Here is a 138,380-nt window from a genome sequence, read left to right as displayed (position 1 = left end):
GGCTCAGTACTGCCATGCAACCACAATTCACGGCCTGAAGTATGTTGGGGAACGCGGACGCCATTTCATAGAGAGGTACCGAGCGTGTAATGCCAGAAGATTAAAACAATATTTCAGGGTGGTATGGGTTGGAATTGTAATCTTCTTTTGCGTGTGCTGCGTTTCGTTGACTAACAGAACATTTTCCAAGTGGATGAGTTCACCGGTGATGGTGACGTTCGAAACCCAGGAGACCACCATACACGAAATACCATTTCCGGCGGTCACCATCTGTCCAGAGGCCAAATTTGATCCTCAAAAGTTCAACATTACCGAAATGTTTTTGAGAAGGGGACGTAATGGAACGTTTAGCAAATTGGAGTATACTAAATGAGAATCGACCAATTCCGTATAACATATGTTTTAGGGAGGAGTACTTGCAAGCAGCCTATTTGATTTGTGACACTGAGTTTGATATATCAAACTGGAATCAAACTCTGACTCCCTACTCGAGCTACAAACTGTACGATGTACGTTTACTCCGTTTGCAACATATTTTTTTCATAAAGGCTAGTCTTGGAAGGTGTTCCTGTCCCATAAGCGATGATATAGCATAAAATGGCAACAAATATTTTAATCAACGTGACATACTCCAAGGACATCCTTTATTAAAAAAAACGTTTTAAATCAAAATGATTTTTTTAAATTTAGATACATTCATACTATGGTCTATTTACAATGGCTACTATAAAATGGTTGGGCAATAAAATAAATAATATATCCCATGCTTTTGTTCCCATTATTACTTCAGAAGGAGTGTGTTACACATTTAACATGCTTCCTTTGGAAGACATCGTTAAATTTGGGTGAGCCGCATTTCAAAGTCTTTGCAATGAAAAAAGTTTTAGGGTAGAGCCGGATGTGCGATCAAAAGGGACGAAAGTACACCAATGGTCTCTCCAAGACGGTTATCCACCAGGCGCGCTTTCTAGCGCTTACCCCAGGCGGACCTTCATAAATGGAGTGGAAGGGGGGCTGTCCATAGACGCAATTTACACAAACAACAGCCATATAGATTACATCTGTAAGGAACCTTTGCAAGGGTTTAAGGTAGGTTGGCGTTTGAGGGAATCAAGGTAACTTCGTCAGTAGGTCGCCTTACACCATCCTTGCGAATTTCCCAACATGGACAAACACTTTCAATTACCTTTGGATCAAGCTGTACTTGTCGCGATAAAACCATCCAGGATCACGATCTCGGCCGATTTGTGGGGTTACTCTCCAAATGAGAGGAAGTGTTACCTGGCCGGCGAGAGGAACTTGACCAGTTTCCGATTGTACACGCAGCAAAACTGCCTCACTGAATGCTTAGCTAACTACACCTTCAATAAATGCCGATGTATTCCATTTCATTACCCACGTAAGATCAGATCAGATAAACAGATGACGTCATCCTCTCTTCCGTAGTTTTATTTTCAGATTCGACCCTATGTGGTCCTCGTAACAAATACTGTGTGAAGCAAAGTAAAAGTTAGCATCTATTCAGTTAATTATACTACCAATTTATTCATTACCAATTCCAGTTGATTATTTCAAAATTGAAGCCGGAATGGAATCGAGTCAACAGTGTGACTGCTTGCCACTTTGCGCTTCTCTGTCGTACGACGTGGAGACTTCACATACTGATTGGAACTGGAAAATAGCTATGAGCATTACTCCCAGTCAGGAATCCGCCGATCTAGCACAAAAGTAAGAAACGACGAAAGCCATCGTTTCACATCTCTCCATTTTCAGTGCGCATTTCTCCAAGTTGAACGTGTTTTACAAAGATTTGCAGTTTTTGAGCTGCAAAAGGAACGCAGGGTTTGGAGTGGTCGACCTTTTGTCCAATATGGGCGGATTTCTAGGATTATTTATTGGATTTTCGGTTACGTCAGCCATTGAGATTCTATACTTCTGCTCCCTCAGAATTATTTGCAATATCAAGAGGCACGGCAAACGGGCTTGGTCTGGAGAACTATAGTTGCTTTTACTCACTATTTTTATTATAAAGATAGCACGTGCACGGACACGAAATATGAAGTTGTTTGATCACGCCTGATCAATTGCCTGTACCACCTATAATAAATGATTTACAATAAATTATATACTGACTCTTAAATGCTTTGGCAGACTGTGTCTAGTGAGTACTTAATATACAGGGTGACAATTTGAAAACTTACCACCCCCCATATCTTATTAAATAAACGAGATATTTAAAAAAATCAAAATCCGTTTCGGTAATTCGGAGGGGGAATCACAATGACATAGTTGGCGACGCACCCCCTCCAATCCCCTGCGCCCCAGCCACCCCAACTTTTAAATCTTAAATAGTGACCCCCCATGTGTGATACGTCGTTGGAAAGCTCTGAAAATATGCTTTCCAACCATACCACATAGCATTACATTTAGGTTAGTAACTACCGTGCAAATCAAAAAATAAACTAATATGATACATTTGAAATCTGTCGTATTTAAAACGCAACCGGCGAACATAGACGAACTTCAAGAATGTCGAAATATTGCAAAACCAACATTTGAAAAGGTTCGACAAGAGTTTGAGAATAGATTATAACTGGCGATCAAAAATGAGTTGCTGTCAAGTCGACTTTGGAAGTTGAAGTTAAATATGATTTTCCATGCTTATTTTTTGATTTGCACGATAATTACTAACCTAAATGTAATGCTATTTGGTATGGTTGGAAAGCATTTTTTTCAGAGCTTTCCAACGACGTATCACACATGGGGGGTCACTATTTAAGATTTAAAAGTTGGGGTGGCTGGGGCGCAGGGGGTTGGAGGGGGTGCGTCGCCAACTATGTCATTGTGATTCCCCCTTCGACTTACCGAAACGGATTTTGATTTTTTAAAATATCTCGTTTATTTACTAAGATATGGGGGGTGGTAAGTTTTCAAATTGTCACCCTGTATATCTGAAGTGTTCCTGAAGAATTTCCAGTGAGCCTTTTGGAATACTCTGTAAAGATTCCTTGACGAGTACGTGAACCACGTTCATCAAATCCTCGCGTAAAAAACTTTAAGTAAATTAATCAATATGTAATGATATCACGCCAAATCTTTTTGTTTCTTTAATTGATATTCACTCTATAAAGGCAAACATGCCTTCTCAAATATTGTTTCCTTGATTGATTATGTTAAGAAATGTACAAGTTGTGTCACGCAAACCGTTTCCTAAAGATATTCAGGCTCACAATGATAATTTAAATGTGGAAATTTTCGTAAGATAATTTTTCAAACTCTATCGAAAGAAAATATGATTATGGATCGTTTCACGTCCTGTTTCACTTCCGGTTTTGCCGGATGTGGATAGCAACCCTGTATTGCATTTTCGAAATCTACATACAAATTCATGTCGTTTGATACCACGTTTCCCTATACTCAGCTTCAAAGGTTTTCAAGTTATTCCAGAATTTTCAAAATTTTTGACACCTGCAGACTGGTATCTCGGATACACCTCCAACATTGCATTTTATAGAGCCGTTCACACACGCATACATCCCGCATACAGTATTGGCGACTAAATTTCGGTCTCTCGCTAGCCCCAGACTCCCGGCGATTTTAAGGGTTTGAGGAACTGATGGATAGAGGTTGAAGTAGTTACATGCCGGATAATTCAATCAAAACCTACACCAGAGCTCTGGGCGGATGCTGTACCAACGGCATGCCATTTTAAGAATAGATGGCCTACGAGGAAACTTCAATGAAGGACCCCGTACGAGTTTTGGAAGAATAGGGTATCGACCATCCACTATTTTGGAAAATTTGGATCAAACGCATTCATTCTGAACACATCTCCAACAAAGAGGAAGGTAGAAAATAGATCGAATGAAGGGATTTTCGTGGGGTACGCCGATTAATCTATCGGAATAATTAGTTTGCAACAGAATGTGGTGCAAAAACCACAAGCTGAGCCGATTAGAAACGAAAATGGCGTATGTAAGTCACCGAATGATCACGAACATGATAGCATCCTTTTCAAAGGGGAGGAAGTGCAAGAATTGTTTAGAAGACTGTTTCAAATCGAAAAGACCGAATAATCATTAGAACTGGATAACCTGGCCGGCCGCGAAAGCATACGCACGTCAAATGGACATAGAATCGGCAGGTTTCGATGAAATTTCCACTTCTAAGGTCGTATTGGGTCCTGTTTCTAAAAAAAAATGCAATGACCTCCGAAGTAAAGTCTCTCATGAAGAAGGAAACATGGCAAGTGGTGGACAAACCGGATAATCAGCGAAGTATTGGGAACAGATTCATTTTGCGAAACAAATTTATATGTAAAACCTCCACATGGAGTACAGGAAAATTTCGTCTAAATTAATCGGAATTCCCAAATTATGAATTCAAGCGCCAGCGTGGCAGAGATCGATATATTCGGAACATGGCAATTAGAATTCTATACGTTCTATCTTCCGCTTTCAGCTGTTTTTTCTACTCGAGTTCGATGCGGCTTACGAAGAAAGGGAAATGAAAATGGACACCAAAAATTAAGGCAAAGAAAATGCGCTGTCATTTCTGGCGGAAAAATTGCGTGGTTAAATTCCATCAATAGGCGGAGCCATCTATCAGATCGCTTCAAATGTTACGGGAGTCCTTCGACAAGTAGTAGTTTCTAGCACTTCTCAATCTGCAGTATCTATCAAAGATTAATCAATATAAAATCTCTAAACTTCTTGGTCTAAGAGCCTCTGAAGGTTTCCATGAAAATCCTTAGGTACTGAAAGTCTGTAAAGATTCTTCAAAAGAAACGAAATGGTCCATAAAAAAATATGAAAAACTTGTGTGGGACTTGAAATATCACGAATTTGTTCACAACGTGGTTGAGTATTTTGGCGCCCTTGAAGGATCATTGAATCGCGAATCCATACTTTTTATTTTAGAGTTTACCTTTAAATGGGTTCTACGTTCTAGGGAATGCTACCCTATTAACCCGATTCTACACTTACAAATTTTCCAGGCCACATCCCGGGTTTAAACATGAAATTTCTTAGCACTACGCGAGTAGGTATATCGATTCAAATAATATAAACTCATCGGAGGTACTTGCTGAATATGCGCAGAAGAACAGATAATATACAAAGAAACTTAAGGAGAACCGTCCAAAGTGACTATTTTAACTAATTCAGGAAGAGCAACTAAAAAGCAACTAAACAAACGTTAATACTTGGACTAATGTCAAATAAGAAGTGGGCTAAAAATTAAAAATACGAAAACAACAAAAATTGGGGAATATATTAATTGAAGTTTTAAAACGTGGAGACATAAACAAAACTAAAAAAAAATTCAGAAAAATATTAGGGTAGTCAGATACCGGAACCTTAAGTTGCTGAAGGCAACCATCACGCAGATATATAGGGCTGCTTATGGCATGGACAAGGAATTTTGAGACTAAATTCGTGAGCTCTTCTCCAATAGTCTTCTATACCCTATGGTTTTGAATAATCTCCAAAGGTAGGTAGTCTAGGGAATGCAATCCCGCAGCAAAATCTCAATCCCGGTATTTACAATAACTTTAGTATTTGCGGGATCGTTATATGTTAATCCCGCGGGATCCCGGTATTTGCGGGATCCCGCAAAATTTTAAAAATTGGCAAATAAGCAATTTTGCGGTTAACCTCTGTATTAAAATAAATCGCTAATTATCACAATATTTAACAAAAAAGTACCTTCATCCTAACTTAGAACTCAAAAAAATCACCTGTAAAGCACAAAAAGGTGAAATCATAGTACATTTTTAAGGAAAAAAGTTTAACAATTATTTTAAAAATAATTTCTCCGTTATGCGTTTCATTAACATACCAAACAGAGTCGCCCCCTTGGTCGACAAATTCCTCAGTCCCGCAAATCCCGCAAAAATGATGCGGGATCCCGGTATTTCGGGATCCCACGATCCCGGTATTGTGTTCTCTAGTAGGTACTTAAAATGCATATATTGAAAAGCCCTTGCGACCCTTAAGAGGTGTATTTATTGATCTTCAAAGGTATTTAAAAGCTTTGAATCCAAGGACTTCGAATCGCCGCCAAAGTCTAGTCTTAAAAAACCTTTTAAGAATGAAAGTATTTAACATTCCTCATGAGCCTTCAAAGGTTTCAGGATTTTCCTTTCTTTGCAAGTTTTTGGAGGCTTTTAAGATTATTTAAGACCCTTAAAGAGATTGTACAGTGTTTTAAGAGCTTTTACTAATTTTTGGAAGTTATTAATTCTTATGTTCCTCCGGAAAATTGTAAGGAGAAATTGTGGAAATTGCAACAAAAATGTGCAAAAATTCTTAGAAAAGTGAAACATTTATAGAGATTTATAAGGAAATCCCAAAAAGATTCTAGGATGTTGGTAATGTTCTATGTGCAATGGGAACAATTTATTTATACATGAAGGCGCTGTGCATCTACCACTTCTTGGAGCAGTAAAAAATAGAAAGAAATAAGATCATAATTTAGATAAGAGTGCAGAATCAAATCAGTATCAGGTTAGCAGATCTCTAAAATCGGTCAAAAGGAGCCTTAAATAATAGTAAAACTATTGCTTCCGTTAGGACAAAGAAACATTGAGTCATAACTTAGAAAAAACACTGATAATTAAACGACACTTTACGTTGATTGAACCGTTGTATATTTGATCAATATAAAATAAAAAATTCATAATTAATTTCCGAGTGTATACTCATAATGTAAATCAATTAATTCCTACAATAGAATATAGTCGAGCTTTTATCTGTAACATCTTAAACTCGTGCAATACACCTTGTAATTAAAACAAGGGAGTTTTTAAAACGATTCATTAAAAATAAATAAAATATGGCGATGGTATCGTATAACACAGTTCGCTTAGTGCGTTTTTGAACAGAAGTTTTTGCATAGCTCACGTCACGGAATTGCATTTCAGAGTTAATTTAGTTCTCTAAGCGAGTATGTTTGGTACAATACCGGAAATTGTGAAGAAAAGACCTACGTTGATTAGCATGGTGCGAGTTTCTCCAGTGACAGAGAGAAATCTCAATCTAGTCGAAAAGAAACGCAACAATCCACACTTGGAGAATTTAAAGATATATTTCGCTCAGTATTGTCGGACAACGACGATCCACGGTATGAGATACATTGGCGAGCGAGACCGCACCTTGGTGGAAAGGTGAGAAACAGCTCTGATATTTAAGCTAACCGAAAAGGTCTAGGCTACTATGGATTGTGACTGTATTCGTCGTCTGCGCACTTTCCATGCTGCTAATTCAAAAGACGTACGCAAAGTGGAGGAATGCACCGGTAGTTGTGACATTCGGGTCTCAGGAATCCACAATATCGACAGTCCCCTTTCCAGCCGTGACAATCTGTCCTGAGACAAAATTCGACACGGAAATCTTTAACTTTACGGAGATGGTGAGACGAATAAATGTCGGCGATAGCTTGACAGCCCAAGAGTAATCTCTACTGATGGCAAATTGTCCACTAATCTTAAATTTCAGAACTGAGTCCTTTGAGGCGTCTTGTTTAATTTGTAGCAACTCGCGTGATTACTATCAGGCGTCGCATGTGAATCGCACCTCTGATGTTTTGGTAGCTGATAGACTATTTCACGTAAGTAACAGACTCACCCGAATTTCCACAGAAAAATTGTTGGAACACAGATGTCTCCGCCGTTGGACCCCCTAAATGTGACAACAATTAAATGGTCAGGGGAGCAGGTCAGAGCTCATGATGTGCTAACCCGAACCGTTACATCTGAAGGAATTTGCTATACATTTAACATGATTCCTGATGACGTGATACTTAGAAATGGGTAAGTATTTGTTATTTGCGTAAAGCTAGTAAAAAGCACGTACATCACCAAACAACTAAAGTAAACTTACAAAGTAGACAAATACTTGCGTAATTAAGCAACAAAATAATATCAGTTAAGATTTTTTTTATACAAACGGTAACACAAAGAGATCTGTTAGTAAAACATATTTTGAATTACATGCTTAAACCTTGGTTTTGTAGTGCACACAAATTATTCCATCTGCGGTCCAGGAATGAACCGGTGTGTATTTGCGAGTAGGGGTAAGCTTGACTTCAATCCTTCACGCTGATATCTACGCCCATTTTAGTCGATTATATGAAAACGGGAGGATGCGACTGTTTACCTTCGTGCACTTCCTTATCGTACGATATTGAAATTTCGCAAACTGATTGGGATTGGAAAAGACTAAATTGGACATTGCCCGGCAAGAAACCTTGGAATCCCGTAGGGTACTAATGCCGCATGTTGAATAACAGGAGTGTAATTTCTAATTTTCAGTACACACGTATCGAAGTTGCATCTTTATTTTAAGGACCCTCAATTCATGAGCTGTGAAAGAAACGAAATGTATGGAACAGTTGACTTCTTTTCCAACATAGGAGGACTACTGGGGTTGCTTATTGGATTTTCTTTTATATCTGCAATTGAAGTTATCTACTTTTTTACCCTTCGAATTATTTGTTACATTAAGAAGTATGGCAAAAATGCCTGTTCGGGGGAGTCAGACCTACTGAATACTGGGTAAATGATTCTGTACAAGCTGATGGTTTTGAAAAGGTTGATCATGGCAAATCGTGCAAGATATGGTTCAACCGCATGCAGCTTAAAACATTCTGATCTAAGCACTTTAACTACTTAATTAATTATAAGAGTGTTTTAATTAATTAATATTGATTAATTAAAAATTTTGACCTTTTGAAATTTGTATCATAGACGTTGTCGCAAAGTATAAAAAATGAAAAACACACCTTCATTGACCACTAAAAATGTTTGACACTTCCCATTTTTCGGCGCTTGGTCACCGATTTCTATATTTTAGGTTTCGCCTGATTTTGAGGCTGAAATCTGTATTTTTCTAAATTTTTAGCTTCTAGAACCTAAGCCTTAAACACCGAAATCTCGTTGTTGCAAATTGTAAAACTAAGATAAACAATCATGAACTTAAATTAGTAGCTATTTATTTATCAGGTGTGTTCTGTAAGATTCGTTATCCACGCGAGGGAATTAATTTCTCAAGTGGATAAAGAACCAAGGACACACAAGAATTTATCCAAAACCGCTCAATGAGCAAATAAATATCAAAATCTAATATGTTTTTGACAGTTATAAATAATCGCAGGATCTTGGGACGAGGTTTCTATGGAGTATTGTGGCTTTGAGTGAGCAATATACTCAACGGTTGTGGTACCTCCTTACCTACTACATTGCGATAACAATTTTCTTGCTATAATTTTATAACACACTAACACACTAACACGCTTCAATCATCCAAGAGACCGATACTAAACCCCGACAAAGCCTACTCCGATGACGTTTAAAAACCACCCCACCCAAAACATATTACCCAAAAATTACCAACCCAGAAGAGTAGGTACATAGAGAATAGTTGTAAAGGAAACCCACCCTAAAAATGAAAAGAAAGAAAGAACAGACATGAAGGGTTCTGATCTTAGACCAGGGAATTGTACAGAAAACGAAAAAAAGATTGGATATACCCCCTAAACCGGACCCTCCAACGTTTCTAAACAACCAGCCCGAAAATAAAAGCGATTCACTACTCTGTCTCAAGTCTTTTGCATTTCATGTGGCCCTACTCCTACCATCCAGATCTTGCAAACACCACGGGGAAACTTTCTGAAAGATAACAAAGAGTCCGATATACTTTGGGGCTAACTTAGTCAAGAACGGTTTCGTTGCATCCGATTGATGAAAATTCTGGCATCTATGTGAACCTGTCACTTTTCCGATCCTGCTGGTGTGTAGACACGGATTGCGGAATCACAAATGACCATAAATCCAATTGGAGGGATGTTTATGTGACACTGAATCCCAGATGTCCTTGAACGGTGTTATTAAGGTTAGATAATCAAGTATACGTATAATTCAATGTAGTCGCATTATTAATCACTATAATTAAACGCTTTCGGAACTGACAAATGATAATTCGAATTCATGCGAGTAATTGCCCTACATTTTTAGGGAAAATATTTCTTTAAATCAGCGTTTTTATTGATCCCAAGCTTTACGCATAGTATAATTACTGGTATAGAACTAAGGACACTACTGCGGTTGCGATGGCTGGTGAAACCTACTCGGGGAAAGACCTTGATAAATCTAAAATGAATTTCAAAGTGTTCTTGGTTGACCAACCCACTACAAAATATAGTTATATCACTGATCGAATAGGGAAGAAATCTCGCTTTACGAAAATCTTGGATAGTGTGCATTTCAGGAACATTTCTCTTTACCTGATCAAATTTTGCGAGCACACGACTATTCATGGTATGAAATACATTGGAGAACGTGGTCGATTTCTTTTAGAGAAGTAAAGCGTAGATTAATGGACGTATTTCATTACAGGTTAGTTACAGATTACTTTGGACAGCGACTGTAACTGTCATTTGCACGTTTTGCCTTCTCCTAATTCGCGCGACGTATACAAAGTGGCAAAGCTCTCCAGTCATAGTGACATTCGCAGAGAAGGAAACCTCAATATCTGAAATTCCGTTCCCGGCGGTGACGATCTGCCCAGATGTTAAAATCGATCCTGGCATATTCAATTTTACAGACGTGATCACGAGGTTCTTCAATAATGGCGAGCTCACTGAACAAGAGTAGGTATCTCGATTAGTCGAACCACATATTTTACAAAGGTGGTTAATTGCTTTAGAAAGGAAAATGTGCAGCTCGCGGCGCTGGTTTGCGAAGATTATTCTATGGATCGCAAGAACGACTGGAATACGACCGTTACACAGTTGGCGAAGAGTAAGTTATTAGCGGTGAGTAGAGCTCTAAGGGTCATTTGCAAGAGTATGCTATCTGTTTGTGCAATGTCTAGATATGTAATTGAAGTGTGAAACTAAATATTTTTTATTTTATTTTGCCTTTATTTTTGAGTGGGCGGGGTTTCAGCCAAGGCTGCTCTACCAACCCAACCCACTATACATTTACAAATATCCATGTCCAAACTCGGATTCGAAACAGGGACCCTTACCACCACAGTTCAGCTTTAACTGAACTGCGCCACACGGGCCTGTTGCCATTCAATCACTATTTTTTTTCGGTGGTAAGGATACATAGATCGAGGTAAAGGAAAACAGGGTGGTTAAATTTTTACCACAAAAATTCTACTGAAATTGAATGAAATCTTGTCACCCAAAATTTCCCAAACTAAAACTCATATGAATGGATACATACTCCATATATGTATAAATCCTATATAAAGTAAATAAAACTATCAAACTTAAATATTTAACGGCTCCAACATATCGTTAGATGTATCCTGCATGGGATTCCATTCAAGAGGCTGTTATACAATGGTTGATGACCTATCTGAAGGGAAATGACAAAATTTTCATAAGAAGCTTTACTACAGAAGGTATATGCTACACCTTCAATGCACTCCCGATTCCTGATATTATTAGAAATCCGTAAGTAAAGACTTTGAGTTGAATGATAATATTTGATTCTTTAATCATAGAGCGCTATTTCTTAGTACTTTTATCACTGTGCCAATGTATGCAAGAACTTTTCTAAAACCTTTCTCCAATCACTTTTACTTAATTCTTTTATACCACAACCAAAGAGTGGTTACTCTTTGCTACAACTCTTGCTTTGCGTCCAATATTTATGACGTAAAGTATTTCCACGTCTTGTTTTTGAATAATTAGTCGTTAGAAAGTATTCCTTACTTATTAGCCGTTACTAGACTTGACAAACGCACATTAATAATTTAACTAGAAGGTAAAATGTACCTGTGCCTTATAATAACAATATTACAATAAATCTTCTCTAGATCAATCAATCTGTGTGGAGCTTTGTTTCAAAAACCATCTGTTCCAATTAGTTCTCAGTTTTTTGATTCCTTAAAGGGATATCATCAGTCAGAATTCATCGAGGCGCGCACCAAAAGCTCAGAATTGGTCAATCGAGAAGGGTTATTCGCGAGTGGGAAAACGTGATTACCCTAGAAGAACGTTCATGTCCGGACCGAAAGGGGGGTTTGCTCTCGAAAAGATCAGTGTTAACGACAGTCAAATGGATTATTTCTGCAGCGAAGAAGGTTTACAAGGTTTTAAGGTAATTATCCAAACGCTTGTACTAGGTAAAAACCTAGGGTATCTAGGTCGCTCTGCATCACCCCAGTGAACTTCCAAATATGGATAAATATTTCCGTCTACCGCTCAAGCACGCGATGCTAGTACGTGTCAAACCAATTTTGATAACGATGTCGGCCGCCTTATTGAATTATTCTCCAAATGACAGAAAGTGCTACTTCCACGACGAAAAATACTTATCCTTGTACAAGGTCTACACCCAACAGAACTGTTTCTCTGAATGCTTAATTAACTACACCATAGCAGAGTGCAAGTGTATCCCATTTTATATACCCGGTAAATCACATATTCATACTTGCGTTCACTATAAGCGGAAAACTTGGTTTTTAGTGCTCACAAACTATTCCATTTGTGGCCCAAGAATGAATTACTGTGTCTATGGGTGTAGCGGTAAGTTTGTTGGCAAGGATGCACGCCCATACCATGTTTATTTTAGTCGGCTATATAAAGAAGCAAGGATGCGATTGCTTACCCTCGTGCACTTCCCTGTCGTACGATATCGAAACTTCACTAACTGATTGGGATCGGTATAAGCAAATATTTCCCGGAGACCCACTTCCTAAATACGCGGGGTGCTAATGTCGCAGTCTTAATAATAAGAATGTAATTTCTCATTTTCAGGAGACATTTCTCTAAGTTGCAGGTTTATTTTAATGATCCTCAATTCATGAGCTGTGAAAGGAACGAATTGTATGGAACACTTGACTTCTTCTCCAACATAGGAGGACTGCTGGGGTTATTCATTGGATTTTCTGTTATATCCGCAATTGAAGTTTTATATTTTTTTACTCTTCGCATTATTTGCAATATTAAAAAGTATGGTACAACAGCCTGGTCGGGAGATTCAGAGCTACTGAATAGAGTGTAAAATCGGCCACTTTGTGCAAGTGGGAAATGGTTGAATCTGAAAAATCATAGGCTGCACCGCGTTGAATTACACTGGATTAAATAATTTCCAAGCTCGTGTAACTTACGACATGCAGATTTTAATACTGCACGATGTAGTTAGCTTACAGCTTAAAACACTCATCACTGCTAATTAATTAAAATCTATTACAAATTATAAACATTTTAGGACAAACCCTTTGTGTTTGTCCCTTTAGATTGACCCTTGGTATCTTGTAAAATTTTTTGAAAAATCGGATATTGTAGGTAACCGAATTCTGTATCTTTTTAACATTTTTTAGCTTCTAGTGTCTTCGTTGTTGTGAAATTGTTAAGCATAGGAAAAATCTGTACTTGTTATTAAAAGTTTTAGATTTATAACTACAAATTTCTTCCCTAGCCTAGTGATGAAACAAAAATGCAAACCCGAAATTTGAGCCTTACTGGTAAATCACGCAACTTTAAAGGTTCTCGTGGTCAGAACCTGATGATTATACTTTTTTTGCTTCTCGTTCTTCAATTTCTGTCTTTGTTAAATCTTAAGCGCGACGTAATAGTTTTCGCGTTACATACTTTTGATTTGGTGCGTATACCTATCTCTATTGCTGGTGATTAGATCTTGACGCTTATATAGCTAAGTAATGAAGTTTAAGTCTAAGTTGGAAATTGAATCCGGAGGTTGAGTCCAAAATTAGATCTTGAAGTCTGAAATTTAAGGTTTAATCGTAGAATTAAAATTTAATGTCAGCGTTGAAGGTAAGTAGAAGCTTGAATTTAAATTTTAAACCAAACCAAAGCTAAAACTACTAAACTGACGATTATTGTGTTGTGTTTTGGTACTATACCAATTATGTTACATTTTCAGAAGAACTAAACACTACCTATTAGTCAACAAAAATTAGCAATTACGTTCTTCCCACGCTTTGCATTATGCAATTGGCCACACCGCACTATATTTTTGTTTTGAAACTATTTACTTAACTTTTCCATAGCAGTAGAAGAACGACACCCCCCACATAATCTTTTATGACGTCACAAAGCCTTGGGTTTTTCCAAAACATTATTTTCGAAATTAAACCAGAGTTAAGGAAATTGGTAATCGGCAAAAACTTCCGCTTAGACGGAAACATGCATCTGGTTGATGATCACATTTCTTTATTACATCGTTCTACGTGCTGGGGAACGAGACACATGTCGAAGCACTGCAAAGGAACTGTAGATGTGTGTGCAAACTGCGGCCTAAACCTAAATTTAATTTACGGCCGGTTGCAAGACGGTTCGAATATACATGAATTAGGAAATCCGTAGTTACATATAAGCCGAGATTAGTCCACGATCGGGTTTCTCGTACTTAATCGAATCTTAGATTTTGAAATTCTAGAATTATTATAATCCAACGCTGGTCGTTGTGAATTCACCCCTATTTTGACACAACACTAATTTGACGTTTGTGAGGTGATAGCGTAGTGAGTCTCTTGATCACGGTTATGGATCACATCAACAAAAATGAGGAAGGGGAAGTGCAAAAATTACACAGAGGTAGAGAAAGAGTTTCTATTAGAAACGATCAAAAGGTTAGTAAGTATAATTAGTATAGATATTGTAATTTTATTGTATAATTTCTTTATGTGTAACTGATGATAAGAAAATAATATACCTATACATTGCAGTTTTTCAACAATAGTAGTTAGTAAGGTAACAAATAGGCAATCGTGTGAGAAAAAAAATGATACTTGGAAAAAAATTGCTAACGCCCTCTCAAGCCTGCATCGAAACCCAATACTCCTTTTCAAATTCTCCCCAACAAGGTCCAACATTTCCCGTACCGTGGTCTTTGAAAATCGGAAGCGCTGTTTGAAATCGAGATCATCATAATTTTCCATTGGATTTGCCCTGTCTCTAAAAAGTCTTAGGCAAAACCAATTCATCATTGTCGCTTTCCAGACTTGATAATGATGTATCTGATATTTCTACGTTCTGTCTAGGGAATGCAATACCGGGATCGCGAGATCTCGAAATACCGGGATCCCGCAGCATTTTTGCGGGATTAATCCCGTACAGAAATTAAGCGCGATCCCGCGGGATTTGCGGGATTGCAAAATTTACGACGTTGTTTAAAATTTATTAATAAAACGCGTAACGGAGAAGTGCACATACGTACAGGTCGTCCGTAAATCAATATCTTGAAAACCGCCATTTTGAAAACTTTTTTCTACGTCCATTGAATTTATCCGATCGAATCTTGCAACTTATTTAAAACTTTCTTCGATAGCTCTCTTTGTTACTAAAATATTGACATTTTAAAAAATGTCGATTTTCACTTTTTTTCCAATTATCTACGAAACCAATTATTTTTTCAAAATATCGCGTCGGAATATCCATCAGCATCAAAAACTACACAACTTTGCCAATTTAACTGAATCTGTAAGTATAACAATAACATAGATAACCATCCTACTCAATTTAAAACACCCTGTATACTCTTCGATTGTTTATAAAAACTTTAGTAGTACAGTGTGGCTGTATTTGTAGTGAATATTCTAAAAATCCAGATAAACGTGGAGGCCGAAAGCGGATGTGACGCATCCTTTCCGGGAAATACGATATGTTTTGTTCGAGAATATTCGGTTAATCCGCACAAAATTGCATATTTCCCAATACATTTAAAATTTTGCGGGATCCCGCGGGATTAACATAAACGATCCCGCAAATACCGGGATCGAAATTTTGCCGCGGGATTGCATTCCCTAGTTCTGTCGTTATAATTCCAGTTTAATTCTCCGATTTGACGAATTAGAATAATTTTGATCTAATCAATGACAAATGTAGGATTACAGGTTCATGCAACCCAAAACCAACGTAATCAGGGATTATAGTAGGAATAAACTTAGATTAGAATAATCAAGATTAGTTTAATCCAAATACTTGATCATGCAACCAAAATTTTTGTTTAATCTCAGATTTGGAAAATAATCTTGGATTTCGATTATAATTCGCTTCTTACGTACAGCAGAAAACGCAAACCCATTTTATTCCAAAACGCGATTAATGATAGGTACTACTTTGTCTAGATCTTCATTAGTAAAAAATCTTGGAGTTATCTTTGACTCGAAGTTACAATTTTCTGAACATGTCAAATCTGTATGTGCGTCGGCATCTAAAACATTAGGTTTTATTATAAGAAATTCAAAATCTTTTACAGATACACAGGTTTTGTTTCGCCTGTACTTTACGTTAGTGAGACCCAAATTAGAATATTGCGATATAGTTTTGGTACCCGCAGTACGATGTGCAAAAACAGCTTATTGAACAAGTACAACGCAGATTCTTGAAGTACGTTTCTTTTAAGCTTGATGGCGCGTATCCTGAAAGAGGCTTTCCACACCAATCTCTCCTATCCCGGTATACTGTCCAGTCGATGGAATGCCGCCGAATTATATATATTATAATATTGTGTAAAGCCCCTACATTAATCATGTCTCGTAATTTTAATATGGTCTGCCAGGATTGTGATATACAATATACCTCTCTACCGGAAATACTTCGCCAACTCATTACTAAGCTCAATAATTCTTTAAGATAATTATTACATATTATTTTTATTTTTTATTTTATTTTTTCTCTTTCATTACTCCTATTACTTATATCTCTTGTATATCTCTGTTGTTCATTTGCACGTTTTAATATAATTTATATATTTTTTTTATTTTGCGCAATTTAATCGAATTTAATTATCTTTCAATGCACTTTTACAAATTTTGTATGTTTATAATATTAATTTACTTAAGTATACTATTTTAGTTACATTATTTTAATTTCACTCTTGTAATTGTAATTGTATTGTTGCTCTATCATTGGAATGTTTTCTGTTTGAGCAATAAAGTATTATTATTTCTTGCAACCGGCCGTCAGAGACGTAAAAAATAGCAAGGTTAGGTTCTGCGATCGCGATCGTTTCCATAGGAACAGAATTGTCATATGTTCTGGACGTCATTTTATATCGTGCATTTGAAATAAGAATGACAGATGTCATTTGAATGCACGCTCATCTGTTTCACTTTATCTACCCTTACGGTTAAAGAACGGCTTAGCCCTGGGCTTAGCCTACTCATTTAAACCCATTAAAATGTCAATTTAACATATGCTATAAAATAAATAAATATATAAGTATTACCCCCCGGAGGTGATGATCGCGGGTTAATCAGCGAAGTCGAGAAAACAATTAATTAAATAAATTAGCGGAAAAGGATGTTCAATTAATACTTACGGGAGACTTCGATTCAAAATCGTTCAAGTGGAATAGCAGTGAGGAGAACTACAGGGTGGAACCTGTCTATGAACCCGGCAAAACGGCTAGTTCTTTTCACAAGGAAAAGAAAGGTAGAGTGTTTTCGAACCCCCCGCTAGTCCATTTCCAAATTTTCAGGGTCAGTGAAATATTTAGGAATCACATTTGGAAAAATACTAAATTGGGGCCAACATATTCAGCTCAAAGCGTATCTTGCTTGCATGGACGCGATGCGAACAACTCCCACAGCCGTCATAGAGGTCCTTCTGGATCTGCCTCCACTAGATCTCCTCGAGAGAGGTCAGGCGATTCTGGCATCCTTGCGTCTGAAAAATAGGTGGGTTGTTGAATAGCAGAGGTATTGAGGTGGGCCACTCTCGAATTCTGGGCAAGGCGATTAAGCGATTACCTTATCCTAGAAGATCGATCGGACTCACTAGTCCTCAATTCATATTGGATTATTTAATCTGTCGAACAAATAAAGGCTTATTATTATTACTGTTATTATTATATTAGCGAAAAACTACCAAATTTTTCTTGATGAGGATGTGGCATCCCTACTAGCCATATTCATCCTCATGGGCGGATCTAAAACAATGGAAGGAACAGGCACTGGTATTTACTCCAAATAACTGAACTTCCATATCACCCAACCACTAGGAAAACTTCATACTGTATTCCAATCACAGTTAGTAACACTAATGCTCAGTGCAAGAACAGTTCTTTTGGGTAACATAAAGAACAAAACTATCAGAATTTTCAGTGACAGCAGGGCTGCCCTCATTGAATCTTTAGAAATTTTAAATCGGTCAAAGTCTTCCATTAGCTTTCAAGGCCTTTTTCAAAAACTACCGGAGAACTTTCGTTCACCTTTTGTAATCGGCTGAGCTAATTTCCGGAGCTTTATACTGCCTTTACACAACTCTATAGAGTTACGAAAGTACTTCAGGTCGCTTTCAAACTTCTTGTCACTAATAGAATTCAGACCTTTTACATATGATATGCCACGTCCTTCACAAAACTTTACAGTTCATGTCCAGAACTTTTTGGAGTTGTCTGGCACCGAAAAGGGTGTGTAAAATTGTTCTATAAATGGTGGAAGAAGTATTTAGGTGGCGTTATGTCGTGCTATACTCGTATATAGTCCTCTACTATAGAACAAGATAGACATGTTCCAAGACTTTTTGGACCACTAAAAGTTTTGTAGGCGTTTCGAAGATCTGGCAGGTCTACCGATTTCCAAGATAAACGAGTTAGATTTGCAAATGAATACAAAATTCCGTAATAAGTTACAGGTTTATTAATTCTTGAAAACCCTTACAGAATTAATTCAGGGAATTATTTAAGTTTCTTCAAGGATTCTACAGATGTTCCTCCAAAACTATTTCTCTAGGATTTTAAAGGCTTTTCAGGGTTTAGGTCAGAAAATGTTTTTGTGAATTAAGTTTTTTAGACAGCCTTGAGGGATAATTAGGCCTACTATAAAGGCACAAACCCTGTTCCATAGGCCAAAAAAATAGCAATAAAGTCAGTATAAAAACGTCGTAGAACCGGGCGTAGAACACTGAGCGAAATTCAGAAATTGGATTTAAAAAGTTCATTAGCTCAAAAAACGCGAGATCATAAAAATGGCCACCATTTACCCGTATAGGGAAGCCAATGAACCCAACCCAAGTGCACTATATTTATAGGTTTTATTATTGGATCATGGATGGTAGAGGAATTCCTTTATCGATTACATGGGAGAAAGGATTAATCGAAAGGATCTCTTTCTTTGGGAGTTTTTTGCGCGGGTCACACTACGAGCCATTGGAAAAATGTCCAGGTATCCCACAGGAATGACTGTGGACCTTAAACTCTACGCCGCTTCGTTTACAGTCGTAGAAAGGTGGAGTTTAAACTTGACCGCAAAACGCGGTACGTACTATCGCTATCTATCCACACTGGAATAATAACCGACCTTGAACCAGTGAAGTATTCGCATAACATACGAGATGGTTTTATCATTCATCGACCCTAGCTAGAAGCGTTTTTTTGCAAAACGCAATTTTAGAAAATATATTATCAGTAGGTGACCTTGATTAATAATGATACCAAATAAACGATTAGGAAAGTTTCCCAGCGATGCGCACTTTTCTGCCCGTTTAAAGTAACCGCGAAAACTGCAGATTTCTGTGGGCGCGGATAATTCACATGAAATGCCCATTGGTTTAGTGGAACAATCACCGTCCATGAACCGTCGCCAAATTCTGCAATCGCACAACTTTGTTTACGAGCGATGGACGGGTTTGCTAATTTCGACCTCATTATTCTACGAATAGTTTCTGATTAAATGTCAGTGTACGGAAAGTGTACTGTTTTCGCCAGATTAATCAACGTCGGTCATTGCTCGTAGGTGATTTCCCAATAATTCCCGATTCATTACCTTGCGCCTTGACTCTGAGCAACATGCGCATCAATTATATAAATAGGGAGGCTACAGCGATTCATGCTCAGTGCGCGCTTACACCTTTTATTGATGCTGCATAATCATGCTCATTATAGTTTTGTTTGTTATCGTCGCGATACTGATTTACTATCAGTTCTTTGAACCGTTCACTTATTGGAGGAAGAGAGGCGTTCCTCATGAAAAACCCACGTTCCTCTTTGGAAACCTGGCACCGGTGATCTTGCAGCAGATGTCAATGGCAGATGCCTCCCTCTTGACCTATCAACAGTTCAAGAATGAAAGGTGACTATCAACATGACATCAATCCATAATGAATGCCGCCTTGCAGGTACATTGGGGTCTACTACTTCCTGAAACCAGGCCTAGTCCTGCGCGACCCAGAACTGATCAAGCTGATCTTCGTGAAGGAATTTGAAACCTTCCCGGAGCACAACACCTTCACGTCAGTCGAAGCCGATCCAATCTGGTCGAATTCGCTCTTTGCAATGCCAGGTAAGCACCAAGTAAAACCGAAACCACCTTTCATCGACATCTTCAGGTGGGCAGCACTGGAGGGATATGAGGGCGATCTTAAGTCCCACATTCACAAGCAGCAAACTGCGTCAGATGTTCTGCTTGATCGACCAATGCACGAAGCAATTCATCGAACACCTGGTCGCGCAAGGCGGCTTCGTCGAAATGGAAATGAAAGACGCATTTTCAAAGGTGACGAACGACATTATTGCGACGACTGCTTTCGGAGTTACATGCGATTCACTTACAAACCCGACAAATGAACTTTTTCGCAACGGAAAAGAAGTCAGTAACTTCAGCGGGTTCGCGAATAGCCTCAAATTCTTTATCAGCAATATCAGCCCGAGTCTGGCTAAGCTTATGAAGATTCGCTTTATAAGCGCGCCGACCACGGAATTTTTTAGGCGTATTGTCAAGGAAACCGTGACCTTAAGGGAAGAAAAGGGGGTGGTCCGACCGGACTTAATTCACCTTCTCATGGAAGCGCGAAAGGGAAAATTAAAGCGCGACCATAGCCCTGATAACCAAATCGCTGCGGTTTCCGAGCACTTTGAGGTTACCGACGATATCATGACCGCCCAAGCGGTGGTCTTCTTCATGGCCGGCTTTGATACCTCTTCCACAGCTATGTCGTATACGACGTACGAGCTTGCGTTAAACTACGACATTCAGCAGCGCCTCATCGATGAGGTTGATCGCACTTTTGAGGCGTGTGACGGGAAATTAACGTACGATCTGCTGATGGGCATGAAGTACCTGGACATGGTGATCTCAGGTACGTGATGAGTTGCTTAGTGCGAGACTGTGACTTTCTTTTACAGAAGCCCTGCGCAAGTGGCCTCCGTTTGCTATCACCGACAGGTGCCCTGTTCGCCCATTTACACTGCCTTCCACCAACGGCGAGAAACCCCTTCTACTCGACCGACATGTCGTTTGCCAAATACCGATCTACGCAATACATCGCGATGAGACTTACTACCCTGAACCCGTAAAGTTTGATCCAGAACGTTTCAGCGAGGAGAACAAACACAAGATCAAACCCTTCACTTATTTACCGTTCGGTGTCGGACCACGAAACTGTATAGGATCAAGATTTGCACTTCTCGAAGTCAAAATAATTATAGCGCACATTTTAAGAAAGTTTGAAATTGTTCCGATAAAGAACACTCCGATTCCTCTAACGTTTAGTAAAGACAATGTTAACCCTGTGTCCGATAAGGGGTATTGGGTGGGTTTAAAGCCTCGAATGTGATATTTTTAGTACCAAATGTAGGATTTTAGTCATTTAATATGTTATCGCACAGTATTCTTTAAATAAATAATGCACATTTTATTTTGGAGGCTTCCTTTGCTTCTTTTACTTATTTTGACCGAGAGGTCCAATGGGTGGAATTCAAATTGACCATGTGATTCTATAATAAAATTGCGCGCCATTTGAAAGAGCACTTACCTTTCAAGGATGCGGAAAACAATACGATTACATAAACTTTGTTTACTTTTAATTCCATGATTAACGGGAAGTACGAGGGCGCAAATGACCTTCGCATTCTAAGTAGGTTTAAAAATATATTTATCTGAATGTTTACGGAAGGTTCATTTGCATCACTATGAAAGTTTTACAACAAAGAGCTACTTTTAAAAGGAATATGTGGCAGTGAATGTTTTCGGAGGTATAATCGTAGAAAATATGAGTTCAATGCATCCAACAAGATAAACAAGACGAAGAGTGATCTTATTCGCTTCAAAAGCTCCAAAAACGACGACAGGGGAGGCATCCCATGGAGTGTAAGAACCGCGGGAAAACTCTTTGAGGCCCTTTTAGGCATTTAGAAACTCTGTTTGGTGCATCTAAAGCGATCTTCAATGACCGACAAGATCGTTTGAAAAGGTTGAAACACTTATAAAAGCTCCAACTTGGATCACTCTATATTAAGATTCGATCTTGATCGGTGTGTCTCATCGTGGGAACCATCACAAGCTCCACGTTTACAAAAAAAAACACAAAAGTCTTTGCTTCCGTGCGCAAAGGTTCTATATAAATGTCCCAAAAAAGAGGCAAACCTGAAGTGGGAGAATCCCCATCTTTTATTCTCAAAAAATCTTGAGAATCGTTGGATGCTGTTCTCTGGACTTACATACCAGCTGGAAGATGTTATGGTGGCGCGATGCCCATGTCAAGACCAAGAGATAGATTCATCTTTTTAAGACAAGGAATAGTGGTCCTCCTGAAGTATTTCATTAAAGGAAATAGCCCAGCTTTTTTTTTTAATTAGCCCTATCGGGATCGATGCCCATGTGGCTAACAGGAATGGAAACAAAATGACAAGGATGACACTCTTTACTCCATGCGGTCTTTCATGGAGACTTTTAATCAGACAAACACAATAAATAGACCACGGAACGGTTTAGGATGACGAACAGAAGTATGTTATGACAGAGGTATTCATCAATGAATGATTTTATTTATTTAAATTTGAATTTTTAATACAGGATATTTGTGCTCAAACGGGCATCTAGCTGGAAAGTTGTGGGGTAGTTTTGATTTCTTTGATTGTATACGTTTTTTGGGGTGATGAATCCGAATCTGAGGTTTGCCAACAAAATTTCATGACGCAACATTGAAAAAAATACAAAATAAGTTGAAAAAGATATTTTTTTGGTAGTTTTGTGCTTACAACTGGAAAACTATCAACTTTTCGAAAATAACCTTCCTATTCAAAATATAAGTACTTAAAATTTCCTACAGACCCCACTATTTAGTTTTTTCCTCGAGGAAGAGAGTGGGAATAATTTTAGATAGCACAGTATAAGTATTATATATTATAAATAATATATCTAATAATATGATATACTGTTGTTCGTTAGAAATTAACTTTTCATACAATTCTGGACTACAATAAACACCTTGAACGTTATGAAAATGAGAAAAAACCACCCTTACATATAAAATTCAAATAATAGTAGGTAAATGCAAGGAATTCACTTTAATTTTAATTTAAGGTTTTAGTGCGAAAAAACTATGTTTTGTGGAGACAGCCGAAATACGTCAATTTTCAACTGGCGCTTGAGCCCGAACGGTTTATCGAGGAAAAAAACTAAATAGTGCAATCTGCAGGAAATTTTATGTACTTTAATTTTGAATAGGAAGGTTATTTTCGAAAAGTTGATAGTTTTCCAGTTGTAAGCACAAAACTGCCAAAAAAATATCTTTTTCAACTTCTTTTGTATTCTTTTCAATGTTGCGTCATGAGATTTTGTTAGCAAACCTCAGATTCGGATTCAGCACCCCAAAAAACATATAGAATCAAAGAAATCAAAACTACCCCACAACTTTCCTGGTAAAAATACAACTTAACTGGATTATTTAGCTTCCATCAAAAATTGCACCAATGCGTCGTAGATTTTTTTGTTATTAGCTTGTCATTCATTTGAATATTGCCAACTAAATTATACATAAAATAAATTATATTCTGAAACGTTTTGCCATTTTTGAAATAGTTGCATTTGAGCTGCGCCAAACAATCCGGGCGATAGAGGGCTGAAAAACAAACATGTTTTTTTTGTTTGGACGCCACCCTTAAAAATCCCTTAAGATTGTTTGCCTTTTTAATTTTTTTCTCGAAGACCATAGGACGCATCAAGGAAAGGGGGCATGTTTTGGGATGGGATCATGCTCTTTTAGATTTTCTAAATATTCTTGCAGAATTCCTACCCGTATCCCTAAACGGGCGGGAAGAACCTCTTTCCAAAAAATTAAATGCACCTGTATAAACATTATTGGTCTTATCGGAATGACATGTGTAGATATAACAACAATCACAAGATTTAAAATGGTTACTTTACACTTCTGGCAAGTTTTGCTTTGGGGAAACCTTTTTTGTGAGCTATTCAACTCCCACGCATTAGAATTGTGGGCATCAAAGGTTAATTGTAAGTTACGAATGTGAAATTTAGAAATGTTAACAGTAGTTAAAGCAATGATAGCCGACTTTACCGGGGGTGCAAGGGGTGCAGGGCACCCGGGCACAGGACCTTAAGAGGCGCCGAGTGCCATAAATCGTGATACTACAAATTAATACATTTTTGAATAATCTCGAGGATTAGAGTAATTTGGAAACGCAAGAAAAAAAAAGTCTTAATCTACAAAAAAAATTAACAAGTGGCATATAGATCTGATATAGATGGGGAAGATCTATTCAATGAATTAGAATTACTGCCAAAATTTTCTATAAATAAAGATAAAACTTCATTAGGTGTTTTAAATTATAATATATATCGTAATAATTTAATGTCTGTGTTTCCAAACTGGTGAGTAGCTTTAAGAATATACTTAACACTTCCAGTGACCGTAGCTGAAGGCGAAAGGTCGTTTTCCAAATTAAAATTAATTAAAAATAATTTACGGCCCACTATGACCCAAGATAGGTTGACAAATTTGGCAGTTATTAGCATAGAATCTGAAATTAATATTAAAATGCACTTGCCAATTCCAAAGCTCGAAAAATTGACTTTGATGTAGGTACCACTTAATTAAATATAGTCTGTTGACGTATTGTGATTTTAGCTTGTTTGATTTTAGATAAATAAATAAATAAATGAAACCCTAACATCACATTGTATTTTTTTATTGACAGGGGGGCGCAGGCTGACCCCCGGCGCAGAATATGCTTGAGACGGCCCTGAGCCCAATAGTCCTTGCAGTTTCAGATTCTGCTCCAGAATGGGCTCCGGAATCTTAATTGTATACCCTTATACTCCATAACTATATCTTCGCATATTAAATTAAAAATTAAAGGGACGAATAACGCCTTCCAAAGGTTTTGCTTCAGGGTCGTGATTGGATATTATGTTTTATTTACCCATCAACCTAACTTTCCCTCCACTTTACCATAAACAGAAACCTAGGAACTTCAAATAAAGATCAGATTCTAAAATTTCCATCCAAACTCGCGAATGATTTCATGCGCCCTCGGCTCGTAACTGCAAATTTTAACATAAGTGAAAAATGAAAGCCATGAACGTCTTCCCAACCTCAAGATTCAAGTTTTGCTTGAAAATTGGCGAGTGTAAACGATTTTCTTCAAGCTCCTAACTTTAAATGTTAGACTTTTTTGTAGATCATTCAACCCCATATTTTTAATTTTTGAGCTTTACGGTAAAAATTAACGCTAGGATTGGCCAAGGAGCATCTTCGTCTATAATTTTGTTTCAGTATTGCGACGAAAAGTACGTTTTTTGCACCTGTCAACTCCTAACATTAAAGTTTTGCTTTTTAAACTGGACTACAATCTCATCTCCATAAATTAATGTTATCATTTTTCGTTATAAATTAAAGCAGGCTATACACCTCGATTGAAAATGCTTCTATACAGGGTAGTTCAAATGCGTGGCTTCCCATTAGGATCTCCATAACAGCTATGGATAGAGGGTAGGTTAAATGAGGGGCAAAGTTTTCCCTTTTTGTGATTGACATTTTTGAAAAATCTTTGAAAATAACTGAAATATCACCGAAAAGCTGAAAATGGCAAATTTTGTTTTAATTTTACCTAGCTTAAACTGTCAGAAATGAACGGTTTCCGTTAGCACCTTCTATGGGCATTTTTATCTGTTCTATCTGTTATCAGAATTTCGATAGCAGGTTAGATGTAGAGCTACAGGCTACTACTTTCTTATTTCTTATTGGCGCCATGTTGAATAGGACAAAAAAGAGCAACAATGACATATCACACACACTCTATCCCCCGTGCTCGTCGGGGCTAAAACCGAGACTGATAGCGACGATGGTCGTCGTTCCCGATGAACCTCCAAAGTCAAGGTGTTAGCGAGGGCTTCGTAGCACTGCGGTGCAGTATCGATATCGGTATTCGGGAGACCAGCGAGTAAGTGGCCCATATCCCTCGAGAAGGGGCTGGCAGCAAGCCCTGGACAAGCGGCTCTGCCCAGGTGAGACCGCATTTCCGTACTAATCGCGGAAATTGCATGGACGATTTCAAACCAAACAAACACTTTCTGGGCTCCTCGTCGAGGGCAACCAACAATCCGGGCCCTCAAAAGTGCAGGCTTCTCGAGAGAGGGGACGGCTCCAACGCAAGGCCATATTCAGAAACTTGGACGTGGGGTAGCTTCTATTCACAAGTGGGGATTTTGAATGCAGAACTTGGGGTAGTGGCGATTTTTTAGTATGTTGTTAAGCTTGGAGCCCTAATGAAAAATTCAAGTTAATGACCTCCTGGAGCATGCGCTCGAGTCGCCATCTTGGATTTTAGGTACACAAATTTGGTTTTTTGAACTTAAAAAAACTCAAAAAAAAACTCAAAAAAGTACAAAGTTAAAGAGAACAAAATTTTCTGCATTTTTTGTTCAAAAAAGTTTTTTGTAACACACATAAATGTTAGGAGTTACAACTCCATGAAGTTGCACTATTTGAAAAAAAAATGCGCGAACTTCATTTTGGTTAAGTTTTATTTTATTACTCTTATTATATATCATTATATTTTTACATAATTATAAAAATAACTAAAATGCACTTGAATATTATCATTTAACAGTATTATACCTTTCGTTAAAAGCGAAAAGTATATCGCATTTTTTTTTTAAATTTAAGAATAGTAAATTATGATTTTAGAGCGTTACAGAAATTAATTTCTACTTGGTTATTGTCGGCCTCCTGGTCGTAGATTTGGTCCGTAGCCTGAAAAATGTCGTTATCCTCGTTCTCGCTATCAATGCGGATTTCCGTCATATTCCCGCAAGATTCTCCGTTGCAGAAGCCACATGCAACCGAATAATTAAGTCCATCCTTTCGACAGCTGCATGCCCCACCACACCCCTTTTTGCAGTTACAAGATACCAATTTTAATAAGGAATCGGGAGCTGGTTTTTCCGCCATTACTATGGGAGTGAGCGACATGCTTCCAACCCCAGCCTCCGTACTCCGGCCTCGGCAATCTTTTCTGACTTGATCTTGTTGGTTGAAAATATCAATTATTTTATGAACCGCTCTGTTCTTTTCTATCAGCGTACAAAATTTAGTTTTTCCCTGATTGAATAGGGATGACGTAGTGTCACAACCATTGAAGGCAGCGCAGATAAGGGAGAGGGCTCCACTGGATCAGCACGGCCCAGTTCCGTTGCGACGGAGGGGCGCTCAGTCACTAGTTATCGGCCTCGAAGGGGGTTGGAGTGACTACCGGCGCCCTCAGAGGTCGAATAAGATGTCAGCGAGCTTTTGGCTCGTGTGGCGGTTCTTGCCTCCGACCAGGAGTCCCAACCGTCGGCATCACTAGGGGAGGGAGGAGGCTAGTACATCAGTGATTAACCTTCTTACAGAGCAATTTGCAGTACAGTAAAGGGGCGACCTGTCTAATAGGTCGTCAACTTGCTGTAAAGCAGACAGGCGATATCTCATACAAGAACCTTGGGTTTACAGGGGACGAGTAAGAGTCTGGGCCAGGCGAATGACTATCTTTATTGACAGGAGACAGTCAACTGAACCATAGGACTTGCATTTATGTCGATAGACAAATCAACTCTTATCTAATGGCTGGTTTTTTTTCAGGGATCTCGCGGTTCTAAGACTTCAGCTGAAAGATGGTCGAGGAAGGAACAGGCACTTGGTGGTCTGCTCAGCCTAACTCTCGTACAACTCCGAGGAGGCTCCACTAAACCAAGGAGGTGGCTGAGTTGGTAGAGTACTGTCGAAATAGTGGGCTCCCTTTTGTTGTTGACTTTGACACAAACGCACACCATGCTGGCGTGGGGTAGCACGGACACGAACTTGAGGAGCGAGTACTTGAAAACAACTGAAGGGAGCAGCGCCTGCTCTCGTCACAGCGCGGTTGGGCAGAAGGTTATTGATCTGACGTTGGGCTCCTTTTCAATAGCTCACGATAACGTAAGACCACCAAATATCAAATTTCGTCACAGGTGTGTCATTTTGGGGGCAGGATTTAGGCAAAAATAAATTCTAAATTGCAATGGGCAACTCAATATCTTCTGGGTGCGTCTTAAAATACTTAAAGAATCGCAATTTTGGGGTCTCTTTTTTGTTACAACAAATTAACGCCCTGGTGCTTGAATTAGTCATGTTCGGAAACATTTAGCCATTTTTTGATTTTTTGAAGTATAAAATTAGAGAGGATGGCAAAATGGTATATACAACATAGTATATAATGTTTTCGATTCGTTTTCGTACCCTACTCTAAACTTTCAATTCGCTATTCGCAACGATTATCTGTTTATGGATAAATTGCTTGTCGCGCAAAATGTGTAGTTCTCATATAGCATTAAACAACATTCTTTCCTTTATCTCAGCGACTTCTTTTAGCACTCCCTTGAATTTTAGGATTCAATGGCATTAGGCTGATAGAAAACGTCCCGTTTCTATAAAACGTTAATCATTTGAATTCGTTAAGGTCAAAGCTGCTCCTGCGATTAGGATGTGTTTCCAGGCTTTGGGACTACCGTTCAGGTTGGATGGAGGGTCGTTCACTATAACGCAATGGTGTCCTACAGAGGGCCAAAACCTGTCTGGTCACCATATGTAAAACCCATTTTTCCGACTTTTTTGTAAGACCGCAACACACTGCAGAGTTCATCTTTAGATTCCCGACAAGAGCCCTTCAGCAGAGGCGGTTACACTCTCTTTTGAATGGAAAAGTGTTTTACTTCAATTCTATATCTTGACTTTTTTTTAGGTTCTATAGTTTATGATAGGTTTTCAAATAAGACCTTACATAGCTACTCTAGAGAGGGATTATGATGCAGATTCAGATTTCACAAGCCTCCTTATATACCTACTAGGTGAATAAAATACCATTAATGATACATTCCCGATGCGATGCATTAGGCATCTGCTATAACAACTTCATTTTCTCCACACAATACCGTCAAACCGCCATCCTTGACTGACGCTCTGGCTATATAAGTGCCCTAAAAGGAATATTACTTTCACATTATTAAAGATTTAATATTACCAATGGAATATATTCAGGCACTGGGAGGTTTACCGAAGGTTGCCTAATATCACCTGCTGGTATAGGACACTGTACCTTACGACAGACTGGAACAGTAAGAGAAACGGGAAATGGACCGCCCCTAATCTCAAATGTGACAGTTGTATCGTTTTTGGCACCGACTTCCTTCACTGAAAGAATTATAGGTTTGACGTAGGGTTGAATGTAACCTGTAAGTAACACTTACAAAAAGTTGCAGTTAAAGACATGAACAGTCTTTGTCCCCTTATTAAGACACAGGAGCTTGTTTGGCAGTTATTCAAATTGAAGTTGGTGATGATGATGCTTACAATATCCGTAGCACCTGCGAAAAGTAAAACCAAATTAAGGCAATTTTCGTTGAAATACTTACATAAGTTAAAAGGAGTATCTGTAAGAACAGAAGAATGTAAAGCACTGAAAAGTGCGATCAACAAAAGGGATTTCGCAGCAGACATTGTTAATGTAAGGGAAATGTAAGGAAAACTGCTTTTATATGGATACAGGGGGGGGGGGGGCTAGTAGGCAGGCAAATTGGAAGGGGTAGTTACAGCTTTGCTACCACAAATATTTGCTACGTTCACCTTGGAAGTAAGTGAGCAAGAAGATATGGTGACGTTTTTAATTAGTTGTTTGATTGCAAAGTTGATTTTTTATTCAAATATTGAACTTTTTTGTATTACACGAGAGAGACTTACACAGACCGTGATATTTTTGTATAATCTACAAAGATAAAAGAATGTTATGTATACTTGCTTGTAACATAGTTAATCCGCGCTTATAATAAAAATTTAGTTCCTGTATTTCAACATATTATTATATTATTTAGTAATGGTAGGATATTTATACAAGAAGAAATATAATATTACTTGTTGCATTGTCCATATGGATTGTTATTATGAACAAGTAAATAACCAAACGTGCATATAGCAAAATTAGCATTGGTCTAAGAAATGTATAGAGGTTTTTAAAGATGACATTTGTTAGTCACTATTCGAGACTGATAGACCCTTTAAAAGGTCTTTAAGAGACTGCACATGTCTCTACGAGCAGTCTAGAAGCTTTTGTAGCCTTTAAAAGCCATAAAAATCCGCCAACAAACCTCAGGAATCACCAAAACGAGCATTTTAGGGTCTTTTAAAGATTTTAGAATTTGAAAGAGCCTTTAATAGTAGATTATATCACGAGTCAATAATGATAGCTATTATTCTCGAGGAGTATTTACGAACTAATCCCTGGTCGTTAATCCCTAAGGGAATAATGGATGGCATTATACCGAACAAACCATAAGTATAATACTCACATTATATATTAGTCGTAGATAAAAGCATATAAATCAAATGCTTTATCTCCATGAGCCCTACGGCCTTATAATGCCTTACGGACTTCCATCCCTTGTAAAATTCTGAGACTTCTCCGGATTTCAAAAATTGCCTAATTCATGAGTTATGAAAATTTCAAAGTAGGTATGTTAAATTGTAATTAGTCAAGTCCAGCGTTAAACTTCTGCAACTATTTGCATGATGCAGAATCCACCGTATTTAATGAGAGTCAGACTCAAATTAGATTTGATAGATAAATTTTCAGATTTACGTACATTAGAGGATATGAAAAATAAATACATGTTTGATGTCTATAATTTTTATTTGATCTTTGAAAACAATACAACACCAATGATAACAATGAACAACTTAACTCTAACATTAACATTGCATTAGTCTTCAACATTTTGGAAGAAATAAACGACAGAATAATGTACGAATGGCGAAGCGTCGAGGATCCTGTAAGCTAGGTACCCTCCGCTCTCCCCGTGTCCTTAAGAGTGGTGTTCCATGGTAGTGTGCCGTTTAACTGCCACCAGGTTGTCAGGTTCCCACCCAGATGGCAGCCTTGAGGAGCTTAGGAAAGCAGTCTTTTCCTGCACCTGTAGCCTCCCACAATTGTGGAAGGTTGCCAACCACCTCCTGGGAATGTTTTCCCGGTCGATCTCAGACAATTTTTTTTTCGGCCTCAAAAAAAGGCAGTGTATAACCTTCCTGCTTACCAGAAATTGACTACACCAAAATTTCTCGGGAAATCAATTTTGGTGCGTAGAATCCAAAACAATTAGTACTTTTAGCCAGTTCCAGGTATTACACGCAACAAAATTGCCTTTACGAGTGCTTGGCGAACTATACTTTGGAGCTATGTGGGTGCGTCCCGTTTTATTTTCCACGTAAGCGCTGTAGCTACTCACGTTTAATTATCTACCTCTCTCCTTTAGCAGTCTTCGAAGGAACCAGGGCATGTGGTCCTGCCAATAATGAATGTATGAGGTTTAGTAGACGTGAGTACGAGTCTAGGTTTATACACAAGGAGATGGTGACAAATTTCTGTTGACTGAATTAAATGGACGCAAACTACCAACAATAAAAAAAATCCCTAGCGAGAATAAATCCCTCCCACTGCGTTTGAGCTACAAAGAAGTAACAGATCGAAATCTGTCACCCTCTCCCAGTCAATTAGATATGGGACCAATACGCATCAGTTGTAGTTAAATACATGGAAATTGAAAGCAGCAAAAATTCCTCTCAAAGGTGCGCATGTTTACCACCGTGCGTCTCGCTCTCCTACGATGTCGAAACATCTTACACTGATTGGAACTGGAAAGGAAAGGTTAAGGCACTATACAACAACATTTCCTACGGGTAAGTTACATTTTCATAACAAACTCGCAAGCATCCCCTTTGTTTCAGTGTGCACTTTTCAAGGTTAAGCGTTTATTACAAAGATTTGCAGTTTTTGAGCTGCATGAGGAGCGAGATGTTTAGTGCGTTCGACTTTGCTTCCAAAGTGGGCGGTCTACTTGGATTATTCATTGGATTCTCGATTACGTCGGCAATTGAAATCGTGTACTTTGGTACGCTTCGAGTTGGTTTTAACATAAGAAGGCACGGCATCGGCGCTTGGTTTGGAGAAACGAAACGTATGAAGGCCCACTAAAGACCGCAGGCACTATTTATTGATTTTGAGCACATTGATTTTTGCCTTTTATGGGCGTTTCCCGAGTAAAAAATATGAATTTTAGGATACCTACTGTAATGTGTTTGAAGCACTAGAATTTTTCTGCGATTTTGAAATTAAGAAGTTCTTGAATTTCTGTGATTTTTATTAATTCTGTTTAGGTTTTCGAATTAACGCGTATGAATTTTTCCCCCATTTTGAAAATCGCATAGTCGTCTTTAATGTTACGATTTGTAATGAGCTGCTACCCGTTAGTAATGCTTGAACCCCTATATCTTAGAGAAATATACTGAATTGTATTTAAATTTTAAAACAGCCGAGTTTAAAAAAAATTAAATTCTGACAAATATGTGATCATTTTCATATCCAACATTATTAGCCTCTTCAAAAAACATGCCCTTGGCACGATTATGGCATTGAGCGCGAGTATACCATCCTTTTGAGAGAGAGAGAGAGCAAGAAAGAAAGCAACATTTTTTCATCAACATAATCACCTTCAAGAGCTACACAATCATTCCAACGCTTTTCGACCTTTTCGATAACATGCTTGTAAAGCGACTTGTACCGTCAGGTAATTTTCTTGAAAATAACGTCACTTTTATGCTGTTATACACGATTGTAAGGACAGTCGTAGTCGAACCAAATTTTTCCTATACTAGTGTAAAGTTATTCGAATAATTGATTCTTTTGAGTATTATTTACCGTTTTAGTATACGATTAACCTTCCGTGTCAGACGTTAGCATTGCTACTACGCAATACTTTTTGTGCAGTGCGATTTACTAACACTTTTATTTTTTTGTCTGTGTTGTTTTTTGTTACAAAAAAGGTTGAACACGCCCCTCTGACCTCAAAAGGTTGCGACCCGAATTTCCTAGGTAAATTTTGTTATTTTCGTCGATTTCCTTGCTTTAACGTTTGATTACACATTAGCTTTCGAGACAATCGAATTGTAATTATTAGGTACATTTGCTTGAGATTCACTTAAAAATTCTAAATCCGTTGTTTCTGCGGAAGCCTGGTTTGATATTAATATTTCCCCGACTGCGTGTTGATCCCATTTTTACTAAAAATTAATTTAAATTCAAATAAAGAACTATGACAGAGAATAATTCAAGAATGTCGAAATATTGCAAAACCAACATTTGAAAAGGTTCGACAAGAGTTTGAGAATAGATTATACTACTGTTTTACCAATAACGGAAACCATTTTGAACATTTATTGAAATGGAACTGTTTGAAATTATGGATTCTACAGGCCACATTCTATAAGAATTTTTTTTTTCCGCTCGATCTGAGACAATTTTTTTTTTCGGGCCTCAAAAAAGGCAGTGTATAACCTTCCTTTTTTACCAAAAATCGACTACACCAAAATTTCTCGGGAAAACACTTTTTCTTATTAATTTTGGTGCGTAGAATCCAAAACAATTCGTACTTTTTCTATTAGACTTCTCAATCAAAAGTTATGGACTAGAAACCAAATTCGAATTCAAAGTGCTGTAACTTTTGATCTAGCAGCTCAATCTTGGAACTGCTTGAAATTATGGATTCTACAGGCCACATTCTATAAGAAAATTTTTTTTCCGGGTCGATCTGGGATAATTTCTTTTCGGGCCTTAAAAAAGGCAGTTTATAACCTTCCTTTTTTACCAAAAATCGACTACACCAAAATTTCTCGGGAAAACACTTTTTCTTATTAATTTTGGTGTGTAGAATCCACAACAATTCGTACTTTTTCGATTAAACTTCTCAATCAAAAGTTATGGACTAGAAACCAATTTCGAAAGAAAATTCAAAGTGTCTGAACTTTTGATCTAATAGCCCAATCATGGACATATGTAGGTTCGTAATGTCCCAAATTTCCGCCGCATCGCTATGAAATACCGTAACTTAATTGTCATAAGTAGTTATACACTAATGAGGCCTTCTAATGAACCTAACTACTATTTATTCACTTAATTAGGTATTTGTCGGAATTACTGGTGTAGTAAGAAAAAGAGAAATTGGTAAATTATTTTGTATTCGAAACCAACAGCTATAGTGTCACTGATCAATGTAAACCTCATTTCCTTGAAAACAAGATCCAAAGTATGCAATTATGACGTGCAGCTATTTATAATTGCATCTTTCGATAAATATGCAAATTTTATCCTAACATAAAGTTATTCATAGACGTACCTTACGCATTGCATAATTTATTTAGAATCACTTTCGTGCAATAAAACGATGGATGATCAACAAGGCGCTAAACCGTAAGTATCTCTCCCCTCATCAATCATTAAATTTAAAATTTTGCAGAGAGTTGGAGACGATAGTCTTCAGAAGTAAGGTGTTCAAGCCGAGGAACTCGGTGTTTACGGATCTCTTCGAGAATGACCACATGCGAAGCGTGTACAACCTCGGGATGGCGCTGTGTATTGGTACGATTGCTTATTCGTCGTTTCACGATTACTACCACAAGGGATGGTGAGTTTTCATCTTATAGAATTGAGGTCATTACAATTGCCCACAGTGTATACGTTAGCATTCCGCTGATCATCAACGCGTTTGCACAGTTGGATATCCTGATACTAATTTGGTTTGGTATGTTCTTCTCCACCTTGGTAGTTTACTACGGCTTTAAATACTGGGCGAACGGTACAAACGAACTTCAACTGATGGGGGGATATACTGCTCTTTGGGATGTGCCATGGACAATTATTTTGTTGCTATATTTCGGTTGCTTACTGTATTTCCCTCCCTACGCCGTTATTAAATACAACTTGGGCGTGCTCTCAACCCTAGCAATCCTAATGGAACAGGTAGATTTCGCCTGCAAATCATCACCTACTATCATCTCACTTACAGCTAAGGTTCGTTATGAAAATGTACGCGTTCGTCAGGAGTAACTGCCCGAAATACCTAAAGGGAGGGCTAAAGGAAAAATTAAAGATCGTCCATCCCACGTTCTCTCATTATTTATACTTTTGGTTTGCACCCACGTTGGTCTATCAGGATAATTATCCCAGGTGGATTATGGGTAACCGTCCAAAGTATAATTGAGATCCCTTTCAGAGCAAATCGTAGCATCAGATGGGGTACAATAGCCGGCTGGTTATTACAACAAGGCATTGGAACGCTCGCCTCGGCGATCATATGGGAAAACAGCTACAAACCGGGCCTGATGGAGTACGGCTTGAAGCCATTTACCACCATGGAGGTCATACTGGTGGGCGTAAAAAATGCGCACTTAGGCCTAATGATCATGTTACTCGCCTTCTACTACTCGTACCACTGCTACTTTAACATTTGGGCCGAGCTGCTCGGATTTGAAGATCGTCTGTTTTACTCCGTAAGTATTTAGCATGTCTGGGGAAGTGGGTGATTGTAGTGGTCTTGTAGGACTGGTGGATCTCCTCGTCTTTGGAACGATTTCTGCGCTCGTGGAGCATCATTATGCACGACTGGCTCTACCTGTACCTCTACAAGGACGTTTACGAATTCGTTTTTCCGAACCGAAAGCTTCTCTCCAAGATCATGGTGTATGTGCTATTGGCCGTGGGCCACGACTATATCATATGTTTTTCGTGCAGGATTTATTTACCTTTGCATTGTATTTTGTACACAGTTACAGTTATCTTACTGAATACCGGTAATGTTAGGTGTGGTCAGTTTGGAAACGTACTCTTGTGGTTAGGTTATACGTCTCTAGTGACAACACTTTTTACCATTTTTACACTTGAATACTATGCACGCCAAAACTGTCCGTTGAAGGAGGGTGATGTGTTTTCACATTTGGTACCCCGATTCTTACAGTGTCAGATGTAGCTTTCTAGTCATTTGATCAGTAAATACACTTAAACAACGACTTTGTACTTTAGTAACCAAACAATCTCTGTCTTATTCCTGTCTTCCAAGAACACCAATTCTAATTTTAGCATAACTAGCATTTTTTAAATGCAAGGGATTTAAAAAAAATTTGGGATTGGTAGTACCAAAAGATATTAACCAAGAAATAAATTAGAGGTCACAATTTTGGAAGATAATCCTCATGTAGGCGTTAAAAAAATTAGGAAGCAGCTAAGAATAAGCAGTCAAATTTGATTAAGCTCTTATCAAATTCCAAAGAGATTGAACCAAAAAGACATGTTAACGCTGGGAGAGAAATTAAAAATAGATAACGTGTTTAGTTCATAAATAAAGACTATTATTGTTTGTTCAAGATAGAATACGTTAAACAATCGCTTCTCTTAATAAATCCCCCTGAAAGAAACGGTAGCCGTATGCCTCCTTGCCTTTATGGTCCAGTGCCGCCTCTTCCACTTACAGTTGCAACTGTGAACAAGTTAGTAACTGAAGACAACCAAACCCAGCACAGGGCTAGGTCGAACATGATGTTAGATTGTCACCATGCGAAAGAAGTCTTCAAAAGACTATCTCTTAGTCTTTGCACAGGGTTATCAAGAAAGAACCTGTGCTTACTCGTGGGCAGACTTTCTGGGCATTGAAAACTAAATAAACACATGCACAGAATCACCACCTTGTAGAGGATGTTACATAGACGATCAGTCCAACTGAGACGATCCATGTTGGGGGGTATCCTCGCCGGACGTAGTTACGATTAGAGCCGTCTCCCCTTCCAGCAACCGTAGGGTTATCTCACGTGTGAAATGGCTTGAGTGACGTTGAGAGGTCGGACGACTCTAGTCAGAAATCAGGAAATGTTGAATCGACATGGCTATGATGGCGATGCATTGAAATGAATTTTCTTTGTCATTTATCTCATTCCGTAAAAATTCAATATGGCGTCCATAAAAATAAGTAAGATTCAAATTCTCTGTAGGAAGGTGCTAATGGGAACCGTCCATTTCCGACCGTTGAAGCTACGGAAAATAAAAACGAAATTTGACTTTTGAGTGACCTTATCTTTAAAAAATCTCTGTCTCCCAATGTTGTCTTAAATTATAAAGATTTAAAAGTAAAAACCTTATAATGGAATTTTCCAAAAAAAAGCTATTGTGTTAAATCTGCGAACTTTCTGCGCTACTATTCTCACAAAATGAATAACAACGATACAAAGGGCTATAGTTTGGTCCAAACGTCTGGAACAAACCGCATTATCCTAAATCTCACATTAATAATGCAGATGGCACTGTATTCTGAAATGCAGGTTTTCAACTTTTAGACATTTTAGTGCCTTAGTTTAAATTGCAATTGTACGTGGGAGTTTTTTGCTATTTTTACAAACAGGTAAGTGGCGATCAAGTTCCTTCGTCAAAGCACAGAAGTAGTTGTGCCATCTTTAGTTCTGCACTATCTAACGACCCGCTACTAGGCATCATCAAGATGTTGATCTACGTACTGATTATAAGCGTAGCTCTACTGTATTACCTCCTCTGCAAACCTCTCAAGTACTGGGAAAACAGAAATGTGCCCCACATCAAACCACGTCCTTTAGTGGGGAACTTCGGACCTCTCATTGCAGGACAATGCTCCTTCACGGAAATGACGCAAAGGATCTACAACTCGCACCCGAACCATAGGTAACCTAATTACAGTTTTGCGAAAAACCGACACCATAGCTTTAGGTACTTCGGGTTCTACCAATTCCTGTTACCCACACTGATCGCAAGGGATCCCGAACTGATAAGGAAGATCTGCGTAAAAGGACATGATGTATTTCCGCAACGTCGAAGCGTGCTTTTGGAGAAGGTAGATCCCCTGCTGGCTAGAAGTCTAGCGTTCATGAAAGGGGGCGAAAAGTGGAACACACTGCGGACAACGTTGAGTCCGACGTTTACCGGCAACAAAATGAGGATCATTTTTGATCTGATTCAGGATTGTGCGGACCAGTTTGTTGAACACTTCCGTAACAAAGGCGAACTGGTTGAGTTGGAAATGAAGGATCATTTTACACGTTACGCGCATGACGTTATTGCGAGTACGACCTTTGGTGTTGTTTCGAATTCCTTAAGGGATCGGGACAATGAGTTTTATACTATGGGTCTAAGGGCTTCAGCGTTATCTCCTTTCAGGGGGTTAAAACTGTTTATACAAAGCTTCAGTCCGATGATGTCTCAGGTAAAATCCCTCAGTATTTGAGCTTTAATTTATATTGTCCTTAGATACTAAGCCTAAGTGTGGTCCCAAAAGTAGTAGAAGACTATTTTGTGAGCTTTCTAAGACGCATCATGGCGGAACGAAAGGACGGGGGAAAATTTCGTTTGGATATGTTACACTTGCTAATGGAAGCTAAAAGTGGCATACTCAAGGATGACGCAAATGACGCGGACACGGGGTTTCTTGCAGTGCAAAAGTTTGCGTTGCCCAAAATACAAACCACAAATAAACCTCGTATCACAGACGAAGACATCGCCTCCCAAGCATTCATATTTTTCATGGCGGGATACGACACCACTTCCACGGTAATGTCCTTCGCCACCTACGAGTTAGCTGTCAACGTGCACATTCAACAAAAACTTCAACGTGAAATCGATGCAACTTTAGAAAGCTGTAACGGAAAACTAACCTACGAAGCTCTGATGGAAATGGCATATTTGGAACAAATAGTCTGTGGTAAGTCACCGCATTTATCAAAGTGCCGCTAAATTTAAATTTGCCCAGAAACTCTTCGCAAATGGCCTCCAGTTCCACTCACCGATAGGTGCGCCGAAAAACCGTTTACGATAGAGGCCCAGCTCGATCAAGAGGAAACCGTTCACTTTGAAAAGGGTACCATATGCTGGATTCCAATTTTTCCAATCCACAGGGATCCGAAGTACTACCCCAATCCTGAAGTGTTCGACCCAGAAAGGTTTCACAAGGACAATCTCAAGAACATTACTCCGAATACATTTTTACCGTTTGGGGTCGGAGTGAGAAATTGTATAGGTAAGTCGGCCTCAATTCTCTAATAGGACCGACGTTTACGTTTTTAGGTTTCCGTTTTGCTCTACTGGAGATAAAACTAATCCTTTTCAAGATACTGAGTAGCTTCGACGTCGTTGTGACGGATAAAACCCAGATACCTCTCGTAATGAGTAAGATGCGCGTATTTTTGGCTGGTCAAAATGGCGTTTGGCTTGGACTGAAACCAAGAAACAATGGTGACCTCTGATTGTATGTTACTAATTGTCGTGATTTTTTGAGTAAAGTTTAGCACCACCTAGCGCTCAAGGTTGATTCAAAACTTCAACCACTTGTACGTTTAAAACCGAGAACCAAGCCTGCAGGAAGTTTTCCTTCTCTGGTCATTAGATTGGCCCAGCTCTTGCTCCATTGTCAAAAACTATCAACCAATAAACATTTTGAGTTGCTCTATTATGATCTATTGAATACATGCCAACTGTTTATTTTTTTCCAGCAGTACCGCACATTTGCTGTTAGTCATTAGTTAAGACTAGACGATTATACAGCGTATTTACCTGTATGCTTGTGCTCATCAATTGTTTGGAGTTTTGAATGATGGTTAAAACCTAATTAATAAACTGGTTCCAAATTAATATTCAATACAGTGGAAGATTGGTTTTTTATTCCTGTGCATAAACAAATTCTCGGGCCCATTCTCGAGAATCTAATGCCGATTTGCCTGTGTTCGAAATAAATACGATCAACTTTATATCAAAACCAGACGAAACCCGAAGACCAACGTTACTTTTGAATAGAGAAGTGGAATTTTAACACCCTGTAGATAGACTTATGTTTACGTGAACTTTTAGTCATAAAATAAGCCAAAGAATGATCTCTTTCCGTATTTGCATCATATTTAGGAACACCCTGTATAAAGATATCCATTCAACAAGAAGCTGACCTTACCAGGGCCGAGTGGTGCAGAATGTTCAGCTGTGTTATCACGAAGCGATCTGTTTCCACATTGTCCAAGGATATATGATGTATTCCTTTGGTTGGATTAAAATTTTGTTTAGCATTCAGAGGTGTGAAACCAGGAATGATGCGTGATCACGAGATAAGAATTGCAATTTTTTGGTGTTTCCTTTTATGAACCAAACATATATTTTAGATCCAGGAACGTGTAAAGAAAAATTGAATTGGATCGCCTTCTTTCCTAATAAATTTAATGTACATGTGTGTTTATTCGAGGTCAATCAAACCAGAGCATCCGGTTTTGAGTTTCAAATTTTAAAAGAAGATAGAAGGCCAAGTTTCCACAAGGTAAGGAGGTATACATTTCTTTAAATAAAAAATTATTGTTACAGTGACATTTTTGCCAGTGCGGTAGAGGTTCCATTTTATTTAGTGTAAATTATATGGCCCAGTACTTGCGTTCCCTCTTTGGAAGGGCGGGAAAAGGTGGCATTACTTGCGACTACTGCCGTTGAGCGCCGGAGTTATAGTAGTCTCGACGTCGCTTTGAAGCTACATTAACTTCTTCTTTTTAAGCTAGGTTATCTCAAACGCCAAATTGGATTGTTTAGGCTCTAAAAGCCGCTGACTGACTAATCACAAATCTCTCGCATTGACTCCCCGGATGCGATAACGAGACACTCTTCGCCTTGACTGACAAAATGTGAATCTCTTACTAGCTCCATGGCTCCTGGTTGGCTGCCAAAACCAGAATGAATTATTTCGTAAAAAGCTCATCCCCTCTCTCTATACTAAGGTAAGTGAAAACGCCTATTCCATGATGGAAAGCAATGGCTGCGATACTTTATTAATTTTCATTGGTTCGCCAACTGTAGGGCTCTCTCCAGAAAACGCCGATACAGCAGAAGTTTATTTATTTTTTCCCAATGAAGCTTAATTTGTAGTGTATGAAATGTAACCTTATACGACCTCTTTTTATCGTGTAAATCGAAACAAGGTTTCGTCATGGGGCGCCAAATACGGTTTAAAAAAAAACACGTAAATGGCGCATATAATAAATAATTCTCGATGAACTACAATCAACAAAATAAAAATTTGAACTTGAAATAACGAATATTTGTTTGGTTGAAACCTTGACTTCTTTTACTTGGAAAATTCTTCTTCCGCATATTTCAATGAAAATGAGCCTGGCGTTTTCTATCTATCTAATTGTAATTGGAACATTATTTGTGAATACCGGAGAAAGAAGATGTAGGAAGGGGCTAGCTGGTTCGCGACGGTTGGAAAAAGTACATACAAATTTTAGCCAATATTGGGATTTTCCATAGTAGCGAATGTCGGAAGTGTACGTTACAATTGATCTGTTTGAGCCAGCTGGGCAGGTGTAGTTGACCGCATGCCATTGCACACGGACTTATTTATTTGGCGCCCAACGTGGGGCCACCGCAATATTAATGTCTTTTGCTTTTATTTGAATATGTAGAACCTTCTAATCAAAAATTTTATGGCGTTTTAATAGAAAAAAGAACTGTATGAAATAAAATGTTATACATTATTTGTACGTTAAATCGGTTTGCGTTACTAGTTTCACTCGATGACATAGACCACGAAACAAAAAACAATATGCCATTTTCCAAGCTATCTACTAAAAAATCTATTATGTTAAATCTGTGAACATTCTACGCTACGATTCTCACAAAATGAATAGCAACGATGTAAGGGATCACAATTTGACCAGAACGTCATAATCTAGAAAAAACAGATTATCCAAAATCTCACATTAATCGTGTAGATGGTATTGTATTTAGAGATGAAGACCTTCAAATTTAAGGCATAGTATATTGCTATAAATTGTAGAGGTGCGCACTCATTTTTAGTATTTTTACAAAAACGTAATTGACGAGCCTGCTACTGGGCACCATCAAGATGCTGACCTACGCATTGATTATTATGAGCGTAGCTCTGCTGTATTACTTCATGTGGAAACATCTCAAGTATTGGGAAAATAGAAACGTGCCGCATCTCAAACCACATCCTTTGGTGGGCAACTTCGGACCTCTCCTCGCGGGGAAATGCTCCTTCACGGAAATGACGCAAAGGATCTACGACTCGCACCCGAACCATAGGTAACCTAACCACAGGTTTGCAAACGATCGACACCTCAGCTTTAGGTACTTCGGATTCTACCAACTCGTGCTACCGGTACTTATGGCAAGAGATCCCGAACTGATAAGGAAGATCTGTGTGAAAGGCCATGACGTATTTCCTCACCATCGAAGCGTACTTTTGGATGAGGTAGATCCCCTCCTGGCTAAAAGCATCGCGTTCATGAAAGGGGGCGAAAAATGGCACATGCTGCGGGCAACGTTGAGTCCAACATTTACCGGCAACAAAATGAGGCTCATGTTTGACATGATCCAGGATTGTGCGGATCAGTTTGTTGAATACTTCCGAAACAAAGGTGAACTGGTTGAGGTTGAAATGAAGGATAGCTTTACACGTTTCACGCATGACGTTATTGCGAGTACGACCTTTGGTGTCGTTTCGAATTCTTTAAAGGATCGGGACAATGAGTTTTATACTATGGGTCTAAGGGCTTCGGAGTTAACGCCTTTCAAAGGGTTAAAACTGTTTTTGCAAAGCTTCAGTCCGGTAGTGTCTCAGGTAAAAATGCGTGGTTCACTACATATTTAGGCTTTTACTTGTATTAATTGTCCTTAGATACTAAGCTTAAGGGTGATTTCAAAGGTAGTAGAAGACTATTTTCTGAGTTTTCTAAGACGCATCATGGCGGAACGAAGAGACGGGGGAAAGTTTCGGGTGGATATGTTACACTTGCTAATGGAAGCCAAGAGTGGTACGCTCAAGGATGACCCAAATGACGCGAACATCGGGTTCCTTTCAGTGGAAAAGTTCGCGTTGCCCAAAATACAAACCACAAATAAACCTCGTATCACAGACGAAGACATCGCCGCCCAAGCATTCGCATTTTTCATGGCGGGATACGACACTCCTTCTACGGCAATGTCCTTCGCCACCTACGAGCTAGCTGTCAACGTGCCCATCCAAAAACATCTTCAACGTGAAATCGATGCAACTTTAGAAAGCTGTAACGGAAAACTAACTTACGAAGCCCTAATGGGAATGGCATATTTGGAACAAGTAGTCTGTGGTAAGTCACCGCGTTTACCACAATGCCGCTGAGTTTGAATTTATCCAGAAACTCTTCGAAAATGGCCCCCAGTTCCAGTCACCGACAGGTGTGCCGAAACACCTTTTACGGTAGAAGCCGAGTCCGACCAAGGGAAGCCGGTTCACTTTGAAAAGGGTACCATATTTTGGATTCCAATTTTTCCAATCCACAGAGATCCAATGTACTACCCCAACCCCGAAATGTTCGACCCGGAAAGGTTTCACAAGGACAATATCAAGAACATTAAACGAAATACTTTTCTTCCGTTTGGGCTAGGGGTGAGAAATTGTATAGGTAAGTTGGTGTAAATTCTCTAATAGGACCGACTGATACGTTTTTAGGTTTCCGCTTTGCTCTTCTGGAGATAAAACTAATACTTTTCAAGATATTGAGTAGCTTTGACGTTGTTGTGACGGATAAAACTCAGATTCCGCTCGTAATGAGCAAGAAGCGCGTATTTTTGGCCGGTCAAGATGGCGTTTGGCTTGGACTAAAGCCAAGAAACAATAGTGACCTCTGATTATATGACACAGTTCCCAGCTCCCTGTGTTCCTGAACGTAGGCAACCCAACATACATAGGTTGTCTTGAAGAACAGGAGGTTGTGTAGAAGCGAAGTTTTACTTAGGTTACGAAGAGGCTAAGGGTAGCCTGTAACTGCTAGGACTGTTACAGGATTGACTGAACTCAAATAGATACATATAGGACTTTAGTCGATTAATTGCCGTTTGCACCGCCTGCCAAATTTGCCTGTCCGATAAATAAAGCACATTCTTTAAAATGTGTAATACCTTAATAACACAAACTCAGAGGAGATTTAAATATTTACTCCTCTAAGTACAGGCTTTCAAGGCTGTTAATGAGCCCTTGACGTACTTTATTAAAAAAGCCTTAAGGATTTCAGATTCAAAGGGTTTAGCAATTTCTAAAGGTTGTAGTGTACTTAACCCCCGGGTTCTACGCTAACTTCACGCTACAAAAACACGGAAATAAAGTCAACCCGGCAACGTTTAAAAATGGCCACCAGAATGACTGCTCCCTCCAAAACTAAACAAGATCTCGCTTAAATTTAAAAAGTGGCACGTGATCAAACATCTAAGGCAGGACTCCCTTACGTTAGTTGTAGACAACGCTTGGACCTGAAGCACAGTAGGGAAGGAACGTAAAATAAAAAGTATGTTTAATAATGATCGCAATTATTATTGGTTGTAAAAGCTCGGAAATTTAAGTCGAAATAAATAGGCTGGGGGAAAAAAAGAACTTACCAATAAAAAAACCCAGCCGTCAAATTAATATTAAATTGTGTAGTAAAATTAATTGTTTTGTAATGATGTGAATACGTAACATAAAATTATAACAACACAAAAAGTAGCAGGTAAACTTCAAGAGGTAATATACAGGGTGATTCCTATAGTACCTGCCACCGTTTGGGAGCGTGTAGGTGGTGCGTAGGGGAGTATTTTGATATAGGACACTTGGGGTCGGAAATCTAAAATAAGGGTGCCAGAGCCAAATTTACCTTCTGGAATTTCGCGCCTGTAGGTAGGCAACCCAACCCGCCGGCGGTGCACACGGAGCGATCTCAGGCGGCGATGTGTGGCTGACACTTGATCAGAATTTTGTTTAAACCCACGAAATCCCGTCTGCAACGACGCGTATTAAGTGAATAAACACTATGGCACGTTTTACTAACACGGAATACGCGGACATGCACTTCATGTACGGATTGGCAAATGGTAACGCACGAGCTGCACGACGAGCGTACGCTGAGCGGTATCCAAACCGTCAGTTACCCTGCAGACAGGTCTTTCAAGAAGTTCACTTCCGACTGTGCGGGACAGGGCAATTGCAGGTAAGCTGACGGAGGCTTAACTTTACACACAGATTCGTGATGCACATCGATACTTGGGTCATTTAAGCACCCATTTCGAAAAGTTTGTTTGTTTACACCGACCTCCTCCTATTTCGCAGCCCACTAGCGCCCGTGATCGCGATCGCCCGTTGGTAATTGCCTTAGAGGAGGATGTGTTGGAACGTTTCGAGGCAAACCCGCGTACTAGCACTCGACTTGTAGCAGATCAGGTGGGTTGTAGTCAACACACAGTGTGGAACATCGCCAACAACAACAATTTACACCCCTATAAGTTTAAGAAAGTGCAAGAGTTACGGCCGGGTGACCATGAAAGGAGGCTGGAATTCTGCAACTTAGTCGTCCAGGAGGAAGAAGCTAATCCGAACTTCTGAGGAGCGTGCTAGTTACTGACGAGAAAGGATTCTCAAGAGAGGGGACCTTCAATCCTCGTAACAGCCACTACTGGGCGGAGCACAATCCTCATGAAACGTTTACGCGAGGATACCAGGACAAGTTTTCTTTAAACGTTTGGGCTGGCATCCTGGGGAACAACCTACTGGGGCCTTACATCCTCCCTCCGCGTCTAAATGCCCATAATTACCTGATTTTCCTGCGCGAGGTGCTACCAGAACTTTTAATGGATGTTCCAGTGAACTTGTACTGGGACCGCTGGTTCCAGCACGATGGGTGCCCTGCTCACTACGGGCGGCAGGTGAGGGAACACTTGGACCAAACCTATCCGGACAGATGGATCGGCCGTGGAGGTGCGGTGGAGTGGCCTGCCCGCTCGCCCGACATCACCCCATTAGATTTTTACTTGTGGGGTGTGATGGAAGCGCACGTCTACGAGACTCCCGTCGAATCCGAAGAGGACTTAATTGCGCGCGTGGTCATGGCCGGAGAGGCTGTTCGCCAGGACATAGGAGTCTTCACGCGAGTTCGAGGGGAGTGGTTGGCTAGATGTAGGAAGTGCATTGAGAACAACGGTGGCCACGTTGAACACTTGTAAACGTTATTGCTTTTGACTGTCGTTTTCCCTCCTTCCCTCCCATGTCACTTCCTCGCGCTAACTCGCTCTGCATCGCTCCGCGCGAAACGTCGGTCGGTTGGGTTGCCTACATACAGGCGTGAAATTCCAGAAGATAAATTTGGTTCTGGCGCCCTTATTTTGGATTTCCGACCCCAAGTGTCCTATATGAAAAGACTTCCCCTAGGCAACCCCTATACGCTCCCAAACGGTGGCAGGTACTATAGGAATCACCCTGTATAGATTAAAAACAAGTTTTGGGAACTATGGGTCAGGAAAGCAGGTACCAAGATTTTAAGAAAGGGTGAAATACACAGGATGTGACTCATCTTTGGTGCAATAAAGTCCTTTTGTTAAAAGCAAAATGGACAATTACTTGGCCTTGTCGGCAAATTTAACTAAAAACAAAGTATTTGGAAATTACGAATCGTAACTCATTTATCGCACGTAGATTCTAAACTGAAGAGCTTTGATTAGCGTAATCCCGCTCCCGGAATATGGGTAACCCGCCCCTGGTTTCCGGGTTTCCAGCCTACATTTGAATGTCGAAAACTATCACGGAATTAGGTGTCGTACTTCAAATGGTTACAGTTTTTACCACCCCCGTGACTACTTCATTCACGGAGGAAATTGTTAGTAACAAACAACAAGTCAGTACATACATCAAACGAATCGGTAATTTCCACATATTAAAATAAAATTATCAAATCTTACATGAATGTAACTTCAGGGACAAGACCAAGTAATCAACATCAATAAACATAAATTAAGCAAGCATTACACCTAAAACGTAAACAATTACAAACAATAGCATAACGGTATCACACATATGATTCTGCATTGCGGTTAAACCAAGTAAATTTCAAAAACAAAGATTCAAACACACACAAATATAAAATGCGGCATACAAGACACAAATAAGATATAAAGAAATGCAATAATTACTACCTGCGTTAAATAACACAAAATAACAACAAACATTTATGGAGCGACGCGTTCACGTAACCCCCGTTCGTGGATTTAGTTGGCGCAGGCAGCTTTTTCCCACCTAGAAACTGCATGGTTGCCAACTCTCAAAAATGTATGTATCGGCGTAAGCTGTATATATATAGGGTGGAACCTTCCAAGGTATACATCTAATCTCTATATCTTTTTTTTAAGGTTAATTCAAATGTTGTAATGATACTTCAACACTTTTCTTATACTGCTTATACGGCGCTTCCAGCATTCTAGAGCTGCACAGAAGTTTGTTACATAGTAGTTTGATTATTATTTCAGTAAATAATAAATAAATAAATTATCAATGAAATAAATAACATGGGGAAAAAGTCGACTTCGGGCTGGTAACAAGTGTAGAGGTGTTTTTTGAGAGAGTTGTTTAAGTAAAGAAATCTTAACTTTAAAACGCGAGGCGGGTCCTGGCATAATTCAAACTTATATTCGAAACTGAAGCGGAAGTTGTCTTTATCAAGATACAAATAGCGCGCGGGGATCTAATTAAACTGTGAAAAGGTCAAGACAGTGTAGGAATCTCCAACCGACAGAGGATAAGCAAAAGATTGATACGGAACTAATATTCAGACCTACGTTAACTAACATTACAACAACGAATATGTCGTAGCAAAAGTATAAATTAATTTATTCAATTCCAAGTGCAATTTTCAACAATCTTGACAAAACGCAACTCCCAGATGAAGCATCTTGAAAAGAAAGAAAAAAATGAAAACCACTGAACAAATATTTAAATTATAGTAAGTCCCAACAAAGAAGTTGAAGCTGAAAATTCGCTCCATTTTTTAAGAAAATAAAAACTGTCAATATTTAAATCAAAGCTGGGTCCATCACCACCTCTAAAAATTGATCAAAGATTTATGGCGTTGAAGTGTTTTCTCATATTTTGAACTTCAATGGTTAATTCAGGGATCAACAATAAAAAAATGTATTAATTTTCGGAAATTTTACATATAAAATCTTAAATATAAACAGTAGATCCATATCCATCCCTCTTTGGGCCTAAAGAACCAGGTTTCTGAAGACGATAAACCGCAAAGGCTTAATTTTAGGAAACAAACGGTTGTTAGTAATTCATTTTGTATAATCTCGTAAACACCCAATCGCGAAAGAACTTTGATAACCTTACAGTTATAACTCGAGTTGTTTACACGCAATCATATTAATCGTGAAATGTCGCTGAAGAAAGAAAGTAGGAACACTGGCAAGAAGACTGTCCAATTTCAAGACACAAACAACCAGTGAGGAAACCGAGTGTGTTAATTGCAAAAGTTAATATTTCCTTCCAGAGTAGTCTACGAAAAAGGCCCGCGGGCAAGAATTTTTAAAGCACGAGAGTCGCTGTTAACTGACCTATTCAAGGATGGCAACGCTAGGTCCTTGTACAATGTATTTCCTGGGATATTCTGTTTGACCATGGTCTATTCCGCTTTGAAGGATTACCAGCGCGAAGGAAGGCAACGCGCCGAAATTTGTCCTTTGGAAACTATAAAACCTGTTGTAGGTTCTATCTTGGTACCAGGCTGATACGTAGCGCTTTTGCCAAGCTTGATGTAGCCATGGTGATTTGGTTGTGCATGTTTGCGTCGTCTTTAATGGTTTACTTTATCTTTGCGCTTTGGGTGCGTGGGCGCCGGAAAATAGAATGGAAGGGTGAGTGCTTTTCGGCAGTGAGAATCACTTCAGTTTAGCTTTCAGGTACATGGGATAGACTGTTTGGTTTGGTTTACGGTTTGTATGTGCTGGTGTCACTGCATCTTGTTGCAATTTGGGCTGTGATGAACAATTTGGGCCCTGCGACATGTCTCGCGATCATGTTGGAGATGGTGAGGACGCCGTAGGAATATCGCAACCGACTCACTTAACATTTCAGACGCGGCTGTTAATGAAATCCCATGCTTTTGTCCGCAGCAATAGTCCCAAGTTTTTGGAAAACAAACAGGGAGCTTTTCCTTCCGTGTCGCATTATCTCTACTTTTTATTCGCACCGACGCTGATTTACAGCGATAGCTATCCCAGGCATGGGGAAGTATTGGAAGTGAAACGTTCACCGTCATTACAGTTTTAGAACCAATCGGATACGCTGGGGTCGCGTTGTCACAAGTTTTGCAGAAGTAATAGCGATTGTTTTCATGTGGAGCGTCATCGTGGAGAACACCTACGTGGATTACTTGAAGGATTACGGAAAGACGAACTACACATTTTTGGAAATCATTACGTTTATTGTTGAATGCAACTTTGCAGGCTTTATTATGTTTATATTGCTCTTCTACCTCTGCCATAGCTATTTTAACGGGACAGCGGAATTGACCAGGTTTTCCGACAGGCTTTTTTATTTGGTAAGGATCACTTTCATTTAGAACCCCTTACACCATTTTTTTTAGGATTGGTGGACAGCCGAAAACTGGGATGAATTTCTAAGAAAGTGGAGCTACTTCGTGCATGAGTGGTTGCATATCTACATTTATAGAGACCTTCACGGGGTTTTATTCCCGGGCAGAACACTTCTGGCGAAGGTACTCGTCCTGTTACTATCGGGATACTTTCATGACCTCATATTGTGTGTTGCGAGCCGAGCATTTCTTCCGTTGACTACCATAGAGTTCCTTTGTTTTGTGTGGATACGTAAATTGGTGTCAAACAAATTCATGTTAGGGTTGCTAGGTATGGAAATGAGCTGCACGATTACATTGTTCATGATGGAGTATTACGCCAGGATCAACTGCCCAATGCAAACTGCTAGTATTATTGGATACGTTATGCCACGATTTCTTTACTGTTAAAGTCCTTAGAACATAGACTAAATAAATTACTGAACGAATTATTTAAAATTTGAGGGGTATGAAGAGTTACACTACCTACGTTAATCGTCGGGGCGGATATGCTCGTCTCTAGCTGAAGTAAGTCCCATGACGTTACACAGGTACCGGAAGCATCAATAAAGGATGATGAAGGTTGTCAGTTTCTAGCTGTCTTCATTCAGGGGAACCTGCCTGTTGTATCCGTGTCGGGTCTAGAGAGTAGTAAAATAGCGCTGACCTGGAGGGATGCGAGCTATTACATCTGTTGGGACCTTAGTAGGATAGGCAGAAAGGCGACCGAATTTGTTCAGTAAGATCGACAGTGATCCAGGGTTCATCAGACCTTTTCTTTGCTTCTCTCCAGTGAAACGAAACGGTGTAAGCCTTATAACGCTTAAATGGGGGGTGGCCCCTTTGATGAATTCAATTTTCATCGGAGTTCCGTTCATTGGGCGGAGGGTGACATCACTGAATGTGGCATCGAATTGCTAGAGGAAGGAATCCGTAGTTTGCGACTTGTTCTCAACGGTTGGAGTTGGAATCGTGAATTTCGGTGAGTCATTGGTAATGGCGTAGAAGGTGGAGTTGGTTTCGGGGGCTCCCAATATTCAGGTGTGGGGCCAATCTGGTTCCAGTCCAAGGGTACTACAGCTAAGGAGTGCAGTAGTCACATTGCGGAACACTCCATGATTTATGTGATAGGATTTTCCATTTAGTACGAGGGTTGCGGTTACTGAACCGCCGGGGCCTATGACCATTAAAAGCCACCATATTTACCCACTTTGTTGTCCAATGGTATAGCGTTGGGCTATAAAGTCGGAGGTCGGGTGTTCGAACCTGGGTTGAGGTGAATCTTTCATCTGTGGCAGAGATGGGAATTACCTTAGACCAGTTTCGAGCATTCTGCCGGCTACTCCGAATTAGGTTTTCCTGCAGTTTTCCTAATTCATAAGGTAAATACCGGAGTAGTATAGAACAACTTAAGACCTTCTGCAGAGGCACCTCTAAAAAGCATTATGCGGATCACGCTGTAATTGGGCGCAAGCCTGTTGAGGGCCCACAACAAGAGAGGGATAATAAATAAATAAATAAATAAATAAAATAAACAACTGCGATTTTATTATCCGATAAGGAAGGAGCAGTAACTAGATGGGTTGAGGTGTGTGTCGTGGTCGGATTTCCAATCCCTAGTGCCACGTCTTATTCCAAGAGGGACATTCGCGTCGGATGTGCGTGGCAGGTTTGTCGCATCCTGGACAATTGAATTTGATATTGGCGGATGCTGTTGTTTGGGGTTGAGATTTGAATTTAGATCCACCAGCTCTCTGGGATTGCTTTTTCGTGTAAGTTGATCTAGAAGCTGCAACGGTAGTCGTGGGTATGGAGATTGGTCGAAGTACTGCTCCAGTTTGGTTGGAGTTTTCAATCGCAGAGCAAATGAAAAGAATGTTATCTAAGCTCATGTCGGAGAAGCTATCAGAAAACACTTTCTTTTGCATCTCTTTATCACGAAGGCCTCAGATAAGCCGGTCACGGATTCGGTCACCTTGGAGATGTTGACTAAGGGGAAATACGCTCGGAAATACGGTACTCCCTAGCTTACCCTAGTCTGTGCATAGGGTGACCACACGCACCCCCGGCTTTGAGTGTAGCGAAATAATGGTTTACGTACTCAGCAGACTATTGGTCGCGAGAATGGAACTCTTGTCTGTCCAATAGTGGGTTTTTTCATCATTGAAGATATGCTTCTCAAGAATGTCATCAATTTGGATAGAACTTGTAATGTTAAGTCGAGAGCTACTCCACAGCATGGTCCAAGGGCCGATCGAAAAATTCCAACTTGAGTATCTAGGTGCTTTTTGGGAGAGTTGCTGGGCACGGAAGTAATCTGTCCAGTGGAGCTTCCAATCTCGGTACTGTAGTCCAGTCAAATTAGCTCTGAAAGTAGTATAAACTGGATGTTGTCATTTCACTGAACGAAACCAAGCGTATTCTATGTAAAAAGATCCGCTGAATTGGAAAATTATAGCCCCCCCGGCCGGAAACGCCCGGAACATATTGTTATAAACAAAGAACGAAGAAAAAATGGGAAAATGTCGTGTATTTTCACATTTGACTGTCAATATCTCGTTAACTATTGCTCTGAGTGAAAAAATCAATAGTAATGAACTTGTTTAGAATAAAATTTTCTATAGGATACAGTTGATCCGGAACGCTCATTTTCAACTGTTATTGTTTTTTAAGGAAAAAACTGAAAACAGTAATCTCTACAATTAACACTTTGTTATTGTTAAGTAAAATTCATTTGATCTTTTTGAAAATCTGTATTTAGTAACTACTTTTGATAACAAAACAATATGACAAACCAGATCACCGTAGGTTTCATACTCATTGATCAATTAGATCAACAAGTAGAACAAGTTAAAAAGTAATCGTAAACGATTTACATAAAGCGCATTTCCACTTGCATTCATTTCCCATTTGTAAGATGCAACTTTTGTTAAAATCGTAAAAATCCGGCCACAAATATGAAAGATAGCGTTGCACATGGGCAATCCATTGTTGACGTGCTACTTCAATTTCGGTTTATGAGAAGAATTTCATTTCAATGCTTTTCTAAATAAGAAAGTTGGAACTGCGCATGCGCAAACCTAAATTTTAAAACTAATGTTAGATTTTCCTTTGTCCCAAGCGCCTAAGTATCAAATTTCACTTAAATGGTTCCATAGATAAAAAAGTTGGCACTGCGCATGCGCAAAATAAAATTTTGAAACTGGCGCTAGATTTTCCTTTATTCTAAGTGCCTATGTATCAAATTTCGTTTAAATTCTTCCATAAATAAAAAAGTTGGCACTGCGCATGCGTAAAACCAAATTTTGAAATTGGCGTTTGATTTTCCTTTATCCCAAGTGCCTATGTATCAAATTTCGTTTAAATTCTTTCATAAATAAAAAAGTTGGCACTGCGCATGCGCAAAACCAAATTTTGAAACTGGCGTTTGATTTTCCTTTATTCCATGTGCCTATGTATCAAATTTCATTTAAATACTTTTATAAGTAAAAAAGTTTGCAATTCGGTTTATAAATGGTCAAGATGCGAAAAGGGCACTGTGAATTTTGAATCGATTCGATTCAACTTTTGGCATTGCGTATTATATGGCTAAAGCTATGCCCATATTGAATTTCATGCAATTCAGTTCATAACTAACGGAGATTTAAAAGCGATCGAACATTTCTAAACAAAGTTATCGTTCACACGGACAGATAGATGGACAGACAGACAAAGGAACAGACGGACAGACCAACCGGCAGGCGACAGATAGCAATGCAAAATTATAAACGATCTCTAGGATCGTTAATAAACGTGTAAAAGTGTAAAATTATGGAACATGTAAAAAACGGTTTTTTGTTTTTTTTTTTACAATAACTTTTTTTGTAAGCGGTACAGAAAAAATTCCTTCCTTGGTACAAGACTCGACACCATAACGAACCAAATAGCGAAAAAAGTAGAACAATAGCTCTTAAGATAAAAAACTAGTAGCGTCGCAAAGTTAGCGGACGGACGGACGGACGGACGGACAAAGTGCCCACAATAGCGCAGTTTTTTTTATTTTTTATTTTTGTGGAAATGCGCTAAAAAGAGATGCTGTGTCCTTCAAACTGGGGGAGTACAAGAGTGTTCTCAATTTTTTTTATACATATTATAACCCTAAAACAATCTTTTCCAATAATTGTCCCGATGATTCTTGCAAATCGACGTACTGTGCAATTTTTTTTTCAAAATCCGAAGAATTTTCTTAGTTGACAAATGGAATAACTCCCGAAATATAACAAAAACATATAACTCTATAATAGGGGAATGTAAAGCTCTCGAAAAGCCGTACATTAAAAAAAAATACGTCCAAATCCGATTAATAGTTCACGAGAAATCAGCTTTTGACTTTGAAGCCAGTTTTCAAAACAACCAAAAATGATTTTGCAAATCGGGTCGCACCGATCGATTATTTACAGCGTGAACTTTTCTCATGCTTCTAGGTATTTCACCAAAATGAATGATTTTTATTAATCCGAATGCCAAGGGCCGATTATAGAGTCACTTTTCTTGTTAAATCTTGGAAGCTATTCGATTTGTAAGTTAACTAAAAAAATTCTACAGTCCGTTGATTTGCAAAAATGATCGGGACAATTATTGGAAAAGATTGTTTTACGGTTCCACTATGTATAAAAAAATTGGGAACACTCTTGTACTCCCCCAGTTTGAAAGACACAGCATCTCTTTTTCTACTTGTTTATTTAATTAATCAAAAAGTATGAAACCTACGGTGATTTGGTTTGTCGTATTGTTTTGTTATCAAAAGAAGTTACTAAATACGGATTTTCAAAAAGATCGGAAGAATTTTACTTAGTACTAACAAAGTGTTAATTTTCGAGATTACTTTTTTACATTTTTCCATAAATAAATAACAGTTGAAAATGAGCGTTCCCGACCAACTGTATCTTATAGAAACTTTTATTCTAAACAAGTTCATTTCTATTCATTTTTTCCCTCCGAGCAATAGTTAACGAGATATTCGAAGTCAAATGTAAAAAAAACACGACATTTTCCAATGTTTTCTTCATTTTTTGTTTATAACAATATGTTCCGGGCGTTTCCGGCCAGGGGGACTATGATTTTTTGAATAGCGGATTTTTTTACATAGGAAGAGGAAGAGCTTTGCTGATTCAGGGCCTGGATGAAAACGCGCATGAGTTCCTGTGGGTCCACAATTTGTACCTAATAATTGGGTGCTTGGTTAGCCGCTGATTTCGATCTCCTTCCTCTTGCCATTTTGACAGGGAAACAGCAACAAACTTTCGCAAAATCGCTTATTTAATTAATCGCTAACAGCATCGCTTCCACATAGAATACTTAATCGACCTCAAAAGGATCGTCACGGATGATTTGTCCTCAAGAATCATGATATTACGCATAAATGTAATCTTCGTCGCCTAAATGCTGATCTACCAAAATAATCATAATTATGTGACGTCATAGAAAAGCGATTACTGTGACACCGCCTTGATAACCTCTCATTAAAGCATTCGGGTAATTCTTATAATTATCTCCACGCGATGGTTCAATAATCGACTGTCGTAGATCACAATTCACACTTAAAATAGTATTATTACTAAACGAAAAATGATCACAAAGAGAAAAACTGACCGACTTCCAGCGATGAGTAGTGCTTCAAACGATCCGTAAGGAATTTCTGAGCGTTAATTGAATTGTAGATGCTTCATTCTAGAAAGATCCAGGAAAGATGCCAAAGAACTAGAATTTTTAAAACAAGAGAGTCGCTGTTGACCATTATACTCGAAGGTAGAAACGGCAAAGCGATATACAACGTATTTCCGGGAATATTCTTGCTTGGCATGCTTTATTCTGCTTTAAAGGATTACCAGCGCGAAGGAAGGCAATGCCCCAGATTATTCATTTTAAAAGCTACAGATCTGTTGTAGGCCTTACTTCGGTACCAGACTTTTACGGAGCTCTTTTGCTCAGTTTGATGTGGCCGCGATGATTTGGATCCCCATGTTTGGGTCGTGTTTGCTTGTCTACTTTTTTTTTGCGCTTTGGAAGCAAGGCCGCCAGCAAACCAAATGGAAATGTATGCAAGCTGCACCACTTGGAAATCACCCAAGTTGAATTTCAGGTCAATGGGATAAGCTGTTCGTTTCAGTTTTTGGGTTGTATGTGCTGGTACTACCCCATCTTGTTGCATTTGTGACTGTCAGCAACAATCTGGGCCCCGCCTCATCCCTTGCAGTTATGCTGGAAATGGTGACTTCATCTGGGTATCATATTTCTTCATTTATTAGTGTTTTAGGTAAGGTTATTAATGAAATCCTACGCTTTTGTACGCAGCAATACCAAGTCGTTGGAACACAAACAGGGTGGTCTTTGTCCTTCTTTTTCGCATTACCTGTACTTCTTGTTCGCCCCTACGCTAATTTACAGTGATAATTACCCAAGGTTTGTAAGGTAAAAGCAGTGAAAGCATCATCACTACTATTTCAGAACTAACAAGATTCGATGGAGTTGCATTGCTATAAGCTTTGCAGAAATAACTGCAATAATTCTTCTGCATAGCGTCCTTGTGGAAAACACCTACGTGTATTACTTACAGAACTACGGAAAAAGAAGCTACAGCTTTCTGGAGATCATTACGTGTATCGTGGAATGCGCTTTTTCGGGCCATGTTTCACTAATAATGATATTCTATAGCTTTCACAGCTACTTTAACGCTACCGCTGAATTGACCAGGTTTTCGGACCGACTTTTTTATCTGGTAAGCGCCCGTTTATCAAGCAGATACAGGAGTGTTCATTCCAGGATTGGTGGACAGCTGAAAACCTGGACGAATTTCTGAGGGGATGGAGTTACTTCGTGCACGAGTGGTTACACGTTTACATTTACAGAGATTGCCACGAAATTTTGTTCCCAAGCAGAAAACTCCTAGCAAAGATAGTTGTTCTTGTCCTATCGGGATACTTTCACGACCTCATATTGTGTGTAGCAAGCCGAACGTTTCTTCCATTGACCATCATAGAGTTCGTTTCATTTGTGTGGATGCGCGTATTTCTGACAAACAAGATGATACTAGGATTATTAGGCATGGAAGTAAGCTGCGCGTTCACGATTTTGATGATGGAGTATTACGCCCGTTTAAACTGTCCAATGCCAAATGCTGGCGTTATTCAATACCTAATGCCACGATTTCTTTATTGTTAACGTCCCATTACAAATTAGTCTGGACTCTCAAGACTGCGAGTTGTGAGAATGTTCCTTGTCTACCTCGTAAACGTGTAATCAATAAAAGAAGAAAATATATTCCATCCACAACAAGCGTTAAATAATTTCGTACTTTTAAACTTGTGAGTTGTGAGTTCTGTATGCACAGTGATGAGGTTGCTTGTAGACATAGCAAACGCAATCAATCAAAGGAGAAAAGATGTTTCATGTTCTACAACCCCTCAATGGGTTCAAAGATCGTAAGTAAAACATAATTGCGCCCCTATGAATTGGTGTAAGGATAATATGCAAAATAATAAGTAAGTTTCAAAACCGCGAGATATGAGAGTGAGAAGATTGTCTGCGGGCCCAGTGAACATTATCGATCAAAGAAGAAAAGATTTATTACAAGAGTTACACCCCTCTCAATCGGTGTAAGGATAATAAGTAAAACAAAGTTTCCATTAAAAAAAAAGTATTCTCAAAAGGTTGTGAGGTTTGTATGCGCACTGGGCAGTGAGACCCAGTAAACGTAATTATTTGAGTAAGAAGGGATATAATCCACGTACTACCAGAATTACACCCCTTTGAATTGGTGTAAGAATAAAATGATTATTATATAGGAGTGGTCCCTGTCGGTTCCTGCACTGCGACCTTTACCTGTATCTTTAACAAAGTCCAGGAAATTAGGGGGAACCCTCGTTACTTCCTCTTGACTAATTTTTTCAATTCCAAGTAGACGTTCCGTTGCCTTTGTTTATCGTTACCATTGGCAAATGATGTGTGGTGATTATGTCAATTCTGTCGCGAGTTTAATCTTCACCCTACTTAGCTTTAAGATGGACGATGCTAATTCCCCAGGGTTTCCAGAAAGATCTTGGAATGGTTATGTTCTGGAATTTTCGACTGCGACGTACTTTAGCTTTGTTGGCCCTTTTCTACGTGAAAAGAGAATGAGGTTTGCTTTTGTTGGATTCATAGACAAGCCCTCTTCTTCGCACGATGTCTGCACTAGATTTAAAGCTCCCTGTATCACAACTGATACGGTCTCCTCAAATCTGCCACGCACCACAATCACTATGTCATCTGCATAGGGAACTGTGGTATTTATAGCCCGCCTCACTTAATCTCCTCAGCGGGCCGTCTATCACGAAACGTCACAGTAGCGGAGAGACAACTTATCCTCGTGCAACCCGAACCATTGCAGAGCCGTTGTTAAGCGAGGCTGTAATATTTCTATGTTCTAGCATGGCATGGATGCATCTAGCAGATAGATTCTGCAGAGGGTATTGTTGAACGTCCCTTCTGTATTTAAAAACGCCACTAGAGCCACCTCCTTACAGGAAATTGCCCTTTTAGCTACATCCAATACTCTGTGGATAGCAAGTTCACAGGATTTTCCCGGAGAAAAGAGACTGATGAGTCTAAACGGCTTGACCTGGGCGTATGCGACACGCCCAGGACTTTTACGTCCCTCCACGCCATAGGTATGTATCCCGGGGCAAAACTTGCCCTTAATAACGTACATAGTGTGGAGGCTAGCAGGTCGAGGACTTGTAGTAGATCAGGAAAGATTCCATCCATCCCTGGGGATTCATACGGATGGAAAGTCTTCGCTGCCCACCTCACTTTGGTTGGGTTTACTATCTGTCGAGCAAAAACCCAATCTCCTCTGCTCCCTTTACAAGTGGTTCCAGAGTAATTGGTTCGCCCGCGTGATTTTGAGTATTTGATACCGGACAGTGTGATTGAAACAAAAGCTCCAAGATCTCCTTGATGTCTGTATAACCCCCCTTAATTTTCTTCAAGGAACCGATTCTACACTTTGTTCAAGGTTCTTTGGCACCTTCTGAAATTTGTTCAATTTTCTCTTACCTACTGAAGCGTGGTGGTTGGCCCACCTGGTTGTGGTTTCCCTGAGGGCTCCTCAACTGCTGTGGCCTCTTCGCAACTCCATGCCTCATCTGCATCCATCTTCGTCTTGGAGAGGAGTTTGAACGTCACTCTGGTGAAGTACATGTAGGGTCGATGGCCCCAATCTTGTTCCAGGAAGTATGGTCCAGAAAGACAATCAAAGTATGTCCCTTGGATTCCCCCTTCCTGTCCACCACCCATCAATTCCTGGTTGTGACCAGATCCTTCTCCTTGATCCACGGGCATCCAGGCGTGGGAGGTTCCTCGCTTCGACGAATCGAAGTTTCGCACCCTCCCATGGAGCTCAGACCTCAATGAATTCAACGATACCTGGTTTGCGCTGTGATTAACAGTGCGTTCCCCCTCGGTGACGACACACCCTCAATTTGGCCGAAACCGCCCCAATGGCGTCGACTCTGTCAAGGATCCAGGTTCTGATTCGCCATGTCTCCTCTTCTAACAGCCTTCCCTCCAAGTCATCATGGGCAAAATCCAGTCTGATGCCTGTAGCTGCTTAGGTAAAGGTTCTGGTATCCTTTACGGTCCCAGTTTTTGCCTTCTTCGAGCAACTTGCCATGGGAGAGCTGCCATCAAGCCGGTGCTGCTTTAGCGTCCCAGTTCTCAGTGAAATCTCGGCAGGTGCGTTGCCTAGTTGCTTAGAACTCCAAGGTTGCTCCACTTCAGGTTGTATATAGCCGTTTATGTTCTATCTTACATTGTTTTAGCTCCCGGCGCGCTGCCCGGAGCATTTTCTAAGTTCTCCAGTACCAGGGGCTCCGGGTTGTTTTATTCCACGACTATTGGGGGAAAAAATATCCACGCTCGCGGTGCTCCCTTCAGATGGCTCAGGCGACGGATTGGCTCCCGGTACTCCGAGGTTAAGGCCGATAGTTGCTATTCAGTCCCTTAGGATTTGGGTTACCTGCTGAGGTTGTCTCCTCTTGGTCCGGGCGATAAACTAGAGGCCCTCGCACCATTCTGAGCTTCCCAGCTTCAGCACCGTTTAACACCGTGCTAGTCCTTAACCACGATACGACATCCGGGCGAGATAGCTGGTTCGCGATGCTGTCTTTGGTTGCTACGATCCTCTGTTTCATAGTGGCGAGCATCCTTATCTCTACCAGGGATGTGGCGCATGCAGATTTTTCGATATCCCCGTCGTCGCAAAACCTTGATTTTCATTTTTTTTAAATATAATCGCTCACCCTATTGAAAAAAAGGCTAAAGATGATAACACTTTATCATTGTGACTCGTTATCACTCTTCGTTGATATTAGTCGTAAATAACACGTTATCAATTCACTTAAACGTTGTAAGGAGAACAGTTCCCTTCATTTGTTAGTCATTGACATACAAGTGATGAAATTAAAGGACAAACATGCCGAGGGTAAAAATCCAGCCGCTAGAGACTTCAAACCAAGGGAGTCTTTACTAACCGTGTTGGGGAGAGGGAAGAACTTCCAATTCGTGCTTAACCTATGTTTCGCAAGCTGCCTCTCCTCTGTGCTTTCCTACGCCTTAAAGGACTACGAACGTGAAGGATGGTAAGTGTGTTCTTAAAGCAAGTAACATAAATCTGCCACATTTAGGCCCTATTGTGGAACGAGACTTTTACGGAGTGCATTTGCTGGGCTTCATGTGGCCCTACTCATCTGGTTGTACATGTTCCTGAGCAGTCTGGGAGTATATTTTGCTTTCATCTGTTGGGCCCATCTACGGAAACAGGTCCAACGCAAACGTATGTATGCAACCACCCAGAATACGAGATGTTTACCACTCCACCCACTTTCAGCTCTACTTGACACCACTTTTGCATCCCTATATCTACTGTACACGATTGCACTACAATATTATGCAACTAAGATGAATCTCACTTCCGGTTTAGGCGTAATATCCTCCCTGGCTTTGATGATGGAGATGGTCTACACATCAAATTGCTAACTACCAACGTTATTCTTGTCTTGTAGGTCAGGATCGTAATGAAAACGCACTCGTTTATTCGCACTAACGCACCGAAATGCTGTAATTCCGATAAAAGTGGACCAGGTCCAACCTTCGCTCGCTACTTGTACTTTCACTTTGCACCAACTTTACTGTACAAAGACGTCTATCCAAGGTACGACGTGATCAGCATCCCTACAAAGCTCTGAATAGCCGAATTACAGATCCAAGTGCATACGTTGGGGTTTCATTGGGTCCTGCTTTTCGGAAATTTTAATAATTGTAGTCCTCTCAAGCGTACTCTTCGAAAATTCGTACATGTACCACTTAAGAGACTATGGACTGAGGAAGTACACGTTTTTAGAAATTTGCACCATTGCAGTGCAATACTTCTACCTGGGTTACGTTACGTTATTCTTCGCTGGCTATTTATTTTTGCACACTTATTTTAACCTTACGGCTGAGTTTCTTAGATTTGCGGATCGTCAGTTTTACGAGGTAAACATGCAACAGTTATACCACGAGTATCACAATTGATTTTAGGATTGGTGGACGTCGGTAAATTTAGACGACTATTTTAGGAAGTGGAACCCCATTGTATACGAATGGTTATATGTGTTTGTATACAAGGAGTGCCGTGACCATTTTGCTCCAGAAAAAACGCAGTTCGCCAGGCTACTGACGCTACTTCTGTCTGGACTCTATCACGATTTCATTATGTGCATTTCGTGTCGGTTATTTATGCCGTTTTTTACATTCGGGTACGGTTTCATCTTTTTATTACGAAGCTTAAAGGGCAAACGATCTTTGGTTGTTTCATATGGTATTCAAGTGAGCATGGGATTTACCATATGGACGATGGAGTATTATGCAAGGCAAAATTGTCCGAGAGTGCAGGATGGAATACTGGATGTTCTGATACCGCGTTTTGTTTACTGCTAGTTTTCTTTAGCCTTTAATGTTGCACTACGTATGTTAGTAAAATTAGTTTAGTTTCCAGTATTGCGACATACAGGGTGATTCCTATAGTACCTGCCACCGTTTGGGAGCGTATAGGGGTTGCCTAGGGGAAGTCTTTTCATATAGGACACTTGGGGTCGGAAATCCAAAATAAGGGCGCCAGAACCAAATTTATCTTCTGGAATTTCACGCCTGTATGTAGGCAACCCAACCGACCGACGTTCCGCGCGGAGCGATGCAGAGCGAGTTAGCGCGAGGAAGCGACATGGGAGGGAAGGAGGGAAAACGACAGTCAAAAGCAATAACGTTTACAAGTGTTCAACGTGGCCACCGTTGTTCTCAATGCACTTCCTACATCTAGCCAACCACTCCCCTCGAACTCGCGTGAAGACTCCTATGTCCTGGCGTACAGCCTCTCCGGCCATGACGACGCGCGCAATTAAGTCCTCTTCGGATTCGACGGGAGTCTCGTAGACGTGCGCTTCCATCACACCCCACAAGTAAAAATCTAATGGGGTGATGTCGGGCGAGCGGGCAGGCCACTCCACCGCACCTCCACGGCCGATCCATCTGTCCGGATAGGTTTGGTCCAAGTGTTCCCTCACCTGCCGCCCGTAGTGAGCAGGGCACCCATCGTGCTGGAACCAGTGGTCCCAGTACAAGTTCACTGGAACATCCATTAAAAGTTCTGGTAGCACCTCGCGCAGGAAAATCAGGTAATTATGGGCATTTAGACGCGGAGGGAGGATGTAAGGCCCCAGTAGGTTGTCCCCCAGGATGCCAGCCCAAACGTTTAAAGAAAACTTGTCCTGGTATCCTCGCGTAAACGTTTCATGAGGATTGTGCTCCGCCCAGTAGTGGCTGTTACGAGGATTGAAGGTCCCCTCTCTTGAGAATCCTTTCTCGTCAGTAACTAGCACGCTCCTCAGAAAGTTCGGATTAGCTTCTTCCTCCTGGACGACTAAGTTGCAGAATTCCAGCCTCCTTTCATGGTCACCCGGCCGTAACTCTTGCACTTTCTTAAACTTATAGGGGTGTAAGTTGTTGTTGTTGGCGATGTTCCGCACTGTGTGTTGACTACAACCCACCTGATCTGCTACAAGTCGAGTGCTAGTACGCGGGTTTGCCTCGAAACGTTCCAACACATCCTCCTCTAAGGCATTTACGAACGGGCGATCGCGATCACGGGCGCTAGTGGGCTGCGAAATAGGAGGAGGTCGGTGTAAACAAACAAACTTTTCGAAATGGGTGCTTAAATGACCCAAGTATCGATGTGCATTACGAATCTGTGTGTAAAGTTAAGCCTCCGTCAGCTTACCTGCAATTGCCCTGTCTCGCACAGTCGGAAGTGAACTTCTTGAAAGACCTGTCTGCAGGGTAACTGACGGTTTGGATACCGCTCAGCGTACGCTCGTCGTCCAGCTCGTGCGTTACCATTTGCCAATCCGTACATGAAGTGCATGTCCGCGTATTCCGTGTTAGTAAAACGTGCCATAGTGTTTATTCACTTGATACGCGTCGTTGCAGACGGGATTTCGTGGGTTTAAATTAAACAAAATTCTGACAAGTGTCAGCCACACATCGCCGCCTGAGATCGCTCCGTGTGCACCGCCGGCCGGTTGGGTTGCCTACCTACAGGCGCGAAATTCCAGAAGGTAAATTTACTTAAAATTACTATAAGAATCGCCCTGTATAAAGTCTTCTTTCACTATCGGTTATTGGCGTAACATTCTACTTTCTTTCATCGCTTTTGCTTCTCGTGCATGTCACTTTTATTAGCTTTTCTATACGAATGTGATTAGTGTTTAAAAGTAATTTGACAGATCGGTAGCTATTAGACTAAGCGATGCAGGAATAGCACGATAGTATGAATATAATGCCGAAAACCTGAGTTTTACTATATTCCGTTGCCGAGATTTCGATAGATTTATAAAAAGCTTAAAAGGTGCCCGAACAGCCGACAGTGATAAGCTGCAAAAAATGGAAGAGCCTTAAGAGAAAGTTAAACTCTAGCAATTTGTTACCATCTGGGCCAGTCAATTGTGTTCGTCCAATCCAATCCAATGTGATTTCCCCAAAGAGATTGAGGTCTTCGTGATTGCGATCAGGAATATTCTTCGACGTTTGGCATCAAAGCTCACTTGCTAAGCTGTGCATCTCAAACTCGGAAATGATTTTCATTCCCTGCATCTCCAAATTGCTGTAGTACTCGAACTTGAAGTTAAAAATCACTTAAATTAAGTTTTCAAATACTTTCAAGAACTTTAGGAGAAGTAGTATTGACCGTTAAGCCCTTTACTGACCAACAAACCTCTAATAGCACGGGGTTTAAGAGCTTTTAATAAATTTTAAGTGGGCGATATCAGTAATGTCTATACAAAAGTTTTCTTATGGAAAACATTCCTACTGTTTTAAAAAATTAAAAAAAAGTTTTCGCCTTAATAGTCCAGTAACTTTGCTCCTAAAAATGGGGGGTACCAAGCGTCAAATCCGGTAGTTCTGATTTTTTGTGGGATTGCTTATGTTGTTAACCCAATGTATAATTCAAGTTTTCGACCTCGAGCGGCGAACGCAACATAGTCAAATGTACTAAAAACCGAGGAATTTTCGTTTTCTTTTCAGATTTTGACGATTTTAACCCTGAAGGACCAGTTTTTCGCCAATAACGGTTCAATAAGTTTTCAAAGCAGACCAAATTTGCTATAATTTAAGCCCACATCCGTTTGTATAGGTGTAATAGATTCCGAGATAATGCTTTTCAAAGATTGTCAATTTTTCGAATTCAAAAATCTTTCACAATACTTTATGGGTGACGTTTCTATTCTGTTTTACACAGATGCCAAGAATGGGCGGTATTACGCTGAAAAATGAAACGAATAATGAATTTTGTAAGGTGGTAGTTTCTGTTGCCAACTAAACTGTCGAACAATCATTAGCTGTTAATGTCAAAGATCCAAGAGTGTAATCGTTTGACTTAGTTCTGTTCAGTTCAGTGCTCGATATTTTTACTTTACAATAATTTGATGCCGTTTTTTATTTTCCCTGATTTTTTTCTGATCTAGAAATGGTGGAGGATGTATTGTGGAGAGATGTTACACAAGATATTGATAATCCAGCCACAAGGCTTTCAAGTGAGGAAATGGACGATGCTCAACCGTGCTCGTCCAAGAAGGGACAATATACTTAGATGGAAGTCAAACAAAATTTCTTTTTATAAAATGATTGTTTTGAAGTTTAATTAAGAATATCATTTATACCTCTCGTTTTCTTTTATAGAAAGTGCTAACAATTTTCGATTTTAAAAAAATCGATAAACTTTTAAAAGCAATATCTCGTAAACTATTACGTCTATAGAAACGGTCGTAGCCTCAAATTGTAATAGCTATTTGTGTATTAAGAGCGCAAAATGATATATTGTCGATTGAAAGAGACAGTTGACGCGCGACGAAGGAGCGCGGCAATCTCTTGAAATCGACAATCAATTTGCGCTCGAATTACACACAAGGTTTTTTCTACAATCGAGCAGTTCACATATTTCAAATATTTCAATTTTTCACTCAAATCATTTTAATCTTATGCCCAAATGAAAGATGTCATTTACTCGTTGTCATTGGATACTCTGAGCAATGCATATTTAATTTATAGTTTATAATTGGGAGAGCGAGCGTTTTTTCTATTTTGTCGCTTATAAGCGACAAAGTGACATTCCTCGAAAAAGATGACGTTTGCGTTGTCAAATACGAGCGCAAATGCCTACTTTGGATATCGATTGTAGAAAAACAATTTAGTCTACTTTCAAAGCGTATTCATTAGTTATTTTCGACAAACTGGTCCTTTAGGGTTAAAATCGTCAAAATCTAAAAGAAAACGAAAATTCCTCGGTTTTTAGTATATTTGACTATGTTGCGTTCGCCGCTCGAGGTCGAAAACTTGATTTATACATTGGGTTAACAACATAAGCAATCCCACAAAAAACAGAACTACCGGATTTGACGCATGGTCTGATGTATATAGTTACTGGACTACACATTCTATAAGAAAATTTATTTTCCGGGTCGATTTGAGACAATTTTTTTTTCGGCGCTCAAAAAAAGGCAGTGTATAACCTTCCTTTTTTACCAAAAATCGACTGCACCAAAATTTCTCGGGAAAACAATTTTTCTTATTAATTTTGGCGCGTAGAATCTAAAACAATTCGTACTTTTTCGATCGGACTTCTCAATCAAAAGTTATGGACTAGAAACCAATTTCGAAAGAAAAACCAAAGGGCTGTAACTTTTGAACTAGTAGCCTAATCTTGGAACTGTTTGAAATTATGGATCCTACAGGCCACATTCTATAAGAAAATTTTTTTTCCCGGGTCCATCTGAGACAATTTTTTTTTCGAGGCTCAAAAAAAGGCAGTGTTATAACCTTCCTTTTTTACCAAAAATCTACTGCACCAAAATTTCTCGGGAAAACACTTTTTCTTATTAATTTTGGTGCGTAGAATCCAAAACAATTCGTACTTTTTCGATCCGACTTCTCAATCAAAAGTTATAGACTAGAAACCAATTTCGAAAGAAAATTCAAAGGGCTGTAACTTTTGAACTAGTAGCCCAATCTTGGAACTGTTTGAAATTATGTATTCTACAGGCCACATTCTATAAGAAAATTTTTTTCCGGGTCGATCTGAGACAATTTTTTTTTCGGGGCTCAAAAAAAGGTAGTGTATAACCTTCCTTTTTTACCAAAAATCGACTACACCAAAATTTCTCGGGAAAACACTTTTTCTTATTAATTTTGGTGCGTAGAATCCAAAACGAATCGTACTTTTTCGATCAGACTTCTCAATCAAAAGTTATAGACTAGAAACCAATTTCGAAAGAAAATTCAAAGGGCTGTAACTTTTGAACTAGTAGCCCAATCTTGGAACTGTTGAAATTATGGATTCTACAGGCCACATTCTATAAGAAAATTTTTTTTCCGGGTCGATCTGAGACAATTTTTTTTTCGAGGCTCAAAAAAAGGCAGTGTATAACCTTCCTTTTTTACCAAAAATCGACTGCACCAAAATTTCTCGGGAAAACACTTTTTCTTATTAATTTTGATGCGTAGGATCCAAAACAATTCGTACTTTTTCGATCGGACTTCTCTCAATCAAAAGTTATGGACTATAAACCAATTTCGAAAGAAAATTCAAAGGGCTGTAACTTTTGAACTAGTAGCCCAATCTTGGAACTGTTTGAAATTATGGATTCTGCAGGCCACATTCTATAAGAAAATTTTTTTTCCGGGTCGATCTGAGACAATTCTTTTTTCGGGGCTCAAAAAAAGGCAGTGTATAACCTTCCTTTTTTACCAAAAATCGACTGCAGCAAAATTTCTCGGGAAAACACTTTTTCTTATTAATTTTGGTACGTAGAATCCAAAACAATTCGTACTTTTTCGATCGGACTTCTCAATCAAAAATTATGGACCAGAAACCAATTTCGAAAGAAAATTCAAAGGGCTGTAACTTTTGAACTAGTAGCCCAATCTAGTACTCCCCGAAAGGTCATGTAACGATCTATGTATGTGTACAAAGGAAAATAAGTTATGGCATAAATATTATTATAAATAATAAACTTAGTCTGCGCATGCGCCCACCTGAAGTTTACAATATGCGATATGTTTGCAATTACTAAATTACTAATTACTAAATATCTTTAAAACTGTAGGAGTAGTAGTAGAGGTTTCTGATGGACGGAGGGACGCATGAATTCATAATAGCGCCTTCCAACCTGAGTTGGAATATGCGATAAACGTTATACATTTTTAGCGCATTTTTAAGAATTAAAAAAAATGTGCTATTGTTTGCTTGTTGTGCGTCCGTCCGTGTCCGCGCCCACTTCTGCGGTTTTGACCCGCTTTCAGGAGAATTCCTAGAGTCCTCGTTTTTTTGCAATAGGTAGGATTAAAATGCAATGAGGGACGAAAAGTGGCAGTACACAGCATCTCTTTGAATTTGGGAGGCAGTAATTTCCTCATAACGTTCAGTTTATATGAACCTGGCAAAACATGTAATAATTAATAAATGGGAGCATTTAATTCAAGAATAAGGCACTTAATTAGCACCTAATTAGCACCTAATTATGCAATATGTTTGATTGTGTTCTGCTGATCTTGCTCTGCTAAGTTCATGGACATTCTGCTGATGTGCTGTTACAGCCTTGCCCAGGTCTTGTGATCTCTGCCCGGAGACAACCTCACAAAAGTAGATGATTTGTTCCGCTGTCTCTTTCTACTCGAATGTGACATGTGTTTTCCTCACCTACCCCGATTTTATTGAAATGATATCCCAAGGGACTGCCCCAGTGATCAGGTCTATCTATGATATTACTTCTGCTGAGGGTTAGCTAGTCTCCTGGAAAGTAATCAGTTGCTTAGATTGTCTTACACCCCGGAATTAGGAGGGTGAGTTGTTTTGTATATTTTAGTGTTGAAATGGATAAGGAACAAGCGTTCCAAGTAAAATAACCAGGAAGTTGGCCAGTTTAGAGGGATACTGTTCCAGATGGAAGAGTAAATAATTGCACCAAGTTCAATTCGGTGCCAAACACTGCGCACCAAGGCCGAGAAGAAGAGGGAGCTAATACCCGAGCTTGAAGTGGACATTCTGGAAAATGAGAAGAGCTTCTCACATGCATATTTGACAGAGGATTCAAAGGCTGTTGAGATTATTAGTGGATTCTGGATCAAAAGCTCACAGCAGCTGAACCTCCCAAGGCAAAAGCGAAGGCGGGATAACGGTCCAGTTACACCCAAAACAACAAAGTGATTAACAACAGAAGTAATCGTTCTGTAAGCTGATTCCACTCTGACCAAATCCAAGGCTCAATTGACGTACTTCTGGGAGCAGAGGAATACGCCAAGGTCTTACTCACTGGAGTCGTGAAAGAAGACGACTTGTTGGGTCAACAAAACGAACTCGGTTGGGTGATATTCCTATAGGACGGCAGCAGCTGTTCAGTCCACAGAAAACTACAACAATTAACAGAAGACGGAAAAGAAGACTATCCAAAGGCAGCCCGAGGCACAATGCAGAACGTCTACGGGGACGACATCTTATCTGATGCCAACAGCATGCATCAAGTTATCCAATTACCAAAAGGAGGGTTCAAGTTCCTTAAACGGGCGGCTAACAAAAAAGATATACTAACCACCACTCCCATGGACGAAAGAATAATTTAGTGCAGTTCCAGAAGGCATTTATAACTTCGATGAAACATCCGGACGTCGCACTAGGGAAATAACAGAGGAAACAATTAAAACTTTGAAGGAATTTACTATTGTTCTGTATGACTCCGGAGCAGGCGAAATCTACTACAAAAGACCAAAAAAAAAAGTAAGGTTATGCCCTTTGGAGGGAATTAGCTTCTGTGATGCATCAAATATGTTTGTTTCATTGATCGACTATGTTCAGAAGATTTACTATATACCTACAAAGCGCGAAAGAAAATTCGCATATTCCACATTATGATTTAGGAATTTCTTCTGCTTCCGAGCCTTTGTAAAATGGAAATAATAAACTCGTGGCAAAGGATTTTCCTCTGTCAGTAGTTTTCTTTTGTATACTTGACCAAAACTCTTTTCCACAATCCAGTATTGGAGTATCCTGAAAAGACAGTTATGCTATTAATTCCTTAATCCTCAAACATATTTTCGTCTGATCTTCCACAGAATTTCTCTTGAAGACATAGGAACTGCCTGTATGCTCTAGTAATTCAAGAGACGTCAGAGAATTTCTTCTTCTTCTTCAACTCATGATTAACTTTTGCGTTCATGGCGTGTGCGTTGGAGTTTGAGCAATAGATCACAGGCAACTCTACGTTAAATGTTAAGTAAAAGTCGAATGTTCTTTGTTCTTATTGAATGCTATATTCCTTATTATCCATCTACCCATAAATTAAATCCACAAATACGTACCTAAGCAAGGATTCTATTAGCATTAGTTTATCCGGAGAATAAAGTTATAGGAAGGACAGAGAAGTGTAATTAGACCGTCATTAGAGTAAAGTGATCTTTGTCCCTTCAATTGCGTTAACGTTCTCAGGTTTTTATGATAGATCTCACGGTAAAAACATTGATATAAGTACACGACCATGACCTCCATTACTGCGCGCCTAAAATACAGCGCATACTACTCCTACGTTATCTAAGAAACGATAAAAAAAACCTCAGTTATGATTTAGGCACCGTTAAATCCACCATGTTCTTTTATATAGCAATCATCGTCTTAATTTACGTGCTAGTCCATGCGTTATGGCAGCCTTTCAAGTATTGGAAAAGAAGGAATATACCCCAACTTAAACCGACCCCGTTGGTAGGAAACTTTGGCCCACTACTAAGGCGTCAATGCTCAATTGCGGAGTTGGTTCAGGATATTTACAACTCTCATCCAAACCACAGGTTGACTTTCGCCAACTCATGGCGATTGTTGCATTTTGTTTGTTCTTTCAGGTACTTTGGGGCTTATCAGTTTTTCCTACCCACTCTAGTACTAAAAGATCCCGAGCTCATCAAGAAGGTCGCCGTGAAAGAGTTTGATACGTTTCCCGAGCACAGAACCGTAGCGCTCGAAGAGGTCGACTCCCTTCTGGCGAGCAACATATTCTTCATGAAAGGTAAGCGAAGACGGGCTGGTGTGATGGGTGGTTGTTATCGTTTTGCAGGAGGAGAGAAGTGGCACGTTTTGAGATGCGCGCTAAGTCCCGCCTTTACCAGTAGCAAATTGAAAGCTATGTTTGCTCTAATGCAGGAGTGCGCCCAACAGTTTGTAGAATACTTCGAAAATCAAACGGGGGTGATCACTTTGGAAATGAAGGATGCGTTTACACGTTACACTAACGATGTAATTGGAAGCACGGCGTTTGGAATCACCTGTAACTCGCTCAAGGATAGGGATAACACTTTTTATGCGATGGGTTTGCAAGCCACCAGTATAACGCTGTTCCGAGGGTTGAGGGTGTTTATGCAAACCATTAGCCCGCGGTTGGCGAAGGTACGAAATGTCCCTCTGGACTGTGAGTAACTGCCAGTTTTAGATATTCCAACTGTCCATCGTGCCCAAATTTATCGAAACTTACTTTGTGAATATTATACGGGAGAGCATTTCCATAAGAAAAGAGAAAGGTATCGTTCGTCCTGACATGATTCACCTACTGCTCGAAGCGAGACAAGGTAGGTTGAAGTATGACGATGTTGGGGAGGATTCCGGATTTGCCATCGCGCAGGAGTCCGAGGCGAGGAAATCGCACGGCGCGTTAAAAGCGTCGATCACCGATGAGGACATTGCAGCCCAGGCGTTCTCCTTCTTCCTTGCCGGATTTGACACCTCCGCCACCGCTATGTGTTTCGCCGCGTATGAGTTGGCGGTTAACTGTGATATTCAAAGAAGGCTGCAAAGTGAAATAGACACGTCCTTAGCCTCCAATCAAGGAGAAATCACATTCGAGGCAGTGCTTGGGTTGGCTTATCTCGACCAAGTCGTTTCGGGTAGACCCAGAAATTTGGGAATCGTTTAAGAATTGCAGTTTTTTTAGAAACTCTTCGGAAATGGCCGCCTATTACATTCACCGATAGAAAATCCGTAGCGCCTTTCACAATAGAAGCTAAGCTTCCTCACGAGCAGACTACACACTTTGAAGCGGGCACGGTATGTTGGATTCCCATATACGCCATCCACAGAGACTCGTTGTACTACCCTGATCCTGGCGTGTTCGACCCTGAAAGATTCCACAAGGACAATCTGCACAAAATCAAACCTGGCACTTATCTTCCGTTCGGAATGGGGCCTAAAAACTGTATTGGTGAGTCCATCGAGTAGGTACTGTGACCAAGATCCGTTTTTTGTAGCCTCGCGGTTTGCAATTCTGGAAACTAAGTTGATTTTGTTCAACATTTTAAGCAAATTCAACATTGTCCCAGTAAAGGAGACCAAAATTCCTTTCGTTCAAGGGAGAAACGGCCTGTTTCTGAGCGCGGAGGGAGGCTTCTGGTTGGGATTGCAACACAGGGAGAGGTACATAAATAATATTGGTAATTATAAATAATGTATCCGCTCGGTCTTTTCTAGGTGATGGTTGGACGCTGGGGTCGCACATTTTTGTCATTGCACCATGAATAGACTTAGCCAGAAGATCATGCACTCTCTGTACACGACATTCATTCAAGGATTGCTAGTAACCAATGAACTGCTCAGTAAATTATCAAATGAGCTGTTATAAACCATAGAGAGCGTCACAGCACTTAAATAAAAAATCATATGTACGGAAATATTACTTATTGAAATTAATATTTCAAATAAATTTACATTCTGTTCTCAATATATGCTTTGTTTTGCGATTTTTTGTTGTTATAAAACTGTAATTGTAAGGCTACGACGTTAATGATCGTGAAGAATATCAATGTCATAAGAAAACTCCTAGATCGTTGTAGATTCCAAGATTTCGGATTCGTGGAAAATTAACAAACTGTTGTGACTACAATTTAGAGCAAGTGCTTACTGAGGAGTTTCACGGAATAATAAACAGTAACAAAGTTCAGCAAGAAACGTATTTACATTCGCAGTTCAAAGCTAATTTCCACTGATAAGTAATATTAGCCACCGAAATTGAGCCATTGTAATCAAGAAAAAAATTCTCTTTGCAGTAATATCCAATACCCAAAAAATTTGTCACGACATTTTTGACAAAATCATGAACACAAAAAAAAACAAACGAAATCCTTTTTTTTTCTCTACTGAACGAAATGCTTCCTTATAATTATTAACAATAGTATTACAAAAAAAACTTAAAACTACATGTTAGTATTATGTACAAAAATAATTAAAATCAATGCAGTATGAAAAAGAAATTATGGAAGCATTCGAGGTAAGTAGGTAATGGATTTTCAAAAATTTGATGTGCATAGGTAAAGTTCAACAGATAGCTGGACAGCGCTTGTTTTGTGAAGATAAGTATGATAATGATTGGACGTATCTCTGACCTTTTGTCTTTACAGCTCCAACCTCTCAACATGTGAAATTCCTCTGGCTATACAAGATGTACATCCGGATTGGAGGGATGCTAATAGATGGCAATAATGTAGGCTCCTGACTGGGAGATAATAGTTCTGACTTCTGACCGTTACTTTCGATATTTTTTAATTATATCGAAATAAGAAAATCGGGATATAGCTAAAATAGAACTTTCAATAGAAACTTTATTGCCTACATTTGTTTACTTACGGTTTATGTTCAACCCTATTTCGTCTTGTGGAAAAATTTCCACTAGTGACAATATTTAAATTATAAAAAACTGGTACGCTTCTGAAACGGATTACATTTAAATTACTTGTTACTTAGAATTAATTTACTTACGCTCAGAAGTCAGACTAATACTTAATTAAATGAAACAATGGATCCGTCAATTGACGACAAATAATTTAAATTATATCGCATACGCAATGCAACTGCAATCGCTGAATAACGACAAAAATATGTTTAAATTGTTGTAAATTTCCCAAATAAAATAATGTTTATAATAAATAACAAGAATAAGCCTAGTAGTGCCATCTATATTAAATGTGTCCATTTTTGTAAGGGAAAACTGTACAGTAGTCCGTTACAAATTCACTATCGGCGAGTTTCCTTCAAAGAAAACTGATCTGATAACATCTGTATTATTACCATTTGTGTCCATCCATCCAGCTGTAACTAAATATTAAGGGCTTCCGCCCATTGCACGAGCAAGAAGACTTATAGTATATTAAGTATGGAGAACGGTAAGGGATTTTTACCGTTCGCAGACAATTGTTTGGAGGGGGAGCGGAGTGGTTTAACTCCGTGTGGCAATAGTTTCCTTAAATTTCAATCACAGACAGATTTGAACCTCATTAATTACAAAACCGAGAAAGAATCCCTCTAGCTATAGACGTTGTCTAGTATAAATACAGTCACATCAATCACGCAGGTGGCCACCCATTGCAAAGCTTACGTCTTTTTATTCGCATGAAGATGAAAATATAGTAGCATAATTTGTGTACACCTCACATATTCTTGATACTTAAACACAGGTGCTTCTGTATTCCATAAGGTCTAAGATTCAACGAAAATTCATAATTTGACGATGATGATGGCAAATAATGCTATCGAATACTTGTCAATGTCACAAATACTTGATTTGGAATATGTAATGACTAATCTAATCAGCTCTGCCACGACAACTAAGCGATAAATGCTCAGAATGTACAGTGTTTTGGGAAACAAGTGTCTTGCTCGTCTTGAAACATCATACAATAAAATATAAGGTGCAAAAGAGAGAAAGGGCAATATATTAATATATTAGAAACCCGGTGAGTTATCTTGTAGAAGCTACTTCCTAATCAGCTAAAGTCAAAGTCTGTTTATTCAATTAAAATTCTTCACCATGGATCACTAGATAAGTCTTTCAACTTTCCGAGTAGCCTTGAGTGTTCAGAATCTCGGGGTTTGAAGAAAAGGCTTACAAAGTAGATGCGGCAATGAAATCAAATGGCAAACATGCGGAAACCAGAGACCCATCCAAAAAGGTCTTCAGCGAAAGGGAGTCCCTATTAACCGAACTGAAGAAGGATAAACACTTTCAGTACGTGTTTAACTCATGTCCCGGGATCTTTTGCTTTTCTATGTTGTATTCCGCTTTCAACGACTACGAACGCGATGGATGGTGAGTGTGAGTGTACCTAGAGGAATCACCGCGATCATGAATTCTAGGGCTTACTTTGGGAGCCGACTGGTACTGGCTGCATTCGCCCGGTTTCATGTGGCTCTTTTCATCTGGATGGGCATGTTTCTGAGCTGTCTTGGCGTATATTTCGTTTTTGTGTGTTGGGCAAGTCTACGGAAGCAAACCCAGCATAAAAGTATGCCAGGAAAAATTTAACGTATACTACTTCGATAAGTTACAGAATTAATTGATGGCATCTTTGCTTCTCTGTATCTACTGTACGCGATAGGACTACAATGCTGTGTTATTAAGATGAACTTCACGTACGGCTTGGGCGGGGCATCCTCCATTGCTTTAACTATGGAAATGGTAGAGCTTTCTGTCCGAAAATGTGACTGTGAACTCATTTTTATGTTGTAGATTAGAATTTTAATGAAATCGTACTCGTTCATTCGTACGACAGTTCCCACACACTTGGGTGCCGGAGGAAAAGGTACAGATCTTTCCTTCGCAAGATACCTCTACTTTTTATTCGCACCAACGTTGTTATACAGAGACGTCTACCCAAGGTAATTAAGCACTAGGCTTTCAGAACACTGAACTACTGTTGTATTCCAGATCTAAACGCATACGGTGGGGTTTCATTGTAACCTGCTTAGTGGAAATGGTCATGATTATACTTTTTGCAAGCATACTTCTTGAAAATACTTACATACATCACTTTAGGGATTATGGACTAAAGAAATTTACTTTTTCCCGTATTTGCGCTATATCATTGCAATATTTTGTCGTTGGCCATATTACACTGATTTTGATTTGCTATTTTTGGATGCATAACTATATGAATATCACTGCCGAGCTTCTTCGGTTTTCGGATCGAAAATTTTATGAGGTAGGTATGTCCGTGTTATGGCCATTGTTATAATTACAACGTTATACGTCCCTAAAAGCCATTGCTTATACAGAGGGGAGTTTTGAACAATGCACCATAGGGATTCTGCCCAAAAGATTTTCAGCTCTTCCTTTTATGTAGAGGAATATGCGTACCAGATTTGATTCCTTTCCGTTCAGCCGTAACGGACAGACTGACAGACAGACCGACATCATCGAAATTTCTCTTATAAAAGTTGGGGGTCATTTTTACCCCAATTCAGTACCTCCCTTACTGACCTGCCGGTGGTAAAAAGAAGCATCTTGATGGGGATTTTGTGCGAAATATTTTACTTACGGACAAATAAGACTGCTAGCAATTGGACAAATAACAGTTTAGCAGAAGAAAGTTTCCTCCAAGTTCAAATTTCTCCAAAATTTGCAGGAAACAAATAAGAAATAGTGATTTCTTCCCTTTGCAGATGTCTTCTCATTATTTATGACCAAAGAGATAGAAGGGGTAGGATTCACTTCAATAAAATGCTTATACATATTCTTCATAGTGGTAAAAAAATAAAGGATGCTGTTTTTCTAGGACTGGTGGACAGCGAGCTCTGCAGACGAATTTCTCAGGAAGTGGAACATTGTGGTTTACGAATGGTTACACCTTTTCATCTACAAGGATTGTTACGAACATCTGGCACCAGGCAGAAGGGAACTTTCCAGATTTGTGACGCTATTGCTGGCAGGATTCTATCACGATCTCGTCATCTGCGTCTCGTTTAGGTTATTTTTGCCTATGTTTACGCTGGCGTATGTCAACTTAATTTTAATTCGCAACTTAAAAAGTGGGAGGATATTTGCGACTTTCTCTGCTAATGAAGTGATTTTGTTCCTTACCATTTACACGATCGAATATTACGCGAGGGAAAACTGTCCCAGTGCATCTCAGAGTGTTTTAGATGTCCTGAAACCACGGTTTCTTTACTGTTAAATATAAAAGTTTAAAGAAAGTGTAAGAAAACTAAAACCTAAAAGTTCGTAAATTAGTCAGGTAAACTAGCTCTGATCTGTCACCGGTAAAAAGCATCATTAAATAGTTTGTCTAATGATTACAGCGCATTATTGAGTCTAGAACATAAAAGATGTTAATAAAAACTAGTAGCTATTGAATTATTTTCCTTTTAAAACTGTGGTAGGGTAGTTGATTTGTGTTGTGATCAAATAGAAGAAGACCGACGAAAGCTCTGAAAGCTTTGAAACGGTTGAAAGAGTGAAATCCTTATGCTTTGAAGTAATTGAAGGTATTTTGAACTGTTGAAAGCTGCAATAAACGCTAAGAAATGCTCTCTAACCCTCTAAAAACCCCTACAGATCTTAACCTTTTTTATCTGTCTACCATCCGCCGGTCAGCCGGTGACTAGCATCGACCGACCGCTTTATATAATTGAAAGGGGAAGGGCAACCTTTCGCATCTTGCATAGACCGCATCTTTGTTATCAACCGCCGATTAACTTCGAACGCCTTTTTTCTATCAATCGGTGATTAATAAGTGCAATAAAAATGTAGTAAGAAATCTTCAGAAGTATATATTATACTTTGTTAGTATTTCAAGATCGAATATTGCTAGTCATCTGTAAATAATGTACATATGAATTATGTAAGATAGATAAATAGATACTTTATTTCCACGTTCGCCATTGTATATACACAAAAACAGACAAAAAATAACAATTTGTATATATTCTAATAAATAATAAACCAAAACGAATAAATAAGAGTAGATGAATCGCAGATAAGTACCTCATTAAACAATTGCTGTTGTGTTGAGGTTACCAACACTTAAAAACCAAGCTAGTATCAATTCCAAATGCACTACAAAGAATTAAAAGGAGAAAAAAGACTTAAAATTGCAGTAATTAGTAGTAATTGTATTATGGTATAATTAGAAACACATGCATTACATAATTTTGTAACGTTTATGAAATGGTGAAAAAATAACATAACCTATGGCACGCCATTTTACTATTTAATGACAGAATATAAATTGGTTACAATTTAAAAAAAACAGAAGAAAAATTAATTACATTTATGTCATGACATAATAAGAATTACCAGAATTATTATTATGCCTACGCATAATTTTAATTACGCATTTATTATTATGTCACGAAATAATAAGAAATACGCCAATTGAATTTATGCATTGATTCTTATAATACGGAAATTATTATTATGTACATAATTTTAATTCCTGAACTATTATTATGTACATAATTTTAATTCCGGGATTATTATTATGTACATAATTTTAATTCAGAAAGCAGTCGTGCTACGCTTGACAACATTGCAAATCGTCGAAACGGTAACTGAGACACGGCCTCCAAATGTGATATTTGTGATTATGCAACAAATATTAAACAAAGTCATAAAGTACATCTCTTATCACACAGGGTTTCTAGAGACTTAAAATGTGATATTTGTGATTATGCAACATATATCAAAAGGAATCTTAAAATACATCTTTTAACACATAAGGTTTCTAAATAATTTAAATGTGGCATGGCCACAAACCATATTCGTAAAGTCCCTAGATTGGTAGAGTACCGCAATTGACGCCATTTTGACTCCAACACTTTGGTGGGAAATTTGAAAAGACGTCACATTTAATCTAGATAAATCTACAAAAATTTATTTTCGTACTTCCGGGACTGAAGTGACAACTGCAAATAAAAATTAAAGCTTTTACCAAGCTTTGTTGTATGGAGTTTTGTGGATATAAAGCTTGTTTGGGAACAAATAACTGGTTTTGTTTCAGTTTTTTAAACCAAATAACACGAAACACGTTCTCTCTGGCAAACACGAAAACACGAAAACACGATGACGAATTGACGAATATCAACAGTGATATCAACGAAAGCAGGTTATGATCTGTGGTTATGATATCAACACGATGCCGCGATGCCGTCAGATGTTATCGGCGGCCATTTTAACTCCAAAGGAGTGGACAAATCAATTGCGGTACTCTACCAATCTAGGGACTTTACATATTCGTGCTTTGAAGCGACATCTTGTAACACACAACGTCGCTAAAGAATTCAAATGTGACATTTGTGATTATGCATCAAATATCAAACAGAATCTTAAAAACATCTCTTATTGCACAAGGCTTCTAAAGATTTGAAATGTGATATTTGTGATTATGCAACAAATATTAAACAAAGTCATAAAGTACATCTCTTATCACACAGGGTTTCAAAAGACTTAAAATGTGATATTTGTGATTATGCAACAAATATCAAAAGGAATCTTAAAATAAAATACATCTTTTAACACATAAGGTTTCTAAATATTTTAAATGTGGCATTTGTGGTTATGTATGAGGTATCAAAAGGGAATCTTCTGGCCGTGTGTCAGTTACCGGTTCGGCAATTTACAATGTTGCCAAGCTCAGCATTACTGAGTCCCGAATTAAAATTATGTACATAATAATAATTCGAATAGACATAAAAGGAATTGTATCGAATGTAAAAAAGGGGAACAAAAATGTATTATTATTATGTCATGACAATTGGCAGAAATATTATTATTATGTCTATACATAATTTTAAATACGCATTTATTATTATGTCATGACATAATAATAAATACGGAAAGTAAATTAAAATTATGTAGTGACATAATAATAATACAGCAAATTATACTAATTCCAAAATATTAAAGATATAATTCTTTCTACCTTAGAATATAATACAACTCATGACACTCATTTAATTATCCAACTAATCGTTTTAAGTTATAATTATGTCACGACATAATAAAAATCTATTATTATTATGTCACATGATAATAAAATACATTTGTTTTTATGTATAGACATAATTATAATTCGGGACTTTCCCTATTCTGAGCCGTATATTTTAAATTTATTTTATGTCTAGGCATAAATTTAATACATTAATTTTATGTATAGACATAATAATAATTGTTTTCATACATTTGATTTTTTTAAATAATATAACAAATGTATTATATTTTAATATTTAAACAGTTTGTCACTAAATAGTAAAATGGCGTGCCATAATATCCCCTTAAGGGATTAAAGTGGAACGTTTTTGACCTTGAACATTTTCCTTTTATAGGTTTCTCCTGTTTCGTAATGTTAAAATGATCAGACCGCCGCACCGTTCAATGGGGAAACGTTGACGCTGCATTTTTTGTTCGGAAGCTATGGTCATATTCGAACAGTCGTTTGAATGACTCTAGAGGTCATGAGAAATGGATAAATGTGCGCTGGACTTGAAAATGTATTCTGTTTTTTACGAGTCTGGCAAAATTCGTTAAACACTTTCACCTTTACTTATTCAGTTTGATATAAAAAAGTGCGAGAAAGCATCCCCTGTTGTCTCGCTAAATTTGTGAATTTCATTTGCCTTTTTTTCATTAAATATGAATTAAAGTAGTAGCGCGGACGGGAACACTTCCCCTATTTTTTAATGTACTCTGTATTCTACAAAATATGTTACAAAATACTCCTTTTATTCAATTTGAAGTGAAGCAGTTTACCTGCAGCGAAATGGTACCTTTGTGTTCCAAAGATCTTACTGAATTTGTAAATTACCTGTGTCTTTCTTTCTAAATATGAATTATAGAAGTGCCGCAGATGGGAAAATTTCCCCGTTTTTAGTGAATCCGCAAGATTTCGTAAGCGATTTCTGCACTTTACTTATTTACTACGGACATAGGAAAGCTATTTTGACTCTGTATCATTGTTATTTATCGCAAAACAGGAGATTTATCAAACGACCTCCGTATAATAGAGGGATAAGAATAGAAAGATAACATTTTTGGGAGGCTCCAGTTTGCAACATTTTGTTTCGAACTTGTACAGTGTAGGTACACAAAAAGATATAGGTTTATAACTACAAAAAAAAGCGCTGTAGATTAAAGTATTCAACGCTGGCTGATTGAAATCACTTTGTAAACGAATCTACTCCATTATTTTATTAAACCGCAATGTAATGTGATTCTAGATATTAACTGACGAAGCATAAACTTGCGGATAGGAATTAGGGGTTGTTTGATGTCAAATAATGACGCGTGTATTTGATTCCAATCGAAACGTTTTCTAGAATTACTCGCCTAATAATCGTGAATATTTCATTACCCCGGCAAGGTGAAAAAGCATCACTTCACGATCATGAAACCAAGGAAAGCAGTAATCATTTTCGTGCTCTTGCATACCAGTGCAATGTGTTGGGTTTTAAAAGATACAAAAAATGACGCTTTGGAAAGCTGTCTCGAAAGAATCTTAGACATTAGCGCAAGTGAGACCGATACCATTTTCTTATTAAATCTGAGCGACCAGTACAGAAACTTGAAGATATCCAATCGCACGGTGATTCTTCAAGATGACCTTCAACCCATATTGAATTTCAGCCGGCTGAAGGTCGATGTCTACATAATTATCGCTTCAAGTAGGAATTTTGAGAGAACCGCCTCTTATTTGGTGCACTCTGGTTCGTGGTATCCAGCAGCGAAATTCCTAATAATTTTTGATGATAAAGAACCAATCTACGATACTGTGAGGATTCTCGAGCAATATTACGTTTGGAAGATAGTCATTTGCAAGTGTACGGAAGAAGGCAAGTCCACTGTAATGACTTATTCGTACAATGGCCAATTTGAAGCGATAAGTCCCTGGGACAACGACAAGCCGGTCTTATTCCGTGAAGAACCACCAAAAGAATGGGAGGGTAGAAGTTTGAGAATAGGATACACTTCAGCATGGGAGTCATTAACAAGCGCGCATGACATGGGATCGTATACAACATTTATCTGGAAGTTTACTCACTTGGTTAGTACCAGTTAAAAACTTACTCCAAATGTGCCCCATGACTTTGTTTCAGATTTTGAGTAGACTAGGTGTAGATTACCAATATGTCCAAGTTCCGCGTGGACCTAACGAAATTATATCATCATCCTTTGACTTACGTTTTGTAACGGAAGTGTCACTGACACAATACATGGATATAACCCCTCCTTTACGCATCGAAAGAGTACGCCTTGTGACGCCAACAAGGAAACCTTCCTCGTGGGAGGCATTTACCAAAAACAACGGCATTCACACCCAAATTCTGCAGTGGGTCAGCATGGTCTTGATAGCTGTAATACTATACGCATTCGGCTTACGTAAGTCCCCACCGGACACTTTCTCGTACTGTGTTCTAACAGTTCTTCGAGTAGAACTACTGCAAAATGTGGAGCGCTACCCGAAGTTGTTTATTACTCGTGCGTTACTAATTACTATGTGGTTTTCCAGTCTCACCATTGTGGGGTTAGTTTCAGGAAAGCTGCTGTACTTTCTTTACTATATCAAGCCTGTTCCATCAATTTCTAACGTTCAAGACATTGTCAATCTAAAATACACAGTATGCCTTACAATGCCGAAGAACGAATCTTTGTTGCAAATTTTTTTAGACGAGAAGGATCATCGGAGACTCAAGTACGAGTATTCCACCAACCATTACACTTGTTACCGAAGAGTGGCAGTGGAAGACGTGGTAACTTTATCTTCTGACTTTGATGCAGAACGCATGAAGCTGGAGTACCTATTCTTAGATGAGGGCGGATACCCTCTCCTCCACGTTTTGGAAAATCCGTCCAGGTTCATTTCGACGTCAATCGTTTGCAGAAAGGGTTTGCCAATATTTCAAAAGTTTAGTAGCTCGGTACTCAATTTGCAAGCGCATGGTTTTAAGTTAAACCATTTTCCACCGACACAGCTTAAAGCAAACGTAAGCCGACCCCAACCAAAAGTGATCAAACTAAATCATTTACACCTTACCTTCAAGATACTCTTCGGGGGATTGTGTGTGAGCACTTTATGCTTTGTTGCTGAAATTATAGCGTATCGCCTGTCTACCTTTGGCAAGCGTACCAATAATCGCCAAGGCATTATTGCAAAATTTGTAAAAGGCGGATTTTGCAAGAAAAACTAGCGCTTCAATTTCACACCTCAAATATATTATTATAGTGCACAAAATGAATAGACGTTATTAAGAACGATACTAAACCCCAACGTTTCGCTATATTCGAAATTTTCCCCGGAGTCTTTAAATTTCATTGTACAGCAAAACCGGACCTTGGCTTTATCTGTTTTGTAAAGCACATTACGAAAAATTTCTCTTTCATTGTTGCAATTTAACAAGTGTGAATTTTGAGTGTTTTACCTAAACGGATTTGAAATTTGGTAAAAAGGGTTAGACTTGGAAAGGTTTGATCGAGAAAAAATAAAAGGAATGCCTTTTTTTTAATCCCGAAGAAAAAATTGTCGATCGACTCGGAAAAAAAATTTTCTTATAGAATGTGGCCTGTAGAATCCATAATTTCAAACAGTTCCAAGATTGGGCTACTTGTTGAAAAGTTACAGCCTTTTGAATTTTCTTTCGAAATTGGTTTCTAGTCCATAACTTTTGATTGAGAAGTCCGATCGAAAAAGTACGAATTGTTTTGGATTCTACGCACCAAAATTAATAAGAAAAAGTGTTTTCCCGAGAAATTTTGGTGCAGTCGATTTTTGGTAAAAAAGGAAGGTTATATACTGCCTTTTTTTGAGCCCCGAAAAAAAAATTGTCTCAGATCGACCCGGAAAAAAATTTTCTTATAGAATGTGGCCTGTAGAATCCATAATTTCAAACAGTTCCAAGATTGGCTACTAGTTCAAAAGTTACAGCCCTTTGAATTTTCTTTCGAAATTGGTTTCTAGTCTATAACTTTTGATTGAGAAGTCTGATCGAAAAAGTACGAATTGTTTTTGATTCTACGCACCAAAATTAATAAGAAAAAGTGTTTTCCCGAGAAATTTTGGTGCAGTCGATTTTTGGTAAAAAAGGAAGGTATACACTGCCTTTTTTTGAGTCCGAAAAAAAATTCTCAGATCGATCCGGAAAAAAAAATTTCTTATAGAATGTGGCCTGTAGAATCCATAATTTCAAACAGTTCCAAGATTGGGCTACTTGTTCAAAAGTTACAGCCCTTTGAATTTTCTTTCGAAATTGGTTTCTAGTCTATAACTTTTGATTGAGAAGTCTGATCGAAAAAGTACGAATTGTTTTGGATTCTACGCACCAAAATTAATAAGAAAAAGTGTTTTCCCGAGAAATTTTGGTGCAGTCGATTTTTGGTAAAAAAGGAAGGTTATACACTGCCTTTTTTTGGGCCCCGAAAAAAAATTGTTTCAGATCGACCCGGAAAAAAAATTTCTTATAGAATGTGGCCTGTAGAATCCATAATTTCAAACAGTTCCAAGATTGAGCTACTAGTTCAAAAGTTACAGCCCTTTGAATTTTCTTTCGAAATTGTTAAGGGGTGAAGCTGGATTGAGGTTGATTTTAAAAACATACTTTCGTGGATATCACGTTGTAATAAATTGTTATTTCCTAACCAGGAAATTGCACTAAAAACCAAATTCCAAGATTCCGCTAAGAAGGGAAAGGAGCCGTTTCTCAATCGGTTTTTCGTTCAATAATTGATCTAATTTCATTTCATGCTAGCCGGGGGTAATTTGAAAAATGTTATTGATAAAATTCACATAAGAAAGTGAAAGTTGAGATAGATTAAAAAATCCACCTAATATCAACTCCGTGAAATAAGAACGCCTATTTCAAATGTCTGTTAAAGGTTGAGAACTTTCGGAGACACTCAAAAAGGACTCTTAAAAAAAAACTTTCAAAAGCTTGGCTCTGAAAGATAAGAGAGAATTTCAAGGACCCTAAATGTCACTGCAAGATTGTTGCAGAGACCCATGCAGACCTTAAGGGGCTCTTCAATGCAAGCACTTATATCGTATAAAAGAGTTCTACGGCTTTTAAAGACTCAATGTCTCTAGAAGGTCCTTGGTACCACTTGAATACCCTTCTATGCACTTAGAAACCATTAAAGCTCTTAAAGGGCCTTAAACTTAAAGTTTGATAAGCGAGCTTTAATAGGAATCTTTCTGAGATCTGAAAAGATTGGTATAGCATCACGTTTGACTGGTACAGATAGCGATAAATTGCATAGTCTAACAATATACCTTGGATTATTTGGATAAAGAGGTCGTTATAATCTAGTCTGTGTATTTATTTATTATCTATCTCTTGTTCTGGGCCCTAAACAGGCTTGCGCCCAATTACAGTGACCCACATAATGCTTTTTAAAGGTGCCACTGCAGAAGATCGTAAGTTGTTCCCGTATTTACCTTACGGATTAGGAAACTGCAGGAAAACCTAATTCGGAGTAGTCGGCAGAATGCTCAAAACCGATCTAAGGAAATTCCTATCTCTGTCACAGATGAAAAATTCTTATCTCAGTCCAGGTTCGAACACCTAACCTCCGGTTATGTAGCCCAACGCTCTACCAGTAAGCCACGTGGATGGTTGATGTTGAAGAGAACCTGCAGAATGTAATGGCGAAGGATTGCAGAGAGAGGATTAGAAGATCAGAAGAAATTTAAATTGGAGTTTATCGAAATACGAGTATAAGTAGAAGTGTATTCGGAAGATCAATCTAACAATAGAGTAAATGAGAGACACTCGAGAAATCCCAAAAAAGGGAAAATTATTAGGAGAGGAAAAATATTGCTATCAATCTAGTATTTCTACGGTGTAATAATAATAATGAAGTGGAATTTCTGATTGTATCTAAAATAACTTAAATTTTCAATTTTGTGGTGTCGTTGTTTGTAAGATTGCGTAAATTGCTACGTCGGAAGTTGTTACCTCGAGTTATGAATTTATTACGTATTCAAACGTTAAACAAACTAGAAGGTATATTAGGTACGTAGCAAATAATAAAGTTTTGTGAGAACCTTTGGGTGTATAAGCGTAACGAGGCAGAATTTCACTTGATAATCTACAGTGCGTTCGAGATAAGAGGGTCTCAATATCTCTTTTATTTGGCGAGATATGAAAAATTTGTTAAATATAGTTATATCTGATCGCACAATCAAACTTCCGGTAGCAGTTCCTGTGTAACCGCAAATTGATGCAACTTTTGTTTTTCAAATGCAATGCATAGGTATATTTTTTACGATGTGAAAAGAGCAACCAATTTGGTGTACGACAACATAAAATATGCATATGGTTGATATACAAAAAAATAGAGAAATTCGTTTTTCAATATTTGGAAACTTTATGAAATCTAGCATGCCGTGTGCTGTGTCAGGAAACTCAGGATGCATGTCCCTGGGGAGATCATACCGTGCAATAGTAAATCTTAAAAACAAAACATTGAACAAGATATTGTATGTCTTTTTCTGTGTGATAGGTATGGAACACGGCATGCTAAGTTTCATAAATTTTCTAAATACTGAATCACGAATTTCTCAATTTTTTTGTATATGAAACACATGCACATTTTATGTAGTACGGAAAATTTTAAATATCTTAAATAACACAATATAATCATTGTATTTGAAAAACAAAAGTTGCATCGATTTCCGGTTAAACCGGAAGTGGCGCCGCAAGATTGAATATTGGATCAGGCAGATCGTAATATCACAATATAAAAATATGTTTGTCAAATTTCTTGTATCTCGCCAATTAATCTAGAACGCACGTATAGTTTTCAGATAAAAATTATTGTTAGACGTTTTCTTTTTAATATTGTTAGTTGTAATTCGTTCATTATTTCAATATAGTAACGTTAATTTAATTTTGTAAGACAGCTTGCGTATAATGGCAAGGATATTTCTCAAGCTATAATTTATAAGAAATTAAAACTTCTTAAAATTGAAACGGCGCTATTGTCATTACCGAGTCTTCAAAACTCCTAATTAAATTTTAAAGTTAATTAAGATCGTATTTCTCAAACGCCTTCGCGCTTATCTTTCAAGCTTTCATTAGGCACTAATTAACATGGAGGTGCGCCACTTTTTTTCACTTATCACTCAATTGGATCATGCGAGATAATCTCAAAGACTCAAAGATATCTAAACCTGATGGTGGGAAAGGGCGGTAGCGTTCGCAAAGCCCAGGCGTCCCGACGCCTTTCAGTGCGCATTTGGTACCGCAGCGGCACGGATCGTTCGTATTTGAGAAAAAAATTACGCGAAATGTGTGGAAATTAGAACGGAGGATTTAATACGGTGAGCTTTCAGTACTTTAGTCAAACTTAACTTTGGTGGTTTAGACTAACCACATCTTGAGCTGCACTAACAATCTTCGGATATGTTTAACTTACGAGATTAATGACGTGGTAGAGAGCTTTCATATGAATCATGTTTTTAATCAAAGAGAATTATATATCGCAAGCGTCTAATTAAAAAAAGGTGAATAAGGGCATATAAATCTTGTTTTCCTAACAAAATTGCTACACATCTTAAACAAACAGAAAAAAAATGTGTGGTTAAAATAATCACGACCAATAAACGCTTGGGTTAATTTACGTTATAAAAGCTTTCTGTGGTTTTCATACCGGTTGGCCAATATCAAGGGGGTATTTTCTGTCTTATTAAAAGAGTTATGGGCCTTGGATTGAAATTATGCCAGAAAGTAAATCCGTAAAGTGTAAAACGTTGTTAAATGACATCGCAATTACAAGATTTGGAAAAATAATTTATCACCTCAGGGATAGTATAATATAATATGAAATAAAAGTATCTTAGGGGCAGTTTTGAATGATTTTAAAATATATTGAGATTAATAATTAAAATTTACTTTAACTACATGGGAACATTTCAATCTTCGAACACCGTATATGGACCTTTTAACCACTAAATAACAGAAACATGTTTCGTTCCATTCGCACCAACTCAAGCCATTTGTTATTTACGCACATTTTATTTAAATGTGAAATTGCATTATTAGATGCTGCACTTTTCGCAGTACTCAATCTTTATAGTTTTGTATAATATTTCTTTTTTATATAGGACAATTTAGTAAAGGTATTCGTTTTCGTTTTTAATAAGAATAAGACTTTAGAAAGTAGTATTTTGCAAATTCGAAATTAGTCGATATTTTTTTAATGGCCTTATAACTTTTAATGGAAGTTGGAAATAATTAATTTTCTGATTTTATAATAAATTATAAGTACGTAAATTTAAAATAAACTGATTAAAAGACTGTGATTCGCCAATGAGGAGTCAATATTACTTTTTTCTTAGAACGGTTTCGTTAATATATGACAAAAACAATACGTAATTTTGATACGTAGAATATACCTAGTTTTTATTCGTATTTTAGAGGTTGTTACATGTTAAATTCACCCTAAGTTACTAATGGGTCATACTATATATGATGTGAACGATGTGTTGCATATTCTTAGGATATTTTCGTCACTAGCTATCATATAGGATGTCATAGGTTACATGAAGACATACCAAGTCGTTGAGGGCTTCAATAACTGGCTACCTAACTTAAGCGTGGACTGCGAAGATGTTGACGATGTCTAAGTAACTTCCGATATCAGGGACGCTATATGCTACGGGTACGGAATGACCAACAGGTGACACGAACTTCAACCACTTTGTTTTTCCTAGGTCTCGGACAACGTACCTCTCACTAAAAGCTATAAACTACTCATAGAATGACACAAACGACGTTGGACAACTACATACCCAGTTCGGCTTTAAAAGTAAGCGGCCTTTAAATCCCCAATACTGGGTAAAATTAATCAATGTATGCCTAACTGGCTCAATATCACAAAAATCAATTAATTTATGAATGCTTGTGCAACTAAAGATCGGTTAACGAATTTTTCTTTCAAAATTTGTATAGTTTGCACAGCAATGGCCGTTCATAATCTGCCTTTTACAACGGTCTCCTTTTTTAAAAGATAATCTAACTGGAATGTGACCTATGACATCCTATATGATAGCTAGTGACGAAAATATCCTAAGAATATGCAACACATCGTTCACATCATATATAGTATGACCCATTAGTAACTTAGGGTGAATTTAACATGTAACAAGGTTACATTAGGTATTACCATTGAATAAAAACACTATTTTATTCAATGGTATTACATTAAAGTAAACCAATATTACCTGTATGTTAAATCAAAGTTTATCAAATTGTTGCTAAATGAACGTTGATTTATATACATATTATCAACGTAGAACATGATCTCTATGGTTTATATATATGAATTAATATTGTATTTTAAACGTAGGGTATAAAATTGGTCTACAAAAAAACGTTTATTATACTACAAATACCGAATTTATCCTATCAAAGCGCTTAAAAAAAGTTTGCTTGCTGGGGCGATGATATTCGCGTTCAAATGTCCAACAAATTTACATGCAGTAACTAATAAGTAAGTAATTTTATCGTCAAAGTTATGCGTTATTTTTCCGCACAGAAATGTAGTATAACTATACGATAAAGTGTCGTCTGAAATATTAACGTTTTACGCAGATCTAATTTTTCCATACTTTGCTTACATGTTTTTTTTTATTGAAATGAAACATTTTGCTAACGTTTTCAGAATCACGTCACCATTTTGCTAACGTTTTCAGAATCACGTCACCTTTAGCCTGATGCCATTTATTGGGTTGTAAGGTGGGTGGACTAAATTTTACTAACATAATAAAGTACTTATGTACACTCAGTCAATTTAAGGCGATACGTTATTTTAGCGTGAATATTTTGAACAAAACAATGTACCTGGTCCGAAGCGCAAAACTTGTCCACGTGAACGACAATTATACTTAAAAAAAAATTACGTATTTTATACGTGTCTAAAACATAATAATCATACGTGAGATCTAAGTGTCGAAGTTCACTTATATAGATAGATAATCAAATATCCGTCTATTTAAACATAGAGTGAAATATTTGAGAAAAACAAAACGTTTCCTACGTAAAAAACGTAAATATGGAGCGTAACACTTTGTGTCGAATTAAACGATTATTATATGTCAAAAATAGGATAAATGAAGTATGCCTTTCAAACGTTGTCAAAAAGCGATACTGATACGAGAAATCTTAGTGATGTAGTTAACCCATATTAGTACCTACAGGAAATGAGGGTCTTCCCCTAGCAATTTTTTTAAAAAGAAACCACCATTTTGAAACAAAATAGAACTATGCCTTTCAAACGTTGTCAAAAAGCGATACTGATACGAGAAATCTTAGTGATGTAGTTAACCCATATTAGTACCTACAGGAAATGAGGGTCTTCCCCTAGCAATTTTTTTAAAAAGAAACCCCCATTTTGAAACAAAATAGAACTATGCCTTTCAAACGTTGTCAAAAAGCGATACTGATACGAGAAATCTTAGTGATGTAGTTAACCCATATTAGTACCTACAGGAAATGAGGGTCTTCCCCTAGCAATTTTTTTAAAAAGAAACCACCATTTTGAAACAAAATAGAACTATGGGTTATAAGTCAAAATAAAGAGTATTAAAATAAGCTTCTTCCACTAGAAAATAAGTTCAGATGTCACGAGCTATAGCGATACGATTATTCCGGGCGCGGTCTTCCGGTACTTTTTCCATCGCACACAATGCATGCAAACACGGAGGAGGTTAAACATGTAACGAGTGGTTTGATTTCGCGCCAAATTTCATTAAAAATTTCGAAATTTCTTGTCATGATAGTGAAGGTCACCCTGTATATTTCATTATTTGTTCCGGTTAGAAATTTTGTGTTTGGGCATTTCGGTTCGCTCAAGACTATGGTCCGATAGATTTAATTTCGCTCAGATTTAATTTCGTCGTGGGAAGAGTGCAAAGCTGATTGACGTCATCATGAGTAATGCGAGTTTTTTGTCGTTCGTTTATCAACTTTGGCGCCGTCTAGACCGAGAATAGGAGCGGATGTAGCACCGAGCCGTCAGGAGATAAGGAGTTTTTCACGTCATCAGCAGAAAACCGTGAGATCAGTTTATTCAGCAGTTCCTGGAGGTTGACGACGAAGTTAGAGTGGGTTAAGTCTTCTTTATCTAAACCAATGGGAGAATTTCTAGCGGGAGCCATTTTTGTTTTATGGTAATTTGGGTGTGGTTTTTTCATTTCAATTCTGAAGAAGGGAGCGTTTTAGAAAAGACTCGCGGTTAGTACGTCAAGCGGTCAACACGTACCTTGAGTGATCGTTTTTTTTGGGAAGACTCGCAGTTAGTACGTCAAGCGGTCAACACGTACCTTGAGCGATCGTTTTGGTACACTTGGCGGTTTGAGCCACCGGCTTATTTCGGTTGCTCGCAGTTGCGTGCTTTTTGCACCCGTTTCGAAGTGTTATTTTCTTTTCGCGTTGATTTTTTGGCGAAGAAGACCCAGGTTCCAATCAGGTGATATTTTGGCGAACCCTTGAGCTTCACCCCAGTTTACTTTGGATGCAGTGAATCGCGTTAGGATACGTTGTGATTTCTCGAGGATATATAAGTCAAAGTGCTGCCCAAGTCCTCAAGGCGCAGAATTTCGGGATCTGCCCCAGGTGGAATTTCCTACTAGTGCCGTACGGTCATTTGTCGAAGGAGCGCTGCGTTTCGGAGAGATATTTGCCCCAAGAACAGCTGGTGAAATAATACGTCGAACCATCGCGGTTTACCGTCGGATAGTGATCATAGAAGTTTGTGTTCTGCCGTACCGCTAACTCAAAAAACCGTCTCCCGCAGGCGGTCAAAGCTAATAAACTAATAAAATAAAATTAAATACACGTGCTGTGTAGAAACTTTGGCAACTAGCCGACTCCCACTCGCCACGCGAAGGATTTCCTGGACTAAGTTTCAGTTCAAACGCTAAACTTTGCTTTCGTTCCGAGGAAGGATAGGCACCGTGGATTTTTGTTTCCGTGTGTTAAATTCAAGCCACCCCCTAGGAAGTCACAGAGACCTAAGTGTCAGGTTTCATCACATCCACCCTGTACCAGAGGAAAGAGCAGTTCACAAGATCGGCTGTACAAATGTTGTAAAGGTTAGTCTAATTAAATTTGTAACATTCTGTAAAATTCCACTTTTTGGTAATTAAGCTATAGTAAAAAATTTTTGATTTGATTGTTTATTAAAGTCCAATGAACGATTACCAAAGAGTAGGATAAATTTTGTGTTTATTTAAATAAGTCCCAGCCCACGCTGGATTAAAAAACGATTACCTGTTGTTGCAATTTTCAAACTGTAGAGGATGGCCACCCCTTGAGTAAATTAGTTTCACCTGATAGGATTTTTTATTTAGTTTAGTTGTCATTGTTAAGCTAGTGGTTTTTACCAGGAGGAGAGAAGAACTGCTAGATCCCTGTAAATTGTTTGTATCTCTAATATCATTTCAATATATTATCTATTTGGTTCCAATGTGCCTATGTCTTTAACGAAGAACGAGGGGAAGGAAAGGGAGGAGTAGGAGTTGAGGCAGGAGATTGGTAAGCGGCAGGTCAAGGTTTGTTACGCAGTTTCAAAAGAGTTAAAAGCCCACCGATTTGAGTTAGCCGGAGCATTTATTTTTATCGATTGAGCAGCCTAAGAAGAAGACGGTTTGCCTTGCCGGGCGGAACCGATGGTAATCTTCAAATCCAGAAGGAACCCCCGTAGCAAACACCATATTTCGTTCCAAATGCAAACTGAACAAAACTGTTGTCGATAGTAAAATATTAATCTTTTGAGGGTAAATAGTTTTTTTTAAATTAAACCACAATAGCCCTAGCAACACAGTTCCGTATAAAAAGCGTTTATTGTAGACTAAAACCCTATACGTATATAATACGCATAAATGTCTGGTGGATGTTGCTGAAGTCTTGTAGGAATATTATGCGTTTATTATTTCTCATTGATTTACGATTTATATGCGTATTAAAGTGGTGTTATACACGTTTATAAAACGAATGCTAAAAAACGGTTATTTATATACATATTATTAACGTAGAAAGTTTTTTAGATGGTTTATTAATATATAAATAAAAATCGTATTTTAAACGTACCTAGGGATAAAATCGGTCTACACAAAAACGTATACCATACTGATACCAATACCGAATTTATCCTTTTAAAGCGCTTTAAGACCGTTTTTACAGGTAAAGTGTATTGTTGCCTGTGAGGTGTTAATTTTTAAGGGTTGAAATATTTTGAAGTAATGTTCCAATTTCCAAAGGCTCTAACAATCATTACTCAACTCGTCTGAACCAACTTTTACTCACCTTAAGCTTTAATATATAGTTTTATGGGTTTTGGGGAAAAGGGGTAGTTTTTACCCTTAAAAAATAAAGACCGCCCGTCGGAGTAGTAGAGATTTTGAATTGGAGGTTGGATGGTATGTAGTTTACGATTAATTTGATATTGCTAAGCAATTCTCCTGCATGTCCCTGAGTCAAGAAATTATACCTACTTTAGAGTACCTCAGGCAAGAATTTATTAGACTTCGCACATTGGAAAATAAAATGGATAGGTCTCTAGAATTTGCCAAACTTTGTAAAGAAAAGTTCAAAGACATACATACAGATGATGTCATCTGAAGATATCACTAAAAACATTCTCTCGTTTCTTTTATTTGTCTCAAGAGATTACATACTTGTATAAAACCATCTACAATTACGCTAAATTAGAAAGATCGTTTAAGTAATTTATTTAGCTTTTCAGAAGTGGGAAGGAAAAGAGTATGAATGAAGAAGCTGTGCTTAATTATCTTCAAAAATTTCTTTCACAGAATATTTGGAAAATACCTTGTTCATGGTCTCTTTAAATAATGCGCCTAGGGCGGCTATTTCGCCTGGGATTGTAGTTTCCATAAACGCCTCAATATTTTCATTTATAGTTTTGTCAAAGACCTCATTAAGATTGTCATTCCCTTTGAAAACTTCACCCATGTGAGCTTCAAACTTTGCCTTAACGAGTTCAACATGCACATCGTTTACTTTTATGTGCTCTTTGTCATTCTGCAGATATGTTTCACAGGTCACGTTGACCAGCATGGTGCTATTGGCTAAAATTATAAATGACAAATGAGTTTGCACATTGGATACACGAACTTGAAGTCCCATTCCCTATTCCCTCTGCATCAACCTCAAGATGTGCAAGTTGACCTTTTATCGAATAGTTTGCACTAAAGAATATAGTAGGGTAAAATGTCTCCAAGTATATATTGCATTTATCCAAATCTGTTCTGCAAATGCCATCGGTTAAAAATACGGTGTTGCACCAGAAACGACTCACCTAAACTGCATGACTTTCAATTTTGATAGGTGTTGGTATATGCCATTTGAGTACTTCTGATACAAACTTACAGGACCGGGAATTGGCTGATACTCCTGCGGTGGTATTGACAGTGGATCGATAGGTTCAATATTCAACTCCTCGAGCCCTTTTTGTCTGTCTTTCAAAGTGCTAATCCTATATGTATACGTACTCACCATTTCCTAAGTTCAAAATTGCATTCTCCACGCTCGATTTTAAACACTCGTTGTCTTCAATTTTGCACCTCTTGAAAATTTTGGCTGGAATTACAGCAGAATTAGCCCTTAGGAACGGTGCAGGTTTACTCACGCAAGGATCCGCATGGTGCAAAGATGACGAGACAAAACGCGAGTTGTGCACAGAAACGCATTTTTCTTACAATGCAAATTGCGTGGTGTACACTTTTTATACCAGTTATTAAATCAATTACTATGCAAATAGAACTTGTTGTCCAACAAGCCACATTTGCAAACCGCTTCAAGTTGCCAAACATGATAAAAAAAAAGGTAGCAAGGTAACGTCAATGTTAATGGTGTAAGTTAACTATTGAAGTCGTATTTTAAATCAGACCGACAGAAGACAACAATTAAATTCTCAAAATCCACCGCATAAACGGTCCGCTACCTCAGGGACGATAACGTACAACAGGACATCAGATACTTCATAGGTGTTAGTTGGTAGGGTATAACAACCTTCGTAAACCTCCTCGTGTCTTACTAAAAACAGTTGAGCGCCACCCACTTCCTGTAAATGATCATGATTCTTGTATGAAACGAGAAAGTTTAAAGAATTGCGTTCAATTACGGCTTTACAACTAAACAGAGATCCTCGAAATGTAAAGTTATTATTACAAAATGGCGCCAATAATGAACGTACAACTATCCCATAAAATAATCATGAACTTCTTACTTTTAAATGAAGAAGGAAGAAAGCTCTGTTCCGCCGTTTCCAGCAATTTCACTATAAAAGAAGAAACAAGGAACTGGAGCTATCCCACTCGGTAGTTGGAATGAAGATGCCTTGATGAGCCCCCACGATCACGACTCGATAATAACTCAATATTTAAAGAAATTAACATTGGTATGATCCCTTGAAGAGGAATTAGCTCTTAATTAAAAATTTGATAACATAAATGGTCCCAATTTCGTTATTGCCGTTTCAAGAGCTGTTTGTTGGTGTTACAGATCTCAGATAACAAGTTGTCTATGTACACACGGCTGCAATTCCCGAATTTATTTACGCGAGACAGGACAAAGTGCAATTGTCCAGGTATCAAGGTTAAATAAAGCTGGAAATGATAATTAATTAAAAGAAAAGGAAATTATGAGCGTACTAGAATTGAAACTATAAACTGAAGTTGAAAAGCCTTCCAATTAGGTTGTTTAGAAAATAGTACTACTAATAAGGCAACAGTTGAAACTTAAATCCTCCTCCAACATTAGAAAAGTGCATATCGATCAAAAACAATTCTAGATCACATGAAATTCTGTTAATCGAAGTTCAAAAGCTCAACAATTTCATGATCTCAAAATAAGGACAAGGAACACTTCAAAATTGTATAATTTGCAAATTAAGAATCCCATTATTTCGTAGCCGTTTTTCGATAGATCTTCCGGCTTCCGAAAGAATTTGGTGGGGTATCGTCTGAATGAAAATGATGACCATAAAAAAATGAATTGGGAGAAAATTGATTGATTATTGAAAATAAAGGTAGGTTCTGCCACTGATTATATTCAAAATTCCATTTGCAAATAAAGTGAAAAATTACAACCAACCTGCAGATAATCGCCCTTTCGCCCATGAAAAGGAAGACCACAAAGAAATAAATTGGGAGGGGGCGACCTATTTTGACCGAAAAGTGTAGCTATGCTGTTATTTATTATGAATGTCTCCATTGTTTATGTTAATTTATTAGTAGTTTACACCTCATATATTTTATAGCAAGGCCTTATGATGGCAATTCCAGCCGAAATCGATAGCCGTAAACAAAAAAATATAAACGTTACCACCATTATAACTATTTATTAAAATTGTAGCTAGGCTGATTATTGGAAATAAAGGAAGGCCACTGACTACTTTCAAACTTCCATTTGCAAAGAAAGTGAAAAATTACACCCAACCTGCAGATAATCGCCCTTTGAAGGTGGTGTGCTCAGAACTTGCTTTATTAAATTTACTTATCCGCCTAGCGGAACTAGCCTTAATCTTTCATAACTGCTCTTAATTAAACACAACTTATTTATCATTTGTCCGTTAAATGTAGGATTATATACTTGCAGATTGCCTTGATACATAATGTAGTTGAAAGTGTCTTTATAGTATCTTTGCCAATCCCGTAGCGTTATAACTTTTACTACATGAACTTCGAATGCAGCAACGCCAGCAACCCTACACAAAATACTGTACGTTAATCTCAAAGCGCTTGAGGGATGGTTTTGAATTTGCTACCGTATGAGAAGATAGCGGAATAATAAACAACACTGGTATTATACGAAAATTTCTGCGAAACGAAAACGAAGCAATATGTTAAGACACGCTAACTACGTAAAATAACACACCCTCCATTAGGGAAAAGAGTCGTAATAATGGAGTACCTACATGATACCAGTTTCCTTAGTTTTTCGTCGTCTGTTTCCTTACAACCTGCCGACGTTTTCCGTAAAGCAAAACGAAATATTTCTCTTCTTATTACTTCGTCAATCACCAAGCACCCCAATTTTGCGTCCCGAAATTAACTAAATTTTGTGCGGACAAGGCTTACCTTAACATTCTTTAAAGTTTCAAGCCTTAGCGCCTTGTATATATGCTCATACATTAAAATTGGGGTGTAAAAACTGCTCCGATTCACAAACAAGCTCCTGCGGGAGAGTCAAACAAATTTTGCAAATTAATATGTGCTAGCTTCATTCAGAGACAAAAATTTTCTTGTTAAAATTTGGTTTTCACTTTGAAAGTTGCTTGTTGGGTATAAGTCTGAGGTGGAAATGTGCAAACTGGTGCATTGATGTCGAAAACCAGCAACTCAATTCACACATTTATTTATTTATTTATCCTATTTTCCCTATCGTCGCCCCTATATTATTATTTAATTTTCTACAGAAATTGAAACCTAATTTTTTGCTATTGTGATTTCCTAAATAGTAGAGAATAAAGATTCCCCTTATATTGGCACCTTTTCAAGACTGGCAAAAGTTTCTTTTAATTTATACAGTCAGTGAAAAAATTTACTTATTACCCTATTCTTTAAAAAAGAACCAATTTTAAACAAAAATAAAAAACGAAAAATTGCGGTACCTTTAACCTAACGTTCTTTGGAGTAAATGGTCCCCTATAGCAACGGTACAGCCTTTCGTGTACCGGGTGGCCAAATAAGAATGAGCCTTCCAGAACACGTGCTCTGTTTTGGAACATACATACTCGCTGCAGACTGTTGTTTACTTGCTACGTTATATCTCACTAAACTCTTCCTTTCCCCATTACTTCGTACGGTTCTACAACTGGGTTTATTCAAATTTGCCCCTTTTATAATAATTCGCTAAATTAAGGTGGAAATTAAATGTAACGTTGGATGACTGGTGAGAATTTACATTACTAACTTTACCTATTTACGCATGGTGGAACTACCCTTAGTCATTCATTACTGTATGGCTGCCTTTATTAAAGATTACTAAACTACTGTTACTCGAATGTTACACAAATGGGAAGATCACAAGGAAATAGAGACAGCGACCCGATTTTGACAAAAAAGTTGAACTAAGCTAAACATTGGAGAATGTAAGGAATTCTGGCAAGTGAGTAGATTCAATATTCTCCAATAAAGTGAAAAGTTAAACCCAACCTTTAGATAATCGACCTTTGAATTTGTTGTGCTGAGAATTTGCATTATTAATTTTACTTGTGCGCGTAGCGGAAATACCCTTAATCATTCATAATTGACGACTGCTCTTTATTAAAGCCTACTTATTCGGCATTTTGCTCGTATAAAGTGATTATACTTGTAGATTTTGCCTTCCAACTTTATACCGAAGTAGCTTCTGAGCTTACGGGGGTTGGTACATAATGTACTTGAAAGAATCCCTCGAAAGCCCACAGTCTTACACGATGTAACTTTTAAATGTATCCAAACTTCGAATCCGGCAGCGCAAAAAATGCTATACTATTAATCTCGAGCACTTGAGAGATGGCTTTGAATGTCCCAGAGTGTGACACAGGAATAATAAACGCTGTGCTTTTACTAAAGTATCATAACGAAAACGATGCGGTAGGTAACAAAAGCGAAATGCGTAGGTTAGCCCAGCTGCCATTAGTGAGAACAGCTCGTAATAGGAGCTACTTCCTTGGCCTTTTGTTATCTCGCACAAAAAAATTCTCGTGAAGTCATATCTTCCTCTTTTCATTAATTCGTCGATTACCCAGTAAAAGCGCCTCATGTTATGAAAAGTATTTACACTTTACGCAGGATTTTACTCCCGTCCAAAACATAATGCGTACCGAGCAATAAGAAGTAGTCCCTTCAATAATTACAAGATAAATGAGACACCATCGACCAGGTTTACACAATCTGCATGATTTCAGGGGCATGAGCAAATGGCATGAATTCTCAGAACTCTATCGGATCTACAGTATGTACATAACAGAATCAATACAATATATGTATAGAAGGTACAGAATCTATATATTAACCCGGGAGTCACAAGATATTAAGCACCACAGAATCAACAAATTCTACAAAATTTGCTGATTATCAAAAGTACCTATACACGATCTATGGGCTGTAAGTGACATAATATCCCTATAAAATGCACAGAATCTACACATTTCGATACGGAACCTACATTTGTAACCGGTCGAACCGGTTCAAAAAGTAAAAGTAAAGTACGAAATGTCTGGTGTAAAGACTGAGCCAATAATTTTCACCTTTTTTTAGCACAACCCACGAAAGTAGAGCGGTTAGTCCTCCATTTTTACTCATTCTGCAGTATAATTTTGCATCAACAATTCCCACTGCAAAGGAACATTTTGATTGGTACATTCTTAAAGAGATCAACCAATGGGCTATTGAAGGTGTTTTGTATTGCATGTATTTTGCCATTTAGAAAACCACTAGGATTTAATTTGAAGAGATTCCTAATGTGTTTTAAGGGTATTTAAAAAGAACTCTTAAAATTGAGTTCTTTCAAGGATTTAAAAAAATATCTGAGATTGTAATTCAAATTTAATGGGCTACCAAACAATATTTAACTCATTTCAAAAATTTCGCTTACGGAATATGTTGAAAATACCTTGTTGGCGTAATCTTTAATTAATGCGCCTAGGATTTCCATTTCGTCCTCTTTTAAAATCTCCAAAAATGCTGCGATATTCTCATTTACACTTTTATCAAACTCTTCATTAAGTTTATCATTCCCTTTGAAAACGTCACCAAAATGAATAAGAATCTCTCCCCAAACGAAGTTAGCCTGCAAATCGGTTACTTTTATATGCTGGTTGTTGTTCTGTTGATATTTGACACATGTCATATTGGCAAAAAGCGTTGAATTTGCTGAAATTGTAAATAATCGTTACAGCTGAGTTTACAGGTCGAGTTGACCTACTAGACGTCCCAGTTACTGTACCATCTGAGTCAATTTCTAAGAGAAAAAGTCTCCCTTTAATGGAATAGTCTCCACTGAAAAATATGGTAGGAAGAAATGCTTCTAAGTACATCTGGCATTTATCCAAATCTACCCTGAAAATACAAACGATGAGAAAAACGGTGCTCCAACTAAGAGCTACCCACTTAAACTGCACAACTTTCAATTGTGTAAAGTTCCGGTACATGCCATTTGAGTACTTTTGGTATAAGCTGATGGGACCAGGAATTGCTTGAACTTCTATAGCCGGCAGCACTAGTGGATCGAGGGGTCCAATCTTCAACTCCTCCAGCCCTTTTTTAAAAGTTCAAAGTACCTTCTCCACGAATACCTACTCACCATTTCCCAAGTTGGAAATTGCGTACTCCACACTGGATTTTAGGCACTTGTCGTCATCAATTTTGCACCTCTTGAAAATGTTAGCTTAAATTACGATCAATTAGACTTCGAAAAGGCGGCGAAAGTTTACTCACGCAAAGCTAGGCAAGGTACAATGATGGTCAAGTAAAACGCTACTGGACTGAAATGCATCTTCTTTAGAACGCAAAGTTGTTGAACTATTCAGTATTTATACCCATTACAATTAAATGACGATAATTACAATTCGATTATGATGACAAATTGCAACAATTACCTCTTCTGTGTAATAAAGGCGCACTTTTATGCGGACCGCTCTAAATTCATTGATCATTAATGCTATTCAAAAAAGCAACGCCGACGACTTACCGCCAGAAATTCAAGTTTGAACGTACGGCCCAGATTTCGTTTTTCGATTATGGGTGGATAATGAAGCTTGTAAGGCTGAACCATTTAAACAAATTAACCCACCGGCCTTCATTTAGTGTCGTCAATACTAGGCTATAAAGTACTGAGGTCAAAATAAATTTACAGCATCGCAAATGTTATCATAAAAAGAGAGTCCAATTTGCGTCAACCAAGAATCTTTATTGGATCGATTACCATTTGCAAATTACATGAATGATCTAGTTCTATATCTTTAGAAAAAGGGGTCTTGACAAAGCCAAAGGTTTCAGTTTCTTCAGACTCGATCCACCGTCTTCAAAGCTTTCCCAGCCTTTGGCACTCGTAAATCTTTCACTCGACTCTGGAATGCTTTTGGGCCTTCAAGGTTCTCAAGATCTCTATTCTTAAAAGAATTTAAGTTTGGGTACAGCTTTTAGAGTGCCCCAAATCCTCTTTTAGTCCTCAACGTTATCGCAGACGTTTAGGCTGTGAACATTTCCGTGTCTGTTTTTAGAATCTCTAATATTTTCATGGCATTAAAGCACCTTATTTCAGTAGCTTCTCGGTACCCAAAGTTCATTGTGAAATATTTGAAATTTTTCATCTTTGGAAAATGTAGTGTTCTCGGAATTCTCTGAGTCAGCAAGACCTTAAAGGTCTCAAAAATCCTCAAAGCCAGTCAGTTCGTCCAGGGCCCAAAGTGTGGTCAATATTTATCGCCCTTAGGATCATCTTCAATTTTTTCGATTTTGCAAACTTGGGTAGGAGGTCCTCAATAATATCTTAATTGTTCTTCTTTAGTCTTCACACTATTTAGCGTCCTCTGCCGCCAGATTCTTTCGAGTTTCCAGTTTTTTGTGCAGTAAGAATATTCAGAACCTTAAAAAATATTTGCAGCCGTACGAAATTTTCAGGCCTTTTAGAAATTTTGAATCATCCCCGGTTGTTCGACTCTTTTCCGTCTGAAATTATTGCTTCACAGCCTCTTAATACGTTGAAGACTGAAAATAGTGGCTCAGCTCAGCAGGTTTTCAAGTTATTCAAGATTTTTCAAAATTATTGACATTTGGCTGCTATTCTTTTGAACCCTGTACCTATGGGTCTGTTGACTTCAAAAAGTCTTCTAAAATCTCTGAAGATTTTCTCAAGATTTCTTGATTCTTAACTTTGATAAACAATGTTTTAAGATGTTTTGAAGATTTTGTGAATACTTTATGAAATACAATCAATTTTTGCTCAAAATCATCAGACTGCCTTAAGATTGCCGTACGCATCTCGTATCTCTCCGAATATTCTCTGAATACCATCTAATGATGCTGTGAAGATTTTCGGAGGATTGAGCTTTTTTTGAGCATTTAAATTATAAATTGTTGTTTTTCAAGTAAATATAATATGAAACTATACGAATGTCTTTCACATTTTAAATTATATTTGAAGTAGTTGAAATTGTCGACATTTCATACGTACTTCTGTTTCAACGAAAGAATTTCTAAGTGCTTTAATGTTTCGAAAAGTATTTGAAGGTGCTCCTCGTCTCCCAAAACTGACAATCAATTTTCATCTGTCAAAAGTTTCCGTGAGTTTGATAAAGTTCTCTCTTCCTTAATTTTCTATTCAATCCGTGCGACGACTAATCGCTCTTGTAGTCGACTTCTGTAATGAAATGCTGCCAGAGAAAAGTATCTAATTGTTTCCAGAAAGTGAAAGTACATGTAGCCCATTTACTCGCACTAATTACTAACCGAGAAATTGTTCTATTAACTTCGAAAGTAATTAAGTTTCTGAGTTACGCCGATGTTTGTTAGATTTGTTTCATACCGTAAAGTCACTAATTTACGATGGAAAGGTTGGCCAATTGGTTTGAAGCTAGAACATAAAATCTGAATGGTAGATGGTGCAGTCTGGAAACTGATAGCGTTAATCGGGACGCAAGTATCTCCCTCCTAGGGCAAGTTTAAAGTAAGCCCGTGTGTCAAAACTTTCGCGGTGTAATCAAGGAAATTCCTTATCGGAATCTGCTCGTAAGTAAGTACCTACTTGCTATAATTATACCTCTGTGACCGATTTCACTATAGCCATCCCCATCATCTTATGCCGATACTTTTTTTTTTGATCAAATGTATTTAGACGTCTTCTAGTATAAAAACAGTCACGTCAATCATCCCAGGTAGCCGCCCACTGGAAAGCTGGTCGCCTGTGAGTTGTGCACAAGTTATGCTATTATTTTCATCTCTAACTAGCCCATGCGAGGACAAATACATAAGTTTTACAATGGACGGCTACCTGCGACTAGTAGGGGAGGTAATCCACTGACCGAGAGTAATCAAAATTTTAACCGATGGAGTTCTACTTTGGCCTATCCGAGTATGCTAAAATCGACGGTCTGCCGCCTCGGGTCATGTAACCTAGGGCTCTGCGGTACTTTTTGCGGTAGCAATTCTAAATGTTTTTTTTTACTTTGAGAAAATAAGTTATACACCAATTGAAAACGTTGATAACAGCCCTTAAACAAATATTTTAAAAAATCGCGACGAACATTTGATAACTAGTTTGATAACTCCATCAGATATCTTATATAAGATAATAATTAGAGAAAAAATTTAAAAAAGAAACACTGTCCTAGTCATTGGCAATACCATATTTTCACTTTTATAAAAAGTGCTTGCTTAGATGCTTCTGTAAATAAAATTCTCATAGAAACGTCCGTAGCCTATGCGAGTAAAACTCGACCCTTTTACTTCTGTTTTTACGTTAACCGAGCGATCTAATTTTTGTAATCACAAGCAGCGCTGATGACCAGCACGTTATAGCTAACTGATGCCTGCTTTTACCTATCTCCGTTCCCTTTTTTTTGTTATTTATAATTGCCGAAACGAACCCAACGTAAATTTCGAGGCCGCGTCCCCTGTTCAGCCAATCTGAGAGCCTCGATTTCAATCTACTATGCATTTTCAGCTCGGCAAAAGGGATCTGACCATTCTAAATGCGCATGCTTATCGCCAATAAACTGACTCGCGCCCCTTATCCGTATGAAGCGGTACATTTTGTGCACATATAAAATTTGAAAAGTTTTAACTGCAAAGCGCGCCCCCTTTACACACCCTCACCAATGTTAATCTCAACCCTTTATTTTTAACTCGCTATCACGTTTTATTAATACATCCTCGAAAAAAATAAACTATAAACAAAATTTAAAAGAATTATTGGTGTCAAATTGTTTTTATAATATGGAGGAATTCTATCAATTTGTAAAACCTTAGTTTAAAACGTATTTGGCTTATTGTAAATCTTTTGACGTTTATTTTAGTGCTTTCGCAAGAACCGCACTAAAATACTAATAAATATTATTATTATTATTATTTACGATGCCAATGGAATTTACTTTCTGTTTTTTCATTCATTCAGTTACATTATCAATTGTAAAAATCCCACCAAAAGCTGTGATCTTCCAGCTAATCCTCAGATATTATAATTTCCGCACAAATTCGCGAAACCATATTGACAAATAAACGAAGTGCATGTAGGTATTCTGTTGATATGTTCAAAACAAATTTCTGTTATTGATTTCTACATTTTTCCTTAGCACTGAAAATGGAATAATATAGTAAGTGAAGTCTCTGGAAATAGAAAAGATATATACCCCCAAATGTCTCGACCCTAGACATCCCAAAATACAAACAGAAAAAGCGATAAATTAATAAGGCTTGACTGAGATCAACGAATTGGGTCAACGATTTTTATCCCTAGTACCAAAATACTTCCGCAAATAACGGGCTGGACGTGCCCTCTCATCTCCAAGCAGTTGTCAAGAAATTTAATTATGGCAACATTCGAGAAGTTTGCCAACTATTCCCAACATTGGAAAATAACTGCACGAATTCCCATTTTTCTGGTTGGTGCCAGTCTATCATAAGCTCTCCAATGTGGAATGACAGAAATGTCTACCACAAATCGTTATGTAGCAAACGTACGTTTTCTCGAGCAGTGCCATACAAAATTAATTGCAAAGATTTAAGTTTCGAAGGAATGCGAAATTTACGAGCTTAAACAATGCACCTAGGTCGTTTCATCGCAGCGTAACGATCGTACACTACCCTCATTATTAAAATAGTAATTGTGCTCTGAAATTCTACCCCTGCTAATGTCATTTTCCCACCGCATTTCCACTGTGAAATGCAAATGCATCAGACAATCATGCAAATGCCCACCATTAGTCGAACAAATGACTGTCGATCGGAAGCTATACGAAGGAATTTAGGATTTCTAAGGTGAATGCTCATTAGTGCCGCAGTGAAATGGTACCTGTAACATTTTTCCGTTTTAAATTCTAGAAAGGAAACGGGAGCGAACATAAAGTCATGCTACATTAAGTGCACCCTTCTCTCGAAGTTTTATCTCCCCTTTGTCAATAAAGCGCGCTTTTAAAGATGATGTAAGTAAGCGACGGAAAAGTCATTATATAAGGCGAATTTAGGGAAATATATTGTTTATGTAAATGTACGCCAATTATGTTTTATATCACATATAGACGGTAGACTTCTTTTTAAGGCGCATTAGCCCAGCTTTAAAATTTCAAATAATTTGTAAGATTTCAAGAAAGTACAGTAACGTAAATTTAATTATGTCATTTATTTATTTACATTTAATTGATAATGAATTTATAACAGTCATTGACAAGGTTAACTTATAACAGATAATTATTATACATGCGCGAACTTTAGCATAGAACTTGCATTAAACACTCTTTACACGTAAAGTTTCTAGACAAATCACGAAACATTCTCGAGAATCCCCGAACAAGCAAATCACATTTCCCGGAAAATCTTCACCCCTTATCGCCTCTGACTAATCTTGATAGACTTGATGGCGCCCTGGTGCTTGGAAAACTCGCTACAGTACCCTTCTAGAAGAATTTAGAAAAAATCTTTTGAACGATTTTATTTAGGATTCTAACATTCTCCCAAGTAGCAGGTTGGCAAAAGGATCGCTAACTGACAAATATTTTTAAAGGGTCACCTCAATATTTTCAACATTTTTCACTATTTTCTTTGCAAGCACCGCGGAAAGGAATTACATTACACTCAATTTCAATTGGTTTCCGAATGACTGACTCATGGATCGGATTGGCACCACGCCAACCTAGCACTTCGGGTGCAGTATTACATATTTTTCTCATGAAAAGTGGTTGGTTTCTATTTCTGCGCTGCGAAACCTTATTTTTCCCGGCCAAGGAAACCTTCAGTGCATAGAATGAAATACGGCTATGGCCAAAATTGAAAGGAACAAATAAAATAAAGCAAGTTAATCGACTTAGAAATAATGTGAAAACAAAATAAAGATGATATTAAGTTCTTTTTGTAAAAGGCGACTTTAGGGGCAGGTTCCTACATTTATTTTTGTATCGTGGATTAGTCTAGGAGAAATAATCTAGGTCTTATATAAGACTTTGGTACCAAATATACTGTAACAATGCTACCTTATGAAAAAATGCGTGCAGAGATTGTCTGAAATTGGCTTTACTAACCATACACTGAATAAGCGACGGGAACAATTTGAAGGAGGCTTAAAAGAACGACAGTGGACGTATACGGCTTATCTTACATTCCATTTTAAAAACACTTTTACTAACGATACAATATGAATTTTTATAAAGTACACGAAAATTTGCTCTACATTACCAATAAAAAGCAAATTACATTAAATGGACAAAACATGGTCTGTTACAATGGCCCCGTTATCAGGGATTTAGAGAGCACATCTTTTAATCCCCCCCCCCCACCCACCCACCCTCCCATTGCGTTGGGAACACTAAATTGGATATCCACATCACCTTATAACACTTTATCCGCAGATAATATAACTTGTAAGTTCTACCTACGAAAAAGGCAGTTTGTGACTGAAATTTAATTCAATTTGTCCAGACACTTCTACCAAATGCAACGCAAAGCGTCACTTTACGATCTTGCTACCTTCAATAAAAATCGAACCCCGAAATGACCGCTTTCGCGTCATGTTTCATAAAACTTATAGTTACAGATTTGGTATAAAATTGCACGTGATTTCGTGTGGAAATTGTACGATTGGAAGCTTTGGATGGAAAAGCCATATCGTTATTTTGATGAATAAGAAATCATGCAAGAGAAAAATCGCGATAATATTTCATTTCTGAACTCAGACCGAAAGGAACGGCGGAAATTTCCTACTTTTTTGTTTTCTTTGTTTGAATTAAGAAATGAAATTTTTTAAATCGAATAAACTTGACTACGGATGGTGGATGCAGCTTTGATGTTTTTCACCTAATAATGTAACCGCTATTAAACATATCCTGTAGTTTTTTAAAAATGTTGCTTCCTTATGAATATTATGCAATTCGCTGTTAATTACTGTGTTACGTGATCAAATTATAGAAATATAGTGTTATGTGATCGTTTTTATTGGCAGAGTTTTTATTGTAGCGATGGGTCACCCTATATGAGTTAATATCAATTTTTTAAGGCTAAATGTGGTCGTTAATTTAGATTTAACACAATTTCTATCATACTACACAGCCATGACAAAACTCGTTTCTTTGGGGGGAGACCTGGGGTATCCGTATTAGAAAGGATATACCAAAACGCACATGTAAACCTTAGCAATCGCCTACATCAATGCATCGCTTCTGGGGGACATCTTCCATATATGATCTTTAAAATTTGGGAAAGGAAATGATTTTTTTAAGAGCCCTACAGCTGCACTATTTGTTTTCCTGGCCCTGTATAGCTAGCTGTATAGGGCTTTAACGCAAACCTACTCTGTGATAATGCTATTTTAAGGAAGAATATATAAACGTAATAGTCTGAAATTAGCCGTACCATTGAATAAGGAATCTGATTCCTCATTCAATGGCCCTACTTAAATAAGCGACCAGAACATAAAAGAATTCCTTGCTTTTTTTGGTCGAAGTGTGTGAATACAAACAAACGAAAATTGTTTGCCCGCCAATGCAATTAGAAGTCTAATCGAAAAAGTACGAATTGTTTTGGATTCTACACCCTAAAATTAATAGGAAAAAGTGTTTTCCCGAGAAATTTTAGTGTAGTCGATTTTTGGTAAAAAAAGGTAGGTTATACACTGCCTTTTTTGGAGCCCCGAAAAAAAAAATTATCCCAGATCGAACGGGAAAAAAATGTTCTTATAGAATGTGCCCTGTAGAATCCATAAATTCAAACAGTTCGAAGATTGGGCTACTAGTTCAAAAGTTACAGCCCTTTGAATTTTCTTTCGAAATTTGTTTCTAGTCTATAACTTTTGATTGAGAAGTCTAATCGAAAAAGTACGAATTGTTTTGGATTCTACGCACCAAAATTAATAAGAAAAAGTGTTTTCCCTAGAAATTTTGGTGCAGTCGATTTTTGGTAAAAAAGGAAGGTTATACACTGCCTTTTTTTGAGCCCCGAAGAAAAAATTGTCTCAGATCGACCCGGAAAAAAAATTTTCTTATAGAATGTGGCCTGTAGAATCCATAAATTCAAACAGTTCCAAGATTGGGCTACTAGTTCAAAAGTTACAGCCCTTTGAATTTTCTTTCGAAATTGGTTTCTAGTCTATAACTTTTGATTGAGAAGTCTGATCGAAAAAGTCGGAATTGTTTTGGATTCTACGCACCAAAATTAATAAGAAACAGTGTTTTCCCGAGAAATTTTGGTGCAGTCGATTTTTGGTAAAAAAGGAAGGTTATACACTGCCTTTTTTTTGAGGCCCGAAAAAAAAATTGTCTCAGACCGACCCGAAAAAAAAAATTTTCTTATAGAATGTGGCCTGTAGAATCCATAATTTCAAACAGTTCCAAGATTGGGCTACTAGTTCAAAAGTTACAGCCCTTTGAATTTTCTTTCGAAATTGGTTTCTAGTCTATAACTTTTGATTGAGAAGTCTGATCGAAAAAGTACGAATTGTTTTGGATTCTACGCACCAAAATTAATAAGAAAAAGTGTTTTCCCGAGAAATTTTGGTGTAGTCGATTTTTGGTAAAAAAGGAAGGTTATACACTGCCTTTTTTTGGAGCCCCGAAAAAAAAATTGTCTCAGATCGACCGGGAAAAAAAATTTTCTTATAGAATGTGCCCTGTAGAATCCATAATTTCAAACAGTTCGAAGATTGGGCTACTAGTTCAAAAGCTACAGCCCTTTAAATTTTCTTTCGAAATTGGTTTCTATAACATTTGATTGAGAAGTCTAGTCGAAAAAGTACGAATTGTTTCGGATTCCACGCCCCAAAATTAATAAGAAAAAGTGTTTTCCCGAGAAATTTTGATGTAGTCGATTTTTGGTAAAAAAGGAAGGTTATACACTTCCTTTTTTGGAGCCCCGAAAAAAAAATTGTCTCAGATCGACCGGGGAAAGAAATTTTCTTATAGAATGTGCCCTGTAGAATCCATAATTTCAAACAGTTCGAAGATTGGGCTACTAGTTCAAAAGTTACAGCCCTTTAAATTTTCTTTCGAAATTGGTTTCTATAACATTTGATTGAGAAGTCTAATCGAAAAAGTACGAATTGTTTTGGATTCTACGCCCCAAAATTAATAAGAAAAAGTGTTTTCCCGAGAAATTTTGGTGTAGTCGATTTTTGGTAAAAAAGGAAGGTTATACACTCCTTTTTTTGAGCCCCGAAAAAAAAATTGTCTCAGATCGACTGGGAAAAAAATGTCTTATAGAATGTGCCTGTAGAATCCATAATTTCAAACAGTTCCAAGATTGGGCTACTAGTTTAAAAGTTACAGCCCTTTGAATTTTCTTTCGAAATTGGTTTCTAGTCTATAACTTTTGATTGAGAAGTCTAATCGAAAAAGTACGAATTGTTTTGGATTCTACGCCCCAAAATTAATAAGAAACAGTGTTTTCCCGAGAAATTTTGGTGTAGTCGATTTTTGGTAAAAAAGGAAGGTTATATCTGCCTTCTTTGGAGCCCCGAAAAAAAAATTGTCTCAGATCGAACGGGAAAAAAATTTTTCTTATAGAATGTGCCCTGTAGAATCCATAATTTCAAACAGTTCGAAGAAGACGATTCTGTTCATTTTTTGGTGCTTTTACAGCTTTCGGTGTAGTCATAAAAAAGACGGTCTCCTTCCTATAATACGATACGGGGCCTAAACGCGTTCTGATGCATTCAACGTGAGATTACAGCTAAAGTATTGGAGATACAAAAAAAATGTAAAAACTCTTTTTTATAGGAAATTTAGTAAACTATATTTTTCATGTAAACTATTTCTTCGTATCAGTAATAGTTGCCGAGACATGGGCAAAACACTGGAAAAGTGTACCGTTTTTCCAAGATGGCGTCTCGAGCGCAACAGATTTTGACAGGGACTTTTAGTATGTTCAATGGAAAGTCCCAATAAATGTGTATACCAAAATTCAGATCTTTACCGATTAATGTTTTTATTTGTTCAAAATTGCGCTAATTTGACTGGACTAAATACACAAATGAGCTTGCTGAAATGATATCAAAAGTGCAAATTAAACTGTAAGCGAGCGATCAAAGTTACATGGAAGGATCTCTTACATAATAGAACAACTTAGAAGTACTCTCATAAAAGCAATTGTGTTTATGAGACAACGGTCTCCATAAATTAAGACAATAGCTATTACGGTTGGATGCGGAAAGTTCGAGCATTGATTCCAATTAACTATAACTGGCAAACAAAAGTCCTTTAGGAAAAAGTTTGTATAAAATGTCTCAACGAGGCCGAGTTTTATCGATACTTTGGCCGAAAGAATGAGTTTTAAATTAAAATATCAAACAGCAAGTAGGGTGAATTAAATTTAAACAGCTGTAATTAAGAGCCAGTGTATTACAAAATCTGTTGATACTAGCTAAAGTTAATTTGTCCGATCGTTTGACTTTCTTTCGGAAATTCCTTTTTAAGCTCGGAAATTAAGGTTACCTCTTTTTACTACTACTATTTAAATGTGAAGATATGGTCTTGTTTACCTCTTCTGAAACCACATTGAGTTTCTGTAAGGGTTTCTTCTGTTGTTCGTTTCGGTTTTTTATTTAATATTTGTTCATATACTTTCCACACACTACTCCCTCGATATGTTTTCCTCTTCTCATTTTCTATTATAGTTTGCCTGTAGTAAACACTTTCCTTTCTTCGAGGACAGCCTTTGTATAGTCCTGGTCAATCCATACATTGGTTCATTTTAATTATTTCTCATATCTTCTGCCTTGTTGTCAGTTTAACCAAAATTACTCTAGCTTGTCGAGAGTTTGGTGTCCCTATTCTTCGCACTTCATCAAAATCGTACTTATAATTTGGTATTACCTATCGGTAATTTTCTCTTAAAAGCCCATTAGATGCTTGGTCTGAATATTGTCGAAGTTTTGGTTTTAGAAGTGATGGTTACCGCTTTTCCTACCATTTATCTCCTATTCAGCTTGCAATTGCTATTTGACTCCGTAGTCTTCCTTCCATTTTATTTCTTGTCATCGTTCTTTTATTTCACTCGCGTCTGACTTTCCTCCTAAAATCTGGATGACTCACTGTTTGTTGTTCAAAAATGTTTCTATACTGTAGTAATTATTTTCATCATGCAAATCAAAGCTTTAATATGCGTTGCACAACAACTAATAAGTAAAATCAAAGAATAAAACGAACAGCCAATCTGTCCCTATAAGTCTACAAACCAACAAAACGGTACGTTAACGTAGAATAGCGCATTGAAATGTAAAGTATTGCAAAAGAGAAAGTAGGAAATTTAAATTTCTCGTTCTTTGTGCATGAGAATTTAAATTGAAAGATACCCTTAGATATCTACATCAGCCCATTAAGATTATGTATTCGCCCCTATCAAATGGCATTCGATTCGTCATTGTAAAATGTCGATACGGCCCCATTAAGTTTAATTCAATTTATCAAGGCACTTCTACCAAATTGAATACAAAACGTCACTCCACGCCACCTTCAATACAAGCGTAGATTTACTGAGGGAGATTGTTGAACAACTATATTGGAACTTACTTCCGTGATTTCTCGTAAAAAAGTAAAGTTCAAGTTTGCTATACAATTGAACGTGGGTTCGAGTGAAAATCGTACGACTGGCAGCTTCCGGGTGGAAGATTCCTATTTGGAAATCATGCAAAGAATCTGAAATCAGATCGAAAGGAATGTTGGAATTTCACCTCAAGATGTTTTCTACGGTTTCTGTTTTCAGTAGGAAATGGAGCAGGAAATGGAAACTTTTTTAAATCGATTAAGCTTATTACTTCCAAGTTGACGTCGAATGGTTAACGCTAGGGTTAACGCAGGTCTGTGTTTTTCATTGAATCGACGCGTTTTTGAATATGAGTAAACCTTCAGTGTTATATTTCAAGGGTGGTTTTTAATGAATTACACGCAATTCACACAGATTGAATCTGACAGGATTACTTAAGGGGAATGCATTTAAAATGTGTAATTTGGGCCAAAATTTAAGGGTGATTACAAATTATATATTTTTTTATTATACTGCTGTGTGCAATGGCTCGCGGTCAACTACATCTGTCCAACTAGCTCAATCAAATGAAAATTGGAAATTGGAAAGTCCCAATGGTGACCTAAATTAATAATTTGAGAGACTCATTATAGCCTCAATAAACTAAGAGATTTACTAGGCAAGCCCGAAATAAATCTTAGATACGAAAAGAAAAATCCGACATGAACAGTCTATCCGGGCCGCACAATGGGTTCGAATAAACACACAATTGATTGCTTGACAATAACAAACATTTATTCCGAGATATATTAAATCAAACAATTAAAACAACATTCCTGGAAGAAAGAGTGGCTTACAAAGCTTGTTTAAACAAATTATATACGTCGCATGCACGCGTTCAATAATTAAACATTAAAAAAATCTTAAAATTACTTAATTTTTCTTCTGTTTGACATAATCTGGTCGTGAATAGATTGCGACATTCGGCCACACTTATCACAAATACGCAAAAACACTCGCCGACCGCTTCAGGAAACTTCACTTTGTCTATAAAAAGAACTGGACTCAATAACGCGAACTAGCTTGATAAACAATATTAAAAAGATTCTCGGTGGCTGCTCTCGGGCGTAACATGTTTATGTATACCCTGTGTGTTTTTACGTGTGTCAATCCATAATACTAAGGGAGCGATTCTCATGCATGCAATTTGCATAGGTGAATGTACTGTAGTCAAAGTTTCTTTGAGAGTTAAATCTGCCCATGAGAGTTCTAATTTCTTCTTACAGTTGGTATATGTTCTCATCTCTCGGTTGCCTACAATGTTGTATCAATGCTTATCCACGCTTTGATTTCTGGTTGGCGATTGTCATTTCTCCTTTTCCTTCGTAAACCGTATCGAAGTACACGTCGATTAAAAAACCAGCCGAAAGCGTGAGGTAGAACGCATGGAATTCTAATAGCCATCTTCGGAATATATTAATCTCTGGCGATTGGATTCATAGTTTGCGAATGCCGAAATCATTGGTTTGGGCGGGATTCACCTGTGCTCCTAGTGGGGACATATATTTGCGTTCTTCCTCTTTTTCGTAAATGCCGCCATTTGCATTTAGTTTGATGATTTGTTTTAAAGTTCAAGTTCTAGGCCACGTTTTACGTTACCTACTAATTCTTGTTCGACGTACAAGTTTGATAACCTTGGGTTAAATTCATCGTTACCTGCGTGTGCTACCGCCCTTGGTATAACTTCCACATCTACTGATAACATCGAGGATAGACCCTCATGAAGGACGACTTCCGTATCTCTTTAGCGACTTAGTTTTTACCCTTTCAGGGTTATATGCGATTGCAGTATTTTGTGAACATCAGTACCTACTTAGTATCTTTGCCATTTCTGTTAAGTTAAGATCGGGTTTGAAACACAAATGTCCTTGGAGACCACCACTTCATTCTCAATAGATTGGCCAATTAAGTACCGTACCTTGCATAGAAGCAGATTATGAGTGAATCGAGGCCCTTCAGGCATTAATCAACTAACTGTATATCGAGCCCTGCGGCTTTGGAGGTTTTGTTTTTAATTGTTTTCAGGTTTGGATGCGAGAAATGAGCTCACTACTTGGCGTCAACGTCTGACTTTATTCAAGGTAAGAGTTGCCTTATTTGTTTTACTTGTACTTGGCTTTATACGTGCGAATTTTTGCCCGAAAAATCAATTTATGTGGAAAGTTGTGTTATAAGATCCAGTAATTAGTTTAATCGATCATTATTGACTTGGGATGTAGGTATTCTTTTGTGTTTGCGCAAACTCTGCCTACCGTTATACTAACAGTAAAAATACATCTAATTTAGCTCCATCACAAACCAATAAAAGGAACAGAGTCGTTAGCTGACAGCTAGGCGTTTTAAAATGTAAATTATTTTAAAAGATAAAGTTGGAAACTTAAATTTGTCCTCTCTTGTGCATCGCAAATTTAAAATTAGAGATCCCCTTGGAGATTTACATCAGCTTAATAGACTTTATCCGCAAGTAAAACAACCTGAAAATAATTGCGATATTGTAAAATAGTGCCTGTGAAAATGGCACATTTGTTTTTATAGGATGTCAACCTAATGAATCGACACACAAAGGGATTGTGTTTCATCATGTTGAATCGACCATTTTCGTGTTCCTTTCTTTAAAGTGTTTTCATAAAACGTATTTAGCATTGAATTGAACGTGTGAAAATTGTACGATTGGAAACTTTGGATGGATTGTTAGTTTAATTAATCCCAAATCATACAAACGGAAACTTGTGGTCATTTTCAAACTCAGACCTGAAGATTTTTCTACGATTTCTGCAGTTTTCATTTCGTGAAGTCAAAAAGTCCTTTTTTACATCCGATAAGCTGGCATTTCCCATTTGACTTTATCGCTCTACCAATTTATTTCAGAGTGTTTTTTTTTTTGGAAAAATCGAACTTATTCACGACATCCAAATTTCTAGAAACCCTCCCTCTCCCGCAACCCACATTTAGAAACGCTTACTTGTTCAGTGAAAAACAGCAGATGTGCGTCAACCGATTAACGTCAAGTCAAAGGTAATATGCTTATTCGGTTTAAAAACGCTTCCATTTCCCACTCCAGCAATGAAAACTGTGGAAATGGAAATAGAAACCGTAGAAAATACATTTAAGAAAATTTCCGCCTTCCCTTTCGTCGAGTTCGATATTGATAAATTATAGAGATTTTTCTTTAGTACCTGATTTCCCATTAATCAAAGTAACGATATGAATTTTCCGCCCGAAGTTTCCAATCGTACAGCTTTCACTCAAACGTATATACGTTCATTTCTATTCCAAGTCTATAAATATACCCACGTTTTATAAAACATCAAAGAAAGGAACTCGAATATTGCCGCCTTGATAATCGCCCTCTGTCAATCCTAAACTTATATTGAAAGTAGCAGTATCATTAGGTATCCCATTGAATTAAATTCGGCAAAAGTGTCTTCATAAATTGAATGAAGCTTCCGTAGGACCGTATCAACATTTTAAAAAGAGAAAGTGACTGTCATTTTTGGAAGTTCATAGATATTATCTATTTTCAAGTAGTTAATTTTTCAATTTAGGTGCCCAAAAATATCTTACAGGGCGCCTTCCTCCGCTAGTTAGTTCGTTCGAATGGTTTATTTATTTCGGGGTATAAATTTTAGTGTTCGAAATCTGTTATGCAACAGCCATCCAAGACTTAACTGGCACAATAAAAATAATGTCAGTAGTTTTGGAAGGGTAGCGAATTAAAAACAACGAGATTCAGTCGGAAATTTGAGGAAAACAGAATAAATTAAGGTAGACTAACAAAAATAAGGGAAAACTAATGTGTGTCAATACTAAAAGGTATTGGACGAAACCGCCAAAACTTTAATGGACTTGTTTATTTGTTTTAGATAGCGCATTCGTAATGTTTTCGCATATACAGTGAATTTTTTTTTAATGCGAACATAGGAGTTTGCATGCAATGTAATTTCCCTATGTTCGATTTTTAAAAAAACACCTCAACCAATTGAGTAGTTCAAATGAGTAGTAGATGCAATTGACAGCTGTCACATTTTTAAAAATACCGCCGTCCAATTTAATTACGAAATCGGTTAGGTTATTGCTTAGAATGTCTAGGAAGACACTTCGAACCTTTATTGTAATTGTTCTCGTTATTTATTTTCTTATTTCCTTCATTTATGTATTGAATAGATCAAATTAGTAGAATACCAGGTGCACATGACCTAAAAATAATTGAAGGTTGGTTCACAATGAATGGTGATGTCAGCGCGTGCCATGTGAAGTCAAGTTATCGTAAGTTTAAGAAAAATGTATCCTAAAGTTGCTATGGCCTCACATGGCTTCTTTAAAAAAATCTTACCGAGTGCTCTACATCATAAAGACTATGAGTTGCTGTTCATAGTCACACAAGTTGCACGTTTTGGGAATGTGAACCGCGCACACCTCATAGATTGATGTGTTTTTTTTAAAATCGAACATAGGGAAATTACATTGCATGCAAACTCCTATGTTCGCATTTAAAAAAAAACTCACTGTACGTAGAAGTTTAATTGGGAATAAGGTTTTGATACTCGTAGCATTATATATTTTAACTAGCATTACACTTGTCAATTTATTCACAAATTAATTCACAAAAGAAATTCTATAATGTAGGTATACAGGGTGTAAAGCGATAGGGTATACAAGAGGGAATTTTTTTTAAATATTGCTTTATGAAAAAAATTTATTCTTCATTATATTTTTTGTTTGCTTTGAAAGTACCAATAACGTTTCGATAATCTAAAATTTATTTATAGATATCTGGGAAAATGTAATAATTAGGCAGATAGTGTGAGAATTTTCAAAATATAGTGAAAAATTGCGACTTTAAGGCAAACCCAAGAAATTAAACTGCACTCTGTTCCTTACTTTAACGATTATTTCTTATTTTGGAGTTCGTTTACTTGTCTAAGAGTGCAGCTGTGACCGCAGCTTTTATTTAGGATTTGAATTTTTTGAATTTTCTTGAGGAAATAATATACCGGGTGGTGCACGGTAAGTAGGAACATAGGGATTTAACATGGGAAATTAGTTTTATGCAATATCCTGCCCTCCTGTACATTTTACAGAAAAAACTGTAGAGTTTAAAGTTGTTCAGAATTAAAAGGTGCATACAAAACTGTTTTTACATGTTTTATTAAGCTTTTGGTATACCCGCAAATTTAAAAATAACATTTCTGTTATTAGTAGCAATTCAAACAACAAAAGTTATGGCTATTGCTGCTAATAACAAGAATGTTGAAATTTATTTTTAAATTTGCAGGTATACCAAAAGCTTAATAAAACATGTAAAACAGTTTTGTATGCACCTTTTAATTCTGAATAATTTTAAACTCTACAGTTTTTTCTGTAAAATGTACAGGAGGGCAGGATATTGCATAAAACTAATTTCCCATGTTAAATCCATATGTTCCTACTTATCGTACACCACCCGGTATGTACTTAAAGCTGTAAAAAATAGTGTTTTCCTCAACAAATTTTGATGAAGGATGTGGGTGATTGCCGACATTGTAACAAGCATCATTTCAAAATGTTCATTTTGTAAGGACTTTTGTTCTTTAATAACCTGTGACAATCTCGGTTTGGTATCAAATTACATCCTGTTTAATGGAGGTGTAAGATTGCATTTTTGAGCTCACCACTAACTCGAGAATTGCTGAATATGCAGCTTTTGATTTAATAGGAAGGTGATTAAAAACTTTAAAGTCCATCTGGGATTGGTAGTAAAAAAACCCATTAAAAAAATTAGACGTCGCCAGTTTGGGAGAAAATTACCTAAGAGGGGGGATTAGTTTTCGAGAACTTTGAGGAATTCGTGTTTTAGCATTCAGAGCGATCAGTGTGGGTCGCTGGGCTAAGTACAGATTATTAACGTTGCATTAAAAGCGACCGAAATAGTTAACCCGTTTTGATCGGAAATGGTAATTTCGATATTTACGGAAGTAATTTGTGCAGAAAATCCAGTAAAGAACTTCATTCGCCGGCCGTATCATGTAAAACCCGACGCAAAATAAATTTTCTTCTATGACAACGCCCGCACGATTATTTAATTTGAAACGAATAATAATGCCATTTTCGTGTCACGCTTTGAAATCCATTTAGTAGCCTTGTCTTGGCAAATTGAATTAAGCTTTAGTGGGGCAATATTGACGTATTACAATGACGGATCTACTGCCATTTATGTAGGGACAAATTTATAATATCGGAATTATTTTATCTGTGGATAAAATCAAATAAGAAAATCTTTCATCTTGCCCGTACCACAACGGACGAGCAGTATAAATTCTCTTTTGCAATAATTTACGCAACATATTTGCAAGGATTCGATATCAACTCAAATAGAAAAAGGAGAAGGAAAGTTCTATTATTGACTATCAAGCTCGAGTTCAAAACAGAATTTTGAAGGAATCCTTGTTAAGCAAACTATAAAGTTAGAAAAATTTTAATTCAAGGAGTAAGAGAAAGATGGCAAACTTGGATGGAGTGCAATGGAGTCAGTGCTGAAATGTCACCCCATTTTCTGAGTCAAAGTCGAAATTTCAAAGTTTCAATCACAAAGCTATTTTGTTCTGCAAAGATATTGAGACAAAATACTGCCGTTATTAGCAACATTTTAGTTTACTAGAATCGCTAAAAACGCCACAGCAATTTATTATTCCCGGTTCATTAAGTTGATTAATTTCAAAGCTAAATGATTGTAACGATCAACTTTTATCTATAGTATCAACAGATTTTGTAATAACACTGGCCGTTAATTAATTGCATCTGTTCAAACAAACCCCGTAAATTTAATTAATTAACTCCGTTAGAACTTTCGCTTTAAAAATGATTTTATCGACATTTGAAACTTAAAATTAGTCAATGTATCGACAGCCTGAAGCTCTATTGAGACTTACTGTACGAAAGTTTTGTTAACAGAGTTTTGTTTTGCAATTTTAATCAATACTTTGTGTATCAAACTGTAACAGCCTTTGTTGTAATTTATTGAGTTTGTTGTCTCACAAACGCGATTGCTTTCAGGGGTGCTTTTGAGTGGTTTTATTATACAAGTAACCTTGGGCGTTCGCTTTCAATTGTGTTACTTGCACTTAAATTTTCAGCATATTCATAGGGGCATTTCCATTACCTAATCAAAAAACAATTTTTTCGTTAATTGAAAAATAAGGGGATGCTTTTCTTTCTCCTTCCGTTCCTAGTTTATTAGGTTTTATTTTATTATTATTATTATCCCTCTCTTGTTTTGGGCCCTCAACAGGTTCGTGAGTGGAGTCAATTTTAGACAATCCCAGTGACTATTAATGTTTTTGTGCAAGACCGTCCAATAAACAAGTCATTATACGTTCAATTTTAGAGGAAACAAGTTGTAAATCAGCATATGTATGATGAAAGCGCATTTTTGGTAATGCAGATCAGTATTTCATTAGCAAAGTTTAAAATTATCGATCTCACGAGTAATCTAACTCAAAATAGACTAGGTCCTGCACATCTACACTACATCAGAAAGCTTTTAGTGAAAATTTGAAGTCTCTAGCTATTTCTTTTGCATTTGGAAATTTTGCAAATAGTGTAACCATTGCATCCTTTTTAGTCGACAACAGGCACCATTTTTAATTATATCGCATTTCTCCTTTTTAAATACCGCAATGGAGTACTGTTTATTACGTAGCCTTTGAGTATTTGATAATCGGATCCATACATACTTTATAAATGCTCTATTTTCATAGAAAACTGACTATGTTAACTCCCTTTTAACATAACAACTGTTATTGCATCTTTTTTATCGGCGCTTCAAGTCTGTTGAATCTACCACGAAGTTTTCCAAAACAGGAGTAGACGCATCAAAATTACAATCTGAGCGTTAGATATTTAGTATAGGCGGCAAAATGACGTTCTTGACATATAACCTACGCGTTAGTGATACATCACAGGACTGATTGTGTGAAGGTAGGTTAGCCTATACACTATATTGGTCCCAAGGGATGTATCTCTTCCCCTTCTAATTGAGCGCCTAATTTCGACAGAAACGAAATTAAACCGAATAATCCCCCTCGCTAAATTAGCTCAGGTAAAGAAAGCCTTATATTTAATGAGTTAGCTTTGAGAAACATCTTGCGACAAGAGCAAAACGAATCGATTGTAATAAAAGGCACTTGCCATGATAATGTGTTTGCAGTTCGCGACTAGAATGAGCGCCTAAATTACACTGTATACGAAAGCGAAGTACATAAAGTCAACAAGGATTATATCTAGGATTATATAATGAACTCAATGTGACATTCGCGCAAAAGGCTGTCGCCTTTTCGGACGCTTAATTGCTTTCCTCTACTTCCGACGCCGTCGTCTATTAGCTTTTATTATAGCCGATGGGCGGTGAGGAGCTTTCGGGGACAACAACGGAAACTAGCACCTGTGAGAAGCTTGCTAATTGTTTTTCGAGGTACGAGCTTTTTTTGTCACAAACGCTGAGGTTGACAAGAGCTTTTGTCTACAACACATAGGTATCGAATTTGCTTCCTTGGTGGAAGTAGCAAAGGGAACAATGTAATTTCATTTGTACCACCACTTCAATTTACATTATTGGAGGTAGTGCTCGTTCTCACCCATACTCCCCTAACGCCGCTTACGGAATAATAAAATAATTGGCAGTCAAAATACTTACACACAGAGAGCCCGTGTATACGTAAACACGTTCAGTTCAGTCCCAGGAGATTCCAACTAACTAAATTAGCTCTATAGAATATTGTAATTTTGGCGACTGAGAGCAACGCACAATGGCAATCGTGCTGTAATTCCAACTGCAACGTATCTCGATTAGTTGTAAGGTCCGGATGTAGTTAACCCAAATCTCCTGGAGGTGACATTATCGACAGTGGCCTGTCTGACAAATTATTCCCGGCTTGGTTAAAGTTTAGAATTGCGTTCCTATAATCGTTTAAGTATAGCATAATCGGTTCTCGGGGTGATCGGCAATCGGCATTGGTCAACATTAATTTCTATGGTAATTCCTTTCTGGGAGCATTTGAAAAAGACCTTTAAACAAGCCTTTTTTTATGAAAGCGCAGAGAGAAGCCAATTACCAACAGCTCTAACATTTCTTTTAGCTGAGGAGGTTTCTTTTAGAGGTCTAGAAAAATGTAGAAAAATTCTTCGAAGGATTTTATTTTGTATTCTAAAAAGTTTCGCTAATCAAAAGGTTTGCGGAAGGGTCTAGCTAGACCTGCAGTAATAAGGGAAAAGTATTTTAAAAGATTTTTTGAAAACGGGAACGGGAAAAAATTATAATAAAATTATTTTTTCCAATATAATGGAAAAAAATTGAATGTATTGGGAACAAAATTGAATATATTGGAAAAAATTGAATATATTGCGAAAAACTTAAAAATATTGCGAAAAAATTTAATATATTGGAAAAAAACATATTGTCACAAACCCAACACTTATGTCGGATATTGCAGAGTGAGTTAAGAATTTAATGTGCAGTGACGTCTGTGGAAAATCGAAATGAATAACGTAGATTTAAGCAACGCTACCATTCATTTCCTCATCCAGTTCGGCCCGTGTGTTCTGAATAATTTATAAGCCGATAAAATCTCATATGCTGTCTACGGAAATCTGGGTCCCGGTGACCCAGGTTGAGCAGGGAATGTATTTCTTGGAAACCTCGCTCCCCAGGTATCGTGGCGATTGGACGTGCATTTGTTTCCATCGCTGTTCCATTGGCCATTAAAATCATTACCTCTTGGCTTCCCTCCAATTGGGATTTGTCGCGTTTGGACTCACCGGAGAGGCCGTTGACAAGGCGAAGTGTGGGCGCTTGTAGAACTTCTTGGTGTAGTAATCATGTATTGTTACAGGTCCATGATCTATAAGTGGTATTGTTTGAACGTTGTGAGCTCCGTGGTCAGCTTTTCCATCTCCATATTAAGGGCACATGACATCACTTCAAAATATAGCATTTCACCGGGACCGAAACCCTTATGGTAACGCGGCGCCCATTCGTTGAAAGGTTCCAAATGTAGCGCTGGGATTGCAAGGCCTAATGTACATCCTCGAAAACCAGCACTGTATAAAGATCTTAAAGCTAGAAAACTATAAGCTTGAGCTTTTCAAAATCTAATGACATTCCATTCAGAAAATATTATTCCCTTGCAAAATTAAAGTACTGTGGCTTTGCGGTCACATTAAAACAACATCCACTATGTAGACAAGTCCCCCTTGTAGGTTTTGAAAAAGTTGCCCCATGAGAATCGAAGACGTGCACTTTTTAAGATTTATAGTTAGGTTTAAGTCTTTTAGTCTTTAGTTGAAAAGATCTTTGTATTGTAGCTGAGTCTATTGAAATTTCCTTCAGAAAATATTGAATCCATTTCATAATACAGCACCATTATAGTCCAGGTGCTTTCCATTTTCAATTGGTGATATCTAACTAACCCCGAATCGGGAAGTTGAGGTGCCTTCCTTTATATAAACACGCACATTGATAAACTTTCATAATGAACAATCTATTTAAATGCCCCAGTTATGATTGATCACCTCGCATCAAACTGTCCATCCTTCATGATTGATTAGGTAAAAATTTGAGATGAAGTAATAAACATCATCCATACGAAAATAAGGGTATAAATATAGCGCGAATAATGAGTTTTTATTCGAAAGAATGAAGTAGGTCGGAAGTAATTTGAATACTTTTCAAAGCGCTAGGGTAGATAAAAATATAATTTTAACGTTTTTGGGCGAAATTTCTTTGTTAGAATTGATTACTGAGCTAATTTAATCTGTAACTATGGTAATATTACAAAAAGGGCTTGAGTGAAAAAGTCATCCTTTCACGTTAAGGGAAATTTTACAATTTTAAATTGTAATTGAGTGAGTGTATTATTTCGTTCTGGGATTAGAGATTAGTGAGCGAGTTTGTATGTGCAATGTGGAGTATTTTACAAAGTAATTGTCATGCCATCTAAAATTGTATAAGGAAGAGATGTTCCCTAGAGAAGTTTGAGCAGTGCCCCAAAAAAACCCAAATTTTAAAAAAGTATGAGAGGGATTTTAGAATTCTTTCTTAGATGATTCAAATGTCACACAAGTGCCATTTTCAAGCAACTGCAGGCTCCTAAATCTCATGGTATCCCAGTTCTTACGATTTGTGAATCCGTGAATTTACACTTTATGACCCAAGTATTAACTTCTGGGAACATTGTGAAATATAATTATGAAACTTTCTCTTGGATTATATTTTTGATAGCGGAAACCAATATTCACAACTTTTCTTAAGGAACTTTTGGACCCATATAAAATTAATGAGTTAGCAAAAGGGATTGAAGCGTAAGATGTTTTTTTATTTAATGTAATCTAATCTTTGCACAGTTCACATAAACGCCTATCTACCTTCAACGTGTGTTTTAACTTACTGTGTTGGATCATGTCGTAGATGAAGTTCCGAATCGCTGTTATGTAAAACCATCAACATTACTAACGGGTTTCTTACATTGCCTTGTTTTTTTAGAACTTTATAGAGGTTTGCCCTATTTAGAAATGTGTGAAATAGAAGTCACTATTTGCAGGATAATATTTAATACATCTGCAGATCTCTGTGAAATGAAACTTGTTACGAATTCTTATACTACTAAAAACCACTCCCCTTTCTTACTGTTGCGACTGGTGAAAGTGGACCACCATTATCTCTTTCTTGGTCAAAATAACGAATAAGATTAGTTGCTTACTTTTTCTTGGCAAACCCGATGGGATTTTTGAGTTAGGTATACAACTTTTGGCGCAGAATATCGCAGTGAGACTTACGGAAGTTTTAGAATCGCTAATGTGATACCTACCTCACGTACAGTATTATATTTTAATTATGCAAAAGTATATCATTGTAAACACTCTCTATTAATTAAAGTTGGCTACGAAGCCTTAATAGTGTATGGAATAAAATACCCTCAAATTGAAGGGAAGAAATAAAGTAAATGCATTGAATTCGCTATAACTGATGTGAAAGCGAGATAAAGATGGAATATGATATAATGCTTGCTGACTTTATGTTATTTTTGCAACGTCAATCTTTAAAGGGTAGGTAGTAAGTCAATAAATAAAAAATGTTGATTTTGTCGTATATGGTTTACCGATAACAAGTGGAAGTCAGCTAAGTGTTTAACGCTAAATATTCTATGATTATTTTGGGAAAGAAGACATGAAAAGCAACTTGTGATCATCCGAAATGGGCTCTACTCACGAAAAACTTAATAAACGAGGAGAACAACCCTCGGGAATTGAAGGAGACATTCGTTACTTTTTTGGTCGAAGTGAAACGAAATTTTTTTTATGATAAGGTAATGAATATGCACAAACGAGCTCCTATAAAATAGCAATTAAGTGTAAATCCAACAACTTAGAAGCGAACAATCAAAGCTACAGGGAAACATGACTTACACATAATAAAAACAGAAGCTCCTATTGGCGTTTATGGGACAACGGACTTAATCAATGAAAACAAAAGCCGTAACAGTTTGATGGGCAAAGTTTGAGCATTGATTGCAATGCAATTAATTATAACTCGAAAACAAAACGCCGTTAACAAAACTTTCGTATAAAATATCTCAATGCGGCGCCAGGCGGGGTTTTATCGAAACTAATTATAGTTTTCGGAAGATTTTCTAAAGTTCCAAGGGCGCGAAGGGTTAATTAAAAGAGTTTGATTATTGTGGGTGTTATTTGAACAGTTGTAATTAATTAAGGGTCAGTGTATTACAAATTCTGTTCAATTTGGCTCTTCTTTGCAATTGATGAATTTCATTAAAGAGAAATAATAAATGTCTGAGGCGGATTTAGTGACCAGTATCTTCATCACGTCAGTTACTTACCTATCTGTTGCGTAACTAATAACATGGTTCTAAAGTAAAAGTAAAAGGAACTCCATTTTGTTCCTATAAGTAAACAAACAAACAGAACGCTCCGTTAAAATGTGGGATGGTGAATTTAAATGTAAATTATTTTAGAAGAGAGAGTTGGAAATTTAAATTTCTGGTCCCATTTACATCGCGAACTTAAATTGAAAAATTGGCTTATTAGATTTTGTCCGCATATAAAATAACTTAAAAATAATTGCCATATTATGTATTTGTCCTACGAAGATGGCACTCAATTCGCCCCGCTGGAGCTTAATTTAATTTTCCGAGGCAAATGTAATTCAAAGCGTCACTACGATTTTGCTACCCTCATTACAAGCCTATGGTTGACACCAAAAAGACGACGCTCGGACGCCTTCCGCGATGTTTATACAATTGGGCGGAGGTTTGAGTGAAAATTGTACGACTAGTAGTTTCCGGGCGGAAAATTCATATCGTTGCTTTGATTAATGGGAAATGATGCAAAGAAAAATCTGGATAATCTATCAATCCCGAACTCAGAGCGAAGGGAATGGTGGAAATTCTGCTCAACTGCGGATTTTTCCTTGTTTGAAGTAAGAATTGAAGCTAATTAGATCGAAAAAACTTATTATTTCCAACGCCGATTAGCTGATACAACTCTGCTGTTTTCCATTAAAGGGTCGTTTATAAAAATTACAATTTTGTTAATTATGGCAAAAGTGTCATGAATTTGCTGACTATTAACACGTTATGTCTGCATCAATTAATTTGGCACTATTACTTACAAGACAGATTTAAAATGGAAACAAAGAAATGTTGCTATTTGCCCCATAAATTTAAGAGTGATTACAGACAACACCAAAAATAATGGCGGGACACTGTATATGGGTAATGTTTCAATTTAGTAAAGAAAATCTGGGAGATTTATTTAGGAATAACCACAAAGTTGGTATATTTTACTTGAGTTTCTATTTCAGTAGATATTTTTCCTTTTATGATTGTTTATAATATTGCAATTCGTTGAAATTTAGTGATGTTTAAATGTAGGCACATCTGGTTAATTCAGGTAAGAGGTTTTGTTGTCGGACGATAATGAGATGTAGGTGTCCAACGATGTGCGCGTTCATGGATGTTGGCGTTATCAAGTCTAATTATGATTGGCGGTGTTTTTGACAGATCTTGAAGAAGGAAATTACTTTGTAGTGGGAGTGTGCCCCTAAGTACCAGGAATCAACGAAAGAATGAGGTACTGGGGGGAGGGTTGGAAAGCTATTCGGGTAGTCCACCTGATTTTAATTACTTTGTCTTTATATTTATATCTTTTGCAGAAGCAAGTTAACAACAGTTGTGTGAGAAGGTTAAAGCGGTTTGTCTGTGTTATGGCAAAAGTCTGTCAGAGTTGAAAAGGCAAGCACTTAGTGCACCGTGAAGTCTATTGTCAAGGTTCTTTTGTTATCAAATATAAAAGTTTTCGTCCTAACAAGCTTTGCAAGCTTCTCTTTCTTTCAGGAAATTTGTTTTCTCTTTTCATTGCCAACCAATTAATTGTGGATTTATTCGAACCCATTCTGCGACCCAGATAGGATTTTTCATGTCACATTTTTTCTCGTATCAAAGAATTGTGTCAATTTTTGTAGTTCTTCCTTTGGAATTTTCCGAAGTTGATGGATTTTTTGGCACATTTTTAGTAAGTTCCTTAAGAAATTGCCTATATTTCCTAAATCACAGAAAAGTGTCTGACAAACTTGTTAGGAGGATTTATAGAAACCGTCTATACTTGCCTTTAATAAAACTTAATCGCTTCGGCAAGCCATCTATATTTATTGTCTAAAATCTACCCCCAAAACGAAATTTAGTCTTCAAAATACTTCACTTCAAAGAAATTTTTTCGAAGTAAATATGCCTCTCTCAGAATATTTTCCGTCCCTTTCTAAGGTGCCCGACACCGCAAATTTTGAACGCTTTTGAATAAGGAATAACTTTCTTTTCGCTACCGTCACGTGTAAGCTTCCACAGTCTAGAAGCTAATCGTTCTCAAATCTTCTTGAAATTAACTCCCTCAATATACTGGCTATAAATTGGCGGATCGTTAATCACGGCGGCCATTTTTAATCATTTATTGGTTAACGTCGCTAGTGAATCCCACGTAATTCAAGAAATGATCCGTTCGCGAATGATATCCAATATAGCTCATTAGGACTAAATCTAAAATATACACTCGGCGTTATTTGTTTCCGAAAGTAATCAAAAAACAAAAACTTACAGGAAAGAAGGATACGTCGAACCAAACGCCATCCAGAGAGTTTCTTAGACGGTTTTAAATTTTTTAAATGAATTGGATCACAAGGACCAGAGCAAACTGAAGCGTGCCAAAGACAAACAAAAAGTCATCTGTAGTCAAATATTCAGCCTTCTAACATCAAGTAATAGATAAAATGCACGAAGGACAGACGAGTGGATGGAGCTGATACCTTCTTAAATTTCCTAAAAATATGGAGTTCTTCAATGAAGGTACCCTTACAATTCCGTTTCGGATAAAAATGTTTCTAGAGTTCAGGGAATATATTCCGCATTTCTAAATCTCTACAAAGCACGAATTTTGCAATGGAGATGGAGAATTAACATTGTGATTGCATGAATTATTCAGTATGGCGCTACGGTAAATTGATGATTTGTCACAGAGAGAGTAGGTACGGAAATATCCTTTAAATAGTTGTAGATTAACAAGCGTTAATTTCTGTAAAATAATATCTTTAATATCTATATAACAGATACCTACTGAAAATATACGGAACGGGATATTCAGAAATCTGCGTGGAAATTGGCTATTTGTTCACAGATTTTATCTTAATCTCCCCTAAACGCGGTATTGTAATCATCGACTTTCAAAGAGCGGAAGCTTTTTTAAATAAATTCCACCGATCCTCTGGAGGTTCGTTGGGTTTACTCGACTTTGAGAGTTGAGTTCAAACTTTTTCCATGAATACATGATACGTATTTACATACGAATGACGTTTCGGCCGCTAATATGCGAAAGATCCTTTAACCTAAAATTGATCAGACTATAGACAGAGAGAGTGACATCGAATCTACCCTCGTCGAAATTGATCAATAGTGCAAGAGCTGGAAAATCTATCCTTGGCACGTGCAACTTTGAAAAGGTTGAACAATTTACACAAAACTCTAGAAAAAGGTTTTAAATTCATTAATTGGCGGTAGTGGATCATTTATGAAACTGATTGACCCGATGTAAACCCCCACGAGATGTGAGTCGCGCATTGAGCTGCTTCGAACACTTCGTGTTTATTCTGGCATCCTCACGCTGCTGGTATTGTGAAAAATTTTAGTATAATGTCTTTACACGCTACGCTTTGATTAATGTGTGAAGTTTACAGTCACATACATTTTGCCCTTATGCCAGACTCACGCGAATTAAGGTTAACAAAAAGAAAATTAATGGCGGTTATAAAATGTAGAAGCGGGAGCTTTAATTAATCAGCGTCGGAAATACAAAACATCCGAAAAAAAAGTGTACTAATGCCGGTACATTTCAATAACGAGTTTTATGTACCTATCCCATACGCCATATAATAAATAATGTTGAAATTTCAAAATTAATTTGAGGTAATTGGATCGACCTGCAATGTCCGAATCTATGCGTTTTTTTGGATTGTAAAAAGTACTGTCTGCGAGGACGACGAGTAGGTAGCATAGTTTTAAGAATAGATACTTATTTTTCATTTGCCTATTATATCTGTCATATGAGATATATAAAGCAGTCTATGACGCCCGAGGGTATAATGAGAGGGCATAATGGATTGTCATCTGATTTTGCCCTCAAACAGCCTGTCAAATTTATTGATAGAGTTATATTATGTAATTTAAAAAAATGCTACTTGATTCGTATGAAGCACTTTAATGTTGGGCAAACGATAATCATTATATTTGTATATAGTCCAGGCTAAATAGCTCTAAAATAATTTATTTTCAAAAAAAATTAGTTATCGGACGAAACCGGGTTTTCAGGCAGCTGAAATGAATAGAAATTGGGATAAAATAAATAAAACAGCTGAATTTTTCCGCGGGTGAAATCCCGAGGGTTGAAAGGGGTGGAAAGTGGTGTTTTGCAATTTGTGGCAAAACTATTAATTTTCGACGAAAATGTTATAGAGATTAAAAAAATGAGCAACTGTTGTATCTACACTATTTTCACATAACCTCCAATATTCCTAGAAAAACCCGAAAAACTGTTTTTTTCGTTTTTTATTCTTATTCTTGCGAAAAAAATGTCGTAGGGGTTTGAAATTTCGAGGGAACATATCTTGTTTTATGATAAAAAAGAAGATAATTTTTGGGCTCGTAAAGTTGAACCGTTTCCTTGATCTCACGATTTCTGAAAAAAATCACCTCTTTTTCAAGGGGATGAAAAATCTATTTTTTTTTCATCGTACATAGGTGCGCGGGGTATCAAAATTTGCGTAACGACTTACATTTTAAAAATCAAAAATAAAAAATATTTCAATAGAAAAATTTTAAGAAAAGCGGTAAAAACGGGGGGAACAGTTTTAAGATATACCGTTTTCGACAGTAGGTAAATAGGCTTTTTTGCAAATAAATTAACGTATTGGATTCGCGCTAATAAAGAGTTTTTGAAATCTGTTTTCTCTCTCCTTTTTAGTTGCTAAAATATTTTCTTTTGTTCCTAGTGCCCAACTGCTTTAATTAAAACATCTTTATTATTTCTTTTTTCTGCATTTTTACAGCAATAAAAGCAATTCGAAGTAAAATCGAATTCTTTTGCTTCCTGAACAATTTGTTTTTGTTAACTAACTCTGCTTCCTGCCTGTTTTACAGCTGATTGGATTAAGCTGGGTCTGTTGGTCGTTAATTTACAGGAATTGAATAAAATCCATACGAAGTTTATTCCAGGTTTTACATCTCAAATCATTTGCTTTGGCCAGTAAAACTAACGTTCTTATTGCAGATTTTGCAAGTTTATCAGCAGGCTCAACGCAATTGCATCAGCTATAAAACAGGTAGGTTCTTCAGTGAACAAAAGAAATTGTTCAGGAATCAGGAAGGGAGATAATTCGATTTTATTTCGAATTGCTTTTATTGTGGTAAAAATGCAGAAAAAAGAAATAATAAAGATGTTTTAACTAAAACATTTTCTCGAATTTTTGCTATAGGAATAATATTTTTTTATTTTTGTTTAATAAAATATAAGTCTTCCCGAAAATTTCTACCCCGCGCACCTATGTACGATGAAAAAAAATAGATTTTTCGTCCCCTTGAAAAAGAGGTGGTTTTTTTCAGAAACCATGAGATCTTGGAAACGGTTCAACTTTACGGACCCAAAAAATTATCTTCTTTTCTATCATAAAACAAGCTATGTTTCCTCCAAATTTCAAACTCCTACGACTTTTTTTCGCAAAAATATCAATAAAAAACGAAAAAACCGGTTTTTCTGGTTTTTCTACGAAAATTGGAGGTTATGTGAAAATAGTGTAGATATAAAAGTTGCTCATTTTTTTAATCTCTATAACTTTTACATTGAATATTTTCGTCTAAAATTAATAGTTTTACCACAATTTGCAAAACACCACTTTCCACCCCTTTCAACCCCCGTGATTTCACCCGCGGAAAAATTCAGCTGTTTTAATTATTTTTTCCCAATTTCTATTCATTTCACCTGCCTGAAAAACCCGGTTTCGCCCGGTGACTAATTTTTTTTGTAAAAAAATTTTATATAGCCTGGACTAATATTGGAAATGCATTATTTGCAACGATGAAAAATAAAATTTCGTATGCACCTCAGGCGACTTACAATCCCCCGGGCCAGAGGCCCTCGGGCTTCGTCACCCTCCATAATGCCCTTGATGCATAAAATATATTTTTTCTATTTCGGTGTTACAATGAGAATTTTGTGCAACTGTTTTCGTAGGTAATTGCACAAGTGCATCAAAATTACCGATAATTTTTTTGAAAGCATGTTGTCTAAAAACTGCATGAGTTTATTTCCATATTTTGGCGAAAGAGCCCGACACCGAAGGTGGATGGCTCTTTTAACAAAATATGAAAATGACCGAATGCAGTTTTTTACTGACAACATGCTTGAATAAAAAATTATCATATATAATACCATAAGTAGTCGAAGTATTGTCGAATATTTTTGAGGTGCTGTCACGAATGCTAGTTACGCTGATTAATCCCACGAGCGCTTGCGCGAGTGGTATTAAAAAGCGTAACTAGCATGAGTGGAGCAGCAGCTCAAAAATAATCTACAAATACTTCGACTACGAATGGTATTCGGAGGACTATTCAACGAATCAAAAGACAAATTAAGCATAATTACCCACGCGAATGTATTTCCATGACAACAACAAACGTCAAAATAAATTATGGAAGTTGCTTTTCATTTTGCTATTGATTCTATTCGAACTTTTGTGCTCCAAGCTAATTCGTTATGAGTGATTAAATTAAAAGATGTGGTGATTAGTCGGTTGTCGAAATTGATTAACAAACTAAGAAGAATGTTCCGGTTAATACGACAAAATTTCGCGTCATTTCACTGGTGGAAGTTTGACAAATGTCATTGAATAATCGCATTGAATTGTCGCTGAAATACCACACGTGAAATTATCACTTATAATTACACAAGAGGTTTGTATTTTACCGAGTAAATTTGGGTTGTTAAGGTAATGAAAATCTGTTACCTAGCAATTAGACGAGAAAAACTGTCAACTAATAAAAATGCGACACCGAAGGTGGAGCATTTTTAGGTTGACAGTTTTTCGAGTTCAATTGCTAAAAGGAAACAGATTTGAATTGCAGCAACCCAAATTTACTCGGTTTAAATGCAAACCTCGAGTGTAATTCGGCAGGACAATTTAACGAACAAGAAATTCACCAAACTAGTCAATTATTGACAGACGTCAAACTAGTCATATGGAAAAGGATAATGCGATAATTGGTGCGAAAATGAATAAGTGAAAAAACCACTAGTGCATTTGTCGCTGGAAAAGTTGCAGGTAACTTTTGCCGCTGTCAAAGTGACAATTGCACTGCGGCTTATGCGATTTTTTATACATGAGTTGAATTGTCGCTGAAATACCACACGTGCAATTATCACTATAATTCGTTCCCATTGGCGCAGCAATTTGAAATCGAGACATTTCACTGGTTGAAATCTGACAAATGTTAGATGAATTGAATAGGTTTATTTTGATGCACGAGTGTAATTTAGGGGAATATTTCTCGAACAAGCATTACTTGTCAAACTGACGTTACCTACTTATAAATTGTCGGTGTATTGTGAAATTGTCCAAAGGAGTTGCCAGTTGTCATGGATATGGACAGTGCAATTATCGCAGGGCTCTTTCGCTTTCTACAGTGCAATTATCGCTGTAATTGAGCGATAATTGCACACCTCATATGGCATTTATGACATATAAGGGAAATATTCCGCAAAATAGTTATTTGTACAACTAGTTTTGAAAGTGGTACTTTTTTTCATGAATTTGCAGTTTGATTAATGAGGGCGAAGCCCGAGTTAATTAAGCAAATTCATGGAAAAAAGACACTTTCAACACGTGTTGTACACGAAATTTTTTTGCATAGTGTGATCCATAATAACACACAATTGAATAATTTTATTGACATTCGCGATTTACTGTCACCCAAAAATGGATGCTATTGTTCATAGACAAGACTAAACTCCATGGAAACGCATAGTAAAAATCGTGAAAAAAAGTACCACTTTCCATACGATTTTTCGTTAAAAAAAGTCCGATAATTTCATCACTATGTATAAAAAAAATGTTTCAATGAGTTCCATTGTAACATTGTTTTTGGTAACTTTTCATCTCTAAGTTGGCAGTTCGCCAAGACGTCAATGTCAAATCATCAGATGTGAAATCAAATTACGTAAAATTTATGTGTTTTCCTTGATTTTTGGTACACGAAGAACTTAATACATTCCAAATCAGCAGTTTACACATCCACCATAAATAAATTTATCTACGAATAAAAAATTACACATTCACGGAATTTAAAGTTTCCAAATGTCAGTGTTGTGTTTATCTATGCTGCCAACTTAAAATTTGTCAACGCAAATGGTGTTGCCAACTTAAGACATATTAATTCTAAAGTTTCCTGTAGTGTTTCATAATTACTTTTTAATTAAATTAAAGTCCCGAAATAGAAAAAATAGTATGAAAAACACGTGTTACAATGCTTTATTGTAATACTCCTATTGTCGTATTACAATAGGTCGCATTGTAACACGTGTCTTTCAATATACTATTTTTAGTTATCAATGTATGGGTGTCAAGTAGTAGTCAGATGTCAATTTTCTCAAGATTAAACGCTAAAAGAAAAAGAAAATTCCTTAAAAACGCCATACCGATTATTAAGGGATCGAATCTAACAAGTTAGGACTGAAACCACGTTGATTTTAAAACAGAAGCTCAGGGCAGTAACACATTAGTCTAATGCCTTGCTGAACGTCAGTTTAATTAAATGGGATTAAAATTACAGCAATTTCAATGCAGCTCTTTATCACGAAGCAAAAACACAATGCTTAAAGCGAAGTTTCAGAATTTTTTATTACTTTAATTTTGAGTATTTGCCCACACGTACAGTGATAGTACGGTTGCAATTTATCGTTGTAATTCAAAAAATCACACGAGCTGCCGCCGTTTACCACATAATCGCAAAACGCGTTGTCCACAAATGGCCCCACACTTTCAATGTACTCACTCCTGCTTCTCGGCACCTCGTGGTGCGCTTTCGTGAGCATCTCCATGGAGTGCGTACGCGCGTTAACGCACATCTTGCTGTGCTTCGCAACCGCGATAGTTACCGTTTCCGATTCGCAGGTTTCGGTGGTGTTCAACTCATTGGCAGGGTATAGTATTTCGATACTCTTCGGGGTTTCGCAATCGTGCGCAAATATGGTGTAGTAAGTGCTGATGTTGCCTTGGGGGATCTGCCTGTAGTAAAGATTTTCAAAATCCGGTCTTTCTTCCCGCTCAAATTCCTGTGTTTCTTCGCGCTCAAGTTCCGATGTTCGTTTTTGCTCTGGCCTAGCCACCTTTTCACGAGACTTTCGTTTCCGCTTGCCACATTCACAATGATCAACGATTTTTGGCTTCTCGCGAGAGGTCGACTTGTTACTGCGGAAAGAAGCGACGAATTCCTTCCAGTACTTTTTCCGGTCACACTTTTCGTTATTGAGCGCCTCCTTGCTCGAGCGCTTGCGGGAGAACGACGCCATCAGCGAGCTCAAGCGTTCCCTGTGGTGTTTTTTTGCGGCTCGCGACATCGAATCAATCGACGCTTTACTTTTGATTTTGTAGGTGGCCTTGGGTTTGCGCTCCTTAAAAAATTGGCTCGCAACACTTTTGTGAGCTTTCGACGGTTTACTCTCACACGCCTGGTCACGCTTTGCGTTGCTCAGTGACGAGGTAGTGGACACATCACGCCTAGTTAGTCCTAACAAACTGCTCAGACTGGGCATGGAATGATTATTGTTCAAGCGAGGCTCGCTGCTGGTAAATGAGCGCTTTATGTCCACTCCCTCGTTGTCAGTAACGGTCCACATCATCTGACTCGGCTCATCAATCACTGGGATGCTTTCATCGCTTCCACTTCCATTATCTGTAGGTTGAATTTCTGTTTCAGACGGCACAATTTCTACGCATTGCGTTCTTCGAACCACCGGAATAGGTATACGGCTACGATGGGACCGTGGAGACTTCGTCCTAGTATTCTTCTGCTCAAGCTCCTCATTTTGACAAGCGCAGTCCCTCACGATTGTAACTGTAGACTGACCGTAACTAGCAAGTTTCCTTTTGAGAAAGCTGGATTTCTGTTTGAACCAGCCGCGCTGATGCCTGTGACATTCGATTTCGTCATCGCTGTCCAAGTAGCTGAGGTCGCCGTGTTCGCTTTCGGTCGACGCCTCCGTGAAGGTAACACTTCTAGAACGGTCTTTTTCGTAACGGAGGTTGTAGTTAAATACCTCTATGTTATCCAAAAAGTGCCTCACATCCGCGGTGCCCTTTGCGAAACACACTTCCGAACCGAGATACCTTTTGTTGTACACGGTGATGCTGGGTAAGGGTACTCCCTCACTTTTTACTGCCTCATGGGCTGGTGCGCACTCGACGTCGATCGGTGTTTCTTGGCTCTCTTCCGTCTGTGTCACAGCAATTAATGTCAAACTGGTGACCTTGGTGCCAGTCTCCTTATTACAAGGGCAGCTGGTTTGGTTTCCCGTCTCGAGCTTAAGGCATTCCTCCACAATACCCGTGGAGGAAGTCTGTTTGTCATCCACAGGCTCTTTGATGGTGCCCACTTGCTCCTCTCCATGTATAACAACTTCAATCTTACACCTATCCAGAGCTTTCTTCTGCCCGCCCTCTTTTGGTGGTGTCTCCACCTCTTGTACATGTTGAGGTGTCATTTCAATCGCAGTTGCTTGGCTTGCGCTGTCAGTGTCGCTCCGATCCCTTTCTTTCAAAACTGGCAACTTGCTCTTTAATTTGCGTAGCTCTGCTCGTCTCTTCGGGACACCTCGAGGCGCAGCCTCCGTCACCGATCTGCTGTAGACCTTACTCTGCTTCGGAGGCAATGGTCGCTTATTCTCCGTTACACTTTGTGCCTTTATACCTTTTCCCACATTCAATCTCCTATCGTCAGCGTTACTCGTAGCGCTTGTGTCACCTGAGAGTGTTACAAAGCTCTTACTATCTTCAACCTGCCGAGTTTTCTTAAGCGGCCTCGACGCTTTCTTCGGAATCTTGCGTAGAATTGGCAGCCTCGAAGGTAGGGGTTTCTTTGGTGCGATTGGCAGGTGATTGCTGTACAAAGTTTGCACGGGATAGGTTAAGTAGTGCACCTTCTTCTTTGACTTCACTTTCACCGGCTCCTCCGCTTGAATGGATTCCTTGGAGGAATTGCTAACATCCTCGTCCAATTTAGGTGTCAACCTCTGCTTGTAGGTTCTCAGCACCTTACGTGGTGAAAAGTTGACCTTTTTACACTTTTCTCCCTCCAGTGAGTCTTCGGTCATCGGTGGGTCGGAATCGGGGAGCGGCGGATGGTTGTGTTTGGGTGGCGATTTTTTGTATTGGGAAATAATAAAGTGGTTGCAGGTGGGCGAGTTCTCAAAGTCGTTGAAGTGTCTCAGTGCCTTTTTGCTCTTCTCTTCAACAAAAAGTGGTAAGTTTTCCAGTGAATCGCACTCAAAGGCTTTTTGAATCTGGTACGTTACTTTGCTCTTCCACAAAGCGTGCGCAAAAGAGATATCGTCATCAACCGATTTGCGCTTTTTCTCACTTTCAGTCCGAGATTTGGTATACTGATCGACTAGTGCAGTTTCTTCAAGATTAGTGGATTGCAAACGCTCACCGTGCAAGTCCTTCCAAGTTACCAATTTTGGTTGATTGGCACCACTGTCACTTGAATCGGTGATCACAGGGATGGTTTGAGGATCAACCTTCTCACTACTGGACTTGTTTTCCAACGCATCGGTTTTATTAGGTGGCGGGATATCATTAACAACCTCCATTTCGCTGATCAATTCAGTTATAGCCTTCAGTGTGCAGTCCTGGTTGGGCTCATCGTAATCAACAACGCTAACCACATGCTCCCTGAAGGGTTCCCCATTGTGCGTCTCGAATGGTTTCACTTCGTCCTTTTGCACAATCTCCGTACTTTGACCATCTACATGCGCGCTTAATTTTCCTCTCATAAATTCCCCTGAGCACTGTTCGGTAAAGTAACTTGGGCTTACCAACATTTGGCAAAGGTCATTATGACCAAATATTGTCGAACCAAATGCGTGACCAAGTTGATCCTTGCTGTTTCTATTGGAGTGCTTACTAGACGTAACCGAAGCTCTTTCCAAAACGGCAAGGTTCTCTAGGTCGAACATGCTTTTATGCTGCTTCAGTTTTGACGCGGACTTATGAAATTCAACGTGCGATTTCCCTGTCTTGGGCGTCCCCTTCTGCGAGGTCGACGGTTGGTCTGCAAATTAGTACCTTTCTAACTTTCCCACCTCATTCCCATACTCACCAGAGGGTATTTCTACAGATGCCTGCGTTTGTGCAGATTTTAAGCTGCTTTTCGACGTGGTACTAAAACTCTTCGCCGGCTTCTTCTTAATTATAATCGATTTTGTTTGTTTTGTTGAAACTTCAATGTCGGATTTCTTATCCCGTCTGGGGCGCACTTTTGTCATTACAAACTTTTCTTTAGCGCACCTCTGTCTTAGCTTCTGCTTAAATTTTTCACTACACTTTAAAATACTCGATTTTCTCGACACAACCGTAATGGGTTTATTACAGGAACATTTGCATTTGGCGCTCTTGCAGTGAGATGAGGTGGGTGTTCCGTCCACATCGCTCTTATCCGCCAAATTTGTCACCCCCATAAAGGCGATGTAATTCGACCATGGTATTCCAATACTTTTCTTCTTCAGCTCATTGTTAATAATCGAGTTCATCACTCGTTCCTTATCAATTTTCTTGCCACTTTTCTTCACTACAACAGCCTCGCTCTTTTTGCTAGTTTGTTTGACACTGTCCTGGCTTCCGTTACTCTTCGTGGTGGAGCCTCCCTTAAATGTGTTATCAGCCGTGTAATAATCATTGTTACCTTTCTTTCTGTTAAGAAACGACTTGACAGCTCCAGCATTATAATATGTGGACGTATCTTTTGAGCCTGAAAAAATTTTCATATTACAAACGAGAAATTTGATGACGTTGACACTGACAACACTAGAGTGCTATATTTACTACGTCTTGAAACGTACGAAGCTCAAAAATGATTACTTCATTTGGATCTACAAAGGTAAGCGGATTATAAATGGATGAGGAATCCGAATTTCATTTGAATTCAACAAGTAGATTACGTTACGAAAGGGAATTGCTTCATTTACGTCAGTCCAGCATATCGCGAATGGCAACAAGGGTGCTATGAATAAATTTGTACCGAATTCTAAGAGCAAATTTACAAACGAAAAAACTGCTAATGGTACTAAGTCATTGCAATAAATCTGCCCAAAGCTTCATTACGATAGCAATTAGAACATAGTGCACAGTTTGATATATGTGTAAGTAACAGTTACATCTAATAAAGCCAAATGAGGATCGAAATCTATGTTCCTTGCCACAGTTTATTTCGGATTGCATTCCTATTTAGCATGGGGGAGATTTAACAGGCAAGAGCGTAATCACAAGTTGGAAATGCACAGGGAAAGTATTATTTTCAATTTAAATTTTCGATTGAAAATCGCCCATAACCTTCTACATAATTGAAATCCAGAAATTTGATTTAACAGGCAAGCAAAAATTGTTCAGGAAGAGCGCCCCCAGCAACGCATTAAAAGATGCTTTGGCGTATTTGAAAAGGAATCCCCAACTTCCATAATAACTTCCTTTGACGGCACCGACGTACGTCGAAGGGAATAGATTCCATTGTTTGCAACTTATTTCTGCGTCGTCCTTTGGTCACGTTACTTTTTAGAAGACTTCCTGATTGCATGAACACTTATGGATTGCTTACAAATCATCCTTAGGTCGCAAATCTCTTTGCAAGACTTCCTGTAACCAGACGTTGAGGATAAAGTCTTTTTAAAGTTGTTTTCGTACTTCTCGCATTGAATGCATCTTTTTCTTTGTTGGAATTTCCTTTCAAAAGACTTCGTAGGGCCAGAAGGGGAACCTAAAGTGCTTCTAATTCCAGGTTGGCACTCAATTTGAGGATACTTGAATAAACCTTCTCATTTAGAAGCCACTTATCCATTGTCTCTAAATTGTTTCTTGGTTTGTATTTCCTTTTAGAAGATTTCATGAGGCCAGAAGTTCAATCTAAGACCATTTTGACACCCAATTTGATAGTAGTCCCAATAAGTTGCTTGCCTTGTTGGTGTTCTACAGTTGGTAATAGCTTTTTCTATTGCTTCAACGCTATCGAAGGCTTTTTCATAATCAATAAATTCTAAATGCATGTATAGGTGATATTCATTAGCTTTCTCTATTAAGTGTCCTAATCGTTAAGAGGTGATCGGTGGTGCTGTATCCTTTTCGGAATCCTGCTTGTTCCATTGGTTGATACGAATCCATTTTATAAGTTAGCCTGTTGTTAATAATTCTCATGAATAGTTTATAGGTTTGCGACAGCAGTGACATGGGCCTATAATTCTTTAAGTCCTTTTTAAATAACAGGATTGTATGACTTTCATTCCATTCTATGGGTATCTCTCCTTTATGTAGGCATTTATTTGAGAGATTGCCGGCCCGTGTGGCGCAGTTCAGTTAACGCTGGACTGTGGTGCTAAGGGGTCCGTTGGGTTGGTGGAGCAGCCTTGGCTGAAACCCCGCCCACTCAAAAATAAAGGCAAAAATAAAATAAAATAGATTTCTTAATGTTTCCATGACTTCTTCTTTTCCCTCTTTTAACATTTCGGCGAGGATTCCATCTGGTCCCGGTGCTTTGTTATTCTTTAGCTGTGATAGTGCGACTTCAATTTCGTAATTCTCTATTTTTGGTAGTATTTCCGTAATTTTTTTCTTAATATATTCTTCTGTGTTAACGTCGGCATTAGTTCCTACTAGGGAATGCAATACCGGGATCGCGAGATCCTGAAATCCCGGGATCCCGCAGCATTTTTGCGGGATTCATCCCGCACATAAATGGATTCCGCGGGATTTGCGGGACTGAGGAATTTGTCGACCAAGGGGACGACTCTGTTTACTTTGTTAATGAAACGCATAACGGAAAAATTATTTTTAAAATAATAAACTTTTTTCGTTAAAAATGTACTATGAT

The 138,380-nt window shown here is 37.9% G+C and overlaps 16 protein-coding genes and 2 long non-coding RNA genes across 25 annotated transcripts in view; 13 read left to right on the top strand and 5 right to left on the bottom strand.

Annotated features, from left to right (window-relative positions):
• Positions 1-2,002, top strand: part of LOC116178336 (pickpocket protein 28-like) — a 2,118-nt gene extending 116 nt beyond the window's left edge. The window contains exons 1-7 of the mRNA XM_031497803.1: positions 1-75; positions 118-360; positions 407-509; positions 1,132-1,399; positions 1,447-1,509; positions 1,563-1,728; positions 1,774-2,002. The exon at positions 1-75 is cut by the window's left edge and continues 116 nt beyond it. Coding sequence (XP_031353663.1) covers positions 1-75; positions 118-360; positions 407-509; positions 1,132-1,399; positions 1,447-1,509; positions 1,563-1,728; positions 1,774-2,002 — 1,147 coding nt within the window. The remainder of the gene's footprint in view (positions 76-117; positions 361-406; positions 510-1,131; positions 1,400-1,446; positions 1,510-1,562; positions 1,729-1,773) is intronic.
• A 17,811-nt stretch (positions 2,003-19,813) lies between these two features.
• LOC116178855 (cytochrome P450 9e2-like) lies at positions 19,814-21,625 on the top strand. Its single transcript, XM_031498483.1, has 4 exons — positions 19,814-20,054; positions 20,101-20,264; positions 20,311-21,060; positions 21,107-21,625. The coding sequence occupies exons 1-4, from the start codon at positions 19,855-19,857 to the stop codon at positions 21,535-21,537; spliced, it is 1,545 nt and encodes a 514-aa protein (XP_031354343.1). The 5' UTR covers positions 19,814-19,854; the 3' UTR covers positions 21,538-21,625.
• A 6,755-nt stretch (positions 21,626-28,380) lies between these two features.
• On the bottom strand, positions 28,381-29,774 carry LOC116178857. Its single transcript, XM_031498486.1, has 4 exons — positions 29,652-29,774; positions 29,487-29,603; positions 29,261-29,430; positions 28,381-29,216 (listed from the first exon to the last, which is right to left on the bottom strand). The coding sequence occupies exons 1-4, from the start codon at positions 29,734-29,736 to the stop codon at positions 29,130-29,132; spliced, it is 459 nt and encodes a 152-aa protein (XP_031354346.1). The 5' UTR covers positions 29,737-29,774; the 3' UTR covers positions 28,381-29,129.
• A 1,903-nt stretch (positions 29,775-31,677) lies between these two features.
• Positions 31,678-32,452, top strand: LOC116178858 (pickpocket protein 28-like). The gene is made up of 2 exons (XM_031498487.1): positions 31,678-31,965; positions 32,014-32,452. Exons 1-2 carry the CDS (start codon positions 31,820-31,822, stop codon positions 32,258-32,260), a joined length of 393 nt encoding a protein of 130 aa, XP_031354347.1. The 5' UTR covers positions 31,678-31,819; the 3' UTR covers positions 32,261-32,452.
• Positions 32,453-34,311: 1,859 nt separating this feature from the next.
• On the top strand, positions 34,312-36,126 carry LOC116178705 (sterol O-acyltransferase 1-like). Its single transcript, XM_031498283.1, has 6 exons — positions 34,312-34,531; positions 34,578-34,745; positions 34,792-35,080; positions 35,127-35,287; positions 35,334-35,610; positions 35,661-36,126. The coding sequence occupies exons 1-6, from the start codon at positions 34,506-34,508 to the stop codon at positions 36,084-36,086; spliced, it is 1,347 nt and encodes a 448-aa protein (XP_031354143.1). The 5' UTR covers positions 34,312-34,505; the 3' UTR covers positions 36,087-36,126.
• A 1,362-nt stretch (positions 36,127-37,488) lies between these two features.
• LOC116179721 (cytochrome P450 9e2-like) lies at positions 37,489-40,094 on the top strand. Its single transcript, XM_031499543.1, has 6 exons — positions 37,489-37,508; positions 37,594-37,801; positions 37,847-38,339; positions 38,384-38,834; positions 38,883-39,149; positions 39,197-40,094. The coding sequence occupies exons 2-6, from the start codon at positions 37,605-37,607 to the stop codon at positions 39,373-39,375; spliced, it is 1,587 nt and encodes a 528-aa protein (XP_031355403.1). The 5' UTR covers positions 37,489-37,508; positions 37,594-37,604; the 3' UTR covers positions 39,376-40,094.
• A 2,036-nt stretch (positions 40,095-42,130) lies between these two features.
• LOC116179722 (cytochrome P450 9e2-like) lies at positions 42,131-44,275 on the top strand. Its single transcript, XM_031499544.1, has 5 exons — positions 42,131-42,208; positions 42,254-42,746; positions 42,804-43,254; positions 43,303-43,569; positions 43,617-44,275. The coding sequence occupies exons 1-5, from the start codon at positions 42,171-42,173 to the stop codon at positions 43,793-43,795; spliced, it is 1,428 nt and encodes a 475-aa protein (XP_031355404.1). The 5' UTR covers positions 42,131-42,170; the 3' UTR covers positions 43,796-44,275.
• Positions 44,276-48,337: 4,062 nt separating this feature from the next.
• On the top strand, positions 48,338-49,985 carry LOC116178333 (sterol O-acyltransferase 1-like). Its single transcript, XM_031497799.1, has 7 exons — positions 48,338-48,405; positions 48,454-48,621; positions 48,669-48,817; positions 48,863-48,990; positions 49,038-49,183; positions 49,233-49,503; positions 49,549-49,985. The coding sequence occupies exons 1-7, from the start codon at positions 48,338-48,340 to the stop codon at positions 49,945-49,947; spliced, it is 1,329 nt and encodes a 442-aa protein (XP_031353659.1). The 3' UTR covers positions 49,948-49,985.
• A 5,057-nt stretch (positions 49,986-55,042) lies between these two features.
• On the top strand, positions 55,043-56,850 carry LOC116177749 (sterol O-acyltransferase 2-like). Of its 2 annotated transcripts, none has more exons than XM_031496829.1 (7): positions 55,043-55,202; positions 55,250-55,417; positions 55,464-55,612; positions 55,658-55,785; positions 55,832-55,977; positions 56,023-56,293; positions 56,338-56,850. In XM_031496829.1, the coding sequence occupies exons 1-7, from the start codon at positions 55,144-55,146 to the stop codon at positions 56,734-56,736; spliced, it is 1,320 nt and encodes a 439-aa protein (XP_031352689.1). In that variant the 5' UTR covers positions 55,043-55,143; the 3' UTR covers positions 56,737-56,850. The 2 variants fall into 2 exon arrangements, with proteins under 2 accessions (XP_031352689.1, XP_031352690.1); XM_031496830.1 differs by having other exon boundaries at positions 55,057-55,183; positions 55,236-55,417.
• A 3,054-nt stretch (positions 56,851-59,904) lies between these two features.
• LOC116177750 (sterol O-acyltransferase 1-like) lies at positions 59,905-64,953 on the top strand. 2 transcript variants are annotated; one of them, XM_031496832.1, is made up of 7 exons: positions 59,905-60,194; positions 60,240-60,388; positions 60,443-60,570; positions 60,618-60,766; positions 60,816-61,089; positions 61,135-61,352; positions 64,614-64,953. In XM_031496832.1, exons 1-7 carry the CDS (start codon positions 60,010-60,012, stop codon positions 64,657-64,659), a joined length of 1,149 nt encoding a protein of 382 aa, XP_031352692.1. In that variant the 5' UTR covers positions 59,905-60,009; the 3' UTR covers positions 64,660-64,953. The 2 variants fall into 2 exon arrangements, with proteins under 2 accessions (XP_031352692.1, XP_031352691.1); XM_031496831.1 differs by lacking the exon at positions 64,614-64,953 and having other exon boundaries at positions 61,135-61,593.
• On the bottom strand, positions 63,159-73,048 carry LOC116177751. 2 transcript variants are annotated; one of them, XR_004146746.1, is made up of 4 exons: positions 72,932-73,048; positions 72,800-72,880; positions 72,559-72,748; positions 63,159-63,765 (listed from the first exon to the last, which is right to left on the bottom strand). It is a non-coding gene; the product is annotated as an uncharacterized LOC116177751 (long non-coding RNA). The 2 variants fall into 2 exon arrangements; XR_004146745.1 differs by lacking the exon at positions 63,159-63,765 and having other exon boundaries at positions 71,893-72,748.
• On the top strand, positions 67,200-71,897 carry LOC116177747 (cytochrome P450 9e2-like). Its single transcript, XM_031496828.1, has 7 exons — positions 67,200-69,981; positions 70,033-70,196; positions 70,245-70,573; positions 70,617-71,067; positions 71,115-71,381; positions 71,428-71,593; positions 71,648-71,897. The coding sequence occupies exons 1-7, from the start codon at positions 69,782-69,784 to the stop codon at positions 71,649-71,651; spliced, it is 1,581 nt and encodes a 526-aa protein (XP_031352688.1). The 5' UTR covers positions 67,200-69,781; the 3' UTR covers positions 71,652-71,897.
• Positions 73,049-73,770: 722 nt separating the features above from the next.
• LOC116178872 (sterol O-acyltransferase 1-like) lies at positions 73,771-76,826 on the top strand. Of its 2 annotated transcripts, none has more exons than XM_031498503.1 (7): positions 73,771-73,905; positions 73,992-74,258; positions 74,306-74,454; positions 74,500-74,627; positions 74,679-74,827; positions 74,877-75,150; positions 75,724-76,826. In XM_031498503.1, exons 2-7 carry the CDS (start codon positions 74,074-74,076, stop codon positions 76,120-76,122), a joined length of 1,284 nt encoding a protein of 427 aa, XP_031354363.1. In that variant the 5' UTR covers positions 73,771-73,905; positions 73,992-74,073; the 3' UTR covers positions 76,123-76,826. The 2 variants fall into 2 exon arrangements, with proteins under 2 accessions (XP_031354363.1, XP_031354365.1); XM_031498505.1 differs by having other exon boundaries at positions 73,779-73,905; positions 74,017-74,258.
• Positions 76,827-80,377: 3,551 nt separating this feature from the next.
• LOC116179342 lies at positions 80,378-82,198 on the top strand. 4 transcript variants are annotated; one of them, XM_031499122.1, is made up of 3 exons: positions 80,378-80,985; positions 81,038-81,320; positions 81,471-82,198. In XM_031499122.1, the coding sequence occupies exons 1-3, from the start codon at positions 80,380-80,382 to the stop codon at positions 82,127-82,129; spliced, it is 1,548 nt and encodes a 515-aa protein (XP_031354982.1). In that variant the 5' UTR covers positions 80,378-80,379; the 3' UTR covers positions 82,130-82,198. The 4 variants fall into 4 exon arrangements, with proteins under 4 accessions (XP_031354982.1, XP_031354981.1, XP_031354983.1 ...); XM_031499121.1 differs by having other exon boundaries at positions 81,038-81,419; XM_031499123.1 differs by having other exon boundaries at positions 81,038-81,691; positions 81,750-82,198.
• A 5,269-nt stretch (positions 82,199-87,467) lies between these two features.
• Positions 87,468-87,812, top strand: LOC116178664. The gene is made up of 2 exons (XR_004146885.1): positions 87,468-87,596; positions 87,649-87,812. It is a non-coding gene; the product is annotated as an uncharacterized LOC116178664 (long non-coding RNA).
• A 4,762-nt stretch (positions 87,813-92,574) lies between these two features.
• On the bottom strand, positions 92,575-93,720 carry LOC116178662. Its single transcript, XM_031498231.1, has 5 exons — positions 93,585-93,720; positions 93,452-93,535; positions 93,255-93,402; positions 93,071-93,204; positions 92,575-93,024 (listed from the first exon to the last, which is right to left on the bottom strand). Exons 1-5 carry the CDS (start codon positions 93,643-93,645, stop codon positions 92,720-92,722), a joined length of 732 nt encoding a protein of 243 aa, XP_031354091.1. The 5' UTR covers positions 93,646-93,720; the 3' UTR covers positions 92,575-92,719.
• Positions 93,721-98,472: 4,752 nt separating this feature from the next.
• On the bottom strand, positions 98,473-99,741 carry LOC116178663. The gene is made up of 6 exons (XM_031498232.1): positions 99,635-99,741; positions 99,382-99,582; positions 99,248-99,331; positions 99,055-99,202; positions 98,870-99,003; positions 98,473-98,817 (listed from the first exon to the last, which is right to left on the bottom strand). The coding sequence occupies exons 2-6, from the start codon at positions 99,437-99,439 to the stop codon at positions 98,513-98,515; spliced, it is 729 nt and encodes a 242-aa protein (XP_031354092.1). The 5' UTR covers positions 99,440-99,582; positions 99,635-99,741; the 3' UTR covers positions 98,473-98,512.
• A 32,379-nt stretch (positions 99,742-132,120) lies between these two features.
• Positions 132,121-136,317, bottom strand: LOC116178332. The gene is made up of 2 exons (XM_031497798.1): positions 135,624-136,317; positions 132,121-135,575 (listed from the first exon to the last, which is right to left on the bottom strand). Exons 1-2 carry the CDS (start codon positions 136,285-136,287, stop codon positions 132,121-132,123), a joined length of 4,119 nt encoding a protein of 1,372 aa, XP_031353658.1. The 5' UTR covers positions 136,288-136,317.
• Between the last annotated feature and the right edge of the window lie 2,063 nt (positions 136,318-138,380).

The sequence above is a fragment of the Photinus pyralis genome, unplaced genomic scaffold (assembly GCF_008802855.1).
Source record: "Photinus pyralis isolate 1611_PpyrPB1 unplaced genomic scaffold, Ppyr1.3 Ppyr1.4_LG8, whole genome shotgun sequence".
Lineage (NCBI taxonomy): Eukaryota > Metazoa > Arthropoda > Insecta > Coleoptera > Lampyridae > Photinus > Photinus pyralis.
Note: the sequence above shows the minus strand (reverse complement) of the source record. Positions and strands in the feature narration are given on the sequence as shown.

What these genes read in the sequence shown, in the direction of transcription:
- LOC116178858 (XM_031498487.1), top strand. Translation starts at nt 31,820, where the DNA reads ATGGAAATTGAAAGCAGCAAAAATTCCTCTCAAAGGTGCGCATGTTTA. An exon ending in TACAACAACATTTCCTACGG is followed by an intron (nt 31,966 to 32,013) that starts GTAAGTTACATT and finishes CCTTTGTTTCAG; the next exon opens with TGTGCACTTTTCAAGGTTAA.
- LOC116178333 (XM_031497799.1), top strand. Translation starts at nt 48,338, where the DNA reads ATGTCGCTGAAGAAAGAAAGTAGGAACACTGGCAAGAAGACTGTCCAA. An exon ending in TTTCAAGACACAAACAACCA is followed by an intron (nt 48,406 to 48,453) that starts GTGAGGAAACCG and finishes ATTTCCTTCCAG; the next exon opens with AGTAGTCTACGAAAAAGGCC. An exon ending in CCGGAAAATAGAATGGAAGG is followed by an intron (nt 48,818 to 48,862) that starts GTGAGTGCTTTT and finishes TTTAGCTTTCAG; the next exon opens with GTACATGGGATAGACTGTTT.
- LOC116178705 (XM_031498283.1), top strand. Translation starts at nt 34,506, where the DNA reads ATGGATGATCAACAAGGCGCTAAACC. An exon ending in TAGCAATCCTAATGGAACAG is followed by an intron (nt 35,081 to 35,126) that starts GTAGATTTCGCC and finishes TCTCACTTACAG; the next exon opens with CTAAGGTTCGTTATGAAAAT. An exon ending in AAGATCGTCTGTTTTACTCC is followed by an intron (nt 35,611 to 35,660) that starts GTAAGTATTTAG and finishes GTGGTCTTGTAG; the next exon opens with GACTGGTGGATCTCCTCGTC.
- LOC116179342 (XM_031499120.1), top strand. Translation starts at nt 80,380, where the DNA reads ATGTGTTGGGTTTTAAAAGATACAAAAAATGACGCTTTGGAAAGCTGT. An exon ending in TCTGGAAGTTTACTCACTTG is followed by an intron (nt 80,986 to 81,037) that starts GTTAGTACCAGT and finishes ACTTTGTTTCAG; the next exon opens with ATTTTGAGTAGACTAGGTGT.
- LOC116179721 (XM_031499543.1), top strand. Translation starts at nt 37,605, where the DNA reads ATGTTGATCTACGTACTGATTATAAGCGTAGCTCTACTGTATTACCTC. An exon ending in TTTGGAACAAATAGTCTGTG is followed by an intron (nt 38,835 to 38,882) that starts GTAAGTCACCGC and finishes AAATTTGCCCAG; the next exon opens with AAACTCTTCGCAAATGGCCT. An exon ending in CGGAGTGAGAAATTGTATAG is followed by an intron (nt 39,150 to 39,196) that starts GTAAGTCGGCCT and finishes TTACGTTTTTAG; the next exon opens with GTTTCCGTTTTGCTCTACTG.
- LOC116178332 (XM_031497798.1), bottom strand. Translation starts at nt 136,287, where the DNA reads ATGAAAATTTTTTCAGGCTCAAAAGATACGTCCACATATTATAATGCT. An exon ending in ATCTGTAGAAATACCCTCTG is followed by an intron (nt 135,576 to 135,623) that starts GTGAGTATGGGA and finishes ACTAATTTGCAG; the next exon opens with ACCAACCGTCGACCTCGCAG.
- LOC116178872 (XM_031498503.1), top strand. Translation starts at nt 74,074, where the DNA reads ATGAAATCAAATGGCAAACATGCGGAAACCAGAGACCCATCCAAAAAG. An exon ending in TTGCTTTAACTATGGAAATG is followed by an intron (nt 74,628 to 74,678) that starts GTAGAGCTTTCT and finishes TTTATGTTGTAG; the next exon opens with ATTAGAATTTTAATGAAATC. An exon ending in CGGATCGAAAATTTTATGAG is followed by an intron (nt 75,151 to 75,723) that starts GTAGGTATGTCC and finishes CTGTTTTTCTAG; the next exon opens with GACTGGTGGACAGCGAGCTC.
- LOC116178662 (XM_031498231.1), bottom strand. Translation starts at nt 93,645, where the DNA reads ATGCGTTTCTGTGCACAACTCGCGTTTTGTCTCGTCATCTTTGCACCA. An exon ending in TGCACCATGCGGATCCTTGC is followed by an intron (nt 93,536 to 93,584) that starts GTGAGTAAACCT and finishes CTGTAATTCCAG; the next exon opens with CCAAAATTTTCAAGAGGTGC. An exon ending in TTGAAAGTCATGCAGTTTAG is followed by an intron (nt 93,205 to 93,254) that starts GTGAGTCGTTTC and finishes TGGCATTTGCAG; the next exon opens with AACAGATTTGGATAAATGCA.
- LOC116177749 (XM_031496829.1), top strand. Translation starts at nt 55,144, where the DNA reads ATGATCACAAAGAGAAAAACTGACCGACTTCCAGCGATGAGTAGTGCT. An exon ending in AGTAGTGCTTCAAACGATCC is followed by an intron (nt 55,203 to 55,249) that starts GTAAGGAATTTC and finishes GCTTCATTCTAG; the next exon opens with AAAGATCCAGGAAAGATGCC. An exon ending in TTGCAGTTATGCTGGAAATG is followed by an intron (nt 55,786 to 55,831) that starts GTGACTTCATCT and finishes TTAGTGTTTTAG; the next exon opens with GTAAGGTTATTAATGAAATC.
- LOC116177747 (XM_031496828.1), top strand. Translation starts at nt 69,782, where the DNA reads ATGTTCTTTTATATAGCAATCATCGTCTTAATTTACGTGCTAGTCCAT. An exon ending in CAACATATTCTTCATGAAAG is followed by an intron (nt 70,197 to 70,244) that starts GTAAGCGAAGAC and finishes ATCGTTTTGCAG; the next exon opens with GAGGAGAGAAGTGGCACGTT. An exon ending in TTAGCCCGCGGTTGGCGAAG is followed by an intron (nt 70,574 to 70,616) that starts GTACGAAATGTC and finishes TGCCAGTTTTAG; the next exon opens with ATATTCCAACTGTCCATCGT.
- LOC116177750 (XM_031496831.1), top strand. Translation starts at nt 60,010, where the DNA reads ATGAAATTAAAGGACAAACATGCCGAGGGTAAAAATCCAGCCGCTAGA. An exon ending in GACTACGAACGTGAAGGATG is followed by an intron (nt 60,195 to 60,239) that starts GTAAGTGTGTTC and finishes TGCCACATTTAG; the next exon opens with GCCCTATTGTGGAACGAGAC. An exon ending in GAAACAGGTCCAACGCAAAC is followed by an intron (nt 60,389 to 60,442) that starts GTATGTATGCAA and finishes ACCCACTTTCAG; the next exon opens with CTCTACTTGACACCACTTTT.
- LOC116179722 (XM_031499544.1), top strand. Translation starts at nt 42,171, where the DNA reads ATGACGCAAAGGATCTACGACTCGCACCCGAACCATAG. An exon ending in TTTGGAACAAGTAGTCTGTG is followed by an intron (nt 43,255 to 43,302) that starts GTAAGTCACCGC and finishes GAATTTATCCAG; the next exon opens with AAACTCTTCGAAAATGGCCC. An exon ending in AGGGGTGAGAAATTGTATAG is followed by an intron (nt 43,570 to 43,616) that starts GTAAGTTGGTGT and finishes ATACGTTTTTAG; the next exon opens with GTTTCCGCTTTGCTCTTCTG.
- LOC116178857 (XM_031498486.1), bottom strand. Translation starts at nt 29,736, where the DNA reads ATGTCTGCTGCGAAATCCCTTTTGTTGATCGCACTTTTCAGTGCTTTA. An exon ending in GTCTTTAACTGCAACTTTTT is followed by an intron (nt 29,431 to 29,486) that starts GTAAGTGTTACT and finishes TAATTCTTTCAG; the next exon opens with TGAAGGAAGTCGGTGCCAAA. An exon ending in TGCCTGAATATATTCCATTG is followed by an intron (nt 29,217 to 29,260) that starts GTAATATTAAAT and finishes TATTCCTTTTAG; the next exon opens with GGCACTTATATAGCCAGAGC.
- LOC116178855 (XM_031498483.1), top strand. Translation starts at nt 19,855, where the DNA reads ATGCTCATTATAGTTTTGTTTGTTATCGTCGCGATACTGATTTACTAT. An exon ending in TTCGCTCTTTGCAATGCCAG is followed by an intron (nt 20,265 to 20,310) that starts GTAAGCACCAAG and finishes CGACATCTTCAG; the next exon opens with GTGGGCAGCACTGGAGGGAT. An exon ending in CCTGGACATGGTGATCTCAG is followed by an intron (nt 21,061 to 21,106) that starts GTACGTGATGAG and finishes TTTCTTTTACAG; the next exon opens with AAGCCCTGCGCAAGTGGCCT.
- LOC116178663 (XM_031498232.1), bottom strand. Translation starts at nt 99,439, where the DNA reads ATGCATTTCAGTCCAGTAGCGTTTTACTTGACCATCATTGTACCTTGC. An exon ending in TTGAAAGTTGTGCAGTTTAA is followed by an intron (nt 99,004 to 99,054) that starts GTGGGTAGCTCT and finishes TTGTATTTTCAG; the next exon opens with GGTAGATTTGGATAAATGCC. An exon ending in TACAGTAACTGGGACGTCTA is followed by an intron (nt 98,818 to 98,869) that starts GTAGGTCAACTC and finishes TTACAATTTCAG; the next exon opens with CAAATTCAACGCTTTTTGCC.